The sequence below is a fragment of the Sparus aurata genome, chromosome 18 (assembly GCF_900880675.1).
Source record: "Sparus aurata chromosome 18, fSpaAur1.1, whole genome shotgun sequence".
Lineage (NCBI taxonomy): Eukaryota > Metazoa > Chordata > Actinopteri > Spariformes > Sparidae > Sparus > Sparus aurata.
In genome coordinates, this window is record NC_044204.1 from 1,408,521 (window position 1) to 1,530,416 (window position 121,896).

The following is a 121,896-nucleotide window of genomic DNA, read 5'->3' on the forward strand; positions in this document are numbered from 1 at the left end:
CCCGTTTGAATTGTGCCATGAATTTCACATATGTTGTTTGTGGTTTTTAAAGATAATTTTCCATGCAAAGATTACTACAATTTAGCGCGAAGAAGCTTGATAATGTTAGGTTTTGTGTGAGGCCGATTTGTGAACTACAGCCCTTCACTGCTCTCGACGAGAATGATGTATGTCACCACCCGCCCTCTGGCGATCTCTGTGCACTACTTCACCGCTTTTTTCCAAGGGGAGGATAACAGCCTAGAAAGGGGCGAACATCATTATAAGTCGGGGCATGTAGAGAGCTGCAGCCATGCCGATGGGGAGATGGTCGGTCTTGTCCACGCGAGTCACAGGGAGCAGCGTTACAAGTGTTCGGTGAGTGTTACGACTTCACTAGCTAACTAGCTAGGTAATTGCAAGTGCTGTAGTGTAGTGGCTTACTTAAGCTCTCGATAAGAGAGTTAGCAAAGTTACCCATTCCTTTAGCATCTGTTATACCCAGCAGAACATGCAAGTACTAATATATCCAAACCCAGTCTGAATCATCTCACATATTTTGCTAGCCAGCTAACTGCCGTGGCTCTAGTAGCTAAATGAAGCTCCCGATACGGGTATGTATCAAACGCCTTCGTCATGGTCAGTGTGTGATCATTGGTAGTAGTGAGTGGTGTTAGTTCTATTGTATGTTCTTGCATATGTGTTTTGTTTTCTTTTTGCCCTTAGACTCGTGCCAGGACAGTGAAGACATGACCCTCACCGTGAGCTTCAGCATGGTCCCTTCAAGTGGTGTGCCTGAAGATGGCTCTGAGGAGTTGTTTTCTCACTCTTCTGGAGACGTCAGCAATGTCAGCAAACATCAAATAAGATGGACATATCATGTGCGACATTGTTCAAGACACTTTGTTTTGCCAGTATTTTGTCCTACACTGTAATTATATCTATGCAATTAGGCTTAATATCATAGTTTAGCCATTGAAACATCAGGTAAGATTTTTACAATTGAGTGTGTGTGGTGATAAAATATAAAATCACACTCACAGCCCATACAATTTATCTGACATGAATATTGAACTTGAAGATTTGAAAATAATCTCAGTTATAAACAAATGCAGGTAAATGACTGTCTTTCACATTGGGAATAAAGTAAGCTTGTATTCTGTTAAAGGCTGTGTCTGATTGTTTTTAAACACAAACATTAGGGGTGTGCATTGGCACTGCCCTCACGATTCGATTCGATTACGATTCACCAGGTAACGATTTGATTCAATTCGATTCTACGATGCATTGCGATGCATCAAAATTCTACTGCACACAACAGGGCAAACTTTTCATCAGTCATGAGGCAATACAAGCAGTCAGATATAGAACAACAGATTTTATTGGCTGCTATGTGTGTATTATCACTCTCCTGTTTCCCCAGGTGTTCCCATCTGTTAAAGTGATAATCCTGGAAAGTGACGAAGTTAAATTTTTCGCGTTAAATTACATAATTATACATAATCACCATCAGTAAACAGGACACTGTCTGACTCTGTCACTCGCGGGGATGGAGGCTGTTTTCTGGGGGAAAGTTCCCTGAAGTCTCGGTCTGGAGGGCTGACGGTCGCAGTGATTTATTTTCGTCACAAACACTCGGTGAGTTAAAGTTTTTTGCCGGTGACAGACGCTGTTCTTTTATGGAGGACCAAACCTGACATAAGTATAAATAAATAAATAAATGCATAAATAAATACATAAATAAATAAATGCAGAAATAAATGTATAAATAAATAAATGCATAAATAAATACATGCATAAATAAATGAATAAATAAATAAATGCTGAAATAAATGTATAAATAAATAAATAAAAGTATAAATAAAAGAATAAATGCTTTTTATTTATTTATACATTTCTGTTCACCTACATTTATTTATTTCTGTATTTCTGTTCACCTACATTTATTTATTTCTGTATTTCTGTTCACCTACATATATTTATTTCTGTATTTCTGTGTCCATATGTAAATGAAGAGGTAGGAGGTCCTAACCTCAGTCAAGAGCATGATTGGTCAAATCGGAGAGCCAGAAAAAAGCAAACGATTCCTGATCTCAAGCCTCCCTCTCTGTAACGTTGTAAACAGCTCCAGTTAGCTTAATGGCCTCGACCAGTGTGACAGGTTAACTGGCGTTCATTTTAACTTGCGAGGGTCCCAGATGTGCTGGTGGTGTGAGAATCCTGTCTGGAGAGCCATGTCCGCTAACCAGGAAAAACATTATGCTCATCACTCCAAGTCATGTATACGTGTATTCGTTTTGACGTGGCTTGAACACTTCTATCCACACGGAGAAGCCGGGGCTGCGACTTGCAAACCACTGCTAGACGAGCGCTACAGAGCACAAATCGTCCAAAAGTGCATGTTGTCGGTCTCATATCTTTGTCGTGAATCTCTGTACTCTTAATCAACTCATGTGTCGAACAGTATTAAGCATTTGTTCACGCCGAGCGGCTCGAGAGCGGCGTGGACACCGCTGTTAGCAGTTAGCTGTTCGCTGTAACGCTAAGAGCGTAGCGTCCAGCTTAACTGTTGACACATCTTACCACCGAGAGTGAGATACATGTCTGGGCTTTCCTATGAACCATTGTCGCTACTGGTGTTTGTATCACAGGTTGATCTGGACGTCTCACGATTTGCCACAGCTGATTGACCTCACGCTGAGCTCGGGCTGGATGTCAACGTACTCTGCAGACTGTTTGACCAGCAGGCTGTATGACAGTGTACAGTTTTCACACCGACTTAGCTTCAGCTTAATAACGATGTATGCGGCTCGGAACGATGGCTTTAAGCGACCATTTGAACAGTGCGGAATGAAAAATACCCGATGGTAACCGGTGTCACAAGGTAGCCTTGACGCTGCGCTACAGCGAGCAGCTAACAGCTAACATAAGAGCTAAAAGGGTCTCCACTCCGCTCTAGAGCCGCTCGGCGTGAACAAATGCCTCAGCCTGTTCCACCCATGAGTTATTTGAGAGTACAGACATTCACGATAAAGATATGAGACCGACAACATGCACTTTTGGACGATTTGTGCTCTGTAGCGCTCGTCTAGAATACACATATACATGACTTGGAGCGATGAGCAGAATGTTTTTCCTGGTTAGCGGACATGGCTGAGGACCCCTCTCTCTCAAGACGGGATTCTCAAACCACACCACCAGCACACCTGGGACCCTCGCAAGTTAAAATGAACGCCAGTCAAATTCATAACTAAACCAGAGCTACATGAACAAATGTCAACAACTGCAGCTAACAGTTAGCTGAGCGGGCTTGCTGGTAGCCAGCAACATTCCTGTACAGTGTACAGGAATCAGCGCTGCTAGTAAGGCAGAAGTAGTAGACCCTCATCGAGCACACTCCTGTAACCAATCATGCTCTTGACTGAGGTTAGGACCTCCTACCTCCTCATTTACATATGGACACAGAAATACAGAAATAAATATATGTAGGTGAACAGAAATACAGAAATAAATAAATGTAGGTGAACAGAAATACAGAAATAAATAAATGTAGGTGAACAGAAATGTATAAATAAATAAAAAGCATTTATTCTTTTATTTATACTTTTATTTATTTATTTATACATTTATTTCAGCATTTATTTATTTATTTATTCATTTATTTATTCATTTATTTATTTATACTTATGTCAGGTTTGGTCCTCCGTATTCTTTGAGCAAAAATGTGAGGAAGAGTCGGGAGGACAGGGGGAGGATGGACAGGAGGACAGACGCTTCTCCACGTACAGCTGTGGTATTTGTTTTCCTCATATAAGTTGCCAAAGACAGTTACAGTTACTACGTTACTTTTGTTCGGTCCTGTAACGTTGCTTTGTGGGACATTTCTCTGTATTTAGTTGAGTGAAGGACCTGTGCAGTTATCAGACAGGACAACCGACACGCCCCCGCTCCGCGCCTCCGGATTATCCGTTCACACTGGGACTGCTCACCAATAATGCAGCCATGATACTACCTCCAGAGGCGGATCAACACCGGAGCGAATTTTACCCCCTCTCCTCATTTGAAACTTACGGAGTCCTGGAGGTGACATGGATGTTTTTTTTTTTTTATCTCGTGAGTGCGACTTACTATCTCGCACGCGCCAGTTACTATCTCGCACGCGTCTTACTGTATCTCGCACGCGCGTCTTACTGTATCTCGCGCGCGCGACTTAGTATCTCGCACGTGCGAGATATTAATTCAAGCGCATTTTGACGTAATTAAACAGTGCAGTCGGTTAAATGCAGGCTTATTATCATGGATCGAGACCATCTCAGAATTTTAATTGATTAATTAATTAATTAAAGTTAATAAAGTGTCTTATTGTTATTGTGTAATGGTAAGAGGTACATGTAACAGGTATTTTGATGATCCACGATGAGTGTCCAGGTGTTTTAATAGCCATTTTAATAGCTGTTTTAATGGCTATTATGCTAGCCATGATGGAGGAGTTGTCAAGGTAATAGTAGTTTGGTTATAATTAATTCATGAAATAACGTTGCAGCAGTCACAACTGGCAATCAGGACAAACGATTAACAATGGATGCAGGTGCATATAGTATCACATTCATGTGAAAGTTGTGACAGAAAACCTACATTTACTAAAATACCTGCAATTGTCCACAACATTCTCACACAGACCACATTCTCTCGGCTTTCACAGCGACACAAAACACGTTTGTTGTCTTCTGTTATTATATAAAACATATACTATTGCTCTTTATACCACAAGGGGGCGCTGTTGTATAAGACAGGTCATAGTTAACACGCTGCACGTAGAGAGGTCAGAGTGCAACAACATGACGACTATGTACGATACAACGCTGCTACTGAGAACAATGTTACAGTATAAGTTGTTGAAGTAAACGGCACTTGTTCATGATTCCAGCGTCCCGTCATTGTTGAGTTAACACCACAATGTTCACTTCATTCAATTATTTTAGCCAGAGTGCCACTGCATCTTACTTACTATCTCGTGCGCACGAGAGACAGCAAGTCGCACGTGCGTGATAGTAACTGGCGCGTGCGAGATAGTAAGTCACGCACGCGAGATAGTAACTGGCGCGTGCGAGATAGTAAGTCGCACTCGCGAGATAAAAAAAAAACTATCCATGTCACCTCCAGGGCTCCGTAGAAACTTTCACACAGAGGAGGTGTGGAGAATTGGCGCAGGATCCCCGCATGCAAACGGCAGCGTGAAAGAGGCTACTGTTGTTGTTATGCTAGCTAGTGCTGCCGCTTAGCATGTAGCTACAGGCTGTGCATGTCATTGCAAAGTTGCTCCGGAAATGCCCCCGGAAGTAATTGAAACTTCACAACTTTATTGTCCACTCAAGGCCAGAAAATAAACAGTGACATAATCGATTATGGCACGTTGCCGCATCGATGCTGGATCGTGCATGCCCCGCATTGCGATGCATCGCCGAATCGATTATTGTTGACACACCACTAACAAACATTGTTTTTGACTCAAAGAAACACAGCTCAAGGTCATAACTACAGTCAACTGAATTTATTTGAAATGGTATACAAATCCAGGCGCTGACTTGCAAGCAGGACACACAGGAACAGGATATGATGGTGTTGAGGAGAGAAGAATATAGAAAACATAAACTTGTGATAAAAATGGAATTAATGCTCACTTAAACTACACTGTTACATTTTTGGTGTGTAAACGTTCATGTTAGGTTTGATTGGTGCTTAAATAATTAATTGCTTTAATAATGCCGTAATGAAAAGTCACAACATATGCACAAGGCACCATCCCACATATTGCGTGTAATATGATCGACATGGGGTGGTGTATTGTGCACAATTTGAGTGACTGGGAGACTTGTGGACATGTTCGTGGTTGTTAAGTGCTTAATTTGGTCACTGGTAAGTTGTAGATACTGTTGTGTATGCTGACACTGCTAACTGTGATGCAGTAGAATTAATAAAACACTTGACCTGAAAATTCCCGTGTCCGTCAGTCCTGGTTGGGGGCTTTAGCTATTCCTGCAAAAAGATAGAAAGGGAACAAAGCAGAACATGATTTCTTTTAAAGTCTGATGAAGGATGAGTAAATCCCTGTTATAAATGTATTCTTTAAAGACTGATTCACACACAGTTGCAGTAATCATTTGTGTATGTTATTGGTCTAACTCTAGGCAACAAACAATCCAAGAGAATTTCATGCAAGGCTGGCTGCTGGTCCCCTTTCGACTCTCTCTGATCAGTCTGATTTTGATTTTGTATTTAAATTTACAAGATTACAAGAATGGATTAAAAAGTAAATGTTATCATTACATGTTGCTCGCTACCTTCATCACTACTCTGAAGCCAAATTACTCTTACACAGTCAGATGAAACGTATGGCTATCACAGTATGTGCACCCTTTGGAATTGTGTGGTTTTCTGCACTGTTTAGTCATAAAAATGTGACCTGTGGATATCTGATTGTCACCAGGAGCACTGGCTTGAGGGTTTTCAATGAAGACAATTTAAGCGGGACAATTTTTTCTTGCGCTAATAACATGTCACACTGTATGAGCAGTCATGCATAAAACACCTGCACCATCATACCATGCAGAAATCCACACTATTCCAGAAGGTTCACTCTTTTTCTTCCAACTGTAAAATAATGATAAGGAACTGAAACTATGAAAATCAAGGCTAAACTTAATGTTAAAGTTAGTGTTAGCTTACGTCAATTGTTAGCTGCTAGCTGAGTAGCAGCTAAGTTATCTTTGCTAAATTCGCATATACAAATCTCTTACCTGATCAATTTGAGCCAGCGATTCTTCACATCTGAAGGGATCCGAAAGAAACAAAAGCCGTTCCTGCTCGAATGAAGACTGGTACAAAACACACCAGCATCTTGAAATACAGGAACCTTGACTTAGCCACTTGACAGCGGAGGGAAAAGTTGATGACATGACGTCACATACGCGACATGTAGTCTTTCTCATCGTTTTTTCTCTACAGCCTTTAACTGAACAATTGCACAATAAACTGTCAAACTCTTGACGTGAAAAAATATAATTTAAACCCACAAACAACAGTTGTGTAATCCAAGGCATATAACAACTGGGACCAGAAAATAATTACTTTCTGTCCATTCAATCCCATGTATATTTTACGATCCCAGGTCTATTCGCAAGCAAAACTTTAGAACTTGCAAGCAAAGAGGACTGATTTGTAAGCAAAGGTTTTTAACTTGAAAGCAAAGACGACTGATTTATAAGCAAATGGTCGTATGTTTTTACTTACAAACATTAGTTTTGATTGAAGTTGAAGAAATATGTTCTCTCATATTTTTCTTTAATTGCAACCTGTTCTGTTTCGATCCCAAAAAATTTTTTTTTTGATTGACACTTACTCTTTTTTGCTCTCAAATCTCTTTTTTGGTTTCAAATCTATTCTATTTGATTGAATAATAAACGAACAAAATTCTCTCCATAAGAATATGCTTTTAATTAGTACTTAAACTGGACACTGAGTTTATTTACATTTAAAGAGATAGTTTTGATTATTTGACGTGGGGTTGTATGAGGTACTTATTCATAGTCAGTGTAGTAGCTACAGCAGAGACAAGCACCAGCAAAAAAAAGGTGTTTAAAAGGTCCACCATAAAACAAATAAATAAAACTCTTCACCTTGCCAGCCTTTTCTGGTGGGAAAACACACAAGTTACACAAAGGTAAAGTGGTGAAAATATTGGTAAGTGTACATTGCTTAGCTTCTGACACCAGCTCTTCTGCAGTACTGTATGCTATACAATGACTATGGATAAATATTTCATAGTCAGATTTCAAATAATCCAAACTATCCCTTTAAGAGTAAAATTTCATTTGAGAAAACAATTCAAAAACACTTTACCTGGCGTTCAGAGAACAAGGCTGGCCACCTGTCTTTGACTTGTGCCACAAGGGGTTCATCTTCAACAATCTCTTTCCTCCGTTAAGGGAATGTGTTACTCATCATTTCACCAATTTGCTTCCAGTCAACCTTTCTTTTCTTCATCTCATTGACCATGGCAGATCTCTCTATCTCAAGGTCACTTTGGGCTTTCCCTTCTGGAAAATCTGGCAGGAAGTTCACTTCTGATTTTCTGGCCCTTTTTAGTCTTTTTGAACTTGTTGATCCAGAGGTAAGTGCATTGACTCTGAGCTCGGAACATCCAGCCACTCGCATCTTCTGCAGAAAGTTGCCCATTTTGAACTTTAAACTGAACTTTCAGCAATATCACCCACTGACTGACCCTGGTTTCTTCAGACAAGGATGCTTGTTGATGAGAGCTTGGGCTACATGATCATACTCATCACGTGATGGGTAGGGATTGTGAGCATTTTTGGCTTCTGCTAACTTGTCTAAGATGTCCGATTTCATGTCTTTTGAAATGTCAAGAAGGGTCCCATCTCCATGGAAGGCTTCATTTCCTTGCTTCAGTTTCAACTCAACATCAAAAGAAAAGGCAGGAATGACAAATGGTTGAGGCAGCTGATGAGTTTGGGTACCACTGGGGCTCTCCTCAAGGGAAGATGATGACAGGCTTGCTGTGTCTAGAGTTGAGTCTGTGTGGTATGATTCAGAAGACTTGGTGTGCATTTTCAAAGTTGCTTTATCTTTAGGAAGCTCAGATATGCTACTTAAATTGCACAGTTCATTATCAAATTTGGGGTCTTGATACTGAATCACAAGGTCCCCCCCTAGTCCCAGTTTAGTCTTCAGGATTGAGCAGAAGTCATCAACAGTCTCAGGCAAGTTGTCAATGGTAACCCTTCTAATGTCATTTTCGCTCAAGATGATGCGCAGCAGCATGAAGAAACTGTTGAAAGAAAAAAATTGAAAGAAAAAAAATCCACAGAAGTTACATAATTTCACATTCGGATTGAGTGTTGTCATTTTAACAATAGTTTTCATGTTATAATTAGGTCTTTGAAGTGTCTCAGTTATTTGTTTGTGCATGAAAGTATCATCCTGAAAATCGTACTTGTTAATATGTGCACTGAAATGAGAGGTTCTGTGATGCACATGTACTGCTTAGGTAGGCAGTGTGCCCCAGGTGTATGTTATTCCACGAATATCAATTACTGAACTGTAACAAACTCTTATAACATACCGGTACCTTTATTGTTAAAGACAGGACAGAAGCTGTAAGCTGATGCTCCAAACTCCAACTGTGAAAAAATAGAAATTACATTTTTGACAAACTTGGGTGCAATTGTGGGGAGGCTCATGAGCTACAAAACAATACCTTAATGTACGAGAAACGCCTTCAGTGAAACCACAAGTCAGCCTTGCACAGTGTATGCCGACAATGGAATGTAGTGGTTCAGGTCTTCAGGTTCTGCTACCATCAGTTGAGCAGGGTCTCTCTTGCAGACTTCGTAACATCTGAGGTGCTCCAAATACCAAGTTCAAGAAGAAAGAATAGCTTGTTGCATACAAACAACACATGGACAATCTTACAAAAATCAGGAAGTCCACTTGTGCTTCCAACCGACACGAACATTCCCTTGGTGTATCTTGTTCCATGTATGTATGCGGTTGTGGCCAGAGATACACTGCTCAGAGTTCTACATTTCTTCTCAATCGCTTGCTTGACAGAGGAGGCCACAATGTCCAGGGAAACATTTGATACTCCTTTTCCTTCCACTGTTGGTTTGAACAGGCTGGGCATGTCCAGGTAGTATGCCAACATAAGCTTGTGTCTGAGGGACATAGTCAATAGAATGAACCACTTTCTTGAAAAAGCTATGTTTAGCTTCAAAACGTAATGTCCAAAAATCAACCAGTGGTCCAAAGCAGCGCATTAAATGAGCATAGTGTTCAAGAAAATGGTGTTTAGGTTTGAGTTTCAGCCCTGGAAACACAATCAGTAACAGTTTTCCATGCTCACTTATTTTGGCATCAAGGTAACACAAGCTTTCATCTGTAAAACTGGAGGATGCCAAAAGTTCCACAATGACTTTAAGTTCCAGAATTACAGACCATGCATCATCATCTTCAGGAACAATATCACCTATGAGCAGAAGCAGCAACCTCAAAAGGGTCCAATTCTCATGGCTGTTGCCTCCAATAGTTGCACTCACAAGTACTTTTTCTGGACGGTTAACTCAACCTGGCATGCAATATATTGTTTTAGGCCGACTGCCTCTTCAAAGTCACACAACAAGCATTTTACTTTAAAGCCAACAAGTGCACTACTCCGTTCTATAAGCCCATGATCTCTCAAGTGGACCTGCAAGGATTTTTTAGATCTGAAATACTGTGCACAGTCTTTGTATATGCAGGGTAGTGGACAATTTATTCCGTAATGTCTGTGGCTACTTTGGTAATGTTCAATGATTTTCTTACGATTTCCACAAAAACAAAGTACAAAGTTTACAAGTCCACTTCATTTAACATTAAAAAAACAAAGAAGAAACAAAGGGCAGAAGAAAAAGTAACAGTTGTCATCATGTAGACCTATGGGTAAAGATTATACCAAAAAGAAAAAGAAAGAAAGAAAACAAAAAAAAACACTCAGTTATGAATGCCATTTTTTCTGAGCTTTCATTTCATATTACTTGTTCTAGCACCCTTTCTATAATCCCCTGTGATCCCCTCACAACAACCCGTGATATTCTGATCCCGAGGTTAAGAACCGCTAGTGACATAAACATCTCAATTAATAATTTGTTGTTTGCCCACTTAACATTTCATTGATGCAACTGTTTCAACAGCACTTTATTGCTACTCAAAAAGAATTCAGATTATTTGAAGTGTGGTTGTATGAGGTACTTATTCATTGTCAGTGTATTACCTTTCATAGATGGTGTTCATCAGGGCCCGTTACAGAGAAGCAACAGGAGTACCGGTGCAGGAAGCTCCGCAATGTACTACTGTGGACAGTCAGCAACAAAATGTATTTAACATCTAAAGCGATTAAGTCTGAATTAAAGGTCCCATATTATATTTGGGTTTTTGGGGTGTTATTTTGGGTCTATGGTGCTGCCAGACACCTAGAAACTTTGAAAAAGGACTATCTGTGCTTTTCTGAGTGAGATACAGATTTCTAAAGGTGTCTCCCTGCAGTTTCCAGATACACAATTGAGTCAAATTTGGCTGCGGCTGCCGACGTCATCGGCCGGTCATTTGAATATGTCTACCCCACTACCCCTCCCTTCACCGCATGTGTCTCCACCCACAAGCTACAGCATTACCTTCTTGGAGATCCGCCATTATGTTATGAAAGCACCATGTCGGAGCCCAACGCAAAGTGCTCTGTTTTTGGCTGTAAAGAGAGCACACAACACTCCATCTCCCAGCCGCAGAGGACAGAAGAGCGGCATGGATGTATTCACTTTTTAAGGCAACGTCCAGCTACAGTTAACAAAAACTGTTCGTGTGTGCTAACCACTTCCAGACTGACTGTTTCTCCAACCTCGGTCAGTACAAGGCAGGAGTAGTCGGGAGACTTTTTCTAACTTTGCGTGGAAACCTGTAGATGAGGGACATGTAAGTATACAAATAATTTGCTGTGTGTTTCTGTAGATAAGGGTGAACTTGTGCGTGATGTAGTGTGTGTTTTGCCATTGAGAAGAAGGTAAGGTTAGCGGCTAACCGCTAACGTTAGCTTCTCTGACCACACAAGTGAGTGCTAACGTTACAGCAGAATCATTGTGTGTAGTACGTTTCTGATCTTGCACATTATGTAATGTGTGTCCTAGGGAAATGTCTGCATGTACAAGTATTTAGCTGTGTTTATTTAGCAAGCAGTACAAGCAGTACAAACACCCTCCGCCGTCTAAGTTTTCAGGATTTTGTAAAATAATGCATTTGAAAATGTTTTCTAAACTGGAATATGTTGGCATAGGCCAGGGCAAAACGAGCGTACTGTTGACTGCTACATAGAGTTTAGATTCTCTGCCCGACCCCGCCGCTATCCTCGACCAGGCTGGGCCGGCCGGGTCCTTGATCAAGCATTTGTGCTTTTTTGTTTTTAATAACTCAAAAATAATTACTATATTTCCAGCTAGAAAACACGCATCTCTCTCCTCCCTCCATTTTTTTGTGGCTGCGTGGTGTTATCCTCATGGTAAAAATGTGACTTGAGACGTACGTGACATCACTCCCCCGAGACACAAGAAGAAAGCAAAAATATATATTTTTACTAAGGGAAATGACAAAAATAAATGTAACGCACAGTACCTTGAATAAATAACTTTAATCTGATTACTGGTTTGGAATTATCCTCCAGAGTACAGTGGTCAGATTAGAGTAATGTAACGCCTTGCAGCCTTTAGTGCTCGAATTATGCTGTAACAGTGCTGTCATGTGTTACTCCTATCCATATCTGGGAAAGCTGTGCAGGTTAATTAAACTGTGATTACTGGTTGAGAACATTTGCCCATTACTTGCAATTGTTTTCATGTTTTATTGTCTTTTGGTGAAAAAGTGATTTTGATTCTGAGATATTGTTTAAACTACCTGTACTTAATTTGCTTTATCTCTTTCTGTTCTCTGTCTCATAGGTGAAAAGCTAAATGTTGGCTTCACCACCAGAGCTACCCTCAACAGGCTCCTTGAGGCTGGAGATGTCACACCTCAGGAGGTGCAGCTATTCCAGCAGGCAGCACTGGTGTTTCTGGTCAGGGCTGTTGAGTACGGTATCAACAAACTCCCCCTGAAGGAGGCCCTTCTGAAGCATGCTAAATTCGTTGACGTGCAGCAGAGGGCTGAGTGTGGGGTGGAAGATGCCCTATACTTCGTAGACAGGCAAGGGTAACACATTTTCTAGGATTTCAACATATTGAATACTTTGTTAATTTTATTTTTGATCATGGTCACAAAACAAATCCTTAATCAGTTTTTTACTCATGATGCTCTTTTTAGATTTCAGGAACCACTTCCTTTCCATGGACCACAGGAACAGGACAAGGTGAGTGAGGAGTTCCTGGAGTATCAGCTCGTGGATATCCACAAGCCCCAAGATCCCACCACCTTTAATGTTGAGGAGTTTTTGGGGAGAATGTTCTTAACCAAGAGCAATGTAAGAAATATTTGGCACCACATTAATTGAAATAATAAAAGCAAAGCATTTGAGTAATAGAGGCCCTTGGTTCCTTTTTTCAAAGGTGACCGGTTTGAGCCAGTTTGGGAGGCTTTCTAAGATAGCTGCATTAGTGTTGGTGCTCCCTCACTCGAATGCAGATGCTGAGAGGGTTTTGTCCATGGTCAGACTAAACAAGACCAAAACCAGGAACAGTTTGGCACTAGATGGAACTCTGTCATCCATCATGGCAGTTGAAATGGCTGGCCTGGAACCACAGTGCTTCAAATGGAAGCCACCAACCCCTGTGCTGAAGGCCTCAAAACCTGCCACCAACACATACAATAAACACCACTGACCATCAATCTATCTCACTCACACACACACACACACACACACACACACACATAGCACAGATGTTTTTTGTTCGCTTTAAGGTAGGACGCAAAGTTTCGGGCTTCTGCAACATTGCTCTCTATACATGAGACTATGACAATATGAGTTTTGATATAAGTATGAATTAGTATGTGTTTTTAAAGCATGTGTACTGAGCTTTTGAGTGGTGTCAGTGACCAACACGTTTTTAGTGTGACACACATTATTTGTCATTTGTTTTTTAGAGGAACCCTGTTAAGAAACTTGACTAGTGTCATTAAATGAAAAGTTTCATGTCTATTCACCAAAAGGTGTCCAGTATCATCACTTCTTTTTTTTCTTCAGGATGAAAGCTCATCTATTGGATATAAAATAAACTGGGTGCATCTCAGTTACAAGTTTGTGACTATTACCTTCTATTGCCATCTAGATACAAGCCAGACACTAAAGGAGGTGTCCAATTTGTGCAAATTTATGTGTCATTTATCAGATCAAAGCCCTGTCCCCACCCCAACCAAACCCCCGCCGTCGCCACCAAAATCTCACTCTGAACTCAGTTCAAAACTTGAGAGCCCTGGCAAACACAGAAACAATGTGATTAACAGTTTAAAATGGCTTTTAATAAACAGCATTTTTTTTCATGTTTCATGTTTTAAATCTTGTTAAATTGTGCCCATTTTACTCAATTGTTTTGCTTAATTTTATTTGTTACTTTAAGACTAGTTGACTTGACATTAAAATTTTTCACTGCAGGTGTGTGTGTGCGGTACACCCGCGCCCCCCACAACAAGCTTTCTCAACTTAATTAGTCTGATAAACATTACTCACAAAACGTCAAGAAATGAAATATTCGGACACTTACTTTCCTTGTTTAACAGAAAAAATATATAAGACTTTATATAACGTTAGCAAGAAAAGAAGGCTGCTGGTGCTATAGCACTGCTAACGTTACCCACACTCGGCAAACTATGTGATTAACCATTTAAAATGGCTATTAATACACACATGCTTAATTGTTTCTTTTTACTTTTAGACAAACAGTTGACTAGACATGTTCATTTTTTTTCCACTGCAGGTGTGTGTGCAGCGCACACCCGACCCCCTCCCCCCACAGCCGGCTCGTTAACACTACGTGCCACAGGCTTTCTCAACTTAATTACCGGTTGTCTAATAAACATAAACTCATAAAACGTAAAGAAATTAAATATCCGTACACTTACTCTACTTATCAAACAGAAAAATACAACTGTACACCTCCTGAATTCAAGTTTCTGTTTTAGTTTTTATCAAAGACTAGCTTAATTAACGTTACCTTGTTAAACCACCAAAAACATTTATAAACTCGACAGAAAAACAAAAGAAAGCTCATCAAAAATGTCTTGACTCGTTTTTCCACTGCTATGGCAATCACAGTATGTGGTGTCATTGGAATAAATCCTAAATTCACCGAGTAAAGTAGATGTTAAAATAGTGGCAACTCTGAAACAAAATGTCGTAGACGATGGCCTCCAGGTTACGTCCAAAAAGGGGGATGGGAGGGAAGGAGCACATGGTATCGACCCGCAGCTGCCCATAATGCATTGCAAGTCACAAAAACGTGATGGCGCAGGCGTTTTAATCCCGGCACTGTCTCCAAAGTCAAGTTGACATACATTACTAATTCAGTTGGACCTCGATTTTCAATTTAGGATTTATTTTGTAGTTGAGACGTTTTTAACGTAAGTAATTTCATGTTATAGCAACCTCAGTAATCATTTATATATATTCATGTATTATATATATTTATGTATATTTATTTATATATGATATCGTCAAGGACATGAATTAATTTATTGAGGAAAGGAACATTTGCCAGGAAGGTGTTGTTTATTCAAAGAAAAAGCTTTATTAGCACAAACACACCACAACTAGCATAATCTGCCCACACAACAAATGGGAAGCTCACAAGAGGCCCAAAATCCTACAGCACCGCAAAGTGTCTGTTTTTGCAGACGTCTGTGGTGCGCTGCCCTGTACTTTGGAATCGCCTCTCATGTGACTGCAGTGTGGCACAGAGCTCGGTGAGCTCCCGGCTGCGAAAGGACGGAGGTCGCTCAAGCCATCCAGACACCCCGCCATCTTGTGCCGTCTTCCTCCTTAGACATCAGGTCTATGGCGGCGCACTTCGAAAGGTCCACCTCATCCTCAGCTAGCACTCCGTCTCGCTTCCAGCAGCTGTAAAAACAATCAATAAAGATGATCAGTACTGCGCGATGCACTGCGTATGGACACCACACATCTATTAATGCACCTGAAAAATAGTCCCATTGACCAAAAACGGATTTAATCTAATAAATCTTACCCTCTTTGTTCTCGATCGACTCCGAGCTGAACTCCTCACAGCTTCCGCCTGCGATGCAAGATCTGGTTATTGTTGTCCTGCGTACTGTCTCGTTACAGGCAGCTGGAAAACAATTAAAAGAGAGTGGTATGAATAAAGAAATGTAAGTCACAGTAAAATTAAACGAGGCAGAAAACAATAACAGTTACTTACACACAATGGCGTCATTATCGGCATCATGTAAATCTGGACTTGCAGACATAGCTCTGAGCTAATAGGAGGTCACAGCCTCGTTATGAGGCGAAGTTAGTCTGTGAAAACAAAATACTCGCAGCGATAAACCTCCGTGTCCCTCTGCGGCAGCGAAGTGCCGTCCGTCGGCGACACTCTCCGTGGCGACCCGGCAGAGCTCCTCCCGTCCGCGCAGACCTCCTCTCGACAATGGCCGTGCGCTAGCCTAGCTCCTGCTAGCTAGCTTAGCCGAACTTGCTTCGTGTCCAAAAAAACACAAACACTTAGACTGCGATCGTCCGACAACAGCTCACAGTCCGTTAGTGATAAAACACGACACTGACGACACACACAGTCCACTGTCAGCTGCTCGACGCCATTAACTCTCCGCTCCTTCTTCCTCGTGACTCATGCTCCGGTCTACCCGGAAGTGTAAAAACTCTTAAAGGTCATGAACTCTCACACGTTATAAGAATTACTTTTCAACTTCTTTTAAAACATTCAGAACCCATGAAATTATAGAAATACTTATACATTTCAATATCTTAGTTATCTCAAAATATTTCATGTAAATTTTAACTTCTAAACAACTGGCGTTTTATCTTTAACTTGTTCCCAGGAGAGAGAGAAAAAAAAAAGAATAAATGATCTTTTTTACATAACATTGGCCATTGCTGATGACATACACAGTAATTAATCTAGCATACTTTCATTAAATAAATCAATTCAAGCTAAAATTTAAGGGTCTATAATTAGGCAATACTGAGCCTGATCTATTTATACCAGAGATTTTCTTAAAATGAAGTTAACACCTTTTAGAAAAAGGTCACCTGGGGTAAAACTCCCCCTGCTACCCTGATTTGCATTTGTATAGCAGCATTTTCATTTACATGTTAAAGCCTCCCCTAGAATCAGGGGGAGGGGGGTCATGGGGGGACAACTCCCAAGCAAGGCCCACGTCAATTTCCGTCAATTCACGTCAGTTTTCAGTGTTGCCTGCAAATTGCCGCGTGCAGTCGCAAACCTGAAATTCCACGTCAATCTACAGTGCCGCATACTGACGAAAATCCCACTTTTCATGCAGTGTGTAGCTCAGTGGGTAGAGCTGGTGGACCAGTGATTGGAAGGTCGCTGGTTCAAAACCCCGGCTCCCCTGGGCGGGACTGAGCTACATGCCGAAGTATCCTTGAGCAAGATACTGAACCCCAGAATTGCTCCTGATGTGCAGTTGGCACCCTGTGGGGCAGCCACTGCCATCAGTAAGGGTCCTGCAATGAGCTGGCAACTCATTCAGGGTGTACCCTGGCCTTCGCCCATGAGTAGAACTGGATTTGGCCCCAGTAAGCCCCGCAATCCCTCAGGGGGGTAGAAAGCAGCAACATCCTGCGAGCCTCACGGAAAAAGCGGAAAAGAAAACGAATGAACTTCTGAAGTCAGCAGGGGTGTGACATAGTTGTTCATAGGATTGAAAGGGTTTGTGAGCAGTTTTTCCAGTCAAGTGAGTAAACATATGCACACTTTACTACAATAATTAGAGTTGGGTTTGGGATAATAGTAAAATACATTCCTTCAGGGAACACATATAAATTATTAGTCACACATATAAATTATTAGTCGGTTGTGCTCCGCTAATTATGAGGGGCCGGTCTAAGCCAAAAATGCCAGGGCCGATTTTTTGTCCCAGTCCAGCCCTGCCTTTGACCGTGTTGAATGGCTGTATCTGTTTTGTGTTCTGCATTAATTTGATTTTGAATTAGGCCATAATTTGAGGAGGCCATCAGACAGGACCCAGCAATCAGTGGTAAAAATTGGTGAAGCAGATCACAAGATATCCCTTTAAGCTGACGATGTCTTGCTGCATGTGTTTAAAGTGGGTCTGTAAAGACAGACTAGTGAGTAGATGAGTCTCCGTGTTCGCTGTGAGGACGTTTAATGTCCCTGACAACCTCTGTAGACTCATTTAGACACTTGTAAGCAAACGCTCATGAACCTCACCTGAACCCCCCCCTGAACCTCAACTGAACCCCACCAGAACTTCACCTAACCACATTTAGTTTCACTTAGACATGAGCTTGTATTCTGAAACACAGGTTTTTCAGGAACAGAGTCAGGAAGGTTGTCGAGAACAGAGTCAAAAGCCAAATTAAAAAGTTGTTGGTCGATTTTACAAGCTGTTACAGTTTAATCACAATATTCTTATTTACAGTTTTTCTAAGTCGCTTTGGTACATTTCTCGAATTATCCTCGACATTTGCAAAACAGTAAGTGCATTTCTCAAAACAATTCATACAAATAGCAAAACACCATGGATTACCTGCAAAAGCCAGTCTCTTGCTCAAAATCCTTAGTTCATCTCTCAAAAGTAAATATCTGTGTCAATGAACATGTCAGTGCTATCAGAATGACAAGTCCTTGTGTCATTGTGTACGGATAAGACAGTCAAATTGCTTAGTAATTTTGTCAATATAACAGTGTACTCTGGAGGAGTGTTCTGATGTAAACAGCGCAGGAATTTCAAGAGGGCCATGGCCCTCGTGCCCTTGCAATTTGGCCTCGTGCTCCTGAAAAAAATATCTACCCTAAGGCCACAGTGGCCTTGATGCCCCGCCTGCACTGCCTTAGTTGATTTTGCAGTTTTCTCCTCTGCCTCTTCCCTGTCAACACGGCTTTGAACACCGGCATCTTTTGCGGAAAAGAAATGCGTCTTTTTATGACATATTGGCAACATCAAATGAGACGATGCGTATATCACCAGTTCGATTCGAGCCTGGCATGAACCGCTCGGGCGGGCTACAACGACAGTTAGAGAGCAATCTATCACTGGCTAACCAGGAGACTTCATCAAACGCACCCCTGACGTCCGCGTGGCCGAGACGTTGGGTCTGAGGAGGAGGAAAAAGTCGCCGGGTCTGAGTTAAGACAGTAGCCCATTTTACACAGCGTCTCTGCAATAACTCCGGAGCAGTGGTTCGCTAATTCTCCACCGATGGTGATTCACACAGAGCGAAGCATCTCCGCTGTACCGCTGTGTAATCCACACTTAGGGGTTTCACACTGGCAGGGCTCCGGCACGGTTCTGCTTCCAGAACTGCCAGTTTGCCGTTGCTGTGTTTACTTCCGCCTGTGTGACGCGGAATGACGTCCTCCCACTTTGGTTCCACTTAAACTGATGTGAAAGCAGGCTGGTTCGCCAGACAGCACCAAGGTTCTGAGACTCCAGAACCGAACCAGTGCCAGAACCAGAACCGTGCCAGTGTGAAACCACTAACAGAAAGCCGGCGCTGTGGCTCATAAAGAGGCGTGATGGTACACGTCATGATGACGATGTCGATGTTTCCCAGGTGTTCCCTGAAGTCTCGGTCCGGAGGACTGACGGTCGCGGTGATTTATTTTCACCACAAACACTCGGTGAGTTAAAGTTTTTTTTGCCGGTGACAGACGCTGTTTTTCAGGCAGAAATGTGACGAAGAGTCGGGAGAACAGACAGGAGGACAGACAGGAGGACGGACGCTGCTCCACGTACAGCTGTGGTATTTTTTTCCTCATATAAGTTGCCAAAGACAGTTAAAGTTACTACGTTACTTTTGTTTGGTCCTGCAACGTTGCTCTGTGGGACATTTCTCTGTATTTAGTTGAGTGAAGGACCTGTGAAGTTATCACACTGTCAGACCGACACGCCCGCGCTCCGCGCCTCCGGATTATCCATTCACACTGGGACGGTTCACACGCTGAAACTCTCCCTGACTCTCCATCCCCATCTTCAAACGATAGTGACTGATTAATCACATAACCTGGCATAAATGATTGTCACTTTGTAGTATATGTTAAAAATAAATATAAAATAAAAATAAATGCATTTATGAATTAATAAATAGTTGAAAGTTGAACATTTCCCGCCTGAGCTTGTTTTATGTATTCATTTCATAGATATTTATACATTCTTAGTCCTTAAATTAAATTCATTATGGACGTGGACTTAAAATCATTGTTTTATTTTATGGCCTTGCTGCCCTAGCTTTTGGCCTTTGTGCCCTCAAATAATTGACAACACGAAAGGCCAAGTGGCCTTTCCCCCTAAATGGGGAAATTCCAGGCCTGGATGTAAACTATGGCTAAAGTTCTGATGACACTTATTGTAAATTGTAAGTTACACCTTAGTGTGTGGGAGATTGATTGTAAGATACTGGAAAAGATTCACATTTACGCCTTTACTGTTTGTACTGTAGTTTGTTGACAGACCATGTTATTGCGATACAGAAAGGAAAAGACAGCACTGCATTGCATAAAGAAAAAAACAAAAGTAGAAATGTAAACATAGGACAATCTCCTTAGGGAAAACTGTATATGCAGTGCTGTAGGAATTACAGTGCAGCCTTCCTACCTCTCCTGACGCTCCTGTCTGTTTGGCCACAAATTCTCATCCACATCACAACGAATATCTTCTCTCGCGATGCAGCATGAAAAAAAAAGTTAAATGGAAATATATAGAAATATGCTTGACATATTATGACAACTTGTCCAACCATTTTGCATGTAAAGACTTATGCAATGAACTTATGCCTTAATGTTGTGGGGGGTGAGACTATTCAACAGAGACCCATTATAATATGTTTTGATCAACATGACATAAACAATTGATAATGTAGGAAACAGCAGATAATTGTACAGAATCATTTGCATGGATGTACCAAAGCATTTGCAAATTGTTAAAAAAAATGAGAAACTGCTTTTTTGATGTGCACAAGTGACACAATGATGTGAAGATTGAACAAGTAGTTTTGTTTTGAGAATTTCAATTCTGATCTGAGAAATGTACCAAAGCGAATGAGAAAAACTAATCAAAGGAGCAGACTATAGACTACATTTCCCATGAGAACTCCTCCTCTCATAGTTTAACTTTCTCATCAAGTCTGTTTTCTGTCACCAGAAGAGGGAGCTATGCACACTGTGTGTGTGTGTGTGTGTGTGTGTGTGTGTTTTCCTTCCCATGGGTGACCTTTGACCTTCAGAGAACATCTGCTGGAAACCTGAACACAAAGCCGCTCTGTGTGTTACAAGACCATCTGCTCACGCAGACACACACAATGGTATGTTTGCTTTAAATCTTTTATTTTGAAAAACAAATCAGTTTGGCCGCTGTGACTCTCAGACTGAAGCAGCAGATGTTTTCAGAATCAGAATCAGAATTAGAAATCCTGCAGACGGGGAAATTTGTTTGTCACAGCAGCGACAGAATATTACAAGAACATAAACATATTACAAGAACAGAAACAATAGCAAAAATAAGCAATAAAATTAAAGGAGTCATATTATACCCTATTTCTACAAGTTAATCTAGTTCCCTGGTGTCCTAATGAAATGTCTGTGACATGCTTTGGTCAAAATACCATAAGGATGAAGCACAATAGCAGTTCATAACAGTTCAATAACCCTGCGAAAACAGCCCTGTTCAGAACAGTCGGTTTTGAGTGCCTGTCTCTTTAAATGCAAATGAGACACAGGTAATCCACCCACTTCTTCCGGGAGGTGTGACAACGCCGGCATGCTCATGCTACCATGACAACAATTGAGCGTGAACCCTGGGAGAAACATGGCTGCTGGAGGAAACTTTGCTGTCCAGCCTTACATGTTTGAACCAGAGTCAGACCCTGATCAAGAAGGAGCTAGCGAATAAGTTGTTCAATGTAGACTGCAGCAAGACGTTTCTGAATGGTGAGTTATGAGCTTTATTTTACTTTTTTCTTAAAAATGTATATGTTTGTACGTCGGGTAAATACGGTCGCTGACTAAATACGGTCGACCACTGACCGCTTTTTGTGTAACTCATTGCTTATAAAAATCTAGATTTGTGTTGAGTAAACATAAATAGCATGCTATTCCGAGTAAATTTCACAAGTCCGCAATGTTTTCTCGGCAGCTACGAGTGGGAATGTAGCACTCGTTTTTTTATTCTCAGCTACGCTGTAATAACGTTAACTGTTACATCATTATTTTGTCCGATATCTAACTTAAGGCCCCCACACACCGCCCAGACGTCCAACTGCCTTATCCGACCACTCTCCGACCACTCCGTTGCCTCTTGTCTGACCCGTTCGGCAGAAAAGTTGCATTGAACACACCGCTTCGACGTGCTGCCTACGCCACAGTAGCGTGTACGTTCTGCGCTTGCGCGAGATGCAATAAGCGGGTGGCGCTTGTGTTGTGAGTTGTAAACGAGAACCTTATGCACGCAACTCTCTTTACTTTTGATCAAAACGAAACTTAACTATTTCCGATAAAAAACAGCTGCATACTAAACATGCAGCGAGGCATTACCAAACTTACACAAATTAATTCGTCCTGAACGGACGTAACAACTAGTCTGGTGCCACTACTGCAAAACATGAAAACGGGGAATGACGGAACGGAGTGCATAGAAAAACAAAGCGCACACAGTATTCCGTCCCTCCCACACACCGCACTGATTCGCCAGCACAACGCCAATCAGAACGGCCATTCAGCTGGCACACAACCAATCAGAGGATCCAATGGCTCAGACGTCCGACGGCCCTCCTCCTCAGACTTCGCATGCTCAGTCGGATCCGACAACGTCCGTGCGGCTCCGAAAGCTTCCGACAGAGCCGAACACACCAAACATATTTGTTCCCGACCTCGTCCGAGTCTCTCCAAACACTTCAGACGTCCAACGGTTGGGCTGGTGTGTTCCTGCCTTTAGTATCCACAGCAGTGATGTGCACAAGGGGGGGGCAGTCGCCCCCCCTCGTGGCCCAATTGTTGAAAAACGCGCTCTAAAGTCCCCTCCTGAGAGCCAAAACACGCGCTAAAGTGCCCTCCTGAGAGCCAATAAAGCATGCCAAAGTGCCCTCTTGGTTGGCAAAACAAACTAAACTGCCCCCTTGGCTGGTTAAAACATGATAAACTGCCCTCTTGGGAGCCAAAACACGCGCAAAAGTGCCCTCTTGGGAGCCAAAACACGCGCTAAAGTGCCCCCTTGGGAGCCAAAACACGCGCTAAAGTGCCCTCTTGGGAGCCAAAACGCGCGCTAAAGTGTCCTCTTGGGAGCCAAAACGCGCGATAAAGAACCCTTTTTTTCTGATCCACAGCCATACACTTTTCACGCGTGTGCAAATTTTTCAACCAAGGTGTGAAACGGGGGATGTAGTGGGGGCTGGGGAGACTGTCTGCCAGCTCCGTATCCCCCAGAGTAATGTCTGTTTATCCGTTTGTACTGCGTTTCAACATAATGCACTAATTCCAATTAATAACGTTACATCGTTGCACAAGCTGACCAGTCGTTATTGCTAACAACATATTCAAATAAAAAAAACTAACTGATATGTTCCCTTTTTTTCCTCTGGTTTAGGTGTACTTATGTTTAGATGCATAACAATGCCTACAGCGCCTGAGAATGTCTGCTTGTTACTTGTTGAATGAAAATGTAACTATTAAGTCATATTATCTGTCATCAAACGTCACTTAACCTTTCACATTTGCAGGTTATAAGAAGACTAAATCAGCTTCAAAACTTACCTTCCTGCATGGCAGACCACCCTGGCCTCGGCTGGACCAGTGTGCATTCTCACTTCAGAATGCACTAAATATCTACAGAGCAGACTATGGGCCTTTACGTCTGAGGGGAATAGAACAGTACGATTTTTCTTGCATACCGTAAAATATCAAATAATAGCCGGGGCGTTTATTTGTTTGTTTCAACCACTTAACAGACCAGGCGTTTGTTTTGGACAGGCGTTTAATTGAGACCCTGGTTAATTGACACCCGGCTATTATTTGGTAATATACGGTATAAATTCTGTTATTGTAATAAAAATATGAGTAATTAAATAAATTAAATTTTCCACTTTGTTACATTGCTTATTTTTCTTTTTGAAAGGCAGTTTGACAATTGTTAAAATGTTACATATCAAACACTAGAAAAGATACATTTCTGCACAAAATCAATTTGCAAGAACACAATTTATTAGCAACATCTACACCTAGGTCTATGACCAACTTGCTGCTAATAAATGGTGGAAATTCAAATTAGATATTGTGCAGGAATTTATGTTTTGTACTTTTGGATACTCATCCCACTCCTACGAACCTGTCTCTTGATGATCATAATTCTTATGTCTACATGTAAAACACTGGAAGTACAAAAAACAGCTTATATAGTTTTATTTTTATAAATACAGGTACAGCAAACAACACACAAAACTATTCAAAACGTTATTGAATGTACAACTAGTTTTTATTGCCTGTTGTTAAACATTAGGTAATATAAATATTTACAAAAAAATATCAGGTTAGTCACAAATTATGTCTAAATATAAATGTATAACTAAATATGTCCACTCTGTTCAGCCGTTACACATACTTGGCATATAGGAGCTTTGTGAGCTGGTGTTGGGACTTTCTGGGCCGAAGAGTTCGTGTGGCACTGCCCAGCTGTGTGGTGCTGCGTATACGGATGGAGTTCCCCGGCACTCAAGGCATCTACGTGGGGTTCAGACCGGCCCTTGACTGAACCTTGTCACGTAGTGGTCTATGACCTCCTTATTGTCCGGCGTTTCTAACTGCGCAGAGAGCGCCTCAGGAATGGAGATCTTCAAAACCTCATCTGCGTATGAACCAGGGTCCTGAAAAACCTTCTCAAACACCAGGTCCAAGATGTCATCCACCTAATCTGCAATTAGAAAAAGTGAAATATTGTGCTTACTTTATCATGTTTGTTTATTTATTTTATTTTATTTTTTTAAACTAGAAAAAGCCATAGGCTTGGTTAATTTATATTTTACAAGTATTTTATAATGGCTGATTCATTTTTCTGTGTGATTTTCAATAGAAAGGTTTCAAACTTACGAAAGGTTGGTTGCTCCTTCACTGGCTTTGCTGTGCATTCTCCTTTCTTCCACTTTGGAAAATGAAGCCTGAACAGTGGCTCACCAGCTGAGGTTGTTGCCTGTGGACGGTCTGTATTTTCATTGAAGTGCAGGGCTGCCAGGTATAGTCTTTGGAGGAAAAATAATACAATGCTAAATAAGAATGAGAGCACATTGTACACATTGCAAAAAATATTCAGAAAATGGTGATTTATTTTCAAATAAATAGCTGTATTTAGAAAAATGCAGGACTCAAATGTAAGTGATATGTTATGTGTCTGTTTTCTCATGTCACATGAAACAATGCTATGTAGACAGAAATGATGATTAAAAGATCTATTTGATAAGGCAAAATCTGGCAAATCATAATCCGAGCAAACCCATGCAAATCCCTCATTTCACATTAGATTTAGTAACGTTAAGTGAGCAAAAACTTACACATTTGCGAAGCAACTTTTCTGTGTCCGTGTCTGCATATAACCAACGTTAATCGTAGCACAGCAGGCAGGTAACCCCTGTCTCCGGCTCCAAAACAAAGTAGTGATTGCTTTACTGCAGATAACGTTTTGGTACTCTCAGCTCGGGTCTCTCATGCCAGCAGCTAACACTACACACGTAGTTACATGTATACTAACACAAAGGAAGTCTTTAGCCTCCTTTAGCACAACATGATAATAAATTAATGCAGCTCACTGGTCGTGAATAACAGACCATTTCATACCGTCCTCTCTGCGTGTTCACAGCGGAACAATAGCTCACCGTCCGTGAACAACTGAGACCATTTCATACCGTCTGCTCGGCCGTGAGCATGTGGAGGAGACGGTCTCCCATGCGTGTTCACGTCGGAAAGGCAACAGTAACAACTGAGAAGTTGTTCGCGGACGGTGAGCTAGCTAGCTAGCTGCTCGGCCATGAACATGCTAGCATGTTCAAGGCCGAGCAGTGGTTCACCGGCTGGTGTTTCGGATTAACACGCGTCTATGTTAACTGGCGACCGTGAGCCGAATGCGTCTGTGGTCGCCGTAGCTACAACAGATGTTGAAAACGGGAAGAGAAGACGTAGCTGTCCTCTGATCTGCCTCTTTGTTCAGGTTTTCTCTGTGCAAAACATACCTGATACGTGTTTGGGCTCCTGTTTGATTAAACGTGTCTAACCCTCTGTCTGTATCAAAGTTGCTGGTTGTTACGGAAGACGTAGTAAACAGGAAAGGGGAGAGTTGCTCTTCCTGTGAATGTGTATCTCTAATAAACCTTTATTAAAAACACCTACTCGTGTCTTCTCCCTGTTTGGGTAAACATGCATCACATAGAGGAACTATGTAACCCTTGTAAACAAAAATAAATAAATAAATAAAAGAATTACGGGACTTGAACTCACATTCACTGAGGGAAAAAAAACACCAGCGCGATAATCAATCCACTTTGCCAATCAGATCACGCAGGTGACTCGCGGTATCACCTATCTCTCTCCTCACAGCGGACACATGAAACCTCTGGGTCGCAGGAGGAGGCCAGCAGTGTCTGTTCACCGCATCTGTATGTGATGATTTATAACACAAATAAGCATAACCTTTATGAAATGCACATACTCTTCTTTGCTGTCTATTTGAGCAAACATTCTTCACACAGAAGAACTATGGCTATGGTTGGTTGCTATGGCGCCGTACAAGGTGGCAGCCTGTAACAGCAGCTCCATTGGGTTTTCAAGTTTTTTCAAGTTTTTTCGTAGTTTTTGTGGTATCTCTGTTCTGATTCTCGCTTTGGCGGCTCTTCTCCGGAGACTGAGAGAGGACGAACACCTTTCTTTTTTTTTTCTTTTTTGGACTTTTGTGGCACTTTTTTGTGATGTTTTTGCTAGCCCTAGCAACGGAGGGTCAGGAGCGCATCATTGAGCACATTGTTTACACACGCGACCAGCTGTGTGAACCTGCACTGCTACCCGGAGCCAGGCCTGAGGTCCTGAAGGAGCTGCAGAGGAGACGCCGTGGCTGCAGAGCCGGAGTGAAACGGAGGGTGAAGAAGAGGAGACACAGACCGGCTGTACTGGCGATCGTCATGGGGAACGTGAGGTCTCTGGAGAACAAGACGGACGAGCTCGCCGCTCTGATAAAGGCTCATAGGGAATATCGTGAGTGCAGTGTGTTGTGTTTCACGGAGACATGGCTTCACTCAAACATCCCGGACCACAGCGTGGCGATTCCCAGCTTCAGCACTGTTCGGGCGGACAGGGACGTGATAAGCAGCGGAAAGAAGAAAGGAGGAGGGATTGCACTGTACGTGAGTGAGAGGTGGTGTAATCCTGGACATGTTCATGTAAAGAAACGTATCTGTACCCCGGACATTGAACTGTTGACTGTGGGGATGAGGCCTTATTATTTGCCCTGGGAATTCACGTCCGCCGTCATTATCGGTGTGTACGTTCCTCCTTCAGCTGATGCAGTGCTGGCCTGTGACGTCATCCACTCCGCTGTTGCCCAGATACAGACGCAGCATCCTAATGCATTTATTGTCATCACTGGGGATTTTAATCACGTCTCACTGGACAAAACCCTCCCAACATTTCACCAGTATGTTGACTGCCCCACCAGAGACTGTAACACACTGGATCTGTTGTATGCAAATGCTAAGGATGCATACAGTCCCACAGCCCTCCCCCCGCTTGGAAGATCTGACCACAACCTGGTTCTGCTGACCCCTAAGTATATGCCTCTTGTTCAGCGGCAGCCTGTCCACACTAGGAGCGTGAGGAGGTGGACTCAGGAGGCTGCTGACGCACAACAGGACTGCTTTGAGTCGACAGACTGGGATGCACTTGTTGAGCCACATGGAGAGGATCTGGACAGCATGACCGACTGTATCACAGAACACACCACCATGCCAACCCGGACTGTACGCTGCTTCCCTAATAATAAGCCGTGGATCACCAATGACCTGAAAGCCCTTCTTAACAAGAAGAAGAGGGCGTTCAGGTCTGGAGACAGGGAAGAACTGAGGAGAGTGCAGCATGAACTCAGGGATATGCTGAGGGCCTGTAAAGACGCCTACAGGAGGAAGCTGGAGGCCAAACTCCAGCAGAACAATGTGAGGGATGTGTGGACTGGTATGAAGCAGATCACTGGGTGTAAGGTGAGCGGCAGACAGTCATCGGGCAGCCTGGAGAGGGCAAACGAGCTGAACAGATTCTTCAATAGGTTCAGATCACAGCCTTCTGTCGTCTCCCTGACACCTCCAGACCCCCACACACCCTCACTGCCCCAAATGCTTCCTCCCCTCCTCCCTCACTCCCCTGCTGTGAGCTCTCCTGTGCAGCACCTCTCCTCCTCCTCCACCTCTTCCTCCTCCTCCTCTACCTCCTCCTCCTCCACCTTCACCTCCTCCTCCACCTCCTCGTCCTCCACTGAAGACACCGGCTGCCTCCCCCGCATGACTGTGACTGCAGGCCAGGTTAGGAGACAGCTGGAGAGACTCCACCAGCAGAAGGCTGCAGGCCCTGACGGTATCAGCCCCAGGATCCTGAAGACATGTGCCAGCCAGCTGTCTCCTGTCTTACAACACCTCTACAACCTGAGCCTGGGTCAGGAGAGAATACCGGTGCTTTGGAAGACTTCCTGCCTGGTTCCTGTTCCAAAGAAGTCGACACCATCAGACCTCAATGACTATCGACCAGTGGCCCTTACATCTTACGTCATGAAGGTGCTGGAGAGACTGGTTTTGGCCAACCTGAGGCCGCAGGTGAGAGCCCTGCTAGACCCTCTGCAATTTGCTTACCAGCCCCACTTGGGAGTTGATGACGCTGTCATCTACCTGCTGCAACGAGCCCATTCGCACCTGGATGGTGGAGGAGGCACTGTGAGAATCACGTTCTTTGATTTCTCTAGTGCTTTTAACACCATTCAGCCACTGCTACTGGGGGAGAAGCTGCGGGTGATGGGTGTAGACGACACAATGATCTCCTGGATTGCTGACTACCTGACAGGCAGGCCACAGTTTGTCCGTATGGGCAGTATTCTGTCTGATGCGGTGGTTAGTGATACAGGAGCTCCACAGGGGACTGTACTGTCTCCTTTCCTGTTCACCTTATACACCACTGACTTTCAGTACAACACCCGGTTGTGTCACCTGCAAAAGTTTTCTGACGACTCGGCTGTTGTTGGGTGTATAAGTGAGGGACAGGAGGAGGAGTACAGGGCACTGGTAGACAACTTTGTGGAGTGGACTGGACAGAATCACCTGCGGCTAAACATCAGCAAGACCAATGAGATGGTGATAGATTTCAGGAAGGAAGAGGAAGACGGCTTTCCAACCTCTGTGCATTCTGGGAAGGGATGTGGAGGCGGTGGAGGATTATAAGTACCTTGGTGTTACCATCAACCACAGACTGGACTGGAGATCTAACACTGAAGCTGTTTACAAGAAGGGGATGAGCAGACTTTACTTCCTGAGGAAGCTGAGATCCTTCAACGTGTGCAGCAAGATGTTGGAGATCTTTTATCACTGTGGTGGCCAGTGTACTTTTCTTTGCTGTGGTTTGTTGGGGAAGCAGCATCGGAGCCAGCGACACCAACAGACTCAACAAACTGATCAGGAAGGTTGGCTCTGTGATTGGCTGCAAACAGGACACTCTGGAGGCTGTGGTGGAGAGGAGGACACTGAAAAAACTTTTATCCATCATGGATAATCCTCTCCACCCTCTCCAACTCACACTGGTCAGACAGCGGAGCACCTTCTCCGGAAGGCTGCTTCAGCTTCGCTGTCGTAGCAATAGATACAGGAAATCTTTCCTGCCACAAGCCATCACTTTATACAACAACTCTCTCACCTCTGCCTGACAGAGAACTCTGGTCTCTCTACTGTTTTGTTGTATATATTATTATTGTTATAGTATATTTTGCATATTTTGTTTTGTTGTATATATTATTATTGTTTATTGTTTATAGCACACTGTGCACTGTATATATACACTATGTATATATTGGATTCTATTTATGTGTTTTCAGTGTTTTATTTGCGGACCCACTACTGCTGTAACAAAATAATTTCCCAGTCTGGGATCATTAAAGTAATTCTATCTATTCTATCTATCTATCTATGGAACCCTTTTAAACGAAACAGAGAAAAAATCAAATAAAACATGGGACTCGAACTTAGACTCAACGAGGAAAAAAAGCAATCTAATGCATGATAACCAATCCACTATACCAGACTAACCACACTTCGAATGACAGCATAGCGTCTCAGCATAACCACAGACACCTTTTGGACACAGAGGGTGGTCAGGTCAACTTGTGACCACAGTCTCTATGCACCAAAAATATAATCAATTTATGTTAGTGTCTGTAAGATTGTGTTATAGGCAGTGGCGGTTCTAGACCAGTTTTAATAGGGGGGCCAGGTTGGGGACGGCGTTTTTGTTAGGGGGCACATACAACCCGGAAAAAAAGATAAATCCCTCATTCAGACAAAACAGTGTTTACAATTTCAGCAATTTTGATTGGGTAGTAAACTGCTGAGACACTTTATTTCTGCCTTTCCCTTCAAAACAAAATCATTGCAAGAAATCTGTCATTGTATTATTGATGCAGACTCCCTGCTGGGGGGGCCACAGGGGGGTCCAGACTCTGAGTTACGGGGGCACTGGTCCCTGTTGGCCCCCCCCCCAGAACCGCCCCTGGTTATAGGCCACTTTAAATGTGTAGGAATGACAGTCTTACAGCCCAAAAGATGCAACAACTGGACAATACCAAAATTTATGAAAGTTTTCCTCCTCTTTATCTGCTAAAAATATAAGATAGACCCAGTTATTTTCCATCATTCAAGCATCTTATTTCATTTTACTTCATTTTACTTAAATATAGAAAGTTTTTACCAAGAAAGACCATATTCTTTTGGAAAATCTTATTTGTGTTATAAATCATCACATACAGACGCGGTGAACAGACACCGCGGTCACAAGTTGATCTGGCCTCCTCCTGCGACCCAGAGGTGGCCGTGTGTCCGCTATGAGGAGAGAAATAGGTGATACCGCGAGTCACCTGCGTGATCTGATTGGCAAAGTGGATTGATTATCGCGCTGGTGTTTTTTTTCCCTCAGTGAATGTGAGTTCAAGTCCTGTAATTCTTTTATTTATTTATTTTTGTTTACAAGGGTTACATAGTTCCTCTATGTGATGCATGTTTACCCAAACAGGGAGAAGACACGAGTAGGTGTTTTTAATAAAGGTTTATTAGAGATACACATTCACAGGAAGAGCAACTCTCCCCTTTCCTGTTTACAACGTCTTCCGTAACAACCAGCAACTTTGATACAGCGACAGAGGGTTAGACACGTTTAATCAAACAGGAGCCCAAACACGTATCAGGTATGTTTTGCACAGAGAAAACCTGAACAAAGAGGCAGATCAGAGGACAGCTACGTCTTCTCTTCCCGTTTTCAACATCTGTTGTAGCTACGGCGACCACAGACGCATTCGGCTCACGGTCGCCAGTTAACATAGATGCGTGTTAATCCGAAACACCGGTTAGAAGCGATGAAATATCAATATCCTAATTAATTTTCTCAATTCAGTGCCATGTTTTAAAAGCCTGCTGATTAACATTACCGTGAATCATATGACCAGTAAGCCCAACGTTGTAACTTAACGTTAGTTCAGCCTCATATTTACATCGACGGTTAGCGTTAGCTCATGTGCTAACGTTAAACGGCCAAAGTGACACAAACTATACTGTTTTTTTAAATACTTACAGTTCCTTCATCTGTGGCGTTGCCACGGACAGTGGGTATGGATCCATCTTCTAGGAACAATCTCGTTGTCAGTCCAGCCTTATACTGACCCTGGTTGCTGAAACAGTCCGGCGTGAAGTGACTGGCACAGACAGGGGCGGCTGTGGCTCAGTGGGTAGAGCGGGTCGTCTAGTGATGAGTAGGTCACAAGTTCGAATCCCAGCTCCCCCTAGTTGCATGTCGAAGTGTCCTTGAGCAAGATACTGAACCCCAAATTGCTCCTGATGAGCAGTTGGCGCCTTGCATGGCAGCCGCCGTCATCAGTGTATGAATGTGTGTGTGAATGGGTGAATGTGGCATGTGTTGTACAGCGCTTTGAGCTGTCGTTAGACTGGAAAAGCGCTATAAAAATGCAGACCATTTACAAAAACACTTTTGCTCACTGAAGCTGGGACGTTTCCCAGAAAAATAAAATTTTGCCACTTCGCTCTGATATCCTCTTTGGTAGGGAAGCGATGAAGGGAAACATGAGTATCCGTGCATCCGACAACAGAGCAGGAGTGCTTGGCTTTCGGGTTGTACATGGTAGCGGTCAGGCTGTCGCGTACGAGTGAAGCGAGAAAATGGCAGATCCTCGTTCAGGTAGCCGGTGTAATATGGGAGGAGATATCCAGCGTGAGGGTGGGAGTATTCAAATCACCCGTTCTGTTACGTAACAGCGCGGGTGAAATCCAACTGGCTCCTTTAGAGACACATTTCCTGACTCCGCCAGTTTACAAAACATTGACTTAGTGGTCGAAAATCATTCTTAAGGGGTGGGGAGTCACTCCGGATATGCAAATATACACACTAAAGCAACGAAAAAGTGAGTTTTGCATAATATGTCTCCTTTAAAAAAGGAAGAAATAGGGCGGAGATTGTATTTACTTATTTATTTATTTATTTATCATGTGTTATTGATGTTATTGCAGTCATGTTATTTTTTATTCATTGTTTATAATTTTAAGTCATGATTTGATTTATTAAAGGACAGTCTGTGTCAGTCTGCACCTTAATACATGTTCCAGTGGAACATCTGCAGGACATCTTCATGTTCTGTGTCGCAGGGACTCTGATCCATGGTTAAAAGATAAATCCGTTCTAGTTGAATGAACCATGTAGAGTGTTGGATTCAGCTTCACGTCCACTGATATAAGGAGATTTAAATGATTGAGAAGGTTTGATCTCAATCAGAAGAGAAGCAAATACAGATTCTACATATGAAGAGTACTCTATGTATAGACTTGGACAGACTGATTATCAGGCTGATATTCAGCATCTTTCAGATTTTTTGTGATTTTCTCTGTCAGATTAATTAATTTACAGTTTTTCTCCATTGGTTTGGCTCATTTCTTGAAACAGAAACTACATTTGGCAATACAGTCTTACAGTTCAGCACAACACCATGCAAAAGCTCATATCTCTCTTCAAAACTAAATTCCTTTCCCATATAAATAGTCAGTGCCACCAAAAGGCAAAAGATCCTCCTCAATTGCTTTGGCTCATTTCTCGAAACGGACGTTCTGGACACTCTTGGTGCTTCTGCCAAAATAACCTGGATGGTTCAGCACAACACCATGGTTCACCTGCAAAAGCTCATATCTCTCCCAAAACAGTTCACTCATGTGTCAAAACTAAATTTCTGCCTCATATAAATAGTCAGTGCCCCCAAAATGCATTGTCCCTTTGTGTAAGCACTGCAAGTCAAAATGTTTAGATGTTTTGTCACTATGGCAGAGGACCATTGAAATATCCCTCATGTCCACCTCAGTCCTAGCCCAGTCCTTCATTGACAGTGGTTACTGTACTAGTTTTTTTTGTCTAGCTTACAGAATACAATTGTGTAGAAAACTGAAAAAAATTCAAAGAAAAATAGGATTTTAAGGTTAGAGTACCCTCCAAGGTTTGACACCACACATTGTACTCATACTGGCAAGGAGATTGTAACCATTTTTATTCAGACACGTAAAGTAACTTCCATTCATCAGAGTTAAAAAAAAAAAAAAAAGTATAATAATAATAATAATAATAATAATAATAATAATAATAATAAACTTTATTTATAAAGCACTTTTCAAAACACAGTTACAAAGTACTTTACATGGTTGAACAGGGATTAAAACATTTCAGGACTTAGGCAAACAAAATCAGGCATATTAAATAAATCAAAACTTACATGGAAGAAATAATACAGAAAATAAAAGAATAAAATATCCAATCTATTAAAAGATATTTATTGTCAATAATAATAGAGAAACAGACATGTTGAAAATTAAGCAGTGTGCTTAAATTAGTAAAATGCTTCTTTAAAAAGATGAGTTTTAAGAAGTGTTTTAAAAGATGTTACTGATACTGCAAGTCTCAGACTCTCAGGCAGGGAGTTCCAGAGCTGAGGGGCCTTGACTGCAAAAGCCCGGCGACCTTTAGGCCTGAGCAGGTACTCAGGAACGACCTACAGAGCCGTGCCTGAGGATCTGAGGCTGTGCCCTGGCTCATAGGGGAGTAGCATTTCAGCAATGTAGCTGGGGGCTGAACCATGAAGTGCTTTAAAAGTGATCAGTAAAATCTTAAAATCAATTCTAAAACTTACTGGCAACCAGTGAAGAGAGGCTAAAACAGGTCTGATATGCTCATGTCTTTTAGCATTTCTTAAAAGCCGGGCAGCTGCATTTTGTACCAGCTGAAGGCGTGAGATGGCTTTTTTGCTCAACCCTGAGTACAATGCATTATAATAATCTAGCCTGTAAGTAATAAAAGCATGGATGAGCTTCTCAAGATCAGGCTGCGAGAGGAAAGACTTGATCTTTGAGATGCTCCTTAAGTTATATAAGCATGACTGGACAACGTTAGTTATTTGTTTTTCAAGTTGCTGTCAAATATCACACCCAGGTTTCTGGCTGTTGATTTGACATTTGAAGACAGGTTTCCAAGGTGATTCTGTAAAATGGGAATGGACTTGGGGGGACCGAAGAAAATTATTTCCGATTTGCTTTCATTTAGAGAACTAAATGGAGAACTCAACTCAACTCAACTCAACTTTATTTATAAAGCGCTTTAAGCAGCCATAGCTGGAACAAAGTGCTGTACATGAAAAGAAATAGAACATGAAACATAAAACATAGGAAACAAAAAATAAAATAAATAAAAACAATAAAACAATAAGAATTTTAAAACAATAAAAGCAATAAAAACAGACACTAAAACACTAAAACAAGAGCAGAGTCTCATGCTGGGTTGAAAGCCAAGGAATAAAAATGGGTTTTAAGATGCGTTTTAAAAATGGACAGTGAGGGGGCTTGTCTGATATGGAGCGGGAGGACGTTCCAAAGTTTGGGACCGGCAATGGAAAAGGCTCTTTCCCCTCTGAGCTTCCGCTTAGACCTCGGTACCTCCAGGAGCAGCTGGTCAGCTGACATGAGGCACCAGGCAGGAGCGTAGGGATGGAGCAGCTCAGAGAGGTAAGGTGGGGCGAGACCATTTAAAAATTTAAAAACAAATAAAAGAATCTTAAAATGAACTCTAAAATGCACAGGCAGCCAGTGGAGGGAGGCCAGAATGGGAGTTATGTGCTCCCTCTTACGTGCTCCAGTTAAGAGGCGAGCAGCAGCGTTCCGAACTAACTGGAGACGTGTGAGGGAGGACTGGCTGACTCCAAAGTAAAGTGCATTACAGTAATCCAGCCGAGATGTAATGAAGGCATGGATTACTGTTTCAAAGTGCTTTTGTGCAAGAAAGGGCTTCACCTTTGCCAGCTGCCTCAGGTGAAAGAAGCTGGATTTCACTATTGCACCAATTTGCCAGTCCAGTTTAAAATCACAGTCCATCTTAAAACCCAAGTTTGAGACTGTTGGCTTCATGTAGCGTGTCAAAGGGCCCAAGTCAACAGGGGGGGGGGGTTCACTAGAGCCGCTTGGACCAAAAATCATCACTTCTGTCTTTTTTTCATTAAATTTTAAAAAGTTCAGTGACATCCATGCTTTAATGTCTTCAAGACATAAAAGAAGTGGTTGCAGACAGGCGTTTTTCTTTTTCAGCGGCACACAAATCTGACTGGCGCAGCGTAAAAATGAAAGGAGATGCCATGTTTTCTCAGGATGAAACCCAGGGGAAGCAGATACAGAGAGAAAAGCAGAGGCCCTAAAATTGAACCCTGTGGAACCCCATATGACAGTGGAGCAGAGCGGGACTCAGAGCCACCAAGACGTACACACATAGATCTTCCCTCAAGATATGATCTAAACCAATTCAGGGCGCTACCACTAATGCCCACTAGGTGCTGCAAGCGGGACACTAAAATATTGTGGTCCACAGTATCAAAAGCTGCTGTTAGGTCCAGCAGGACAAGGATCACGTATTCTCCAGAGTCAGTAGCCAGGAGGATGTCGTTGAAGACTCTTAATAAAGCTTACTCCGTTAAATGCCTTGTTTTAAAACCAGACTGGAAAACTTCCAGGATATCATGCTCATCCAGGAATGACTTTAACTGAGCATGGACGACTTTTTCCAGGATTTTTGAGATAAAAGGCAGCTTGGAGATAGGTCTATAATTGGCTAGCATACCATGATCAAGGCCAGGTTTCTTAAGCAGGGGTTGCACCACAGCATGTTTAAAACTTTGGGGAACAACACCAGAAGACAAACTGCTGTTAATAATGGCCAGAACTGACTGCCCTATACAAGGAAATACCTCTTTAAAAAAGTGAGGCGGGACAGTGTCACAGGGAGAGCCTGATGGCTTAATCTGGCCAACCACATTTTCTAAATCCATCATAGACACAGGCTCAAACAAATCAAGCACAGCTGAGCAAAGAACATGGTCAGAGGGCTCAGATGCAGGTGTGTTAATGAGAGCCCTTGCAGTAGCAACCTAATCAATGAAGAAATGCAGGAAGCTATTGCACATTTCAGGGGATTCCTCTGTGCGCGCAGGCTGAGGTGAGCCAAGAACAGATTTGATGGTTTTAAATAACACACGTGGGTTGTGAGAATTTGATTCAATAATGATTGACAGGTGCTCTCTTCTGGCCTCTTTAACAGTGTTCTGGTAGCAGCGCCAGCAGTCTTTTAGGATTTGGCGAGACAAATGCAGCTTGTCCTTTTTCCACCTGCGTTCAGCTTTGCGGCACTCCTGTCTAGCTGCGCGAGTTGTCCCATTGAACCAGGGCACAGGTTTAGCTTTGGGCTGCACCATTTTAAATGGAGCCACAGAGTCCCGTATGTTTCGGCAGGAGGAGTGAAACCAAGAACTGAGCACCTCTGTGTTTGCAGATGTTAAGTCAGAGGGGACACAGAGCTGGTTGAAGGCAGCAGAGAACTGACCGGCAGTGACAGGGTTAAAAACTGACGGCTGCGAGCTGGAGCGGCAGATTTAACTGCAGCACAGGAGACAGCAGCTTCAAACAATACAGGCAAATGATCGGAAAACACATTGTCACAGATTTCCATGTTTGACACAGACAAACCATGACAGAGGACGAGGTCTAATGTGTGTCCATGTTCGTGTGTGGGACCAGACACACACTGCTCCAAATTAAAAGAGTCAATAAGGCTTAAAAAGTCCTTCACCAGCGGTTTATCAGGACAGCACACATGAATGTTAAAATCCCCTACAAGGAGGACAGGATCGTATTTAGGCTTAATTTCAGCCAGAAGATCAGAGAAATCATTTAGGAAGTCTTTATTGTATTTGGGTGGTCGGTAGATGACGGCACACAGCACCGGGTCGGAGCGACCCACCTCAAATACATTTGCTAGATGCTGCTTTTATAAACAGTCGCCGTTCCTCCTCCATGACCCGACGACCGCGGGGAGTTTAAATAAGAACAGCCAGCCGGTAGAAGTTCGATCAGGGGGCTGCACTCACCGGCACCGATCCACGTCTCTGTCACACAGAGGAAGTCCAGGCCACGGGAGTTGAAGAAAGGATAAACGTTTTGTTCACCAGTGATCTGGCGTTCACCAGGCCGGGGGCTTCAGTTCGGCAGGTCGCGAAGCCCGTGGCAGCGTCTTCAGGAGCTGGGGGTTCACGCCGCGCTGAGAAAGCCGAGGAGGGCAGGTGCGGCGGGGCCGGAGTCCCTCAAACAACCGGTGACGGGTACAAGGCAGGCGTCGATGGGATCCAGGAAACGCCGAGGCACGGCGAAGGATGAATACGTCCATGTCCTGTCCGGGAAATGGACGAAGATTGTGCCAGCCAGACTTTCAGCTTCACCAGCTGGCCGCTGCGTCTGCCGCGGTAGGTGGAGCCCCCCATGAGGAGGTGGAGCAGAGGCCCGGCACAGGTGAGTCGGGATCCCTGCTAGTAGCGGGGGCACAGTTTTCTGCCCACTATGCTTAAATGCACGTAACTCTCCAACATCATGTCGAAGATCCAAAAGAGCCTGGCGATCATACACCAGCAGAGACTCGATCTGATATAAAGGTTATAAACAACAGAAACATCAGCCATTGTAGGAGCAGCAGGCGGCCAGCAACACACAGCGGCGCCATCTTGCCCTGACACCCAAACTACTAGAAAGTTTTGGGCCATCCAGCGTTTTATAACTGACAGACAAGATAAAAGATGATTGAAATTGCCACTTTCACCAGTTTTTAATGGGACATAAATTTGTGTGTCATCTGCATAGCAATGGTACTGGATTTTGTGTTTGTTTATGATATCTCCCAGTTGTAGCATGTATATAGAGAATAACATGGGGCCAGGGATGGAGCCTTAGGGAACACCACAGGTCAAAGGGGCCACTGATGAGGAGGCATTGCCCATAGCTACTGAGAAGGATCTGTCAGATAGGTACGATTTAAACCATCTTAGAGTACTATCCCTGATGCCGATCCACTTCTCAAGGCGATTCAGTAGGATCGAGTGATCCAAAGTGTCAAAAGCAGAGCTCAGATCTAGAAGAATTAAAATTGAGCAATCACCAGCATCAGCTGTAAGTAAAAGGTTGTTTGTGACTTTGATTAGGGCAGATTCAGTACTGTGACGTGCACGGAAACCCGATTGAAATTTTTCAAAGTATTCATAAAAGAAATCAGCTTTAAGTTAACAGTCTTCTCTAAAACTTTTGATAAAAATGGTAATTTAGAAATGGGTCTAAAAAATTTTAAATCAATAGGGTCAAGGCTCGTTTTTTTAAGAATTGGGTGCACTACTGCATGCTTTAGGCAAGAGGGAACACAACCAGTGGACAGAGAGCTATTTACAATCTATAAAATAGTGGGACCAACACTGTTAAAAACCTCTTTGAGAAACCTAGCAGGCATAAAATCTAAAGGACTAGATGAAGGCTTTAATTTGGCCATTATGTCCTTTAAAGTGCACAGTGAAAGTTGCTGGAAGTTACTGAGCGAGGCAGAGGGGTTGGAGTGGGGAGAAGCAGGGTCGCTGGTGGCACGACCAATCTGGAGTTTTATTTCCTTTATTTTGTTAGTGAAGAAGGATAACATGTGCTCACAGATCATTGGGATGGCTTCAGTCTGTTGGCTAGGAGGAGGGTTGATAACAGATTGAATGGTTTTGAAATGAATTCTGGGGTTATACAGCACAATATACTGTAATATAAACACATAAACAAAAAACAAGGAAAATTATATGTCGCCTACAGTGCTGTAATTAAAGCTGGAGATTCATAACTAACATTTCTTCACTGGTCGCTGTCCTCACCCTCCCTCTCATGGCCATCCATCCATATTCTCCCTTGCGATGCAACGAGGGAAGAAATGGCGTTCATGTCGCAACCCTCCCCTGCACTGATCTCCTGTAATATCACCACATGCAGCGTCCATTGCATGGAGCAGGGACCTCTGATTTTGAGCCTGATGCTCATACACTCTCCACCTCCAAGTGGAGAAAAACTCCTCAATAGGATTGAGGAAAGGAGAGCAAGGTGGTAGGAACACCATGACCATCCTCGGATGAGTAGTGAACCAGGCTCTGATGAGCGGGCCACGGTGGAAATTCACATTGTCCCACACAATTACATACTTTGGTAGGTAAGGGCCCTACTTGCCCCCACGCTGGCCTGGGACATCCACCATGGCCTGGTGGCCAATAATATTACATCCAAGGTTGAAGCTATCTTCATCCACAAACACAAGGATGCAAGGGGTCTTGTTTCCTTCCAATGCCATTATTCTCTACAATAGAGTAAACAAAAAAAAACATCAAATCAGTCATACAGAAGAGTCATACACTAGAGTAGCAGAAAATTACATGGGAAGTTTCTATGTTCTCCTCCACACGTTCAATATACTACTTGCCACTACTCCAGTGGTTCCAAACCTGTACATGTACCCCTAGGGATAGGCCTACGCAGAGGTACTACAGAGGGTATTTGAGAGAAAGGGGAGGGGGAAATCATCAATGACTAGACATACTGAAATGTTACAGTAAAACCCACAGTATTAGATAGATCTGCTTGGGAGGCACTAATTGAAGCTCCTTGACCCCTTTTCTTACCATATGTTATATTCTTCAAAATAAGGATTATAGTGATAAGCTGCCGTTTTCTGTTGCAGTTTTCAGGCAAAATGTTGAAGTAAGATAAAGCAAATACTTGGATTCAGACATTAGGTAAAGGGGGTACTAAAGCCAAAAAAGTTTGGGAACCACTGCTTAATTGTAAAAAGGTTATAATGATGGACAACCAGTTACTGACTGACATGCAGTGTTGGGCACGTTACTTTAAAAGAGTAATTAGTTATAGTTACTATTAACTTCTTCCAAAAAGTAACTGAGTTAGTAACGGAATTACTCCACTGTAAAAATAACTAGTTACCAGGAAAAGTAACTATTGCGTTACTTTAAATTATTCCACCTTTTGAGCTCGGCAGTCATTTTAGCGTACTCGTCATCCATGTATTTAGAAAATGTCTTTCTGCATGGTGGACCGGCACCTGTTCTCCCTGATATTTTACCAGTGCCCTGAAGGAGTCTGAGTCAGCTGTTGATAACAGGAGCATGTTCTCAACAACATACCTGCCTATCATTGCAATCAGTTCAGTCTGTGTCAAGTTTTTGTGAAGCTGGAGCAGAAAAATCCAGCTGTGGCTGCTCGGACAGCTCTGTGTCCTTCTTTGTTAGCGGAGCTCACGTTAGCCACACCAGAGGCCTGTACTGCGAAGGAGGCTCAACATAGTCAGGCTTTGTGCTCATGATGCAGCTCAACAAAGCAACATTTTCTCAACCGCAGAACCCCCGTATTCCTACGCATGAGCGCTAATGCGGAAGGATACGGAGAGTTAAGTTTTGTTTTTAACAAAAGTAAACCTCTCGTCCAGCAGCTGGGCCTCGCGCTGTATTCCGCCGCTCGCAGATCAGCTGTTGCCCATTTACGCTAGTGCGTAGGGATACTGAGGTTCTGTGGTTGAGAAAATGTAGTGCCGAAAGAAAGTCTGATGGCGATGTAAAGCGGTGTGAATTTTACCTATACAACGTACACTTGAACTTATGTAAAAAAAATTACGTGAGCCTTGTTTTAGGTGGTTAATTTCGCTTTTTTGCTGGACCCCGTTCACTGCAGTACAAAGCTGAGCGTCTGGGCTGGAGCGGCTCTCTACTTCTTCAAACTGAGGCTGCGCTGATCGGTGATTACGGTAGGGAACAGATCGACTATAGATATGTACTTTATATGACCCCACTTCAAAAAACCCTAACTATCCCTTTAACAATGATTAATTTTATGATCAATATTATATTAAGCCCTTAGTGTTTTAATTTCTGAAAGCTCAACATTGTGCAACTTTTACATATTAACCCTCATCCATTTAAAAAATAAATATACTATTTAGAGATGCACCGATCGATCGGCAATCGATCGCAATCGGCCGATAATGCCCCTATCGGTTTTGAACGGAGTTCTCAAAATAGATCACATCAGGCCGATCAGATGACGTTTCAATATAGAGACAGTGCATTAACTGCATGCAGGGAGGGAATTTCACTGTAACTTCAGTGAGTCCGCGGTCTCTTTGCAGCTCCGAGGGGTATTGCACGAACCCCACTGTGGATGAGCTGGTAAAGTGGAGGCATCTGCCGGGTAGCGGTCCAGCTCTTCACTGACGCTGATGCCGTTAAAGTCAGTGGTGTAAGTTTCGGCGGTGCAGCTGCACCGGGGCCCAGACGCAGCCAGGGGCTCATGAAGGAAGAAGGAAAAAAAAAAAGAAATATAAAAAAATAGCTGTCCAGAATTGCCACAGGACCCGTTTTTGTGTATTAAATATCTGGGGGCGGTAAGTTAAGGTAACGCTGAGTGGCCTTGATGCCTGTCAGTCATGATGAGTCGCATCTCGTCACCTCTCCGCGGTGTCTGCAGCTGAGCACTGTGATGCGTGTCTCTCTCCCCGGGCCGGGTGAGTAATCATACCGTACAATACCAAATAATAGCAGCCGGGCGTTTATTTGTTTCAATCACTGAACAGACCAGGCGTTTATTTGGGATCAGGCGACAATTTGGGACAGACGTTTAATTCCTTCCTCTCAAAAATCCGGGATGAAAATGTCCCAAACTTCTCCAGCTTCTCTGTGAATTCTCTGGCATCCTGTTGTCTTCTGCAGGTGAAGTTGTTGAGGCGGAGGAAATTATTCAGCCGACCAGCACTCGCTGCAAACTCCTCATCTCTGCTGCCACTGTACATTTGTTTCTCCTTCACCCTGATCATGTAACGGGGCACTCTCTCGTGGCGTGGCCGTTTGCTGATAACTCATCCCCGCATGTTTATCCCAGGCTCCTCGCTAGCCTTCTTCCTCCCAGACGGCCCGGTTCGGGATCCGGGTTTATAAATTACCATGGAGATTTATTCTGTGGAGCTAGCCTGCTCCAGACCAGGCTAACAGCCAGGCTAAGATTAATCCTAGTGATTCACCTGTATTTCCACCGTCAATCCTGTGAGGAATTCATGTGTTTTACAGCATGTCCATGGTCTTTCTAAGTATGTTGCATCATTTGCAATGCAATTATCCTGCATTAAAATATTACATATGTTGGGACCCACAGATGAAGTCATTCATTGTGGATTTCAAAATGGACTCTGAAATGAACTCAGTGTCCCAGAATTCCCCATTCTTCACACCTAGGTGCAGAATTCAGGTTTGAGCTACTATTGGTCAGGGTGACAGACCCCCTGCTGATCAGGTAGTCAAAACCCCAGAGCATTCAATGTTCTCTCTCTCACTCAACGCGCTCTACTCCTTTAACTTTGGATCTTCAAGGGCTCCTCTCCACCTCCCCCCACGGGGCTGCCTGCCTTCTAGATCCCTTCTTCTGGGCCCAACAAGCTGTGGGGAGTAGGGTGACCAGGCGTCCGGCTTTAGGCCGGACAGTCCGGATTTTCAATGCCCTGTCCGGCGTCCGGCGCAGCATCAAGCCGGACGCGTATTTGTCCTCCTTTTTGAGGCACTAGGCTTGAAGAGCGGAGTTTTTCATCTTTGCTGGGCTGCAGCACAATAGCCAATCATAGACTGTAAAAAATGCATCCACAACGCAGTAACATATCAAATGATTGGCTAAGAGCCAATCTGCTGATCATTGGTTAAAAAAGTAAACACGGGTCCATGTGCTGCTACGTCATAGGCATTGACAGAAAGTGAGCATCATGCCAAAACGCAAGACCTCGTTTAATTCTGAATGGACAAAAGAGCATGAATTTATAACAAAAAGTAGTCGAGACTCATTCCATGGCTTCTGCACACTTTGTCGGTGCGATGTCGACGTAAGCAGTCAGGGGAAAGCTGCAATTGAACGGCATGCGGGTACGGATAAACATAAAAGTAATAAACGTGCAGCAGGAAGCTCTTCAATGAGGACATTTTTTCGTGAAGTTTCGTCGCCCCTGGATGACAAAATAACCGCTGCGGAGCTGTGCAAGGTGTACCATGATGTTAAACATCATCAGTCCTACAGAAGTGTAGACTGCGGCGTGAAAGTGGACCGGGAGATTTTTAGTGACTCGCCCACAGCTAAAGGGATGACCTGTGGCCGAACAAAAGCCAAGGCATTGTGTGAGAACGTCATCGCTCCCTATTCGGTACAGTCACATACCGACTACATTAAAGAAAACAACCTACCCTTTTCCGTGGCAACCGACGCCTCAAATAAAGGAACAACCAAGTGTTTTCCCATTGTGGTAAGGTATTTTCACTTTGATGAAGGCATCCAACATGTCCTGTTGGATTTTTATAGTGACAGCAACGAAACGTCAGAAGCCATAACAAACCAGCTGCTGGCAAAACTTGAGATGTCTGGCTTAGAGGTGAAAAACATGTCTGCATATGCAGCAGACAATGCCAGTGTCAATTATGGCAAACATAACAGTGTGTATCAGAAGCTGAAACTGAGCCAAAAAGATGTGCTCCCTGCAAACTGTTTGGCCCATATACTGCATAATGCAACCAGATATGCAGCAAGCAGCCTTGATGTTGATGTGGAAAATGCTGTGCTTAAGGTTTACAGCCATTTCAGCATATCAGCAAGCAGAACAGCACAATTGAAGGAATTCTGTGAGTTTGTGGAGGTGGAAGAATGCAACCTGCTGCGGCATGTTGTCACCAGGTGGTTGTCCCTGCTGCCATCCATTGACAGAATCCTGAAATATTGGAAGGCCCTGACCAGCTATTTCCAGAGTGCGGGTGATGGGGAATGTGCCAGAGTTGTGTGGAGATGTTTTGGAGAGGAAAGAAATGAGGTGTCAGAGACATATTTTCTGTTTCTCAGCCATGTTCTTAAGGTGTTCTCCGACACGATCGAAGCACTTGAGGCAAAATCCTTCAGCATTACATCGGTGTTTAAGGTAATGACTGAACTAAAACAAAAGCTGGAAAGAAGGATGAAGGACAGGTTCTTTGGGTTTGCTGTGAGGCCGATTTTCTGCTTTTTTATGAAAGAGCAAAGAAATACATCAGTGAAAGATATGACTTCTCCGACACAAGCTTTCATAGCAAAGTGGCCAAGCTTGGCCTCACAACTGCTGTGCCGTTTGAAGACTACAGTGCTGCTGTCCAGGCCTGCAATCTGGACATTGATATGGATGGACTGTATGAGGAATATGCCATGGTGGAAGGTTCCTTCAGTTCACCAGAAATGGAAGGTTGCCAGAGTGAGGAACGATATTTGAAACTGTTTTCCAAGGCAGATGTACCACTTGTGAATCTCAGGAAGGTCAGCGCCTATATTTTCTCGATCCCATGCAGCAATGCACACACAGAACGTGTCTTTTCATTGATGACAACTGCATGGAGAAACGAGAGGAATCGTCTGGATGTGGACAGTGTGAAGGCTGAGCTGCAAGTGTGTGTCAATTTCACTTATCCCTGCACAGAGATGTACAAGAAGTTCAATGGAAACAAAAAACTCTTGGATGCAGCCAGGAAAGAACAGAAGTATTGCAGATAGACATCAGATCAACAGATCAACTATTTTGGTGAGTACACTAATCTTATGATTTCACTGATGGGCTACATGAAATATGTATATTTATTGGGTTGAAAACAATACAGATTTTGGAAGGTTGATAACTATATTGTTGCTATGTTGTTATTTGTACCAGTCTCTGCAGGATATAAAAAGGCAGAGGGGCAGTGGGGGCTTGGAAGCCATGGTGACAGAGGGGCTGTTGATCCTGAGCTGCTACAGAGGGTGAATGTGGAGTTTGCTTAAAGACAGGTCTGCTGCACACACACAGACACTGAAGACAAGTCCCCAAAAGACTGAAGCACTTTAGAAATGCTATACTTTTTGAGCAGTTGAATGTATTTTTTTTTTTTTTACAATCTCTTTTGTTGTTTTCATAAAAGGTTATTAAGGCTTTTTAAAAAGCTTTTTTTTTAATTATGTATGTTACCTGTTAATTGTTTTTTACATTTAAGTCCACACGTTATGCTTTGTGGCACCCTGCACTTTAAAAGATTAATCTCAGTGGTCACTTTTTGAACACCATAATGTATTGAATAAATACAAATACTGTGAACAAACACTTTTTGACTTTTCATTCATATTTTTTCCTATTCAGCTACACAAACATAATCTTTAAACCACTCAAAATTGTACTATAAATGAGAGTATACCAGAGTCCTATGTACACCGTAGTAATTTATTGATATGTTGCATAATGTCCTCCTTTTTGGTGTTATGGAAATGGTCACCCTAGTGGGGAGCTGCAAGCTGCATTGGCAGCAGGCCCAAAGAACTTCTCCTCACTGCAGCGACACGAGGTCCTGCCAATCTGAGGATCTAAGGAACACCAAGCAGGTTAGCACCGAGCTGCTATCCTTACAAAGTAAAGGAGCGACCAGTTTCCTCCTCTGCCGACTTTCATCAAACCTTGCACAGCAAGAGCAGCTTGTTCAACCTTGGAGCCCCAACTTTCTCCTGCAACCGCCAGCCCCTTCTCCTCAAAGACTGGTAACGTTGAACTGGGCTTAGATAGCAAACCATAGCACGGCTAAGCACAGGACTTTAAACTCTGGTTGATGTAATGTGTTCAATTGATGTGTTTGTTCAATGTTTTGGTGTTATGGTGACCTCGAGTCAAGTTATTGGTAGTTTGCTTTCCTAGACGGCTAATTCGACATTAGTTGAATTATGCTTCACACAGACTCAGGGTCTCTGCATGCAACTAACCATCTTCTATAACCTGGCACCACGTCACACACACATACATACTCACAGACACACACATTCCTGGAGGCTAGAGCATATCACACCCACATGTGATATCATTGACCGCCATTGTTCCTTTGTTCTGCCAGGCACTCGCGCGCGCGCACACACACACACACACACACACACACACACACGCGCACACACACACACACACACACTGGTATAGTACATGTTAGTTAGATTGTGTGTTTCCATTTTGTGTTAAATAAAAGATCTTGAACCTTCTTGCTGTCTATTTAATATTGTACATGAGTGAATGTTGCCAACCTCTACACTGTCAAGAACTCCAAAATCCTTCAACCATTACTAGCTGTTATGGTGAATTTGGTTGTAGTTATTAAGTTAATTATTAACCAGAGTTATAAACAGTTCAGTACGTTTTTATGAGACTGATTTAGTAAAATTGCTATCTTTTTCCCTTCTTCAAGGGTGGTGCCCCGAGGTGATCTAATGCAAATTGGATCATATTATTTATCATAATTAATAATTATCCCAAATAATCATTAATTATTATTGATAGCCAAATTTAACCTAAATCCCCCTTTTATTGTTGTTAAACACACCTTAACCGGGCCTTGTGTAAGGTGAGGCCCAACATAAATGGATCCCCGTGGGAGGCAGTGTACTGTTGGCAATCATTCATAAATGTGCAATATTAATTTCAGCATAATTTGAACAGTGCTAAAATGTAAGATTCACATCTTGAACCATTTAGCCAAAAGTATTTACATTTAACTACTAGTCTACCACAGGAGTAGGCGTTGATTTGTACTTACAAACAATTGCAGTGTGATGAGAATTGATTTATCAATTTTATAACCCATTTGTTTAACCAAAATCGTTCAAGTTGAAAGTGCTCTGTAGAAATTCTGAGAATTTCAGTTCAGCATTTGAATATCCCGTATTCAATGCACTGTAGCCAAGCTGTTGATGACAATTTAAGTGTTCCTCGTGTTAATCACAGCGTGCCACCCGCCCTGTGACCCAAAGAAGTTTATATCTGGTTGTTACTGCCGTGCATTTCAGCCTGAGTAAGAGGTAGAGCCAGAGATAGAGCCACAGCGTGCTACCAGCCCTGTGAAAAATAAGTTTTGTACTTTAGCTGTTTCTACCACGTATTTCAGCTTAAGTCAACTTTAAGAGACAATCGTCTGATTTGTTACAGCCCTGCATTCTAGTTAGTGCATGTTTAAGGTTTGGTAAACAAAGTTACGCTGTAAACTGTTTTTCCCTTTACTGGCCACAATCTGTATGCCCAGAGCCACCCCTCCTCCACAGGAAGCTACCCCCTATGGTGTAGGCCAGCACACAATTTGGTTAGGCTAGTGTACTCCCCCCAAGCTACACTACAAAGTGTTTGCCAAAGCAACACAATAGCCAACCAAACTGATCGTTGTTTAGACAACTTGCTTAACAATGGAGAGCCCCTCTGTAGAGCGATTTATTTCTTCCCTGGCACAGAGTGTAAAACCTGGCTGCCCTGAAGTCATTAACAGGTTAAATCTCATTGAGTGCAATGAAGAGATAGAGTCCCTACTTAAGGACAGTTGTGATGCGCAGACAGCATCCACAGGCCAGTTGTTAAGATGTTTGCTTCTGATCTTCCACAGGCAAACCAGCCTTGCTGTTCAGAGCAAAACAACCCTAGAACAGGAGTTAGAACTCCTTAGAGCGCATAATTCTAGTCTCCTCAAGGAAGTTCAGATGGCTAATAAGAAAGCCATGCGCTATTTAGATGACCTGCACTCAGCAGAGTTAGATCTTTGTGCATACAAGGAGGAGTTGTTAAGACTTAGGTCAGGATGTCTCTCCCCACCACCGTCGTTCAGCCAATGTGATTCGGGTTACTCCGATTCACACTCCTCCCTTGATGGAAGGTTAACTCCCTCTCCACTTGGAAGATGTGAACAATTCTCAACTGACCCTAAGTCCTTGGGAATGAAGTCAGTTCCTCAACCTCCACTGAGAGACAGAGATAACAGTAACATGACTTCCCACCTTCCTGAAACAGACAGTGAGGTCACAGGTAGTTAATCCCACAGAAGATATTCTACCAACTGTTCCCAGTCTCTGATGCATGACACCTTCATAAAGGCCCCTCCCTCTGAAAGGGGGACCAGATCACTCCAGGAGTGCCCCACCTCCTCTCTGCACCTCCATGAGCGTGATAACAGCTGGCCAGCCCCTGCCTCCCAGCTAGACAGAACTGCAGCATGGGATGTCAATGTCCATAGAAACGCTAGCTTAGAGGGCCCCCGCTTTAAAGAGCTTGAGTCTATGGCTAGGCACATTGAACATTTTGAGCCAGACAACTGTGATCACCATGTTGAGAATTACCTAAGTTCACTTGACCATTGTCTAGCTGACTTGCACCATGCAACCCAGAGGGAGAAAGTTAAACTTGTGGAGACCACTAGCTCCAAAGCTGTACGCAAGTTTATAGAAACACAACCTCCCAGTGTCAGACATGACTACAAGGAGCTTTGTCACGCATTGAAAGAAGAATTCTCTTCTCCTGCTGATGAAGCCACCGGAATAGTTGCAGCCATCCAAGTGAAACATTCCCGTCGCGAGCATCCCAGAGATTATTACATACGTTTTAGGCACGCTTACTTCCAGGGCAGGAATGCACCAGGCTTAGAAGAGAACCCTATCTTCAAGGTTTTGTTTGTGAAGAACCTTCAATGCAAGCTGCATTGGCAGCAGGCCCAAAGAACTTCTCCTCACTGCAGCGACACGAGGTCCTGCCAATCTGAGGATCTAAGGAACACCAAGCAGGTTAGCACCGAGCTGCTATCCTTACAAAGTAAAGGAGCGACCAGTTTCCTCCTCTGCCGACTTTCATCAAACCTTGCACAGCAAGAGCAGCTTGTTCAACCTTGGAGCCCCAACTTTCTCCTGCAACCGCCAGCCCCTTCTCCTCAAAGACTGGTAACGTTGAACTGGGCTTAGATAGCAAACCATAGCACGGCTAAGCACAGGACTTTAAACTCTGGTTGATGTAATGTGTTCAATTGATGTGTTTGTTCAATGTTTTGGTGTTATGGTGACCTCGAGTCAAGTTATTGGTAGTTTGCTTTCCTAGACGGCTAATTCGACATTAGTTGAATTATGCTTCACACAGACTCAGGGTCTCTGCATGCAACTAACCATCTTCTATAACCTGGCACCACGTCACACACACATACATACTCACAGACACACACATTCCTGGAGGCTAGAGCATATCACACCCACATGTGATATCATTGACCGCCATTGTTCCTTTGTTCTGCCAGGCACTCGCGCGCGCACACACACACACACACACACACACACGCACACACACACACACACACACACACTGGTATAGTACATGTTAGTTAGATTGTGTGTTTCCATTTTGTGTTAAATAAAAGATCTTGAACCTTCTTGCTGTCTATTTAATATTGTACATGAGTGAATGTTGCCAACCTCTACACTGTCAAGAACTCCAAAATCCTTCAACCATTACTAGCTGTTATGGTGAATTTGGTTGTAGTTATTAAGTTAATTATTAACCAGAGTTATAAACAGTTCAGTACGTTTTTATGAGACTGATTTAGTAAAATTGCTATCTTTTTCCCTTCTTCAAGGGTGGTGCCCCGAGGTGATCTAATGCAAATTGGATCATATTATTTATCATAATTAATAATTATCCCAAATAATCATTAATTATTATTGATAGCCAAATTTAACCTAAATCCCCCTTTTATTGTTGTTAAACACACCTTAACCGGGCCTTGTGTAAGGTGAGGCCCAACACATATATATTGTCATTTTTCATTTCATTTAAATCTGTTGGCTGTTTGTAATTGCAACAGTCTTTTTATATTTATTCAAGTGGTAGTATTATTACTTGGGCCAGGTGGTAAATTGCTATGCTAATGAAGACTGCTTGCCAAATTGCCATCAGAGATTTCATAAATATGTTTTATTGCAGTAATTGAGATAACAAAACATGGCTGATGAAGTTGCAAAGGTGTTTTCAATTAAATCTGTGACACACACACACACACACACACAAGATTTTTTGCAAGTGGGAGCTTCCTTTATTCTGTTGGGGATGTAGAGAACATCAATAAAGGAACCATTTGCCGCACAATAAGACGTGTTTGTCTGGAGCTGAAGTCATTCAACATATTCATCACCTTCCCTGGCCACAGAAGACCCCTCCACATCAAGGAGTTTTACAAGATTGCAGGTAACCTCAATTTCAACGTGCAACCATTAGTTTCTAATTTGATCAGTCACAGTTGGATACTCACTATTTCATGTTACAGCTGGATTGCATACACATCAGGATCAAACGCCCCTCAGGAGAACATGAGGGAGATTACATTAACAGGAAATCCTTCCACAGCATCAATGTTCAGGTAAGAGTGATTTGTGGTTACTATGACCTACATAAATTAATTCTGTGCATTAAATGACCTTAATAGGTTACAACTTCACATTTCAGATGATCTGTGATGCTGACTGCCTTGTCAGCAATTTAGAGGCAAAGTGTCCTGGCTCAGTGCATGACTCCAGAGTCTTTTGGGCTAGTCCAGTTTACGAGAGACTTTCACAAGGTAAGCCACACATTTTATTTGTATTGTATGCACCTTGGACATCATGAGTGTTTAACTCTGCCGTGTAGTTTTCTAAATGATATCTTGCATTATCAGGCGAATTCTCTGGTGTGCTGCTGGGAGACAAAGGCTATGCCTGCGAGTCATTCCTCTTGACTACCCTTGCGGACCCCCAAACCCCACCACAGCAGGCCTACAACCATGCACACAGCAAGACAAGGGCTCAAATCGAGATGACCTTCGGCCCTCTGAAATCTCGGTTTCAGTGCCTGCACCACCTGAGGGTTTATTTGGCAGTCATTTCTCTTGGTTGCTTGGATCCTGGAATAGAGAGAGCAAAAGCAACAAAGATTAAAACACTGTATTGCAGTTATGGTTACAGTGTGCACTGAAATACTCACTTCTCTTTTTAGTTTCTGGATTTCCAGGTCCAGTTTCCCGAGTGTCCCGCATTTAATCTCAAGCTCCTGCTCCATTTCTTGGAGCTATCTCTTCTTGAATTTGATTTTAATGTCTGCCAGCTCTATCTGTTCCTCCGGGTGCTTTGCATACAGTCTTCTGACAGTTTGTGAAGTCTGTAAAAGAAATGTCAATTAGCACAGCAGGATTTGTGCATAATGTAGATTTACTTTAGCAAATACTCACAATGCTACCAGGCTGCTTAGGAGACTGTGCAGCATCTGGGTCCTGTTACACATATATTTTCTATTAGCACCACATCACTGACTTCATACTTTATGGACTAAATAAGCAGAATATTTCCATAAAATTGACATACCTCAAGCCTTCTGGAGTCCAGTGACAGTCTCCTCATCTGCAGAAGTGCATTCTGCAGCTGCAGATGTTCCTTCCCCCCTGCCATATACATACATGTATTGAGAGAACTTGAATTAAGATTTCACAGGACCTACCAACCCTGTGATTTGAATACAGTGTACTAACCGGATCATCTTCTGGCTCCAAGAGTGTAACTGTGTTCCCAGACACTGTAAGGAAATCCAAAGTCAGACAGTATAATATATTTATCTGACTGTGTTCCATGTGCAGTATTACTGCAATATGTACCTTGGATGAAGCGGACACTGGCCTCCCTTTATTTAAATGGAGTGCCAGCTCCTCCGCTGGGGTCATATCCTGGCTTGGTGGGCTGCCCCCTGTGCCATTTAACTGCTACAATCATACAGACATTCAACATGTCAACAGGCACCTCATCTATTCACCTCATTTGTTCACTGTTATCTACTTTAAAGTCACCAGCCTGCAAAATGTTCTTGTATTTAATTTTAACTTGCTGCCAGGTCATTTTGTAGCCAGACAAGTTTGTTCTTTATGAAGGAGAGAAAGATAAAATAGATAAAAACATAACATGAGAAAAATAGATTAAACGACACACATTGTAGATAATTGTTTGCACTTAATCATACTCTACATTTCCTGAGTAACATGCAAAGTGTACAACAGTTGATTAGTGGACTTTAAAGCATCTCCTTTAGTCCTTTAATTGAACCCTAATTATGACAGTTCCAGTGGAGCACTGTTTATTAATTGTACAGTTTTGAACTACTTACGCATTAAGCCGGTCCGCTATTGTCTGTCAGGCTTTCTCTCATTATTTAATTATGGCACTGGTAATGCCTTTTTTTCTTATAATGTCTTTCACCTCTTCATATAACTCCGTCAGGAGCTGTTGTTCAGCAGCCGTGAAATATGAAGCGTGACTCTTATCCATGTTCCCAACTGTGATTCTGTGAGCGATCGCGAGGTCTATTTAAGTATGCCGTGAACACGCACTTATCCCGACTATCTACACCTGGCTTGACATAGCCGCGCCTTTTCATCCTGGCTCGGCAAACGTGCAACCAATTAAGCCAGGATGCGCCGAGCAGACTAGGTCAAGCCGCGCTTGCTCAATTATCCTGGATTTCTTTATCCTACTTTTGTGCAATACCCCTCCGGTGGCTGAGAGCCGAGTCGGATGACAACAGCTTCAGTGAGCAGCTTCAGTTTGTAACGCGCCACATTTAATAGTCGTAACGGTAACGGCGTTGTAACGATGGAAATAGTAATTAGTGAGATTACCCGTTACTGAAAAAAAGAAACACCATTAGTACACTACTTACGTGTACATACTGGTACCGCAGCTCTTTCACTCTATCAGAGTTCCTCTCAAATGGTACCCTGTAAAGTTGCTCCATGGTCATCTGATGCTTGTTCAATATCCGGTCTATTGTGGAGATGCTTATAGAGTTGACATTTTGGAATATGGCATTGTCTTCTATGATTGCAGTGCGGATCTGTCTCAGTGTGATGGCATTATTTGCCATCACCATGTTACAGATGTCTTGTTCTTGTTGGTCACTGAGAAGTTTTCCTCTGCCATCCGTGTGAGGTTGTAGTCCAATCCTAGACATACAATTCAAAGGACAACACTGTATTACCATTCGTAATGTATGCCTTATGTATTTTTACAGAATGAGTTAATGTAATTGTATTGTTGTTTAACCTACAGTAACTTTACCACAATTCTAATGCATCACTGCACAGTGACTGGACTACTACTGTTAACTGTATCATCAATAATTCGATAGTATATTTTCTCCAATATTTTTCTTGTCATTTTTAGTGTCATAACATCCCAGTGAGCTATGATATTACTGTAGACCTATAAAACACACACACACACACACACACACTAAATGAATAGGTAAATGAGTAAATAAGTACATCTCTTGCTTTATGCACAGTGTCCTGTCCTGTTCAACATATGATATTCCATCATTGACTGAGTACATACCTGTCAGACTATTGTGCATGTGATAACTTGTACAATGAAATGACGCTGACATGTTTTGGAGAGAACAACCATCAGACTGAGAATCAACAATCAGTTTAGATCAACAAGATCCATTCACTTGGAAATTGTGCTAAATGTAGGCTAACTGTGCTAACTGTAGGCTGCCTGTACTTAATCATTTGCAAAGATGTACTAAGACATTTGCAATTTGATGAAATGAATGAGAAATTCAATTCTGTTGTGAACAAGTGCAAAGTGGTTTGGAGGTTTGTCCATGTTATTTTGAGAATGTAATTTCTGTTTCAAGAAATGAGCCAGACCAATGGAGAAAAACTGTAATGTCAATTAAAGAAACTCATTTTAAAATGTGCTGTACTATCTGATCAGTAACACATCACAGTAACAGCCTGTAAACAATAATGAAATCTGACTGAATCTCTGACTGACTGACTGTCTGACTGACTGACTGAAGGACTGACTGACTGACTGACTGGTTGGCTCCAGGAGGGTAACATAAATGATTTTGCTCCTGTTAAATATTTTACAGGTGGAAAAGTTCCTGAAGGGTCAGAGGAGGAAGAATTCAGATCATTCACATACAGGTCACACTCAGCTGTTAGCTGTTAACCGTTAGCTTACATAACTTCAGGTAGAGTGTGTCTGTAATAACAGCTGTAATGTTTTCATCGTGGTCATTAGCATTTTGTCTCTCTGTGCTCTAATGTCGGAGCACAGAGAGACATTGAAGAATTAAAAAAAACAGTTGAACCAGGATCACCCAAACTGAAGGTAAACAACGACCCGATGACCCGCAGAGAGCTTCAGTCCCAGTGTTTCTGGGTTAACCCTGTGTGTGTGTGTGTGTGTGTCTGTGTGTGTTCAGACGCTGTGAACAGATGTCTGTCTGTGTGTTTTGGGTGTAGCAGCGCCAGAATGTGAAAAAGCAAATCTGCTGCAAAGAGCAGCATCAACGCTGAAGTGAAACCTGAGAGATTCCTCACTTCACCAGAGAGAGAGAGTCTGACACTCACAAACACTGTTGATGATGATGATGCCCGTCACCTCCTCCATTGAAGGAGTTCATCGCTGGCTTGATGAGCTATACATGAGCTACACATGCCCGGTGTGGTCTGTCCTGTTTTTTTTGTTGCTGACATCCACACTCTGCACACTCACATCACTGGTGACTGACTGTCTGTTCTTCCCTTTGTTATATTTTTGTTAATAAATGTGTTTTGTAAGTTTGTCTTCCTCGTCTGGTCTCCTGGTGTCACAACCTTTGAGCCAAGCTTAGACAGTTCGACAGAGGCATCAGAATAAAGGCCTTAACTTCAGTTATCTGAGAAGTTTGCTCTACAACAACTCTTCTTCAGGTATCTACAGTTTCCTCTCCTGACGTCTTGTTAAAAAGTGAAGCTCTTTGTCTTGAGCAGATGAAAGTCAGTCTTGAACAGTGGTCTCTGGCCTCTCTGCCAACCACTCATGATTCATCAGTCCATTAATGCTGAAACCTTCGAAAAATGTTCACCCTGTCTGTATAAAACATCATCTGTGTATAAACTCTGAATCACTTCATTCTCTCTTAGCTTAAACACACACTGACCTCAGCTGAGAATTATCTTCAGACCTCCTCAGAGAGATGACTTCACCACAACTCTCCTCTTTAACCTCGGCCCACATCATCTCTCTGTGAAGGAGCAGGGCTGAATAGTTTCCATCTATATTCATTTCCATGCTGATGACACCCACGTTTATCTCACAATGAATTTTTTAAAAGAAAGAATGTAGAAACACAGCTGGATTATAACATTCAGACGAGGCAGTTTGAATCCAGTGAGGAAGATGTCTTGGTCGCTGTTCCACTGTGACTTGACTAAAAACATAAATCTGAACATTTAAAAACTCCCATTTTTTAAAATAAATATCTTGTGTCTGTAAGATATTTTTGTTTGAAACACTCAAAGGTCCTGTTTGTAATTTAGTTGATTGCTGTGACAGTTGGGTTCAAGTGACTGAGAGTGCAAGATGTTTCCTCCCATCCTGTTTTCTGAGGTTAGCCGTCAGTGTTGAGCTGATCTCAGCAGACAGATTTAGTTTTAAGTGGAAACCACACATTTATACAAACTGTGATCCGTCCTGGAGCTAGCAGACGTTCAGAAATGTTCCATATTTGTGTTTGTTTATTGTTTTACCTTCAGCTCTGAGTTTATCAGCCCTCTTAAGCAGCACACAGTGTGACAGCTGGCTTTGATTTATCTGATTTTATCACAGGCTCATGAACGCAGCAGGTCAACCAGTGAGGAGGTTCACAGATGTACTTCAGTCCCCTAGTCAGCCTCTCCTGTCAAACTTTACTTTACTGGTCTAACTGGGCAGAATACTTTTTCTAAGATTAAAATCCAGAATAAATAAACGTGTCAGTAGATCTTAACATCATTTCAACTGAGATGTATAAATAAATGACGCCCCGTGTTCCAGTGGTTTTGATTTAAGCAATATTACCTGAGAGGGTGTGCTAAATTATAGCCGGAGCGTTTATTTGTTTCAATCACTTAACAGACCAGGCGGCAATTTGGGACAGGCATTTAATTCCTTCCTCTCAAAAATCCGGGATGAAAATGTCACAAACTTCGCCAGCTTCTCGGTGAATTCTCCGGCATCCTGCTGGGCAATAATAGTCTTCTGCAAGTGAAGTTGTTGCAGTGGAGGAAGCGATTCAGCCAACCAGTACTCGCTGCAAACTCCTCATCTCTGCTGTCACTCACAGTGGCGTACATTTGTTTCCCCATCGCCCTGATCATTTTGCGGGACACTCTCTCTTGGTGTGCCCGTTTGCTGATAACTAATTCCCGCATGTTTATCTCAGGCTCCTCGCTTGCCTTCTTCCTGCCTCCACCAGGCAGCCTGGCCCTGTTGCTGTCTTCCTCGGACAGCTCTGTTTTATTTTATCACCAATCTCTCACTCTCTTGAGGTCGACAGAGAAACGTCTAGCGGCTGCTTCTCCCGACTTTTCCTCTGCATACTTTACGGTAGAAAGTTTGAATTTCAAGCTGTACTTTTTATTTTTTTTGCTCCAGCTCTGACAGTTACTATGTTGCCATGGAGATGGATACACTATTGCCACAGACTTAGCGGAGTAATATTTTGAGTAATGAGTCAGGTTTGCTGTCATGCTGATTTGAGCACTGTCTGTCTTGTTGACCAATCAGATTGCTTGGTCGGAACTACTTCTTGTATAACTGTGGATCATCAGATCAGTCCTGACTGACGTCTCTCAAGACATAACCAGATCTAAATGAATCAGTGATCTGGTTTGAGAGCAGGGGCGATTTTAGGATCTGGGGGGGGGGGCTCAGCCCCCAGGAATCAGCTGACATCCGCTCTTGACAAGGAATTATGAGGCTCCGGAATTTAATCCAGTTTTTTAATTTATAAGAAAAGGCTAAGATTTTTCATAAAAGCATATATAACAAGAAGTTTTGATTATCCAACCGTGATCTATGTACAAGTTCCATTTCACCAGTTGAGACTCTAATATCTCCCTAAACCTATGATGTATAACATTAATGATTAAGGATGAACAATGATCAACTTTTCTCCAAAACTAGTTAATGTAAACTGAGAAGAAGGCTCCATTGACCACAGCTGTCTGTCTATAATATTGTGTCTCAGCTTTTTTGGCCTATTAAGGGATAAAAGACCATCTTGAACTTCAGGCTATTTTGGGCTATTCTTAAAAGCCTATGACCTCTAAATGGGATTTGATATACACTGAGAGATCAACCACCTTCCTCCATGCCATGGACAATACAGTATTTCTGTATCATATTTACACAGTACTGAAACACATTGGTTTTCAAGGTAAACTATACATGGTAAATATGGAAAATGGATGGTAAAACATTTAAGACAAAGTAAAATATAAATTTCAAGAAATTGTTTTATTGATATTGGAATGTTGTTTGTATGAACTCATATTTTCTCCTGTTTTAATTTCTTGCCAAACACCGTACAAGCAAAGCAGAATGCAGCATTTCTTCTCAAAGAGTATTCCAGCCAATTAATCACTTAGGCTGAAATGCTCTCTTTTGCATGCCAAACTGACCTTGAGGGTACTGGGGCAGCTTCAATTGTTTAGAACCAGTGTCTTTATCCCCTAAATCAAAAGCTTTATCTGCAGCAGACACTGATGCTCCCACTTGCTCCTCTATCTGCGCTTCTTCATGCACCTCTCTGCTCCCTTTCAACTTCTAAACACTCTCCCTGCTCTTCTCTTTGTCCTTATTTAAAAAAATGACATACATTTTTAAAGAGAGATTACAAAGTCATCCATGAAATTACTCTAAATATAATGTACTTTCTTTTTATAGGTAATTAGTGAGGTGTTTAACAATAAATGCCCTTTTCTCACCTGCTTCTTCCAGGTCTTGCACCATCTGGCTTTCCTCTCTCTCTCCATCCTGCTCTCGCCCTCTCTCCATTCTCCCTCTCCCTCTTTACATACATACGTTTTATAAGGAAGTAGTTATAAACCTTCATAATTATACATAATTCATACATAATTCATATTCTGGGGTAAATACAGCAAATGTAGGCCTATATTACAACCTGTCAATGTGTAGTGGGACAGAGCAGTTTTAGAAAATTTAGTAAATTAGTATGGGCAAATGCAATTCATGTGGCCAAAGAGATGCTTATCATTATGGCCTTCTTGACTACCTGTTCATGTTCTCACCTTTTTCGTCTTGTTCTCTCTCCTTTTCTCTCACTCTATCCTCATCTCTCCTTCTTTACTGTCCACCAAAAAGACAGTCACCGTTTGGTGCTCAAAGTTGAAGATGGACTTCTCCACTGAGGAGCTCCTTCAAAAGCTGGAGCTTTATATGGTCTATGCAGCCTTATGTCAAAACTGAATAAACCAAGTGAGTAACGTTAAACTGTTAGCTAGTATCGCTAGCTAGTCGGACATTAAACTTTAATCTAAAAACAGGTTAGCATAACAAAAGATGTGGTTTTTGAGACGATCTTTTGTGCCTTCTAACGTTACGTTTATTTTATTGGTTTTGTGTTACTGAATGGAACTGATTTTGTGACTGTTAGGTAGCTAGTCAACGTTAGCTAGAAATTGCTGACATCATTTCGTGGCTTTTTAACATAGATGTGGTGACTAAAATGTGCTCTGAGGGTCAATATTTGTACCTCTTTGTTAAGTCCTATTCACCATATCTCACTTTACTGTCAATGGAAATGTTCAGTGTGTGAATTATAATGCTAGGCAGGCTGCAGCTTCGCTGCATAGTTACCGTCACTATGGATGCGACTTGAAGCTTATCAGTAACGTTACATATTAAGGTAATCAGTGTTGTGCCTGAACGCGTTCAGTGAACGATTGTTCATGAACTCGTTCATATTTTGGGCGAACGTGAACTGAACGTACTGTATTCTGCCTGATGAACATTATTGTGAACGGGTTCATTCTGGCGTTTGTGAATGGCGCTCTCTCACAGTTTAACTTCGTTCAAGAGAGTGCCAGATTTCCACAGAGCCTTCCAGGCGAAAACCCAGCTAAAACACACCATAAACAGGCCTTAATATGTAGCGGGAAAACACCCAATCTGGCAACACCAGCCACCACAGAGTCGCACCACCGCATGCATCATCAAAATGCGAAGCATGGAGACTATAACAAATGAAGGCAGCAGCACTACCTCAGACTCTGCCTCCACAATTAATACGGCATCTTCATATGATTACTTAAACTATTTTTAAGTGATGATCTAGGTGGGAAAAATCTGACCTTTTTGCGTAAACTTCACCCGCCGGGTTTCACAAAGCAACTCTGTACATAAACAACAGCAAACCTGAAACGGCACATTGAACTAAAGCACCCGGCTAGCCTTTCAAGGTATGTGCGAGTGAATAAAAAATTAAAAGACACGGCAACGGCGAGCCAAAGCAGATCCTCTACCACCCAGTGTGCATTAACAGTGTACAACAGCTCCACTGTCTTCATCTCCCAGCCACAGCTGGACAACCTGATTTGCAGTATATGGTCAGAGAGCTGCAGTTTCAGTGTTAAAACTGATCAAATAATTGCTGTCTGTGGTTCTATATGGGTTGTGGCAATAATTTTGAAAAATAATATTTTGAAGCAACATATTGAAAAAAAAAATTACATTAACTTGTTCTTTTTTTTATTATGAACTGAACTAGTTTATTTTAAAATGTCTGAACTTTGAACTGGTTCATGTAGAAAGTGAACTTTCCCAACACTGAAGATAATTTTGCTTATTGTTCAAGATGTAGTAAATTTACTCACTTCATGCTTTTTTGTATGTTTAGAAAAGTGACTATTTTACTCTTTCTCTCTCTCTCTGACAGCACTGTGGTCAAACATTTGCATGCCGTCGTCGAAAAGAGATCGCGGATGGCATGATAGTTGAGGACGTACTGAGGAAATACCCGTTCCTGAGAACACTTTCAGGCTAAGTGATATGATTTACAGTACTTAAAGTTGATTTTCAGCTGTTAAAAGCTGATAGTTAATGTCAGTGTAAACAAACCATACGACTTGGAACAGAAAACATTTATGTAACTGCAAGGAATGCAAGAAAAATACTTCCGTGCGGGGCGCCGTTTAGCTCAGTCTTCAACTGTCCTATCAATAAAGCCATAAGGCCAAAAAAATACTTTAAAAGAAAAATACCTTGGTACTGGTCTTGTGCTTGAGTGTTAAGATTACTTGGTTAAATGAGCGATGAATTTCCCCTCTCTATTAACTCTTTCAGCTGTGGGAAGAGGTTGACAGGATCCATCCATCTGCTGTGAACATGTGCAGTCGCTGGAAAGAGGGCTTCACTCGCATAGTGCCACAAGGTGATGGAAGGAAAATCCACATTGGCCAAACTTTATTCTGAAGGTAGGGAGGAACTGCTTGCAGAAGATCTACCAGGTATAGCCTACTACTGTTTTATTTTGGTATTCATAAGCACAGTAATAATGTTGTCAGTACTTTGCTTGTCTGAGTTTTTGTTGTTTTCTTACCAAAACCTTCAGGTTAATTCAGGTTAACCTTCAGGTTAATGGATAGTAAAAAGTACTCTTTTTGATAGTGTCATAGGGTTAGGTTTACTTTAAAGACCTATTTCATCTTCTCTTGCAGAAGTTGACTTAAATGTGGCGCTAATCTTGCTGCTGGACTACTTCATTACAATTGGACAGGTATGGATTCAGTTCTTATATCCAACTGAAAAAAAGTTTAGGGACAATCCTTGTTTGTATCTCTCACTGGAAAAAATAAATAATAAAAATAATTTTATTATTATAATACATTTTTAAGAGTAATGACTTATATACGATATAGACGCTGCGCTCATCAGGCACACACCAGCTCTCCATCCCTTACACCAAACTGCAAACCCCTCGCTGACAGAGCCTTCTGTGTAATAGCCCCCACTCTCTAGAACACTCTCCCAGCTGAAATCCGCAAACTGACTTCTCTGGAGACTTTCAATAGAGACTTAAAAACCCATCTTTTTAATGAGGCCTATCAGCTCTAGATCCAGCCACATCAATCAACTTTTCTATTTCTTTATCTTATATGTATTTTTTGTTTATCCATTTCTTCTTGGTTTTGTTTGTTCCACTTTGTTAAGTGTCCTTGGGTACCCTGAAAGGCGCTATAAAAATTGTATGTATTATTATTATTATTATTATTATTATTATTATTATTATTATTACATAGCACATTTTAAAAAACAGGTTTACAAAGTGCTTGTCAAGTTGATACACTTTCACGTTTTTGATAAATTCACAAAATCGAACTTTAATATCACTTGTGGACTAAATGTAAATCATCTTTTACATTATATGAGTCCTACAGGCGTCATGTGTATCGTAAGCACAGGCAACATGTGCTACCTGTGAACAACAGTAATGACACTGATCTTAACAACAGAAATGACACTGATCTAGTGATGGAGACAACAGAAAATGATTTGCAGCCTCAGGCAGATGTACCCTACAATGGATGCACTATTTAGAAACTTCACTAGGGGGGGTGAAGATGCATTTAAAACCATGCAGTGGGGTCATTATTGACAGTGTTAAAAATATGCATGTATTTTTCCTGATAAATAAAAGGATAAAACATTTTTTGACTATTTTGTGTTTTATTGAGTACAAATTTGCCAGCATATGGTACAAATGGTTTGTCACTGGGGCAGTACCAAATTTGCACCATTTCAAAGGGTAAATTTTAGTACCTAAAACATTTAAGTCCATTTTTGTACCCAAGGGTGCATAAATGTCTCCATGAGGTACTAACAGGAAGGGTACTAAAATGTTCCCATGTTAAGGGGAACAATAGGTGTACTGCCCCAGTGACGAGCTGTTGGACCCTTAAAGGTAAAAATTTAACACATTATTTATTGAATCTTGAATGTTCCAGTGTTTAAGATGGTATCCTACAGTAGACTATAGTGACCATGAATCCCCTTTCTATCAACAGCCAGTAAGCAGGCTTATGCAGTGTAGAAATTCATTCAGTCATTCGAATGCTAGCACTATGTTTAGTCTACTAGCTGCTAGCACTATACTATCACCATGATTGTCATGGTTCATGATTCTATACTTTGTGTTGTGTCTTGTGTCTTATGTTTTGATATTTTGTCCCCTTTTTGTGTCTCTTCAGTGTTCTCCTCTGTGCTCTTTCCTCTATGTTCTCCCCTCTGTCTTTTCCTCTTCCTCCTTGCATGTTTGTCTCCCTCGGTCAGTATTGTTTCCTTCATGCTTTCTCATCTGTGTCTTTCCCTCATTATCCCACCTGTCCTCCTCCCTCCTCTCCCCACCTGTTCCTCGTTCCCTCATCAGTGTGTCTGTGTATTTAAGCCTTAGTTTCCCATGTACTCTTTGTCAGTTTGTTTGGTTTTTCTGTTTGATTTGAACTTTGCCTTTTTGTTTGCACTTTGTTTAACTGTTTTATTTGCTACTTTGTTTTTTGGTACCTGGATTCATTTTTGTTTGTTCCCTTGGTTTGTTTTATACAGCTTTTGTTAAATAAAGCTCAACTTTTGTTCTCCCCTACCTTGCCTCCTTGTTTCTGCATTTGGGTCCACATTTTAGTTTTCCCCACTGTGATAATGATGCTTCACCAACCTGACCAGAGACTAGGCTATAGCTTATTTTGTGCCACATTAACTTACTGATAGACTTTCTAACTTGGCATAAGACATAGCTTCACAGTGACATTTCATGTCTATCATATCTTGCCGCTGGGCAACAAGTTAACTCTTTGCAATAGAAGAGCAAGCGCTAGCTCCTAGCACCCTAGCTTATCATGATATGTGTCATTATGTGCCTATTCTGCAAATGTATACATAAGAAGAGGAATTGATAAAATCGTCTTCAACTGCTGTTTAATAGACATCTGACAGATTATGTCATGTCAGCTGTAAGATCCCAAGTTTTACCCCTGTCCAGGAGGTACTCGACCAGCTCTCTGTTATAAAGGGTTAGATCCCTATAAGGTTACTAAAAAGTGGGAATTTTAAATAGGGATTTTTAAGCTGGTAACGAGGAGACTCGCCTAGCTTCTAACTGCCTGAATCCGAACGTCTACCCTGCTTCCTCTGGTACGGCACCTGACATGAATAGCCCTTGAGTCAGATACAGCCACCAGCCACACCCGTTAACGGCAGCTCTCCTCTAAATGATCTGGGCTCTTGGTATGGTGCTAGGTTTGATTTTAAGGGCTTTTGGTAAACCCTAAGGGCCTGTTTCAATTTGGTAGGCTAGAGTAACCTTTAAGAACCTTTAAGATATTATGCACACTTAACACCTGACTTTTACTTCCACTCAAAGAGACATAAAATCAATGTCCACAACTTTAACTTTAACTATATTATGTAGGTTTTATTGCATAGATTTTAGCAAGGGCAAAGCATACAGCGCAATACTTGTTTCAATTACTATCAATCATTATCAAAAATCCTTATTGATAAATCACAATACTTCAAATAACAAATTAACCTAAAAGAGCTGAGGCCTGGTTAGAAATACTTAAATTTAGGTGAGATGGAGAGGGTCAGGTCTTTCCATGGCTTGCCTTTCCCTTCCTGCTGAAAGTCCAAGTCCTTGAGGCAAATCACAACCCTGGCCAAGGTCTTGTAACTTCCTCAAAGTCCAAACTTCACGCCAGCAGCGTGAACAAAAGTACTCCAATATCCAAATTGTAATCCACAGCATGTTGGCAAAAATAGTTAATCCGTTGTGCTCTTAATTCCTTTGTCTGTTTCTGCTGAAGATTTCTTGAAGTCCTTTCTGCGATGTTTAGGCTGCTCACATTCTTCGTCTCAGGTGTTTCTTCAAGGCTTGAGCGATTGGAAGAACGAACTTTAGTCCGTGCTCCTCAGGTTATATACACTCTTGCTTCGGACACTGGCTTGGTTTTGTGTCCTTATTAGGACATGTTTTCAGCATCTCTCCATTCACTGGTTGATAACCCCTTGATTAAGATTTCATAACACTTCTCTCTTGCTTTGGACGGTGGCACGGTTTTATGTCCTTATTAGGACATTTTCCCCTCTCCGTTCAATGACTAATAGTCCCTTGATGACGGCTGACGATTTCATAATGATCCAACACGCTCTGGTCCCAGTGCACATGCCCAACGCGTGATCAGATTTCGACACATCCTTTTGGTCTCACGTTGACCTGATCAGTTCTTTTACACTTTCTCATGACCTCAGCTCAACACCGTTTCTTTACTGATTTTCATTAGATCTCAAAACTTCAATACATCATGGTTACACCTTACACCTCCTTTAACTTTGCAAAGTTAATACTAAGTCAAAAATGATCATCAGAGACAGAATAACAGACAGAGCCTTGAGTGTAACACTTCCTCTTTTTCACAGACACCCCGTGTTGCCCTTTCCTCTTCACTTCCTATTTCAACACACCTTTAATGTAATGGTTTAACACTTTCCAATCAATTTATGGCAAACACAATGAAGCAAGCAAAGTTTTGATATATTGCAGAATCATTTCAGGACAAAGTATAATGTCCCTTTCTTGTATTTGTGTCTGACAGGAGTGTATGACTCTCAACTTTTCATGACACTGTCTCTGTGTGTGTGTACATACTGGTATTTACATTAGACAGAAGTAAATGGATCTCAACTATTTTGACAGTCCTTATATGAAGCATTACTTGGTCATTAGTGTTAGAACACACTGCTGCCAATTGTCGATTTCGTATGATTCTGCCCTGCCTCTAGGAACCACATTTGGTGCTCTCGGGCTGCATTTTTTGTTTGGAGGCACCCAACCACCAATCAGAGACAAGAGATGCATGCAGGGAGGTTGTGCTTGATTTTACTGGCCCATTAGAGCCTGTTACAATTTTCCCCATCTCCAAACAAAACAGGTTTGCGAAAAAAAAAAAGAAAAAAAGGATATACGATTTGAGGACTAAATGATAGGATGGCAAGTTTTGGATGGGCTTAAGCCCACCTAAAAAAAAGGGCTAGATAGATGATCTGTTAAATCCATCAAATCTCAGCTGGAGTTTGGTTGAGACGGTGAACTCAAAGACTATCTCGTCCTGCATGGACACTTTGTTTTGTCTCATCACTGTTGGAGCTGATCACTGGGACACTCACCTGGACAGGTACAGTAGAGCATCCACCATATACCAAGACTGAGGTGGGATTGTTCTCTTCACTGCTCGGATTTTTTCTCCTGTTTCCTGTCATTCTTTCTCTTTCCCCAACAGTAAATGCAAAAGTCCAAAAACCAGTTAGTTTAAATTAAGAGTGGTAGGGTGCATGATGTCCTCAGACACAGTGAGGGCTGCAGCTGGACAGATGACCAGCGTTGTGTTCACTGTCAGTGGGACTTCACACTTTTTATTGATCAGACACTTGTTCTAGTGTGAACAACCTCTGACTTTTTAGTTTGTGGTTTTCTGAAAAGTGATCAGGTTTTATATTCATCATCATCATCATCATCCTTTCTTTATTTATTTATTTCTTCCATCACATCATGACTTAATAACAATAATAATAATAATAATAATAATAACAATAAGAGCAGGTGATCTTCATCCCTCCTCACCACATGGTGGCAGTCAGACTCTCTCTGTGTAGCTGCATCAAAGTTCCCAAAGAAGATTTAACTGTTTCTTGTTGTTGCTTCATCATCAAAATGTGTTGATCGACCCACAGAGATCATTTAATTTATTGATTACTATCAGGAGACTTTCTACAAATGTAACATGCTTATGGAATATTTCATCAAGCTGAGCTTTAACAGACATTGACAATAGCATTCAGATTAAAATAACATTCAAGGAGACTTTCATGTTTCATATGTTTCCTTTCCTTCAGTCAGCAGAGAAAAGGGATGCGTGGTGCCAGAGGCTTTTCACCACTGGTGGCGCAAAAGAGCCTCATGGATGTCAATTATATATGGTTTAAACTATTATTATTGTAATTATTATTATTATTATTAATAATAATAAATATTATTAATAATAATAATAATAATAATAACCTCCTCCTCCTCCTCCTCCTCCTCCTCCTCCTCCTCCACTGAAGACACCATCACCCTCCCCCGCATGACTGTGACTCCACCAGCAGAAGGCTGCAGGCCCTGGCGGTATCAGCCCCTGGATCCTGGTGACATGTGCCAGCCAGCTGTCGCCTGTCTTACAACACCTCTACAACCTGAGCCTGGGTCAGGAGAGAATACCAGTGCATTGGAAGAAGTCCTGCCTGGTTCCTGTGCCAAAGAAGTCGACACCATCAGACCTCAATGACTACCGACCAGTGGCCCTCACATCTTATGTGATGATGGTGCTGGAGAGACTGGTCTTGGCCAACCTGAGGCCGCAGGTGGGAGCCCTGCTAAACCCTCTGCAATTTGCTTACCAGCCCCACTTGGGAGTTGAAGACGCTGTCATCTACCTGCTGCAACGAGCCCATTCACACCTGGATGTGGAGGAAGTACTGTGAGAATCACATTCTTTGATTTCTCTAGTGCTTTTAACACCATTCAGCCACTGCTACTGGGGGAGAAGCTGCGGGTGATGTAGACGACACAATGATCTCCTGGATTACTGACTACCTGACAGGCAGGCCACAGTTTGTCCGTATGGGCAGTGTTCTGTCAGTTTTCTGATGACTCGGCTGTTGTTGGGTGTATAAGTGAGGGACAGGAGGAGGAGTACAGGGCACTGGTAGACAACTTTGTGGAGTGGACTGGACAGAATCACCTGCGGCTAAACATCAGCAAGACCAGGGAGATGGTTATAGATTTTAGGAGGAAGAGGAAGACGGCTCCCCAACCACTGTGCATTCTGGGAAAGGATGTGGAGGCGGTGGAGGATTACAAGTACCTTGGTGTTACCATCAACCGCAGACTGGACTGGGGATCTAACACTGAAGCTGTTTACAAGAAGGGGATGAGCAGACTTTACTTCCGGAGGAAGCTGAGATCCTTCAACGTGTGCAGCAAGATGTTGGAGATCTTTTATCAGTCTGTGGTGAGCAGTGTACTTTTTTTTGCTGTAGTTTGTTGGGGAAGCAGCATCGGAGCCACCAACAGACTCAACAAACTCATCAGGAAGGCTGGCTCTGTGATCGGCGATAAACAGGACACTCTGGAGGCTGTGGTGGAGAGGAGGACACTGAAAAAACTGTTATCCATCATGGATCATCCTCTCCACCCTCTCCAACTCACACTGGTCAGACAGCGGAGCACCTTCTCCGAAAGGCTACTCCAGCTTCACTGTCATAACAACAGATACAGGAAATCTTCCCTGCCACAAGCCATCAGTTTATATAATAACTCTCTCATCTCTGCCTGACAGAGAGAACTCTGATCTCTCTACTGTTTTGTTGTATATATTATTATTGTTTATTGTTTATAGCATATTTTGCACTGTATATATTTTTTGCAGACCCACTGCTGCTGTGACAAAATAATTTCCCAGTCTGGGATCAATAAAGTAATTCAATTCTATTCTATTCTATTAGTATTATTATTATTATTATTATTAGTAGTAGTAGTAGTAGTAGTAGTAGTATAAATCATCCTTCAATTTGATTTATGAGGATTGAACAATGTTGACATGTTGGTTCACTGCACAGAGCTTTACATCAGACTGTATGGGGGCCACTTCAGGACAATTTAAGTCTCATCAGATTTAGCTAGAGCTCACAGGCTGTTTCTGCTTAAGATTTTCAGAAGTGAGCCAGGTCCTGTTGTCGATGTCTCCTCCCTCCTCCTCCCTCCTCCCTCCTCTCCTCCCCTCCTTCTCCCCCTCCTCTGCTTTATATATCGGTCCCGTCCTGGATTCAAGACGGCAGTTGAAGCAGAAGCAGAGGAAGAAAACTGATCATCAGCAGGAGGATTCAGACTCTTCGGTTAATGATGAATGTGTGTGTGCTGGTTCTGGGTCTGGCCCTGGTTCTGACCCTCTGTGTCGCCCGGTCTCCATATCAGGCGGTTCTGCAGCACAGCCGGATCCGAGGCCGTCAGCAGGGGTGAGTTTTCATCATCCGAACTGAGCCGAACCGGACCGAATCTGCAGCGGCTCAGACCGACTTTACTAAACTCTATATGCGTTTGTGATCTTTGAGGTTTTTGTTATAATCGTATGAACTTTTAATTCCCTGAAGATTCATGAACGTGTTTTTATTCATATTAATAAACACTTTATAGATCAATAATGAACAAAATCAGAATAATGTGATCAGATGTCGCACAGTAACAATATGGATCCGTGCTGACTGATGAACATGGTCCTGAGGTTAGGTCTAGTCCACCTTAGACCTCTCAGATGAGTGAGATCAAAGGTGGACTCAGTGTTTCTTTAACAAGAATATGAGAGTGTGATGTGATCAGATGGAAGTGAAGCTGCTGTGTAGATGATGATCACATCTTAGTTTTTTGTTTGTTTTTTTCAGTCTTGTGTCTGATCTCTTCTCTTCTCTTCTCTTCTGCAGACCCAATGTTTGTGCCATGCAGCAGCTGAAAGGCACTGATAAGAAATATTTCACCAACTGCAAACAGTGGTACCACCGCAAGATCTGCGGCAAACCCACGTGAGTCCGACGCCATCCCTCATACATCACTTTAAATGTTCCTTCTGTTGAAACCTCAGAGCTGAATGTTTTCCCTGTTCTGTCTGAGTTCGTTTCTGCATGTTGACTGCAGTCTGTGGTTTGACTTCAGTCCTGCTGGAATGTCCCTCTCCAGAGGTGTCCTCACCTCTTATGTAACCTCTGAGGAGCCTGGCAGAACCATCAGTGTCAGTTTTCCTGACCCAAACTCTGCTGCGAGGCTAAAGGTTCATTTAAAGGACACGTGCAACAGTTTGAGCTCTCTACTCCATTTGACCGGTTATATTTCTTTACTCTGCATCATGTTTGTTGATCGTGGCGCCCCCTGTGGACCAAATATGACGAAGGTCAAACAAAGTAGTTTCAGTGCCCTGCCTCCAGACGACCAGCAGCTTCTGTCCTCAGTTCATCCTCAGCACGCTCACAGTACATACAGATTTCATTTGATTACTAATACAACTTGGTGACAGGCTTTAAGAACCATTATAATAACTGTAATAAGTCAACTTCTCTCTGATGGTCTGTAGAAACTCATCGCAGTGTGTTAAACACATAATAAAAATTGAATTAAAAAAAAGTTGAATAGGAATAAAGGAATAAAAAGTGTTGAGCATTGGTGAGAGCAGCGATGAGCTTCAGTGACGAACACAAACTTTATTTAAAACAACAAACTGCACAGAGCAGCGTTACTGTGCTCTGCTGGTGTGTTCAAGTGCTGCATGAGAGGAACAAGGTCAGGACAGAGAACCACTCAAGAAACATCCCGACAGAAACATGCTGACAGCACCATCATCAGAATACTGTATGAAACATACAAACCACTGCTGTGTCGGAGCTTCATGTTTCTTTATGTTCAGTTTGAAATGTTATCATGTGATATCACTGTGACATCACCACGGTTCTGCTCTGGTTACACATCATGTTTGTCTGAAGACTAACAGCTGGAAAATGTCCCGACGTCTCGTCAAACGTGTCTGTTGGTTTCACTGTGACAGATGTTAAAACACAGTCCTGAACAGTGGTCTCTGGCTTAAATACTTCTCATCTCCTGTAGAGAAGACAGCCAACCACACTTTATGACAGGAAATGAGGTCATGTGTGGAAGTTTGTTTACCACGTCTGAACTTGGCCTGTTAGCATGCTAACATTAGCTCAGCAGCAGCAGAGCAGTAGAAAGTACCAACAGTAAAGATATGGTGTTAATAGTATTATTAACACCATATCTTTATATCTTTATATTACTTTAGTAAAGGTGACAGTCACACATATGAATAGTACTCAAGTAAAAGTCTCAAAGTATTTATCAAAGTATCAGTAAAAGTATCATCACAATCACTGATAATCAATTAATTAATTGAAGTGCTTTGTTGGCTCTGATGCAGCATGTAATCTGTAAAGTAACTGGTAACTAAAGTGATCACATAAATAAATGTGTATATTTGTAATGTAATGTAGTAGAGTGGAAGTAGTGGAAGTAGTGGAAGTAACGTAAGGAAGTACATAATGGAAATACTCCAGTAAAGTACTAGTACCTCAAAATGTTTCTTGAGTACACTAGTCGAGTACATCAAGATTGTACACTTTTGTAGTACACTGCTTAAGTAGATGTACTTATTTACATATCATCACTGAGATGAAATGGAGTATAAAGTAACAAAACATTTTAATAATTTAGTAAAACAAATACCTCAAAGTTGTACTTAAGAACAGTACTTGAGCAAATGTACTTAGTTACTTTTAATGACTGAGCACAAGTGCATCACAATTGTATTTAAGTACAGCATTTGAGTAAATGTACTTAGTTACACTCCATCAGTGATAAGAAGTAAACACAGCTGAGGATCACAGTTTAAATGCAGTCAGTGATCTAATGTTACCAAGTACATTTACTCAGATACTGCACTTGAGTACAGTTATGAAGTACTTGTACTTTACTTGTATATTTCCATTTTCTGCAGATTTATACTTCTACTCCTCTACATTTATTTGATAACTCATTTTATAGTTACTTCACAGATTACATCTTACATACATCACAAAAACAAAGTGAATACATCTACAGTTACTTTTACTTGTACTTTGTACTTAAGTACATTAAACATCAGATACTTTTAGTACTATTCATTTGGGTGACTTAAGTAATATTTTAGCACTGTATCTTTACTTTTACTCAAGTATGACTGTAGAGTACTTTGTGTTGCAGTGTTTTAATGTTTGTTACTGAAGTAAAGAAGAATCAGATGTTTCAGTGTGTGAGAAACAAAGAGGCTGCCGTCAGACTGGAAACACACACACACACACAAATTATTAATGAGGTTCTGGCAGCAGTGGACCAGCTGTGTCACAGATTTTACTCTGCATGAGCTGAACAGGATTAAAGCAGTGTGTGTGTGTGTGTCTGTGTGTCTGTGTGTGTGTGTCTGTGTGTGTCTGTGTGTCTGTAAAATGTTCCTGTTGTAAACATAATGAGGAGAGAGGAGAGAGGAGGTGTGAGGGAAAGTACAGTTACTCCACTTTTACTTGACTGAGGTATTTCTTGATATTTTACTGAAGTAGCTGAGAAACAGTGACTGACATCCATATTTTATCTCCTCTATCAAAAAAGTCACAGCTGCTTCCCTCCCTCACGGTCCAAACCAGACAAGAGCTGCTGCCACTTACTGTATGCACCCAGAGTCACCTGACCTCAGTATCCAATCAGAGAAGAGTTGTGTCAGAATGTCGATGAGTCTTCAGGATTCATGTTTAGTCTCTGAACCTGCTGATGTTAGCATCAGATGTCTGTCACCAGACTCCCTTAACAAATGTAGTGATTCTAAGTAGGGATGTCCCGATCAGGTTTTTTTTACCCCGATCCCGATCCGAGTCCTTTAATATTTAGTATCTGCCGATACCGAGTCCCGATCCGATACTTAGCCTTAACTAATATTTTCCTAGATATTACAGCTGCATTAAGAAAAAAAGTACCTGCAGGTACCAGGTTTTTTTATTTTGTTGAAACAAAGCATATACTTTCATATGGCTCTTTCTTATTCTGCATATGCTATTACAACATTGGCCTCCACCTTCCTTGTGTTAGCAGGTGAGTGTGTGACACTGCACTGTGACAGCAGACCCTCGTGTTCAGCAGCTGAAGTGTGTTCACGCTTGGTACCTCCATATCATCGTTGTTTTTTTCATATTCTTTACGTTGCCACATAAAATGACGTGGACACGTTGCTCGTCTATTTCAAATGCGTTCAGCATCTCCTCGAATGTCTGTTTTACATGCTCTGCTGTATGAGACCCACGGAACTAGTGCGCTACTGGCACGTTGTAACTCGAAAGTGGAGTAAATGTAATGCAGAAATGATAGGGCATATCGGGGGTTTAAAACTCCAGGTGACGAAGAAAACCCTGATCCTCTACCGCGGAGATGAGCTGGTTTTCCAGAGCGATTAATTTGATCACCTTCTATGTAATCTCGAGGATATTTCTCTTAACTTTTGAAAGTATCCGCGACTGTTTGCTGCTTCGGTGTCCTTGCCTGTACTCTCGAGTGAACACGTTGTATTCTTTGAGTGAAAGTAGTAGCTGCCCTTACAGACAATAAATACACATAAAATGCATACATTTAAAGCCATACATGTAGGCTACTTACACACTCATGACACATCCAATAAAAGATTCAAGCAAATAAAAAAAACAAAAAAAGAAACAGAACACCAAGTTATTGCACACTTCCTAGGACTCAGCGTACAGATCTATTTAAAATTTTGATGGAGGTGGGTATGAAATGGTATTTAAAATGGTTCAATTTGCATTTGGGGATTCTGTACCTTCTGCTAGAGGGCAAGAGCTTTTATTCTATTTGAAGGATGTGGGACGGGTCTGACAATACCCTACGCGTCTGCCTGAGTACAGACTGCTCATAGATGGACTGAAGGGAGAGCTTGTCAGTCTTCCCCATCACCTTCATAGCAGTCCGTACCAGGCGCTGCAATTTAGATTAAAACGAGTAAAAACTATACATAAATTTAAAAAACCGCAGCGGCACCAGCAGCAGCACCCAAGTCTGGGTTGCCAGCAGAGCAGCGCCACACCAGAAGAAGACACTAAACAGTAACAATATAGGCTACTTCTTTGTCCTCATGGAGAAAGTCCCCAGACTGCCTTAACAAATGTGTCAGTTTAGTGAGTTGTTGAGTTGGAGACACTTTATAATTATCTAATTATTTTAGTTTCCATGAAAACTGAGGTTTCCTGTGTGTGTCAGTGAATGACACAGTTGTGTCTGTGGCTCCTTCGATTAATTAAATTCAGCTTTTTTTAATGTTCACTGCTGTCTTGATGTGTTTCAGGCGAATGTCCATGTATTTTTGTGCGTCAGTGTTTGAGTGTGTGTGAAGTGAGTGTGTGGTTGTGGACTCTCAGTGAGGCCACAGGATGTTAAAACGTTTCAGTCTCACAAACAAATTATTTCATCAGGAAACTGAGAAAAGAGGAAGTTTCTGTGGAAGTGAAGCTGTGAGAGAACCTGAACACCCCGACACACACAAATCATTCAGCACACACACACACACACACACAATGTCAGTCTGTGGAAACACTCAGCTCTTCTCATCTCTGACAGGTTAATTAGATTTACACTCCTGTTTGAAGTTGCAGTCTCTATCCTCTGTTTGTGTCTCAGTGTCTGTGGAGGAGGATCAGCAGGTCAGAGGTCAGCAGAAGGAAGAATCATAACTCTCAAACTTGTCCTCCCCCTGTCCCTCCTCCCCCCGTCCAGCCTCCTCCCTGTCCGTCCTCCCACGTCTCTCCTGCCTCTGTTCGTCAGACTGTCCACAGCTCGGTCCTCCAGTCCTGCAGCTAAACTCTGTGACTAGACTAAGTTTTATTTGACTTCCAGCTGTCCTTTCTTACAGTAGCTAACATGCTAATATTAGCCTCACTCTTTACCACCACCGATGTGCTCTTGAGCAAAGCTGTTTTCCTGCTGCAGTGGTCTCTGTCTCTCTCTATCAGTACATTAAGTGTTAATTCAGATAGAGTTTGGTGGAAAGTAAAATGATAGTACTGGAGTACTGTACCTAAGTACAGGGAATTGATGGGTCCTTTTTGAGAAATCTTGCAAAGGTTTTACGAAAACCAGCAAAAGCTGTAACACTTTGCTGGTCGCTTGCGGTCACTTGGAATCAGCAAAAAGTATGAGTCATGGAGGAGGATTTGGAGCATTTCCTGCAGTCAAGAGAGGTCCAAAAAGAGGACAGTATGCATATGCAAAGAGACAAGGACGTAACAACACAGAGCCTGGGATAGTGAATAATATAGGGGGAAATGGAGTTAGCGTTAATGTTACGCTAGCTTAAACTAATGTCAGCGCTCATCGCTTCCCTGCTCTGACGTTAAGGTATACCAGTCTAACAATCATAAAGTTACATTTAGCGTACATCCAACGGTACCCATGAAGCTGTACAGAGTATTGCAGTTAGTTGGTAATGAATTCAACCAGGACCGCAAGGTCAGAGTACGCTTTGTGACGAAAGAGTCCCCTTGCATTTTGTAGTCTCTTCAGATGTCTCTCACTCATGAGAAAACCGTGTCTACTGCCAAGCACTGATTTAATGTCTTTATATTTGAGGCCAATCTCAAAATAAAACTCTAACCTCTCCCATGGGTGTGCTGTGCATGCTCCCTTTTTGTATTTTTAGGGCTGTGAGGTCCCTGTTGTTTTTCTAAGGATTTTTTTTTCTTCCGCCAAAATGGCGGCATTTTTCACTGCCTCAACATTCCCCAAAACTCACCAAACTTGGAATATAAGTTACACCTGGTGAAAAATTGTATAATCTATTGTCGTCCTGAATTTCCTTCACTAGTTGGCGCTGTTGTTAAAGAAAGTGCGTTTTGGCTCATAACTCCCATATACTTTGTCGCACATTCAAAAACCTTATATCCACATGTTCAGTGAATTGTGTTGAATCTCGTGGTACAGGCCACGCCCATTTTGCCCAAATGTCGAAAACATACTTTTTGAACTCCTCCAAGGCGATTTCACCGATTTGCACGAAACTTGGGACACAGCATCTGTGGACCCTCCTGACAAAAAGTTGTTAAAAGAATTTTGATAGTCCAAACAATACTCAAGTTATTAAATAACAACTTCCTGCAGATTTGGTTCAAAACAGGAAGTGTTGCATATCTCCACATTGGTGTGGTCTAATGACATGAAACTCAGTTACTACTTCCACATGAGCCCTGAGGCCCTGTGCAAAGCTTTAGGCGATGACCACAATGTGGCGCTCTTTAAATTGAAGTAATTTATATCTCCACAATGGTTCATCGGATTAACACGACACTTGGTACAATTATTGTCAGTGCCCTCCTGCGGACAGCTGACAAAGGGTTTACCGATCCGCCACTAGGTGGCGCTCTGGTGGCCGTTTAATTTAATATTTGGCACTGTGCCCACACCATAACACTTATGGAAATGGGAATCATAGAGGTGCTATAGAATGGCCCCTGTAACTCACACACCAAAAATGACCAGCAGGTGGCGCTATTTTTAATGCAAAAGCGTTTTTGGCCCATAAATCCCACATAATATGTAGCACATTGTTGAACGTTATATCTACGTGTTCCCTTAGTTGAGCTGAATTGTGTGGTGTGGGCCACGCCCATTTTCTCTGTAACTTTCCATTCGCAAAATCAGGATAAATGAAAAATGTACTTTTTCGAACTCCTCCTAGGCAATTTGACCGATTTGCACCAGACTTTGCATGTAGCATCTGTACACCCTCCTGACAAAAAGTTATCAGAAGAATTTAAATGCCCAAAATATAAAACAACAATTTCTTGCACATTGGCCCTCGTTTATCAATCTTGCGTGAAAACGGGTGCAGATCTGAGCGCAGAATTGGTCTTACGACAGGACACACGTGTGATTTATGAAACATTCATATCTGACCAATCCCAGTAGGGGTGGGTAAAAACATCGATTCATCAATGCATTGCAATATATTTTTTGCCAATTCAATATCGATTCATAAAATCCTCTGAATCGATTTAGGCAAGGAGCGCCCCCCGACCACCTGCTGTCCCTCGCCGGACGCCTCTCGGTCCCCGCCTCCAGCAGCTGGAAGCACCTCGCCCGCGACCTCGCTCGAGGGTCGGAGGGTGATGTGCCGCGGAAACACTGCGGAGGCGGGTAGCCGATGTCTGACGCACCGCTCTTTCGGAGACTGTAAACTCCCAGCGCAGCCGGTCTCACAATGGCTGCTGCACCGTGCACCCGCGGGTTGCACTCTCCTCCGGAGAGAGAGGGGGGTTCAGTGTCAATGTGTTACCCCCTCGCGTCTAGCCGTGGGGGCGGAGGGACCGCGGTTATGTCTATGTTTTTGTCAGACAAAAGTGTACCATGCAGTCCCAGAAACAATGGCACTTTCTCAGCTGAACTATGGTTGCACTATTTTATAACTAAACACATCGAGTACCTTTGTTTACAATTCGAACTAGAACTTCCTAGAGGAAAGATTTATAATTTAAGATTACTTTTTTAATTAAAAAATTATCAACAGGTACTCTAATGAATTATTTGTTTATTACTACTTATTACTGAATCGATACGAAGCATTTAAATCAATATTGAATCAAATCGATATTGAATCAAATTGCAACCTAAAGAAATCGAAATCGAAATCGAAATCGAATCGAATCGTGAGGTTCTTAACAATACCCAGCCCTATATCCCAGCGTATGAAGGATCGGGTCTTGATAAATGCGGCGGCTGAATTTGATCATCATTAACATGTTACGCCCTTAAATATTCCTGGTTCGGAGGCCTCGCCCACTGAGGTCAAACATGGAGAGAAGAAACACTGGCAAGAAGATAAACTTTTCAGAGATGGAGATTGGCATCCTGGCAGCGCCAGCACATCAAAGGCACTCCGTTCACTATTGCAATGTTGTGCAAAACTGAACAGGCCAAAATAATATCGCACACTTTCTCTGGGGTATACAGCAGCGTTCCCCCTGCTGGTCCGAGACGGAGCCACCTGCCCTTTAGCAACCCGAAGCAGCTCCACTGTGACCCATGTGTGGTCCGTTCCTGCTCTGTAGCAGGGTTTGCCAGCGGGGTTATTAGGTATTCCGTTAATTAGTTGTCATATTTTATTTAAAAAAAAAAGTGGTATCAGTAAAAACGTGGACTTTTTTAAAATTATTTTTTTAATTTTGTTTTATCCATTTTAAGAATCTGTTTTGATCTGTTCCAAATATGTGACTGCTTATGCTTAATGACAGCTGAGGTATGTTTAATAATTATTTTCAGACTCAGCCAGATTTTGCTGTGCTGCACCACAAATCCACAGACTCAGATTTGCGTACACGAGCTCAGACCTGACATGAGATCTGATCGTAGCTTCCGCTCACGTCCAAATTGATAAATGCCGAAGCTTAAGTGGAAATGGTTGTAAGCACAGTTTTCTGCCGTACATTCGTTTGATAAATGAGGACCAATGTGTTGAAAACAGACAATCTTGCATATCTTTACAAAATACTGTGCGATTATCACATAAATGTTCATAATTGTGTGGTATGGCCTAATGATTGTCTGTGTAAAATTTGGTGCAAATCAGCTAATAGGTGGCGCTCTGGTCGCAGTCTAATTATTGTGAATGGAAAGTAAATGGGAAAATCTTCAAATCCTCTTCAAAACTCATCGACTTTCAACCTCTTCTTGCACCTTATAGTTTGAGCTGCAGACACCATTCCATCTTTAAATGAGTCAGAAGACCTTGAACTATTAGGCACGTATTTGGCTTTTTGAAATCTTTTACGGTTTTGAAATGATCACAGTTTTAGTTTTAAGGATTTTAGGCTGTCTTCTGATTTTATAATGGGTGTGTATTCGTGAGCTAGAGTGCGTGACATCATCACTAGGGTGGAAAGCAGCTAGAAATCTGGAGAAAAAATTCTCTTCAGCTTGATTTGGATCCCACATCTTACTTCACATGGACAATATATGTATAGAAATGTAGTAAATCTTGTTGGCTTTCAGCTGATGGTCTTATTTCAGATGTAGGACTTACACTTTTGGCTGTAGGAGCCCCAGAGCGACAATCACTCCAGCAACTCCCCCATAAGCCGCAATGTTAATTTTGAGCCTAAATTTCTGGGGGAGAGCAGGCGGTACCTGTTTTGTCTCGCGCTCTGCCGTTTAATTTTTCACTCTACAGAAATAAAAAAAGACATCACAGAGTTCAGCAATGTCTCCTGTTACTCATTACTCACTTTACTCACTCATTACTAGCACAATATTGGCTATAACCATTACATTTTCTTCAAAAATTGCAGGAGTTTGGGAGGTGTTTTCCCATTCATTCTTATGGAGACATTTTCAATTTTGGTTCTGCTACTGCTCCAGCATATGTGCAGCTACAGAAACTGTTCACCTTTTAAAGCTCTTTCAGCCCTCTTACATTGATTCTTATGGAGACATTTTCAATTTTGGTTCTGCTACTGCTCCAGCATATGTGCAGCTACAGAAACTGTTCACCTTTCAAAGCTCTTTCAGCCCTCTTACTTTTCAGTTTTTCTGCCTTTTCAGCTTTTGAAATATTCATCTTTCTTTCTCTTCAGCTTTCATCATGCAGCAGGTGACATCTCACACCCCATTAGTTAATCAGTTATCCTCTGACCTCGCTGGATTCTCTGGATTTTTTTCAAGATCTCCCAAGAGAACCAGTGTGCTTGATAGAGTGGTGGCACAAAGACTCCCAAGAGCAAGCACAGTAAGATGGAACTTCCATATCTGTGCCGCGAACACTGTGTTTGAGCACAAAGGTGACATCATCCAGTGTTTTGAAACCATCAGGGGAGTTTGAGCCTACCACTGTGTGGGTAGCTGGAGGGTTTGTGAGGCTACTGGAGGATGATACTTTCAGCTTCTTCCTGAAACTATTTCATTGCATCATGCCTCGTGTGGACATTCTCTTCAGCCAGCTCCAGAAGCGGACCATCGACTCATTCTTTGTCCGGGGAATCATACAGCAGTTCACTCAGTTTTTCTGACTTAGCGTACATTATTTCATACCGGCAGTAGCATGCAACCGACAGCAGCATGCCCCGACACGCGCGGCCTGCGAGGGCCTGTTCATTGCTGCTTGCAGCTTTAACTAAGCAGTATTAATATACAACTAATACCAACAAAAATAAAATGTATAATCAAAATATATCCATGTTGATGGACAATTTGCTCTCAAATTTGAAAGGTTTTTGTGTCGCGTTTCCATGAAAACACATGGGGTCTGACTAATAACTATTTTCTAGTCCCAGATGAGTGAAGTCTGAGCTGATGTTAATGTTTTATCGCGGTCTCGGAATTTCCCGAACTAAATCAATACTGCACAGATAAACAGAAAATGCTTATTTTTATCGCCCAAGTTATAACAAAGATGTTGTTTTTTTTTCTTTTATATTTTTTATAAAACGTTTTCAACACAGTCACAATAGTGTCTCTCACACCAAAGGGAAAATAAATAATAGCCGGGCGTTTATTTGTTTCAATCACTTAACAGACCAGGCGTTTATTTGGGACCAGGCGGCAATTTGGGACAGGCGTTTAATTCCTTCCTCTTAAAAATCCAGGTAAATAAAATGTCACAAACTTCGCCAGCTTCTCTGTGAATTCTCTGGCATCCTTCTGGGCAATAGTTGTCTTCTGCAAGTGAAGTTGTTGCGGCAGTGGAAACGGTTTAGCCAATCAGCACTCGCAGCAAACTCCTCATCTCTGCTGTCACTCACGGTGGCGTACATTTGTTTTGCCATCATTTTACGGGACTCTCTCTCGTGGCGTGCCCGTTTGCTGATAACTCATTCCCGCATCAGATTGCTTGGTCGGAACTACTTGATGTATAATTTTGGTTTTTTTTTTTCGGTTTCCCTGACCCGGAAATACATTGACCTAAATTAGGACATTTTTTGCAAGATTCCCCCATGTCTCTTATGGGGCTCCGTATGATGATATATGAATAAAGGTTAGAATAACATTTTTATTGATCTCCTGTAGAAAATTGACAAACTAAACGAGCATTCATTAAAAAGAGCTGAACACATTAGAAATGAATGATAATGATAATAACCCAGTAATAAGTATTAAATAAGGTTATTCCTGTGTTATTCTGGTGATCGGTTTCCATCACTGGGTCTGAACAGACTGTTGAAGCAGCAGGTGTAGCGAGGACACCGAGGACAGAAGGAGCTGGTGACTTTTTTTTTAAACGTGCAGACTGCTTTGATTCAGCTTAATCTAAAAGCATCTCTGCTCTGATTTCTGTATTCAAACTGCAGTTTGATGTTTGTTGCCACGGTTACATGCATCCAAACCTTCATTCTGCCCGAAGTGTCAACGACGGGCCGCCTGAGGTTTGAGTGAGAAACAGTTTTCTTAATTTGTGAGACAAAAAATGCTCTTTAAATATGCACTGAAAAAAATATTTTGTGGTATAGTAATATTTATTAGGTTAACCGTCACAATTTTTATTTTCTAATTGTAAGTATCAGTGAGAACTGGAATTATTCAAGTCAATCTATAAATGTCTTTCATGTAATAAATAAACTGTGTGGGAAAAGTAAAATTTATTATGTATTTTCACATACTATTCTACGGAGCCCTGGAGGTGACATGGATAGGGTTTTTTTTATCTCGTTGAGTGCGACTTATTATCTCACACGCGCCAGTTACTATCTCGCACGCACGACCTACTATCTCGCACAGATAGTAACTGCCGCGTGCGAGATAATAACTCGCACTCGCGAGATAGTAAGTAAGATGCAGTGGCACTCTGGCTCAAATGATTCAATGAAGTGAACGTTGTGGTGTTAACTCAACAATGATGGAACGCTGGAATCATGAACAAGTGCCGTTTACTTCAACAACTTATACTGTAACATTGTTCTCAGTAGCAGCGTTGTATCGTACATAATCGCCATGTTGATGCACTCTGACCTCTCTACGTGCAGCGTGTTAACTATGATCTGTCTTATACAACAGCGCCCCCTTGTGGTATAAATAGCAATAGTATATCTGTTTTATATAATAACAGAAGACAACAAACGTGTTGAGTGTACTGTGAAAGCCGAGAGAATGTGGTCTGTGTGAGAATGTCGTGGAAAATTGAAGGTATTTTAGTAAATGTAGGTTTTCTGTCACAACCTTCACATGAATATGATACTATATGCACCTGCATCCATTGTGAATCTTTTGTCCTGATTGCCAGTTGTGACTGCTGCAACGTTATTTTAATTATAACCAAACTATTATTACCTTTACAACTCCTCCATCATGGCTAGCATAATAGCCATTAAAATAGCTATTAAAACACCTGGACACTCATCGTGGATCATCAAAATACCAGTTACATGTACCTCTTACCGTTACACAATAACAATAAGACACTTTATTATCTTTAATTAATTAATTAATCAATTAAAATTCTGAGACGGTCTCGATCCATGATAATAAGCCTGCATTTAACCGACTGCACTGTTTAATTACGTCAAAATGCGCTTGAATTAATATCTCGCAAGTGCGAGATACAGTAAGTCGCGCGCGCGAGATAGTAAGTCGGGCGCGCGAGATAGTAAGTCGGGCGCGCGAGATACAGTAAGACGCGCGTGTGAGATAGTAAGTCGCACTCACGAGATAAAAAAAAACCCATCCATGTCACCTCCAGGGCTCCGTACTACTCAAAGGTTTCATAGTCATTGCACATAAACTCAGAAATACCAAGTAAGTTTTGATAGTGTTGCAAGTTTTGAATCCGCGCATGCGCCTTGTCACGCGCATACAGGACCATGCGCTTCGTTGTCCCCCAATACACAATAAGACGAAGACGGCGGTCAGGTTTAATGGAGGCAGGAGCAGCTAAATCATCTTGAAGGTAAGGCATTCAGGGTTTTTCACTTGAGTACATTATATTGAATTCTTGTTCACTTCCCCTTTAAATACAACTTGCTTGAACCATCGAATAATTGTCCGAAAATTCAAATTTTTTAAAATGGAGCCTTTATTGGTCCCTTTGAACAATTTTTTTTTTTTTTTTTTTTAATATTCTCCAAATTTGATTTTCAAAAATGGTTCATATTTCTGGTTTTTAAAGTGAAACTCTTGCCAAAAAAGCAACCGAGGCTTTATTTGTGATTGAATATGAGTCAAACCTTCGTGTAAATGACACAACATGAAACTTTGCTCGTAGTATCACCAGGGTCTCTACACATGAACAAGAGCACTGAGAACATTGATTTGTGTATGCAGAGTTTACTAAAAAGAAGGTTTTTGGACAACTCACGTTAGCAGTAGCACCTCCGGCGTGCCGCCGTCATGGCAGACAGAAAGTGTCGATCCCCGAGTGCGACCTAATAGGTAGGAGGTCCACCATTACTCTCCTGCCTGTTCGGTCGTACTCGGGGATAGACACTTTTTGTCTGCCATGACGGTGGCGTGCCGGAGATCCAGCTCCAATGGTGAGTTGTCCAAAAGCCTTCCTTTTAGTAAACTCTGCATGCACAAACAATGTTCTCAATGCTCGTGTTCATGTGTAGAGACCCTGGTGATACTACGAGCAAAGTTTCATGTTGTGTCGAGCCTTCTTTGTGTTTTAAAAGTAGCGATTTTGATGCTAGCGATAGAGTGCCCCTGACACCATTGAAAATTAGCTTGCCCGAAAACGAAACTACTGTAAATCTTAAAAGTGCCTCTTTCGTCGTAAGTATAATTTTAGACGAAGGTTTGACTCATATTCAATCACAATTAAAACCTCGGTTGCTTTTTGGCGAGAGTTTCACTTTAAGAAACAGAATTGTAATACATATGGAAGCCCATTTCTACCAAGGAAAAAAAAATAGATGAAAAGAAATCCCCATTGAAAGTCATGATAATGAGATAAAAAGTAATAATAATGAGATAAAAAGTAATAATGAGATAAAAAGTCATAATAATTATTCAGTTCAATTATTTTGGCTCACCTTGTGGTTCACAACTTTTTATTTTGCATGCTGGTTGGCCTGAAAACAGTTTCAGTAATAATAATGAGATAAAAAGTCATAATAATGAGATAAAAAATCATAATAATTATTCAGTTCAATTATTTTGGCTCACCTTGTGGTTCACAACTTTTTATTTTGCATGCTGGTTGGCCTGAAAACAGTTTCAGTCCTTGTTCAGGCAAAAACGAACAAATGTTGAGCCTTCTTGTGTGATGTATCAATATGATAAAAAAGTAATCTAATCTAATTTTTTCAAATGATGTATTTAAACAATCAATAAGCTTACTTGAATGATAAAAATTGTATATTGCTTGATGAAATTTTGTATAATGCATGAAAAGCAAAAAAATGAAAATTGACAGAATTAAGTGAAGTATTAGATACCTAAGGCTGATCATTGCCTTTTATAACAACTCAGTAACAGAAACAGAATGCATCCTTTCAATAAGTAGTCTTTATTGTAAGTGCGTTTTGGTGGTTCTTTCAGTTGGAGATGACGAAAAATATATTTTCAGAGATGTAATTAAACTATATGGCCTATCACACAGTGCATGAGTGGGAATGCATTTCTAAAAGTCTCTAAATTAACTCAGTATCTTATGAGAAATAAATCTAAAATGTCAATGAATTAAATCATATTTCTGACATGAAAAACGGAGTGAAATTTGGGGTAATGATTATCTCTCCTCGCATCTCTTTTCTCCTCTCTCCTACCTTTTCCTGTGTTCTTTTCTTTCTCCACCCCTCTCCTTTCTCCTCTTCTCTCCCCTTCCCTCCTCTTTCTTCCACTCCCCTCTCCTTGATTCTCTCTTCTCTGCTCTCCTCTCCCATTTTTTCCCTTCTCCTCTGTCTTCTCATCTCTCCTCTGCTCTCCTCTCCTTGTTTCTCTCTTCTCCTCTGTCCAATTTCCTCCCCCTTCTCTCTTCCCCTCTCCTCTGTCCTCTCCTCTCTGCATGCTACATGCACATCTGTATTATTCAGTGTTTCCAATAATGAGAGACAGGAAATAAGGTTCAGGAATCACTAGAGTTGTGCATAAGGTCCATCAGGCCTTATTTACTACAGGTTGTTTGTGCGTGTAAAAGCGAGTGCAAACTGCAGCTGTTATCGGTACTGTTGAACATGACCATTTTTGTAATTAGAAAAATTTATTTCAAACTGAATATTCACAAAAGACCAAATTTCGCAGCACACAGTACACAGTACTACAAGAGTTTAAAAGGGGTTGGAATAAGCAAAGCTTATATGTTTCCAGACCCTAACAACACAAATGCATACAAAAGAGACAAATAGCAACAACATCATCATCATATAGGATGCACTCTCTAAACTTCGTGAAATTATTTCAAATGTTTAGATAGATAGATAGATAGATAGATAGATAGAATTACTTTAATGATCCCAGACTGGGAAATTATATCCTATCAGTTTAGGATCGATAGGTATTGAAATATTGATGTTTTTGACATTAGTCTATAACTTCAATAAAAAATTAAGCTGTACTATGCACCTGAACATGGATTCACATATATTTTACAGGATATCAGCAGAGAGGCAGCTCAAGAGGACCAGTTGCGGTTCAGTGGCTAACAAGCAGAGCTAACTTACCAGGCTACAGCCAACGCTGCGACCAAAAGCCGGCCACCCACACCCAGACACACACGGCCAACTTACGGGTAAAACCCCTTGGTAACAGCTAACACCGCACAGGTGTTTTCTGCATGCAGCCGAAAACGCGGCGCCGTCTGATTAACGTTACGTGGAAGAAAAAACACATCCCTGCCAGTGCTCAGACGGTTGGCGCAAAGTACCCAGAATGCACCACACAGGGCGCAGTTGGAGCATAGTTAATACAACAAGCAAATTGTGTGTTGTGTGGTTCTGCATAAGAAGATTTGTTGAGCCACTTGCATACAGCTTGATAGGGGAAAAAATCAAAATGACTTGTGTTTTGAACAAATGTTGACTAAGTCACAACTTGATATCTTCATGTCAAGAGACAAATTTTGTTTTTAATTGTTATTATCACAGGCTTAATTATGTTACAATTACATATTCTAAGATTTACTTTTTTCAGTGTGGACGTTTGAAGCTAATATACCACTCGCTGCAGTTGAGTGGAAAAAACGTCTGTAAGACAGAATGTTGACCAAACTTCACCAATCCTTCTATCGACAAAGGGGTGAGTAAATGATAAAATAAATGTCATCTTAGGGAGAACTATACCTTGTTGTTTGTTTTGTCACTTAAGAAAAATAAATGGGTTGTTAAATTAAACAGTTGCCTCATTTTTTTAAAAGTCATTGTCTCAATAAACAGAAACACTAAGAACAAATTTAGACAATTTAAACTGTAGAGAAAATATGTAAAATGTTGTGTAAATGTTACTTAAATATAGTCCATAAATACAGGTTAGAAAAAGTATTTAAAAATTACCTTGAAAAGCCATTGGTTTTAGGTGAGATTTTTTAGTTTGAAGCAGTCAGAGTAAAATTCAATGACCATATTAGTAATCATCAGTAAATTGGCCGAGGTTTGCTAGTGAAAGAAAGTTATAACCGCAAGTAAAGTTTACTTGATGATCGCCCTTGTAGAATTTACTTACAATTTCTAAGTGCCACAACTTTCCTAGGTTTTCCCAAGTAAATAACTCTCCACATTTTTTCATTGTTTTTGATCCATAATTATCCTTTCTATTTCCTAATCCGAACAAAGAAGGTGTTCTGGTTTGTGGAGGACTGTTCAGGTTTGGCTCCATCAGTCTTAAGTTTGGACCCTCCTGCTCCACACTAACACTGTCTTCTTTCTTCTCTGAGCAGCGCATTACTCAGCACATCTGGAAACGTCGTTTCGTCTTCCTTAACTTTCTCAGAGACTCTTCTTTGTTTATTTTGGAGCTGTTTCATATTTGAATCAGAGAAACATTTCTCAGACCAACTCAAGGTTTAATCTAGAGGAAAGCTTTTCACTCCGACTGCTGACTGAAGTCAAAGCTGTATTTCTCTCTGCTGGGTGTTTCTTGAAGCTTCCTGTCGAGCGGCTCGACCCCGGCGGCTGAATTACTGTGACCTTGCTCTGTTTGTTTTGTCAGAAGTCCACAGTGGCCATCTTTGTTTATGTGCACACCAAACAGCAGTCGGGTTTCCATCTGGTTTAATAATCAGTCCACTGTGTGTGCAAACACACACACACACACGCACGCACGCACGCATGCACACACACACACTCACTCTCTCACACACACACACAAACAGACACACACTCCATCAGTAGCTGATCTCCAGCTGTTTACATTTTACTGCTGCTGTGATCCGAGGCTGCAGCAGCTCCGGAAGTTTCTTCTGTTTCTAACTCCAGATGTTCAGTTAATTTCATTCAGAGTTGTTTTCACATGTGCACGGCAACCATTAACGTCTCTAGAAATCAGTCAGAAGAGCCGTATGTCTGTATCAGCTGACCCAGACGTTAACCGGACGTTACCCTGCCAGCTCCATAGCACACAGTCCTGAGCCTGTGTGTAGCAGAGCAGGTGATCGGAGCGAATGGATGTGTTGTTCATGATAAACCATTGGTCTTTCTGATGATTATAAACAAAAACATGACTGTGTTATTCATTCTCTGATGATTTGATTTAAAGTTCAAAGCTGAGACCTGAGAAAGTTGTGGATGTCGTCAAAATGAGGCGTCTTTCTGCAGCAGTTTGTTTTCAGTGAACCGACGTAGAGCTGAATCAAGTTTCTCATCCATCAGATTTCTAATCTCCACTGTCTCCATTCACGCCACATAATTACAGTTTTTCCAACTGCTAAAACACAATTTTGCAAACTAGGCTAGTTTCATCAAAATACTCAACACAATTCACAAAACCACACACCCAAACTGCAAAATACTTCATATATCGTGCAAAATGAAGCACTGCAACCAAAACTACATATAGCATTATCAAAATCAAACCTTTGCACCAAGTGGTACACACTTCATTCATATTACCAGATTTTTGTCTAACCAACTACACACTGTTGGGCATTATGAAAAGCACTCTCATCTTTAGTATGCTATGCCATAATACGAAAATAGTTTAAATTGTAGAGAATTCTCCAGATTGTTCACATGCACAGAAATATTTGCAGATACACACACATACTATTGAAATATTTATTTTTTTATTTTTCACCAAACAAGTCAGTGCAACATATGTACAGCAGATATATTTACATTAGAGTGAACAAAAATATGCTCACAAAAAAGTAAACTGAAAAAGAAAATTGCAGAAAGAAAATCTGACACTGCGAGAGGCTGCACTTGATGACATGATCAACTAAGGTTGCTCTGATTTCATTTGAAAGTTGTTGTCTTCTTTGGCCATGAGCTCCTCTACCAACTCTAACCCTACCTCTCACTCTTCCTCCCCCTCTCATTCTCACCCTCACTCCTTCTCTTCCTCTCTCTACAACATCTTCCATTGTTTTTGGAAAAAAAACAGCTCACCTGTGGTCTTTTAGAGTTTACTTCCTGATTGAAGTGGTAACAGTTACGGTAACAATTGTTTGGCCAGGTGGCACATGTAGTGGCCAGTTAGCTCATGTAGTTTCATTTTGAATGGCAGTGTTTTGAAATGGCAAACATGGGACTTTATGTCAGATTGTTGTGTCTTATGCAGAGAACCGTGTTCAGTGCATTTAAAAAGTGCCATTTTGAATTGCAAAATGTGTGTAAAGCAGAAAATGTGTTTAAAGTTTTGGAGACTTGAGACCAGGTTTTAATCTCTGTGTGTCAGTTTAAATATTTGTGCTATGCATGTCATTTTAGTGTGTTAGCAAATAACATAAAGCTCCTTTCTTCCTAAAGTTCAGTGTTGTGGTGTGAAGTCAACACTGATCAATCACAGTTGAACCAAAAATTACTGTGTTACTGAATTCTCTTAGAAGACATCTTGACATTTATTTATATAAATGATGCACCTACAGGAGAAACTATTCTCTCTCTGCGACCATTTATTTTGTAGTGACAGGAAGTGGAGACCCATGGAGGCTCCGGCTGGTTCAGTGTTTTTCCTGGCAATGGGTGTGGGTCCACCGTCGGATGTCTGGTCTGGCTTCAGATTCTACTTCTCTCGGAGGAAATGAGCTTTATGAGCCCAGATGGCTGAGACACATTTATTATGGAAATCTCTACAGAAAGTCATGAAGGTTGAGCTTGGCCTCCACGCCTCATTACAGCACACATGTGCCATTAGCCGAGAGCAGCTCCAGACATCCAGAGGAGACGAGAAAAGTTTTCGGTGTTTTCACAGCAAACCTAAAGCTGCTGTACTCAGCGATCAGGATGAGTCAGCTGAGACTGAATATGACTCAAAGTGTTTATGGTTGGCTCTAAATCTCTGCTATTGATTTGTCAGATTGGCTACCATGGCTAGGCCAGCAGTAGCCGGGTCAGGTATGGCTAGCTTTTAATATTAGCTTTGAGTTCATCATCTGCAAAGACATAACTGTAATAAGACTTTACTGACATTAGCTTCGCTCCTGTCCATACTGTCTATGGTAAAGTACATTGACTTTGTAAAATCATCATATTCAACAGGGCAGTGCTGTGCCTGCTGTTCACAAAATAGTATTGGTCTCTTTTCGATGTAGCCATCACTCGTTTGGCTCCTGATTCTGATCTAATTTGAGTCTTTAGAAATGTGTATTTGTCAAAAACTGAAAACAATTTAGTCATCGTCGTCGTGCCTTTGTGTTTTATGTCGAAGCATTTTGAGGCAGAGCTGACGCCATCTTTGTACTTCTGACACGCATCATATTTCATGTTTGATCTGTCCAACAGTTTTTCATGGACAGATCTGATTGGTCCTGCAGGAAAGAGAATCGATCAATTAGTCGATTGAAAGCAAACAAATCACAGACAAGTTTAATAATCAGTTAACCGTGATCTGGTTCCAGCTTGTCTCTGTCGTCTCTGATACTAGATGAAGAGTATTTGTGTTTTGGACTGTTTGAAGACGTCACTCTGAGCTCTGGGAAACCGTTTCACATTTTATAGACTAAACAATTAACTGATAATGAAAATAACGGGGAGTTGCCGCCCTGCTGCAGGAAGAGTTCAGTCAAACAGTGGAGCAGTTCTGATCCAGGTTCAGTTCTGGAGGATCCAGACTCTAAACAACTTTCTCCTCTGGATGAGGAAATAACATTTACTGTCATGGAAACAGTCAGAGCGACCTGCAGATTCTCAAAGTCTGTGATTCTTCACCTAACTTTATTAGCATTAGTATATACAGACAGGAATTTATGTGTCTGCCTGCAGCAGAAATATTACAGAGAGGTTACGAGCTTCTGAGCTGGAAACAGTTTTATAGACAAACGTGAAGTTTTTCTCTCCTGAGGCTGAAATTTGCAGAACATGACACTGGAAGAGGCTTCAGTGGGTCTGAACTCCGAGCAGCACAGGACCACAAGAAGGAAGACAGGAAGTGGAGGGTTTGTGTCCGATGAATGTTTGATAGTGTTGTTGTTCCTGCTGCAGGGTGATCACCTACGAATGCTGTCCTGGTTATGAGAAGATTCCTGGAGAGAAGGGCTGTCCTGCTGGTACGACCTCTGATCTCAGCATCCACATACACGCTTCATCATTTATTTCTCTCTTAATGTTTCAGTAAAGTTCATGAAGACAGTGATCCATTCATGGATCACATCATGAAGTTATAACAGGATGATGGAGCTGTAAACTCAGCTCAGCTGTAGAGACACTTCAGGTTCATTGTAAATGTGTTGGTGAATGGACGATGTGTCGTTTCAGCACTGCCTCTAGTGAACATCTACAACACTCTGGGCGTGGTCGGAGCCTCCACCACCCAAATGTACTCTGAACGAGCCAAACTGAGGGAGGAGATCGAAGGTCCGGGAAGTTTCACCTTCTTCGCCCCGAGCAACGAGGCCTGGGCCGCCCTGCCAACCGTCAGCACACACACACACACACACACACACACACACACACTGTCCTGCTGCCACAAGTACTGAACAAACAAACCCCTGTGTTGATGTTTTTGTTTTTGTTGTGTTGCAGGAGATCCTGGACGCTCTGGTAAGCAATGTGAACATCGAGCTGCTGAACGCTCTTCACTACCACATGGTGAACCGCCGACTGACCTCCGAGGAGCTCAGACACGGATCCTCCTTCGCCTCCATGTACCAGGACTTCCATGTGCACATCCACCACTACAGCAACGGGGTCAGTGACACACAATACACATGCTGTAACACACACACTGTAACACATACACTGTAACACACTATCACAAACACAGTAACACACACACTGAAACACACTATAACAAACACAGTAACACAACGTGTTACACACTGTATTGTAACACACTTTTTTAACACATTCTAACACACTCAGTGTAACACATACACTGTAACACACTCTAGCAGACTGATAGTCATCAAGTCCAGTTTGGTGATTGGTCCACGCAGTAATTACTTTGTGCCTGTTGATCAATACGATGATTGATCTCTCCCTCACCTCCTCAGATTGTGACGGTGAACTGCGCTCGTCTGATCAAACCTGACCAACACGCCACCAACGGCATTGTCCACGTGGTCGATCGAGTCATCACCGCCGTCTCCAACAACGTGAACACGATCCTCGACATTGACGATGATCTGGAGACGCTGCGTGTGAGTACACGTGTCAGTCAATGAATGAATGTTACCCAGAGAAGGTGGAAAAGACACTGACTACCTGTGTTTGTGTTTCAGACGGCAATGACCGCTGCAGGTCTGACCGGCATGTTGGAGGAGGAGGGTCAGTACACCGTCTTCGCCCCAACCAACGAGGCCTTTGAGAAGATTCCTCAGGAGACCCTGAACAGGATCCTGGGAGACCCTGTGGCGCTGAGAGGTGACCGGCTTGTTAATTTAGTAGTTTTAGACGGACTGCAACATTGCTGAACGTGACTCTGAAGTCAGTCCTCCTGTGAACCTCCAGACCTGCTGAACTACCACATCCTGAAGAACATGCAGTGTGCCGAGTCGATTGTGTCAGGGACTCCGATGGAGACCCTGCAGGGCACCGTGCTGGAGGTCGGCTGTGACGGAGATGAGATGACTCTGAATGGGAAGGCCATCATCACCAAGAAGGACCAGCTTGGAACCAACGGAGTCGTGCACTACATCAACGAGCTGCTCATCCCCGACTCAGGTACTGACCTGCAGTTCATACTACTGATGGGACCACTACAGCATCTCATACTGAAGACACTCCTGTATGTTTTACTGAGAGTACTGCTGTTAAACTACAGAAGTTCTGAAGAACAAACAGTATATCCAGTTACTACTTAGTAGAAATAGCACTCCTTACAGTACATCCACTCAGTGTTTAATCTTTTCAGCCAAAGTTCTGCTGGAGCTGGCTGAAAGCTCATCTGTGGACACGGCAGCAAAGCTGTTTGTGGAAGCCGGTCTGACCCCCCACCTGACAGGCTCCGAGGCTCTGACAATGCTGGCTCCTCTGGACGATGCCTTTAAAGGTAACTCGCCCTGTGACCAGATTTTTACTGATAACAGATGACCTTAGACGGTTAGAGCCTGAGTGTGACTGACTGACTGTGAACGTAATTTGTATTTACCTGAGGGTTTCTCAAACAGGAAGTCTGACCATGACACCCGACATGAGGAAGCTGATGATCAATCACATCATAAAGGAGCAGCTTTCCTCCAAGTCTCTGTATCACGGTCAGGAGCTGGAGACGCTGGGAGGACTCAAACTCAGAGTATTCGTCTACAGAAATGTAAGAACTTTGAAATGTTTCTTCACATTGGCTCCTGGTACAGATTCAGATTTACGGCACTTTTGATCAACCAATCAGCATTTCCATCCCAACACATGCTGTCCACCTCTCAGTGTGAAGGTAGATGGATTAGTGGTCAGGAAGGTGGTGAACACCTGGCTGCTGCAGGTGAAGGTGTAGTTGTTGGAGAGGCTATTGATCAGGCTGGATCCTGTTGTTGGTTCGTTGTTATGGTTTCATGTTTTTATTTTTCAGTTTGAACCAGTTTCATGTTCATGATGACAAAGATGAAAAAAAAAACATGTTGGATCGATTGTCAAATGTTTTTTTGTTAGTTTATTGCTTATTGGTTGGAGCCTGCCTGAAAAGGTGGCCTGTTGCTGGGGAGACTGGGAAGATTGTCTGTCTTCACCGGCCATGAATATTGTCTCTTCATCTTCAGAGATTACTTCACCAGGTCACTGAGTTTGTGGCGGCTTTTCATTAATAACTTCAACAAATGTTTGATTCAAATCCAGTTTCTCTGTTTGTGAATTAAACCGAACAGAATCAGTTCTTCAAGAACACAGAGCAACATTAGGTTTTACTTTACTTATACTTACTTATTATTTACTTATATTTTTACTTAAAGATGCATGAAACATCAAACTTTAATAAAAAGATCTGTCAAACTGTGTGGCTGCATGAATCAAAAGAGACGAAACCAGAAAGACCAGAGAGGTTTACCATAAGGAGCCAGGGCGGGTCCAGAGAATTTGCTGGTGGGGGGGGGGGGGTAACAACTATTAATCTGGGGGGGGCCAAAAAAAATAAAAGCTGCCACTGATCGCCCACTTTAATATGGCCGATCGCTTCAATTTACCGTATATTGTACAGTTACACACTGTTTTCATTTTGCTTTTCTTTGCCACATTAAATTTGCTGGGTATACTCTTACCAAGTGGTAACACACAGAACACTTAGCGTCAGAGTTAGCAAGAAGTTAGTGCTTCTAGCTCTGTACAGTGAAAATAGCAGTATTCTGTATAGTAATAAGTTTTAAGCACCACCAAGAATTAAGTTCATTTTTAAAGATGTTTAACATTTTATTTAACTTTTTAAAAGTTGAGTTGGATCATTAAGCAATGACAACTCCAAAGTAACATTTAGATGGTCAGATTTACCCTTTTGAATATATTAAGTGACAACTACATTTCAGCAGGCAAGTAATTCACATGTTGCTGGTGATAGGTTAATAGCATTTTTAATAAATATTCTACCTCTACCTTGGGGACCTTTCGGTGTGGCAAAAGTAAGATTAACTTGGAGGTTCCTGTTGGTGCTGGAGCTGCTGTAGCTGCTGTAGCTGTCATCTGACTCAGCATCATCATCACCAGGGTCAGTCCTCTCCTTTTGTGCATCTGAAAGAATTGATTGACGCAATCAACACTTCAATCATTCTATTTTTAATTGAACATACATGATTTAATTTTATTTTTAATAAAGTGTACATGACTTATAATAATATATAGCATGAATTAAAAATATTTAACAAATACACAATTTTTAGTGCATAGTGCCAGTTTAGTACTGTGATTAAAAGGAGGTATTCAAATTGCTTCATTCACTGAATAACTGTAAAATCATGCAGAACACCACATTACACATTGAAAGCATTTCCCTAATACCTGCATTTTCACCTGGAGGTCCATGAGGGCTGGTCTGGCACTGTAAATGTTGGCCTGTGTTAGCTGCTTGGCTGCATTCAGCTTGACTACTCTCAAATTGCTGCTGGTCACCTGCACTCTCCCTGCTAATTTTCTTCTTTGTGAAGAAATTGGATATATTTCCCTGCCTCCGTTTCATACTGTAGTCTACATTCAAACGTGTCCACAAACACAATGAAAAGCAACATGTTATTTGTACTGTACCAACATCACAGTGGCAACAATGATATGATACTCTGCCACCATGGAAGCCCCGCCTCTGGTAGGAGCCACGATGACGAGGCTGGGACCCCGACCCCTGGCAACACCTGATGTTGCTCCACTGAACTCTGGTACAGTTGATGTTGATCTACTGGATTCTGGTACAGTTGATGTTGCTCTACTGGACTCTAGTTGTAGACTTGATGTTGCTCCACTGGATTCTGGTTCTACAGTTGACATTGCTCCACTGGACTCTGGTACAGTTGATGTTGCTCCACTGAACTCTGGTACAGTTGATGTTGATCTACTGGATTCTGGTACAGTTGATGTTGCTCTACTGGACTCTAGTTGTAGACTTGATGTTGCTCCACTGGATTCTGGTTCTACAGTTGACATTGCTCCACTGGACTCTGGTACAGTTGATGTTGCTCTACTGGATTCTGGTACAGTTGATGTTGCTCTACTGGACTCTAGTTGTAGACTTGATGTTGCTCCACTGGATTCTGGTTCTACAGTTGACATTGCTCCACTGGATATGGGTTCTACAGTTGACATTGCTCCACTGGACCTGGTTAGGGCTTTGACTCCGAACTTCATTATTCGAATATAATTCAAATATTTACAAAAATAAAGATATTCGAACGAATATTAGGCAGCCCTTAATGTTCAAACCTGTTATGGGCATTATTTTTTGTAAATGTGTTTGCTTGTAAACGTTGTTTTCAATTCAGATTCCGAGGCTTTTTCACACCTCGTGAAGTTGTGAATCGCGAGCTCATTAGCAAGGCTATTATTGGTCATCTGGGCTCCTGTAGGTGACGTTAGCGTCCTGGTTAGCGCCTATTTTGTATACCAGAACAATGGCCGCGCCAACGCCTACAACAACTATGCCTGAGGAGTTCGAAATCTACACTCTAGACCATGTGAAAAGCAACGTGTGGCGCTACTTTGGGTTCCCAAAGGAACAGGGAAAAATCAAAACTAAGGGCAAAGTGATATTTAAAATATGTAGGACCAAACTCACATACCACGCGACGACCAGCAACTTGAGAGCCCACCTGTCAACACTACATCCCGGCAAGCTGGAAGAGGAGGAGGGGTCTGACTTTTAATAAAAATAAAAAAACATTATTGCCTGCCTATTGACATTGACTGATACACTGCCCTCTGGTGGACAGAACATATTGATACCAATAGGTCTTACTGAAGGCATTTAATGGTCAAAATGTTATTAATAAATATTCGAATATATTTGAATATTAATATTAATAAACAAATGAACTTCAAATATGATTTTTGGCCAAAAGTCAAAGCCCTAACTGGTACAGTTTACATTGCTCCACTGGACTCTGGTACAGTTGATGTTGTTCTACTGGATTCTGGTACAGTTGATGTTGCTCTACTGGATACTGTTGTACAGTTGATGTTGCTACACTGGATTTTGGTACAGATGATGTTGCTCCTTGATTCTGTATGTTGGTTTGTTGCAACCTTTGTTTTCTTTATGTTTTTCAAAAGCCTTTGAGTTTAGTAAATGTTGAGTGAAAGTTTTTCTTGTTGCCTCGGTGACACAACACACATGTTAATACATGTACCTAACTGTGCTATTGATCATGTGGTGATCAGTCTGTGGTGGAGGGTTGTCTCTGGTGGTCTCCACAGTGGCTCCATGTGTTTCTGGTCCTGGACTCGTGGGATGCTCACGTCTGCTCAGTAATGCACTCTGCAGAACACAAGAAGTTTCCTGCTTCTAATGACTGCTAAATCTTTCCAGACACTATTTGTAGGTGTGTGTGTGTGTGTGTGTGTGTGTGTGTGTGTGTGTGTGTGTGTGTGTGTGTGCGTGTGTGTTTCCAACCGCCGAGACATGATGTGGTTCAGAGACCCATGGGCTGCATTATCAGCCCTGTATGTTTGGATGGTGGACTCACCTGGTGCATCAGTCCTCCTCCACTGTGCAAATACACTTGCGTCCTTTCAGGTGTTCACTCATTTCTCCATGTGTCTGTAGAACCTGTGCATCGAGAACGCCTGCATCGCTGCCCACGATAAGACCGGACGCTACGCCACCATGTTCACTGTGGACAAAGTCCTTACTCCACCAATGGGCACCGTCATGGACGTCCTGAAGGCAGACGACCGCTTCAGGTGAGGACATCGTTTTATCTGTTCGGTTACACTGTCTGAACACAGGTATGATGTGAAGCATGTTCACCTGACAGACAACTGGTCCAGAGACCCACAGGCCAGTACACACCTACACACAACAGTACACACCAACACACTCCAACACACACCAATACACACCAGTACACACCTAGTACACACCAACACACACATAAGTCCGAATTGTGTGTCTCTGTTAAGAAGTTTAAAGAATAAAAACCTCAGAGAGTTCAGCTCCTGATGTTTGGACCAGACTCCACCTTCTTCTACCTCCTGCTCCTCCCCCTCCCCCTTCACCTCCAGCTCCTCCTCTCTGTTGGATAATAAAGCTCCCGGCTGTAATTTAATCTTGTAACTGTTGACTCATGGAGGAAGTGGCTCTATCTGTTCTGTATTTCTCAATACTCTTAAAGTCTCCTTAATCTTCCTTAATGTATTGAAGCAGCAGAGTTTATGAACTACAGGAGCGCTAACCACCAAACTGATGTTGGCAGTTTGTCTGTGGTGGAGAAATCAGTTTACAGCGTCATTTACAGAACAAGTTCAGACCCAGTTTAGTTTGTAGTCTACGCGTGATAAAACTGTCAGCAGCGCCACAGCTTCAAACCTCACTGACAAGTGTTAGTATGTTAGCCTTCTGGAGAAGCTAACATCGATTGCTAGCCTGTTGGAAAAGCTAACACAGATGCTAGGCTGTTGCAGAGGCTAACAACAGTGTCGGCTTGTTGGATAGACTAACACTGTTACTAGCCTATTGGAGATGCTGAAACAATTGTAGGCTGTAGCAGAAGCTAACACTGTTATTAGCCTGTCAAAAATGATAACACATGGAGACATCCTTTTTCTCTTTGTTTCAGTCTCCTGGTTGGTGCCATCCAGACAGCAGGGATGACGGAGCTGTTGAACCAACAGGGGGCGTTGACCTTCTTTGCTCCCACCAACGATGCCTTCAACACCATTTCACCGTCCGAACTCAACAGACTGATGCGTGAGTATAAAACAGAAAAATGATGAGATATGGAGAATAGAAGCATGGCCAACACTGATGTTAGCCTGTTTGAGAAGCTAATGTTGATGTTAGCCTGTTGTAGAAGCTAATGTTGACGTTAGCCTGTTGGAGAAGCTAACGTTGACATTAGCTTTTTGTAGAAGTTAATGTTGACATTAGCCTGTTTTAGAAGCTAATGTTGACATTAGCCTGTTGGAGAAGCGTTGACACAATCGTCAAAACAGCTCCATCAGTCCAGAGACCGCGGTAAAAGATCATTCAGTGTGGGTATTTTATCTTCATGGATGGTTGCAGGCAGCCGTTCTGATGAGAAGGTGTTATTCAGCTGCAGAAGGAAACTGAGACAGAAGTTTGGTCGTCTCCTTCAGTCCTCTGCTCCTTGTTTGGTCCGATCGTTCAGAATCGTTCTGTTTATGTGACTCACAGTCAAATCATTTCCCGCCGCTCAGCACGGCGCCTTAATGACCTTTATATAAACTGTCTCTGCTGCAGCAGCCTAATAAAGACTTGTAGAGAAACCAGTACAGGGTGGAAGGACAGCGGGGGCACATGAGATGACCACCACAGGACTCACAACTTAATGTTATTGAAACTCTTATTGTCCAATATTGAAAAAAAACTTTTTTCGGTCATTCATCAGAATTGATCAGTGAATCAGTTTATGATATTTTTCCACATGATGATGTTTTACTGCCATGTCCTCTGTCTCCCAGGTAACCCTCAGGAGCTGTCAGGTGTGCTCAGGTATCACCTGGGCGAGGGGATGTTGGTCAGCGGAGGAGTCAGCTCTCACACCAGAATCAAACCTCTGCAGGGAGAGAAGCTGGAGCTCGGTGTGGTCAGTCCTCTATCCTCACCTGTTGTTTAATAACTTTATTTAAACTCTGACCAGTCGGAAGTGTTGACAGCTGTCCTCTCTGTGTTCCAGCGGAACTCCACTGTGTACGTTAACAAGATCCCAGTGGCAGACGCCGACCTGATGGCGACTAATGGCGTCGTCCACGCCATCAACAATGTCATCAAACCTCTGCGTGAGTCAAACGCTCTTAAAATTTAGAGCTTATTATAGGACGTGTTCACAGCTGGAAACAAGAGGACAGAACCATCTGTTGGAGACGCTTTAATGACGGAGAATCATCATGTATGTAAAGTCCGGTCCAGGACTGTCAGGGTTCAGTGATGCTGTTTGTGTCTCTGCAGCTCCGAAGGTGGACAGAGAACAGGCTGACGGACCTGCAGTGCCACTCAGATCAGCTGCCGCTTCCAGGGTGAAAACACACACTGATCAACCACACACTGACCAACCACACACTGATCAACCACACACTGACCAACCACACCCTGATCACCCACACACTGATCAACCACACACTGATCAACCACACACTGATCAACCACACACTCAACAACCACACACTGATCAACCACACACTCAACAACCACACACTTATCAACCACACACTCAACAACCACACACTCATCAACAACACACTCAACAACCACACAATGGTCAACCACAAACTCATAAACCACACATTCATCAACCACATAATGATCAACCGCGCACTCATCAACCACACAATGATCAACCACACACTCATCAACCACACAATGATCAACAGCTCCAAGAGACAAAATATATATGCTAGTCAGCTAAAACCCATTTCAGACTGTTGGAGAAACTAACACAGATGTTAGCTGTTAGAAAAGCTGACACAGATGTTAGTCTGTTAGAGAAGCTAACACAGATCTTTGCCTTTTGGAGAAGCTATCACAGATGTTAGTCTGTTGGAGAAGCTAATACTGATGTTAGCCCGTGAGAGAAGCTAACAGTGATGTTAGCCTGTTGGAGACGTTGTGAGCAGTTTCATGTTGTCTGTCTGTTTAGAGAGAAGTTTCGTCTACTACTACCTCCTCATCTTCCTTAGTTAGCCTACTTAGTAGGGCTGTCACTTTTTCAAAAGATCAAGTCCGAACGAATTTGAAATAACACGCAATTTATTCGAATGTATTCGAATAAATGTAGCAAACAACATAATATTACTAGCTGAATCGATAGGTCAAGGGTCAATAGGGCGTGCAATAGGTCAAGCTGATAGTGAAGTTTTAGAGCGCCCTCTGTTGGATCACAAGGCGAACTACTTCAAACGGTCTGTTGCGCTTATTTGTTGCGTACATTTTGAATTAGAATAGGTCATTACATTTGAATAAGAACTTCCCCCCCACGTTCAAACGAATATTCGAATTTCGAATAAAAAGTGACAGACCTACTACTTAGCTAGTCTTTTGTCCATGAATAGATGCAGCCTTTGTGGTGATGCAGAAACAAGATCGATCCCATATTTTGCACACATGCTGAATGTTCATGTCTCATCAGGAAAATAACAGAAAATAAATGTATTCCATTTCTGAGGGGTTCTGATGGATGTCTGTTTCCTCCCTTCTGTCCTTTCTTTCTGTCTCACAGGCAGACTCCAAGAGCTTCAGGAACGGTGAGTTTCTGTTCAAGAGGCATGAGGAATCAAACCTGATTTGACTCTGACCTTCCTGATGATTTGTATGTATCATGTGTGCTTTTTTCAGATGATCTCTTCCAGAAGGTGGTCAGGAGTCGCTCCAGCAGGACGATGAACAAGAGTCAGTAGAGGTGCAGACCAGACCAGACCAGATCAGATGAGACCAGACCAGACCAGACTGGACAAGACCAGACCAGACCAGACCAGATGAGACGAGAGCTGAGGAAACAAGAACACAATGAGTTCTCGTAACAAAGATCAAACCGGAATAATCCCTCTGAGATCCTCCAGTGCTGCCGCTCGTCCTGTTTCTGGACTCATCAATAAAAACCTGAACACACTTTGGCTCTCAGCCGAGCACGATCCAACAAAGGAAGCCGACACCTTCTCTGGAGGTTGTTGAAAGGCATTCTGGGAAATGTAGGAAACCACTAAGTGAAGGAGACAATGCCAATCAGATCAATAAGTGTTCGTCAGACAGCGTGAGAGGATCTGAGGGGGATTTTTCTTTGTCTTCGGTTTGTGGAGAGAAGAAGATGAAATATTGTTTGTTCATGTTTCATTTTTGTTTTCTGTGTACTGTAAAAAAAACAACAACTAGTTTTGACCAAAAGTCACTTTTTTAAAGTTTGAATGTTCACATGTGTGAAACTTTTGTAAAGTTTATGTTGTGTACTCTGTGTGTTGTTGTTGTCCTGTAGCATGTGGGCAGGCCTGAGCTCAAACAAACAAACAAACAAACAAAGTGACCTGATGGATTCTGGAGTTTTTTAGGATTTTTTTCTTTGTGGTTTTGTAAAATAAAGCTGAAAAATGAGCTCTGAAAAGTGTCAAGTAACTGAAGCTCAGTGCGTGTGTGTGTGTGTGTGTGTGTGTGTGTGTGTGTGTGTGTGTGTGTGTGTGTGTGTGTTCCTGAATAAAAGCCAGTTCAGAGGCCTCTGGCTTCAGGCAGGGTTAGCGTCGATGTGTCACAGCCGTCACACCGACTTAAATCATCCATAGTCTGTGCACGTTTCCTGCGTCTAAGTTTCCTCGCCGCCACTGAAGGAGGATCAGAGTTATGAAATATTAATGTGGTCCAGGTGAGGTCAACAGCAGCTGGGTCCAACAGAAACAGAGCTTCTTTTTACAAGGTCTAATGTGAAGCAGTGAATGCCTCCTTCAGTCCTCTGGAGGGAAGAAGAATGCACACACACACACACACACTCTGTTCTCTGTCTAACTGAACACAAACAGAACTTGAAGCTTCAGTTTCTACTTTGAACTTTCTCGTTCACAACGTCCAGAAAACAGTTTCTTCAACTGGAACATAAACCCAAGAAGAAGAAGAAAAAGAAGAAGAAGAGGAAGAAGAAGAAGAAGACAAAGAAGAAGAAGAAAAAGAAGAAGGGAGAGAAGACAGAGAAGACTAAGAAGAAGGAAAAGAAGAAGCAGAAGAAGGAAAAGAAGCAGAAGAAGAAGAATAAGGAGAAGAAGAAGCTGAAGAAGAAGACAGAGAAGAAGAAGAAGAAGAGTCTATAAAACATGACGACGTGTTGAAGACTCACCAGTTCAAACTGACTCTGACCTGCTGCGACGTCACAATGACACATGAACGCTTTAGTAGTAATGATATTAATAATAATCCAACATTAGAAAACAGGATGTCACAACTTTAATACTTGAAGAACATCAGGAAACACTTTTGAATGCAGGACTTTTCCTTGTAATCAAGTATTTCTACTTTAGTGTTTCATTTAAAGGATCTGATGAATCTGACCTGAAACCAGTTTGAAGTCTTGACTTCATCTCAGGTCAATATGTTTTCTCCTCTTTATTAAATCAACTGGCTTTTATTTTATTACAGCGACCCAAGTCTTTGATTTCCTGTCAGTCATCCGTCTCCCTCAAACCTTTCTGGGGTGCGATGTTGGTTTTATTCTCCTGCAGCAGTTCGACACTTTTGTTTGTGTAGAGAAGAGTGACAGCTGCTGAAGACCCTGAGCAGAACCCACAGCAGAGGAGGAAACAGAGGAGCTCAGTAAAAATACTCTTTTCTACTTGTGACAAATGAATCACTAACTTGTCAGAGAGCCACTGAGGAGATTTTCCCTCTGCGACATTAAAATAAACACGATGTTGATTAAATACTTAAGTAAAGTGCAAATATTTATATAAAGTACAAATATTTATATATTTATATTTTTATTTACAATGCGTCAGTGTTTGAGCTACTTTATCTACAGCTGATTAGGCCAGAGGTTCATCAGCTGTGGGTCGGGCCCCTCTTCAGAGTCACCACGAGAACCTGAGGGCTCGTCTGATTGATTTGAAACCCGGTTTAAGTGCAATTTGATTTAATATACATGACAAAGTGCAGCACATCCTTCAGCTCAGTTACTCACGCGTGTTATATTCAAATAAACAACATATAAAGTATAAATATTAACAACTGCATGAGAAGAACAATCAGGCAGAGAAACTTCTGTTAAGTCCAGTGAGGTCAGAGCGCCCCCTGCTGCTCAGATACGCGTCATGGTGATGACGTCATCAGCGGCTGTGGCGAAACCTCGGTTTAATGTTTGTGATCAGAACTAGTCCACTTCAGAATCAGGACAACAGGGGCAGTTCTAGGGGGGGGGGGGCAACAGGGGCCAGTGCCCCCATAACTCTGAGTCTGGACCCCCTTGTGGCCCCCCTGACAGTGAGTCTGCATTAATAATACAATGACAGATTTCTTGCAATGATTTTGTTCTGAAGGGAAAGGCAGAAATAAAGTGTCTCAGCAGTTTACTACCCAATCAAAATTGCTGAAATTGTAAACACTGCTTTGTCTGAATGAGGGATTTATCCTTTTTTCCGGGTTGCATGTGCCCCCTAACAAAAAAGCCGGCCCCAACCTGGCCCCCCCATTAAAACTGGCCTAGAACCGCCACTGCAGGACAACGAGACTGTTCAGAATAAAATGTAAATGTGTTTATTTCAAATTAAACTATAAAACCAATGAGATTTTTCGACAGCCTTTTAATTTTAGAGCTACAAAGCGAAAGAATAGTTTAATAAAACAGCAATGAATAATTAAGATAAAGAAAAAAAGGAGCAAAAAACGGCCAAAAGCGTTTTTTATTACAATAATAATTCTTATTTGATTGTCCAAAAACATATTATTTCTATAACATGACACAAACTGTAGCTCCACATTCAGCCACGTGCACACATGTTGTTGTTCCCATAGACATAAGGCGAGTTCAAGATCAAGCTGCGCAGCGCTGCCCAAATCGTGATGCATGCTGGTTAAAATGTGTCCACGATGACCTGGATGGGAGTGGTTTCTGCTCCGCATCTGATGTCACATGACCTTAAGTTATCGCGGGAGCGAGGCTGCTGCAGAGCATTCGCGCAGTTGCTTTCCAGGTACTTTTTTTTTTTTTTTTTTTTATTCACATAAACAAATCTATATACATTTGTACAGTACACAGACAATAAACAACCAACACAACAAACAAAAAATATATACATATATACAAATACATAGGGGTATTAGCAAATCATATAGTTGTTTTTTAATAATTCATAATATTCCAATGTTCTTATAGCTTTTCTGTCTTTCATGTTTTTTAATAGCTGTATGTAATATCTGGTTTCTATTTTAAATTCATAAAAATGTGTTTTTTTGGATGACCATTTGCATTTATGGATGTAAAATTTTCCTTGTAAAATAAAAAGATTGAACAAAAACAGTTCCTTTCCCTTAAGTTTTTTTTCATCATAAGTGAGAATTATGTCCTTTTTTATAAGTTTGAGCTTAATTCCTGTCAAAGATGCAAACATATTTTCCAGTTCCTTCCAAAACACATAAGTATGACAACATTCAAAAAAAAGATGACAAATATTTTCCTCCTCCTGTTCACAGAACGTACAGTTGACATTAACATCTTTATATCTGGAGATGGCCTGATTGACAGGATAAATTGAATGTATAATCTTAAAAGAAACTTCCTTTATCTTGTTTGTGACACAGTATCTGCTACTTGAAGTCCACACTGAGTTCCAGTTTATACCTATACATTTTGAGTTCCAGAGTAGTTTAGCTGATGGAGTTGTAATTTCTTGGCAAATTTTCCTTATATGTCTATTGGTGCATTTTTTATCTGTTAAATTTATGCCATCTAACATTAAATTTGCCTCAAAGTGTACATTTAGCTGTGGTCTACTATCTCCTCGCAATAACAACAACAGTTCTGCAGGTATAGCGTTAAATATTATGGCAAATTCTTTAGGTGTAATAGGAACTGTATATTTTTTTAAAAACTCAGTATAGTTATACAAATGTCCATTTTCATTCAATAACTGTGTCACAAACAAGATATTTTGGTCAAACCATCTCTTGACAAACAAAGATTTGTTCTTATATCGAATATTTTGATTATTCCAGATCAAACACTTGTGTGGTGAAAAACTGTGTTTGTAGACTAACATCCAAGCAAGTAAGGCTTGTTTGTGAAAACTTGCCAGATTGACAGGAAGTTTATCAACACTGTAATAACAATTTAAAAGAAATTCAATCCCCCCGATTTTCTTGAAAATAAGATCTGGTATAATATACCACAATTTACTTTTTCCCTGCAAATATCTCTTCAACCAGTTTATTTTAAAAATTGTGTTAGATGTATTAAAGTCCAATGCATTTAAACCCCCTTGACAGTATGGGTTGCACAACACTGTTCGTTTTAATTGGTGGGGCTTATTTTTCCATATCAAGTTGAAGATTTTCGTGTCAATCTGTTTAACTTTTTTTGGTGGAATATCCAATACCACAGCTGTATAGACCAGCCGAGATAACCCTTCGCTTTTAAACAACAAGATTCGTCCACTGATTGACAAATCTCTTAATAGCCACATATCATACTTTTTAAAAAAAATTTCAATCAGTGGATTAAAATTCAAGTCAACCCTTTTTTCATGATTCTTGCACATCTTAATGCCCAGATATGATATCTTTAACACAAATACCTTCTATTTCCTTGTTATTCGGTCTGTCTTTTAAAGCAAAAAGCTCACACTTTTTAATATTAATCTTCAAACCTGACACCAGAGAGAATGCGTCAAGACAGTCAATTGCCTTTTTTACCTCCTTTTCATTCTTTAAAAAAATAGTAGTATCGTCTGCTAATTGACAACATTTCAATTGACTTTCTGCCAGTTGAATGCCTCTAAAATAATCTTTATTAATGTGAAGTGCCATAGTTTGCATGATTAGCAGAAACAAAAAGGGTGCAATAGGGTCACCTTGTTTAATCCCTCTCTCTATATTGAAGCTACGGGTGGTTCCATTTAACAACTTCACTGAACTGCTGCACCTTTTATATAATGTCTGAATTGCAGATTTAAAATAAGAGCCAAAACCAAAAAAGTCCAAGGTATTAAACAAGAAAGAATGTTCCATTGTATCAAATGCTTTATAGTAATCTATGAATAATATAAGGCTGTTGTCATCAATAACTTCATGGTAGTCAATTAAATCCAGAATTAGACGAACATTATTACTTATATGTCCACTCATAAATCCAGACTGGCAGTCATCAATAATTGTTTGAAGACAAGGTTTGAGTCTTTGAGCAAAAATAAGTGATAATAACTTAACATCATTATTAATTAAAGTAATTGGCCTCCAATTTTCAATACACACTGGGTCTTTCCCAGGTTTGGGGATTAATGTTATGAGGCCTTGAGACATAGATGGCGGTAATCTTCGCATAGACAAAGCTTCCTTATAAACATTGAACAAAAATTCTGAAATCTCTTCTTTGAAGATTTTATAAAACTCACTAGTTAAACCGTCGTTCCCAGGGGACTTATTATCCTTTAACTTAGAAATACATAAATTGATTTCTTCTTGAGTAATATCCTGATCACACAGACTTTCCTGTTCTTCATCTATTCGTTACATCCCCATCTATAGAACTGAAAAATGAGAACGAGTCACATAAATCAACTTTTTTCTTGTACAGGTTTTCATAAAAATTCTTAACAAAATTAGATATTTCCTTGGCGTTATCTGTAATCTGGCCATTGATATCTAATTTAATTATTGAGGAGGTTCCTGCACTTCTTTTTTCCAAATTGAAAAAATATTTTGTGTTCTTTTCACCTTCCTCCATCCATTTTCTTCTAGATCTCACAAAGGCCTCCCTTGCTTTATCTTCATAGATCTGATCGAGTTGTAATTGTAATGTAATCAACTGTTCTCTATCTTGTTGATTTGCATCTGGAATTTCATATATCATAATGATCTTTTTTGTTATATTATCCTCCATTATCTGCTTGTCTTTTGCCATTTCTTTCCCTCTATGGGTTGCTAATCTTCTAAAAGGAGTTCAATGCTTTAGCCTTTCTCCAGTTTTCATTAATAGTTAACTTTGCCATGCTTAGAAATTGTTTATCTTCTAAGAGAGTGTTATTTAATTTCCAATAACCTGTTCTAATCCTTTTATCCTGATCATTTATGTTATTAAGATTAACTGAGATGTATATCAATGTATGGTCTGTAAGTACAGAAGGTTCAATATAAACATCCATAACTTCTTTCTCCATAACTGTGAAAATCAACCAAAAATCTATTCTTGACTGTTTGCTCAAGTCTTTTGTTTGCCATGTAAACTGACACTTGTCAGGATTTCTATACCTCCATATATCAAAACAATTTAAATTAGAGCACAGTTGATCAATTTCTGCAGTTTTATCAACTCTCATCGGACGTGGTGGCCGACAGTCCAAAAGTGGATCTTTAATGGAGTTCCAATCTCCTCCAAGGATTAGTTTCGCACTGGGGAACAGCCTTAGAAATAAACAGATCTCTTCTTCCACTTCTTCAAATAAGGCTTGGTTTCTGGAGCTGTTATTTGTACCATAAATATTACTCAATACAAAAATGGTGTCCATAAATTTCACAGCCAGAACAATCCACCTTCCAAACACATGAATTTTATTCTTCAAAACTTTACATTTAAACTTCCCTTTTAGAATGGCTACACCTTGGCGCGCAGGTGGTCGAGTGGTTAGAGTGCATGCCATAAAACGCAGCCGATTCCGGCCGGAGGTCCTTTGCTGCATGTCACCTCCCCCTCTTTCTCCCATGTTTCCTCTCTGTCTACTGCTAATAAAGGTGTCTATGCCACAAAAAATCTTAAAAAAAAAAAAAAGAATGGCTACACCTGCTGAATTGTTGCTGCCATAAGACATCCAAATGTCCTCTCCCCATTGCTGCTTCCAAAATTTATAATCAGTCACTAAAGCATGGGTCTCTTGTAATAAATAAAAATCAGCTTTAAATTTTTTACAGAAAAGAAAGACAGCTTTCCTCTTCAAATTGTCTCGGATACCCCTAACATTCAATGAGCATAGTGATAGGGACAGTGTTGCTCACACACACACACACTCAGAGTTTGTGTTTGTTTTTCAACACCTACTTTAACAGCCTACTTTAGTGTTATACCTGATAATTTATGACAAGTCTTCTCTTACTTGCTGTCAACCATCATATCGCAGTTCCTTCCCATCGATTATGGCTTTTGTCCCCCTGAAGAAAGCCTTCTTTCCCTCCTTGCGTGCTGTCTCAATGTGGGGCCACAGTTTGTTCCTAGTCTCTTTGTCCCTCGATGTCAAGTCCTCTCCGAAACGGATTTTCCTGGATGTGAGATAATCCGCGTTCTTGGCTCTTTTCCAAACCATCTCTCTGGTTGCTCTAGAAGTAAAACGTGTGATGACTGGTCGTACTTTATCTTCAGTTCTTCTTCCCAACCTATGGCTGACGTCTATGTGGAGATGAAGAAGATTCCCGAGCTCTGGAGCAATCGCCCGGCAGATGTCCATCACCCGCTGCTTGACGTCTTCTCCCTCTTGCTCTGGAAGTCCGAGTCTTAAGTTCCAGCGCCTCTGGTAACGTTCAGCATCGTTCACCTTGTCCTCCAACTCAGAGATTCTTTTGTCGTGGTCAGTAGTTACCTTCTTCACAGTGGTTACATCTCTTTTCATATCCTGAATTTCTTTGAAGAGGAACTCTGCGTTTTCCTTCAAGGCGTCGATACTTGCTGCATTGTGTTGAATCAACTTCTCCAGGCCTTCTGCTTTCTTCCAGACCATCAGCTCTTTCGTCTATTTTTTTTTTTCAACAGCTCTATGATAGTATCCTGTACCTCAGCCAGAGTTGGTTCGGATCTCACTTTCTTCGCTTCGGAAGTGTTCGGCATGGAGTCAGGTAACGGCACACATTCCGGGCTTTGAGGGCGTGCATAGGAATGTAAATCCATATGACTGACTTCCATCTCTGCCTCAACCGTAAGAGTATTACTACTTAATTTAGTGAAGAGGTTTCTGTCCACCTTGGCTGTGCGAAATCTTCCTCTATCTTTTATTCTTCTCCCAGCCATGGTGGCGTTCTGTCGGCGTCCCCTGCTCTCCAGGTACTGCGCGACCCTAGACCCACCTTCATGACGTCAGGACTTTGCCCTAATTGGCTCTCATCTACGCTGACGTATATGACGTGTGTTTCGATGAATTTCCATATCCATAAGCGCCTGTGCCTCTTTTCTACTCAAGTATCACATATGTTCAGATAAGTAGCAGCCGTGTGGCCGCACCTATGGGATAGTCAACATGAATAAACCTATAAAATCCTTCATGTAACGCAACAACCCTGAAAGGTGTCAATAAATTGCTCAGTTCTGTCAGCTTAGGGTGATGATGGAGAAGTGGTTAACTGCTGTGTCCAGTGTTATCTGTACTATCCACTCTTATTAATTAACCCTTTCTGTTCCCGTCACATTAACAATACAAAGAATTATCCTGAGCTATTCTGCGTGAGATGAGATGGCGCAGCGGGACAAGGCATCTGATTCAGTCATTTGTTCTGATTATTTTATTTCATTCATTCAGTGAAATGTATTTCATTCATTGTGAATAACGTTGCTATAAGAAAATGCATCATCTTATGTGTCTATAGTTATGCTTATTTGTTAAATGTAGTCAGCAAATTCCCCTCAGCTGTGATATATTCATGTACCTAAGCACAGTTGTCATCATAATAATGAATAACTGTTGTAATTGTATTGTATTGTTATTAGGCAAGACTTACTATAATGTACCAGATAGACAAAGTTCAAATGTATTTAATGGTGACATTACAAGGAAAACGGAACATGAGCATTTACAGTAAGAGAACATTTAGGCTCTTCATCTATTCTTGATAAACCAGTTGGACCGTTTGAAGTGAAGCAATTACAAAATATCCAAATTTGAAGTTGTTATTGTGACAAAGCTGTCACATTCTGTTGTCTCTAAATATGAACTGTCTTATATACTATGAATATATATATATATATATAAAATAAACTAATCAGATGAATACATCCTCTGCAAAAGACAAGCTTGACACGGGTTTTGATCCCCGGTCGTCTGCATGCAACACGGCAGCAGTTCCCTCAGCCTACATGTTTTGGTTGACTACTACTGTGAACATCTCTGATTGTATAATTTCCGGACTAATATGAGAAAAAGGCCAGCAAAGTTCCCATAGCATCAGGTAAGAAAACTGATCGCAGTCGTTGTTGATTTTCCTCAAACATTAATGGAATTTCAATTTCCTCCACTTCTTCCCAGACGAGGAAGGCAAACACCGCAAGCTCTGCCAAGTCACGTCACGTCTACGGGAAGAGAGAGTGTCCGACTTCATAGCAGCATTTGTAGCCCCGCCTCTGCAGTCGCCAGCAGATCTCGCTGATGCAGTCAGTCAGGAGTTCAACTTGAACGCGCCTATATAGACACATATATGTCTATGGTTGTTCCTCCCGCCCCGCAGAGGGTGCTGCAGGCGCAGCTTCCGGTTTCCCGTGTGCCACATTTATTTCTGTCCGTCGAACAACAACAGCAGCAAAAACACATGTGAGCGGAGCTGCTGAGTAGTCGCGATGTTTTCTGTTCTAAAAGATAAAGTCGGGGAGGTTTTGTTACCGGGAGATGAATTCTCTTCTGAGGCCAACGACACCATCTCTCTGACGGATCACGTCAAACCGGAGGTGGTGGTGTGTGGTCCGGGTCTGAGGCGGAGCGGAGACCGGCTGCTGGTGTGTAAAAGCGGCTTCCTCCGACACAAACAGCCCAACATGTTCTGGATCGATTCACAGCAGAGGAGGGTGAGACTTTAACGTCCTGTTCACACCGATGCGAACAAGCCGTTTACTGAGAGTCTGCGTCCAGCAGCAGTTTTTATGAAGGGCAGAATCCCATTTAAAAAAGTCGCAATTTAGGTTTTTTTCGTCAGCGGACCTCAAATGCTTCATACGACAGGACTGAATCAAATCATTAAGCTCCGGCTGTGAGTAGGCTTTAAGATAATGTAATCAGGCCATGCGTTGTGCTCTCAGAGCTCAACTAAAGGAATCAGGTCCACTGTTATGTTGTCCCTTCGGCCGCTGAAGGCCACTGTGCTTTACTGCAGCGAGCAGCCAGACTCTGTTCTGAAAAGCTCAAATTATTTAGTAACACAGTACCGCTGAGTGAACCAGTTACACCCTGAATTACTCACAAGACCAACCCCGTTCATGAAAACTTAGTTCTGGTTCTGAACGTTAAAGTTATATCAACCGACTTCAGTCAAATTAAAAAAAGATATATTTTTGAGCGGAGATCAGCAGATCCAGGTAGAAGACTAAAGTAAAGCCAATCTAACAGTGAAAATATTTATAATGGGAGGGCATTTCCTCAGAGGAGGACAGGTGTTGGAGCAGTGCATGCTGGGAGCTGAGTCTGTCTCTGTGTCCTTAGTATGTCCCTGCCAAAGGAGAAACCATCATCGGCATCGTGAAGGTCAAATCAGGAGACGTCTTCAAGGTGGACTTTGGAGGAAGTGAGCAGGCGTCTCTGTCCTACCTGGCATTTGAGGGAGCGACCAAGAGGAATCGGCCCAACGTCCAGGTAAGACCCTGAGGACACAGACACGTCCAGGTGAGACCCTGAGGACACAGACACGTCCAGGTGAGACCCTGAGGACACACAGGTCCAGGTGAGACCCTGAGGACACAGACACGTCCAGGTGAGACCCTGAGGACACACAGGTCCAGGTGAGACACAGACAGGTCCAGGTGAGACACAGACAGGTCCAGGTGAGACCCTGAGGACACACAGGTCCAGGTGAGACACAGACAGGTCCAGGTGAGACACAGACAGGTCCAGGTGAGGCACAGATAGGTCCAGGAGAGGCACAGACAGGTCCAGGTGAGGCACAGTCAGGTCCAGGAGAGACCCTGAGGACACAGACAGGTCCAGGTATGGCACAGACAGGTCCAGGTGAGGCACAGACAGGTCCAGGTGAGGCACAGATAGGTCCAGGAGAGACCCTGAGGACACAGACAGGTCCAGGTGAGACACAGACAGGTCCAGGAGAGGCACAGACAGGTCCAGGTGAGGCACAGACAGGTCCAGGAGAGGCACAGACAGGTCCAGGTGAGGCACAGTCAGGTCCAGGAGAGACCCTGAGGACACAGACAGGTCCAGGTATGGCACAGACAGGTCCAGGTGAGGCACAGACAGGTCGAGGTGAGGCACAGATAGGTCCAGGTGAGGCACAGATAGGTCCAGGAGAGGCACAGATAGGTCCAGGAGAGACCCTGAGGACACAGACAGGTCCAGGTATGGCACAAACAGGTCCAGGTGAGGCACAGACAGGTCCAGGTGAGGCACAGACAGGTCCAGGTATGGCACAAACAGGTCCAGGTGAGGCACAGACAGGTCCAGGTGAGGCACAGACAGGTCCAGGTGAGGCACAGACAGGTCCAGGTGAGGCACAGATAGGTCCAGGTGAGGCACAGACAGGTCCAGGTGAGGCACAGACAGGTCCAGGTGAGGCACAGACAGGTCCAGGTATGGCACAGACAGGTCCAGGTGAGGCACAGACAGGTCCAGGTGAGGCACAGACAGGTCCAGGTGAGGCACAGACAGGTCCAGGTGAGGCACAGATAGGTCCAGGAGAGACCCTGAGGACACAGACAGGTCCAGGTATGGCACAAACAGGTCCAGGTGAGGCACAGACAGGTCCAGGTGAGGCACAGACAGGTCCAGGTGAGGCACAGACAGGTCCAGGTGAGGCACAGATAGGTCCAGGAGAGACCCTGAGGACACAGACGAGTCCAGGTGAGACACAGACAGGTCCAGGAGAGGCACAGACAGGTCCAGGTGAGGCACAGATAGGTCCAGGAGAGGCACAGACAGGTCCAGGAGAGGCACAGACAGGTCCAGGTGAGGCACAGATAGGTCCAGGAGAGGCACAGTCAGGTCCAGGTGAGGCACAGTCAGGTCCAGGTGAGGCACAGTCAGGTCCAGGAGAGACCCTGAGGACACAGACAGGTCCATGTGAGGCACAGTCAGGTCCAGGAGAGACCCTGAGGACACAGACAGGTCCATGTGAGGCACAGACAGGTCCAGGAGAGACCCTGACAGGCATGAAATCACTCACCTTTCAGCGAAATTCACCGTTTTGAAACCAAAATAGGTGGGGGGGTTATGAACAGGACATGGAGGTATACCAGAGATTATCAGTTAACTGCGAACATGTGCGCGCCTGAAAGGAGCCTTGAATTCGATAAAAACAACTTTTCTAAAATCTCTACAACTCATTTTCAGGACGTGTGATGATGCTGAGGTGAGGGGACTGTAGAGCTTAGATTGGGCCCAAAAAATCAAGCCCGAGCCGACCTGAGCCCGTGCACATTGTGTCAGAGCCCCTCCCGGGCCGGTCAAACACTTTAACTGTAATTATGAGCCCAAGCCCGATTTAAACCCGACAGTTTTTTAATACGTGGGCTGTTATAACTGACATTCTCAGCCACAATTCCGAGTTGTTTGAACTACAGAAATTGTTTAGAATTATCTTAATGAATAATGCAACAAGTGCCGCACTTAATGCACTCAACAAAGCCGACACATATGTCGTCACTGCCCAAGACTTGTTTAAAATGGTTTCATACCTCTGACTTTCCTCCAGACTTGCTCAGTTAATTATCCTGTTTTTATTTTTTTCTTTACATCTTCAAGCTCCATGTTGCACTTAAGATACAATCAGTGGTGCCAGTAACGTGTTAGTTAGTAACACGTTACTCTAATCTGACCACTTTTTTCAGTAACGCGTAATCTACCGCGTTAATATTTCCAAACCAGTAATCAGATTAAAGTTACTTATTCACGTCACTGTTCATTACTATTATTTTGGTCATTTTCGTTAGTAAACATATATAGTTTTGCTTTCTTCTTGCGTCTCGGGGAGTGGTGTCGCGTACGTTTTCAGCATGAGGACAATTCACGTGTACACCACGCAGTGACACAAACAACAATGGAGGGAGGAGAGAGATGCACGTTTTCTAGCTGGAAATACTGTCATTATTTTGAGTTAAGAAAAGAAAAAGAAAATCTAAACTCTAGAGGACTGACTGGAGGCTTAAGGTCAAGTTGGCGCAAGCTAACAACGTTAGCTTTTCGTGCTAGCTAGCTTTTCGAGACTGATTAGCTATCTAACTTTAACATTGGGCTAAACTACAAGTTAACCCTAACATTAACATTGTTTTTCCAGAATGAGTGTGCTAGGAGAGAAAGATGCTGTGGTTGTCAAACAACTGGATGCAGGGATCAAGTGCAGCTGGAACTGGTCTTGGCTCAAGCTAGAAGGCAAAGTCAAAGTAAAAGGACAAGAGCTATCATTCCATCTAGCAGATGTGTTCAAAAAGATCAGTAAGCAGGGATTTGCATGTTGCATTCTCTGTCAGAAAGACATGAACTATGCAAACAAGAGCAGCCATGCACTGCAGGCACACTGTCAAACAGAAGTGCACAAGAAGAAGGTGCAGCATAATGTGACCATGTATAGATAGATACTTTATTACAGGGGTTCTTAACCTTTTCGACCTTAAGGCCCAATTTTTTCAGTGCAGAGTGCCCCGGGGCCCATTAAATATTAACACTGTATATGCAGTGGGGAAGCTACTTTGCAAGCGTTAGCATGTAAAACTACATGTAGTTCAGCCTGGCAATAGTTTTAACAAACTGCATTTCAACTCCTGGAGAAATGTGGTTTGTAAAACTACTGCTAAAAAAAGTAGCTTTAGCAACTACTTATACTTATTATACTCATTTAAATCAGCGTTAAATAAATCAACATCTGGTGTATATGAAACAAAATATAATAGCCTACAAAAAATTCACAAACAAATATGCCTCAAGTTTTATTTTTGAAAGAACAAAAGCTGACATTTTTGGTCAACATCACAGGAACTTCAGAGGCTCTAACACTGAGGCACTAGAACTAGATGTCACATGAGTAGTCTCTCAAAGTTTTTATCAGACAGCCGGATCCGTTTGGCACTAAAAACATCTTTACCAACATTAAAAAGCCGCTCGCATGCTGCACTGGCTGGGACACCTGTGTTGAACTTCTTCAAAGAAAAATAAAATAAAATGTATATTATATAGATCTATTCTTTTATTTAAAAAAAAAAAAAAAATTTCAGGTTTTTGGCCAAAATTTAAGTGTAAGTCTCTCCAACACTGCATATAGGTTTAATTGATCTCACTCTTGGTTTCATTTGTATTCAATAATAAGTCAAATCCACTTACAGCTTAACATGATAATATGTTAATAAAGTTTAATACATAATACGATTATGTGATTATACGTGATAACTACATACTTTCAATGAACTTCTGCCAACATATTGTGGCAGGCATAAGCTAAGCAAAGTTTCACAGGACAGTTCCTTAATTTCGATAAGGGTCCCGAGTTGTCAATGTAATAACATACGGTGATTATAGCATAACTCATTAATTTATTCAGATAGAATTGTTTCATGCATATAACCACCCGCCCTATCATACTTGGCGATGGTGGCACACTGCAAAATCAATGTCTATGCCAATTCAACATTAAACATCCTCAGAGCACAACAGGACACAACAACAGTCAGAACATGTACAGGAAGCATCAAACCGAAACACATCACAACAACAACAGTCTCAACAACACTTAAGAATTCGCTCCCATGAGTCTTTGCGCCATCAGCGCTCACCGTCCGCAAACGGCACTCCTCCGGTCTGGGGGCTTTAATGCCTCGTTAGATAGCGTCAGACCACACTCCACACACTGGGCTCTCGGCTCTGCCTCACCACCTCCGTTTACAAAGCCCTACTTGATGAAGTCAGGATGATACTTGCGCAAAATGTTAGTCTTTTAGGAGGGGGGGGGGGAAGGTCGACACCACTTTTGTCTTAGTGTTTTCGTTTTAAAAACGTCATCCTTTTGCTACAGGTGAGCGGCAAGCTTCTTAAACAACTTACTGACGCATTACTGCCACCGTGTGGTCGGAAGCGGCATTGTAACTGAGCGTCTCATGGATAACAGCTTTTCTCTGGTGTCTTCAGTTGATAACCTATGCAGTCCCGCGGGCCACAGGTTCCAAAATTGAAAGTTTTTTGCGGCCCTCTAGGTGGCGCTTGCAGCCCTGTGGTTAAGAATCACTGCTTTATTATACATTCATACTGTCTTGTAATTCCGCTTGATTTTTTTATTAAAATGCATCAGATTGATGCTTTTAAATATGAAATATTCAAAATTTTATTCCGGGGGAGCATGCCCCCAGAGCCCCCGAGAGGGATCGTATCCTTCTCACCTTTTCACCCCTCACCCGTTTCCATGCCTGCCTGAGGACACAGACAGGTCCATGTGAGACACAGATAGGTCCAGGTGAGACACAGCCGGGACTAGGTGTGTGACCCCTCCCTTCCCTTGTGTGCAGGTGGGAGACCTGGTGTTCGCTCAGTTCGTCATAGCCAACAAGGACATGGAGCCGGAGCTGGTGTGTGTGGACAGTTCAGGACGAGCCAATGGGATGGGAGTATTTGGAGGAGACGGCCTGCTTTTCAGCGTCTCTCTGGGATTGGTCCGCAGGTATGAGCTGCCTCAGGTATTTCTATGTCAGTGAGCAGGTGTGAGTGTCCCTGTCCTCAGACCTTGTGTCCCCCTGTCCAGACTGCTGTCCCCCCACAGTGACGTCCTGTCAGACCTGCAGCAGCTATTCCCCTGTGAGCTGGTGGTGGGGATGAACGGTCGTCTGTGGGTCAAGTCCTCCAGTGTCCAGCAGACGCTCGTCATCGCAAACCTGCTGCAGAGCTGCGACACCATGACGGCCCAGCAGAGACACCAGCTGTTCAGGAGGGTGGCACAGGGAGTGCTGTAGACAGCCTCAGACCACCAAGTACACCTGCTGGTCCACCTGAAGCAGTTCTCAGGGGCTCTGGGTCAGGGTCTTTGGTGCAGAACTGATTATTTTGTTGTAGTTTAAAGGAACATTGCAGTTTTTCCATCCCAGCTGAAACATCAGAGTTGTGTTTCAGAAGGTTTGTCTGTGACGTCGGCAGCTGAGACAGCAGCTGCAGTCTGAACGTGGATCAGACAGATCCTACAGAGTTCTGACCCGGAGAAGTGTTCTTGAACTTTTTGAAGACACCTAATGTGTTTTTGTGAAACTAAAGTATGAACAGTTTATTTTTTCAGTCGTCTCTCTGACTCCTGTCCTTGGCTGCAAGACAAAAGACAAAAATCCAGAAGACGTCCAGAGAAGCTTCCAGCTCATTTTATTGTTTTAATAACATTCGGAGTAGAACCGGTTCCAGTTTGAATCCAGTTCCCTGCTGGATTTTCTCCAACATAAAAAAGGGTTATTATTATTATTTTTGCAACTGGAATTTTAGTTTAAAGAGGTCTAAAATGATCAATGGGATATGCTGCCCCGTGTTGGTTTGGGGGATGAATTCAACTGATGACTCGTTCTTTCATTTTCCACTTTAACCAGTAAAAAGAAGGAAACATCTGAGCAGAGTGAGCAACACATATCACTGATGATGATGATGATGATGATGATGTCACTGCAGTCTGTACTCATCAGAGATCAACACTGGGAGACAGATGCTCCACTCTATAAAGAAATCTTTGCATGTTTAAAACGTCAGCTGAACCTGATTATCTTCAAGTGTGAATCAGTCTGGTGCAGCAGTACAGAGGCTGGAGGGTCACATAGAGAAAATACATTGATATAAATTCAATCAAGAACTGCTGTGGTGAGATTATCATCATTAATTGTTAATCTAACATTAATGACCAAAGGGACAGATTTCATCATCTTACTGATTTATTCTTTGATTCTGAGTTCTTGAGAGCTGAAACGATTTATCAACATACGTCAAATTCATCCTGAGCTTCAACTATGGATTATAATGTTATATTATCAATTCAACTTAATGTTATAGTCCAAGTCCAAATCACAACACCGGTATGATGATGATTTACTTACTGACCCACTAATTTCGGCAATTATCTTTCAATCGACTGATCAACTCGATCTTCAACAAATGTAAAAAATCAACCGTTTGTTGTTTTCTTCTGTTCTCTTTTGTGGCTGTTTGTTTATGTTTTGTCTTCTGAATATCAATTTTTAAAAATAGTTTTCAGACATTATGTGGACTAATTGATTAAGAGATCATTAATTATTGAACGTGCTGATTATTCCGTGATACAACTGTGTAAATAACTGAAGTCAAACAAACAGACCTTTTCTCCATAAACATTTATTTTCAAATAGATTAAGAAAAAATAGATATTTTTTTTTACAACTTTTTTCTTTATATGACTTTTTATACAGTACTTTATGTGCATTTAGAAAAAACAACAAACAAACATCAGTTAATGAGGCAGCGGCGTGCCGGCTGCTCACAAAGGATTCTGGGAGAAGACAAAATACAGAGAATGAATCCAAAACAACTGAATCAGACCGGATCGGGTCTAAACTAAAGTAAAATGTGAACACACAGTTTGTTTTGGGGTTTTTATAAAAGTGCAAATAAAAGCTCGGACTGTGAGCAGAGACATCAGAGCTGATTGCAACAGAAACAAGTTTGTTCTTGAAGTGAACACAAACACTCTCAGCTGATTTACATTCAGAGAGTTACCACACACACACACACACACACACAGTCAGACAGACAGGCAGACGGGTGGAGGATGGCAGTAACTAACAGTAACTTTACTCTGAACTGGAACACATGCGAGCGCAGAACTTTGGCAACACGGCAGACTGAAGGTCGAGTGGCGACTGTAAAATACGGTAGACATCTTGTTGGTGATGTCACAGTGTGGACAAGGGTGGGGGCGGAGCCTGGTGGGGTCACATGGTGTGTTTCTGGATACCTGGGATGAACTCCTTGGCGTTGGGGTTCAGACTACTGTTTATCTGAAGGAGAAGAGAGTGATTACATCAGCAGGTCAGTTTAAAACAGAAGCATCAGATTTCAGACATAACCAGGTGACAGAGCGTGAGCTCACCACGAGCTCGAAGTCTGCGTCGGCGTGAACGTCTGTGTCAAGAACCAGCAGGCTGATCTGGTCCGGCAGCTGAGTGGCGGTCTGAGCTGGGAGGTCTCTGGATGGGATGAACCACTCCCACTGCTCCTCCTCCTCCATCAGTTCCTGGATACAGCGCTCAATGAACTCCTCCTCCCACAGCTCCTCCTCCACCTACACACACACACACACACACACACACACACACACACACGTTAATCATGGAGGTGGTGCATCTGGGTCACATGATGAGAGGACATGTCAGTGCTTCTTCTGCAGCAAATGGATTAAAAGGTGCAGACCGCTGTTTCTGTTTCTACAACATCATTTCACAATGTCTTTTCTGTCCCAGATATTTGGTTTTCTGGGTTTCAATAACAGAAAACTGAGTGTATTTGGTTCTTAAATGATGATCGGACAAAATGAGACTTGAAGACTTGAAGAAGCCACTTCAGACTTTTAAGTTTCTGCATTTTATCACTTTTTATATACAAAATTAAGATTTATTTTATTTTTTTTTGTCACTTAGATCTTTATTGACAAGTTGTTACAACAACAAGAACACATACAAACAGGACTAAAAGAAAAGAAAAATTAATAAAGAAAAATAATTAAAATTAAAATTTGAAATGTTAATTGCCTGGGGAGAGCATAATATTCTCACAGTCTTACAGATTGGTGTATCTATCCGTTATTAATCCAGTCCAGTATCATCATTTAGAGCTTTGTATAGGGTCCATTTTTGGTCCAGTTGTGCTTCTTGTAGCCTCAGTATGTGTGTCAATTTTTCCATTAAAAAGATTTCTTCTACAATTGTTATCCATTGATCTTTCATTGGTGGTGTTTCCTTTCCCCAGTTCCTAGTGATGGCTTTCTTACCCGCCACCAGCAGTATTTTAATCAAGTATCTATCACAGGTGATAACAATCTCTTCTGAGAATTTGCATAAATAAAGCACTAAACAGGTCTTAGGCACTCTATATCCTAATATTTGCTGTAGCTCCCTACATATCATTTCCCAAAATACTATAATTTTTTGACAATTCCAGAAAATGTGAGAGTGGTCTACATTAAAAGATCCACATCCTCGCCAGCATTTCTGACGGCTGTGCATCTGCCTACTTTTCATTTTCGGTGTAATAAAAAAACGGATCAGATTCTTCCACGCAAATTCTCTCCAAATTCGTGAATTAGTGGATGAGTGATGTACCATCCACATTTTATGCCACTCCTCATCTGAAATTTTCACTTTAAGCTCTTCCTCCCATTTCATCTTAATGTATTTAGTCGAATGTTTGTTATTAGTATTTAATCCTTGATATAATGATGAGATTATTCTTATGTTACTTTCTTGATATGCTTTAACTATGATTGGGATAACCTCATTCACTTCTCTGGAAGAATCCGATTTGATCTCTTTTTTATAGTAGTCCCTTATTTGAAAGTATCTAAAGATTTCGTGTGCGTCTTAATCATATCTTCCTCTGAGATTTTCAAAACGCATCAGCTTCCCTTTGCTTTCTAACACACACCAAGCACTTATTCCCTTCCCTACCCATTGTTTAAATCTTTGATCATATTTTGCCGGATTGAATTTGCTATCATAGGCTACCCATTTTAATATTTTTGCATCGTTCTGGATCTTGTACATTTTCAGTACTTTAAACCACAGATCTAATGTGTGTACTGTAATTGGATCCATATTAGCTTTATGTTCCTTATATAGCTGACTATCACCAACCATATTTTGAATAGGAATTTGGTTTACTTCTTTTTCTATATCTTTCCATTTTGCTCTAAATTCTGATTTACACCAACAATATACAGGTCTCAGTTGAGCAGCATAGAAATACTCCATCAGTTTCGGAAGACCCATACCACCTCTTTCTTTGGGTAGCTGAAGAGTTTTATACCTGACTCTTGGTTTTTTACCCCCCCAAACAAATCTAGAGATCATTCTATCCCATTCTATGAATTGGCCTCGGGGGACATCTATTGGCAGGACAAAATTAAGATTTAATTGAGAATATCAATAACTTCTAGTCTTATTTTGTTTGGTTTCATTTTATTTAGATATTTTTCATTCCAAGCATCCACTGAACTCTAAAACAAGCAATCATTGATCCATCAGAGTGAAAATGTCAGTTTATTGATTATTGTTGAGGGTTGGAGTAGTGCAGTCATGATGACACCACTTTAACAAGAAGAGATACAGATCGGAGATTCCAAGTGATCTAATCAGAGCTTCAACAAATTATTATTGCAGCTCCAGATTCAATGACTTAAATTCGTCTCCTCTTTTCATTGTTGCAGCCTGAAAGTGATACAAATATGTACGGAGGGAAACAACAAAAAAAGAGATGACACAGTAACCATTTGGTACTGCAAAAGGGAGTAATTGAGTAAGTAGAGTAATTGTACGACGCTCACTGCCACGTCAGTGTTCATACTGGACAGCGGTAACTAAAGATTATCTACTCAACTGACTATGATTTTCATCCTCATCAAAACTGTTCATAACAATTTCCATAGAGAGACTTAGTTTACATCTTAAAATAACAACGGCATACAAATAATAACTTACAATTATATCAAACAGAGCTGTGGCGATTTATCTGTGAGCAGGTAACTATTAATTCAGAGTATTTTAATAATCAGTTTGGATAATTTAAAGTCTACATTCTGAGGTCAGCTTGTTAAATTTGAATATTTTCTGGTTTCTCTCTTCTGACAGTAAACTGGACAAAAAACTGATTGACATGTTTCTACATCTTGAGACCAAACAACTAAGTGAGATTAATCAACAATGAAAGTAATCATTACTTGAATCTAAAACTTAAAATAATAAATAAATAAATACTTTAGCACCTAATATTTTTTAAATTAACATTTTTTAATGGCAAATCATATTTGAGGTCAAGTGATCCACTAACTGAAATCATCGGTGAAATGTCTTCTTGGTGAATGACACTGAACTCTTTTTATTGTGCTTCTCATCAAAATGTTTTATGAATAAAAGATCATTAAAAGGTCAACCGTCCTGTGACACCTGAACCTCTGTTGTGCATATTTCTGGATATAAATAGCTTTGGATGACCTTCCTCTGGTGACATAACCTGACCTGATTTCCAGCCGGACATGTCCGCTGTTTGTCGGTGTTTACGGGGTGTATTTGCATTAATAACCCCAGCCTCAGGTGTGTCACCAGTCCCGGTTCCCCTTACCTGTCTATTGAACTCCTCCTCGTTCTCCATCCACATGTACTCAGCAAACGGGTTCTCTTCGGAGTTGAACTGGTTCATCAGAATGACCTCGTTGCTGATCGTCATGTTGGTGTTGACGTTGCTGAGCCTCGGGTCCTTCATGTCAGTCTCCACACAGACAGCCTGGATCGCCACAGACGGACCGACGACACTACAACACACAGGCAGAGAGAGAGAGAGAGAGAGAGAGACACGGTTAACCGACGAACAGCGGACAATCGGTCCGGTGTGTTCGGGGTCGCTGAGATGGCCGCTGTCTGACAGCCCGTAGCAGCCAGTTAGCGACGGTCGGTGGCTGCCATTTTAAAGTAATCCCACCGGAATAAATACACGACTTACATTAACGGAAACATACGAAAACACACATATAACAACGTCTCGTTAATATAAGAAAAGAAAATGTGTGTTTCAATGAGTGAAATACCTGAAAACCTGGTTTGCTCGACGGCAGCGGTGCAGACGGTGAACTCTGTGAAGAACTCTGCTCCAACTGTCATGGCCGTGCTGCCTCTGTTTGTTTACATGGTTAACGTCACTTTGTGCTCGCTCCGGATTGGATAAACCGCCCTGCTGCCTTCACGTGCTCTACGTGACCAAAAAAACCCCAAAGGGACAGTAGGAAGTTCCTTTTTTGGACTTTGGTCATGTGACGTACCTCATTAATAATTCATTAGGTGTTTTAGCGCCAGCAGTATGAGCAACTGACAGAACTTATAGTCAGGGAGCCAAAGTCACAAAAGGGGTTGAACCTGACATGGTCTGCCTTACTTTTTATTTGTGTTTTTTCTGTTAACTTTGACCCTAAGAGCCAAAGGACGAGACAAACAAGCAGAGGTTAGGAGAGCTCCTGTGCACACACAACATAGGAGATCACATCGAGATGGTCAGCAGAGCAGACAGTATTGTCACTCATAACGAAGCTGATGTCTCCCTCATCTAACACATGTTCGATGCAGCCAGGTGTGGTGCTTAAACTGTCCATATTCTCAGCGATGACACTGTTGTGTTTGTGCTCATGGTCTATTGGAGCTGGAAGG

The 121,896-nt window shown here is 41.9% G+C and overlaps 4 protein-coding genes and 2 long non-coding RNA genes across 14 annotated transcripts; 4 read left to right on the top strand and 2 right to left on the bottom strand.

Moving 5' to 3' along the window:
• Window positions 1–50,312: 50,312 nt before the first annotated feature.
• LOC115569123 (uncharacterized) lies at window positions 50,313–51,800 on the bottom strand. Its single transcript, XR_003981495.1, has 3 exons — window positions 51,629–51,800; window positions 51,252–51,537; window positions 50,313–51,171 (listed from the first exon to the last, which is right to left on the bottom strand). It is a non-coding gene; the product is annotated as an uncharacterized LOC115569123 (long non-coding RNA).
• A 16,278-nt stretch (window positions 51,801–68,078) lies between these two features.
• On the top strand, window positions 68,079–100,011 carry tgfbi (transforming growth factor, beta-induced). The gene is made up of 17 exons (XM_030395460.1): window positions 68,079–68,194; window positions 68,657–68,755; window positions 89,318–89,382; window positions 89,591–89,748; window positions 89,858–90,022; window positions 90,328–90,474; window positions 90,556–90,697; window positions 90,785–90,997; window positions 91,188–91,325; window positions 91,444–91,586; window positions 95,505–95,641; window positions 96,517–96,647; window positions 97,382–97,506; window positions 97,597–97,699; window positions 97,869–97,936; window positions 99,136–99,160; window positions 99,252–100,011. The coding sequence occupies exons 1-17, from the start codon at window positions 68,079–68,081 to the stop codon at window positions 99,311–99,313; spliced, it is 2,037 nt and encodes a 678-aa protein (XP_030251320.1). The 3' UTR covers window positions 99,314–100,011.
• On the top strand, window positions 81,498–86,227 carry LOC115568303 (uncharacterized). Its single transcript, XR_003981368.1, has 3 exons — window positions 81,498–81,690; window positions 84,335–84,471; window positions 84,873–86,227. It is a non-coding gene; the product is annotated as an uncharacterized LOC115568303 (long non-coding RNA).
• An 8,991-nt stretch (window positions 100,012–109,002) lies between the features above and the next one.
• Window positions 109,003–117,129, top strand: exosc3 (exosome component 3). The gene is made up of 4 exons (XM_030395471.1): window positions 109,003–109,353; window positions 109,985–110,134; window positions 114,997–115,148; window positions 115,230–117,129. The coding sequence occupies exons 1-4, from the start codon at window positions 109,129–109,131 to the stop codon at window positions 115,435–115,437; spliced, it is 735 nt and encodes a 244-aa protein (XP_030251331.1). The 5' UTR covers window positions 109,003–109,128; the 3' UTR covers window positions 115,438–117,129.
• Window positions 110,141–113,212, top strand: LOC115568298 (spidroin-2-like). Of its 9 annotated transcripts, none has more exons than XM_030395464.1 (3): window positions 110,141–110,316; window positions 110,387–111,517; window positions 111,590–113,212. In XM_030395464.1, the coding sequence occupies exons 2-3, from the start codon at window positions 110,488–110,490 to the stop codon at window positions 111,694–111,696; spliced, it is 1,137 nt and encodes a 378-aa protein (XP_030251324.1). In that variant the 5' UTR covers window positions 110,141–110,316; window positions 110,387–110,487; the 3' UTR covers window positions 111,697–113,212. The 9 variants fall into 9 exon arrangements, with proteins under 9 accessions (XP_030251324.1, XP_030251327.1, XP_030251326.1 ...); XM_030395467.1 differs by having other exon boundaries at window positions 110,387–111,406; window positions 111,533–113,212; XM_030395466.1 differs by having other exon boundaries at window positions 110,387–111,313; window positions 111,386–113,212.
• On the bottom strand, window positions 116,871–121,421 carry LOC115568300 (polyadenylate-binding protein-interacting protein 2). The gene is made up of 4 exons (XM_030395472.1): window positions 121,284–121,421; window positions 120,821–121,010; window positions 117,579–117,770; window positions 116,871–117,486 (listed from the first exon to the last, which is right to left on the bottom strand). Exons 2-4 carry the CDS (start codon window positions 120,959–120,961, stop codon window positions 117,421–117,423), a joined length of 399 nt encoding a protein of 132 aa, XP_030251332.1. The 5' UTR covers window positions 120,962–121,010; window positions 121,284–121,421; the 3' UTR covers window positions 116,871–117,420.
• Window positions 121,422–121,896: the final 475 nt, after the last annotated feature.

What these genes read in the sequence shown, in the direction of transcription:
- tgfbi (XM_030395460.1), top strand. Translation starts at nt 68,079, where the DNA reads ATGATGAATGTGTGTGTGCTGGTTCTGGGTCTGGCCCTGGTTCTGACC. An exon ending in ATGATCTGGAGACGCTGCGT is followed by an intron (nt 90,475 to 90,555) that starts GTGAGTACACGT and finishes TTTGTGTTTCAG; the next exon opens with ACGGCAATGACCGCTGCAGG. An exon ending in GCTGCTCATCCCCGACTCAG is followed by an intron (nt 90,998 to 91,187) that starts GTACTGACCTGC and finishes TAATCTTTTCAG; the next exon opens with CCAAAGTTCTGCTGGAGCTG.
- exosc3 (XM_030395471.1), top strand. Translation starts at nt 109,129, where the DNA reads ATGTTTTCTGTTCTAAAAGATAAAGTCGGGGAGGTTTTGTTACCGGGA. An exon ending in TCGATTCACAGCAGAGGAGG is followed by an intron (nt 109,354 to 109,984) that starts GTGAGACTTTAA and finishes CTGTGTCCTTAG; the next exon opens with TATGTCCCTGCCAAAGGAGA. An exon ending in TCTCTGGGATTGGTCCGCAG is followed by an intron (nt 115,149 to 115,229) that starts GTATGAGCTGCC and finishes CCCCCTGTCCAG; the next exon opens with ACTGCTGTCCCCCCACAGTG.
- LOC115568298 (XM_030395461.1), top strand. Translation starts at nt 110,488, where the DNA reads ATGGCACAGACAGGTCCAGGTGAGGCACAGACAGGTCCAGGTGAGGCA.
- LOC115568300 (XM_030395472.1), bottom strand. Translation starts at nt 120,961, where the DNA reads ATGAAGGACCCGAGGCTCAGCAACGTCAACACCAACATGACGATCAGC. An exon ending in AGGAGGAGTTCAATAGACAG is followed by an intron (nt 117,771 to 120,820) that starts GTAAGGGGAACC and finishes GTGTGTGTGTAG; the next exon opens with GTGGAGGAGGAGCTGTGGGA. An exon ending in ACGCAGACTTCGAGCTCGTG is followed by an intron (nt 117,487 to 117,578) that starts GTGAGCTCACGC and finishes CTTCTCCTTCAG; the next exon opens with ATAAACAGTAGTCTGAACCC.